At 43.8% G+C, this 132,376-nt stretch overlaps 3 protein-coding genes, 1 long non-coding RNA gene and 1 pseudogene across 8 annotated transcripts; 3 read left to right on the forward strand and 2 right to left on the reverse strand.

Moving 5' to 3' along the window:
- The first annotated feature begins 4,048 nt into the window (after window positions 1–4,048).
- On the forward strand, window positions 4,049–48,581 carry LCA5L (lebercilin LCA5 like). Of its 3 annotated transcripts, XM_064578752.1 has the most exons (11): window positions 4,353–4,704; window positions 4,804–4,926; window positions 8,784–8,978; window positions 12,981–13,136; window positions 24,737–25,077; window positions 29,343–29,857; window positions 32,091–32,228; window positions 40,072–40,156; window positions 43,483–43,586; window positions 43,755–43,872; window positions 47,450–48,581. In XM_064578752.1, the coding sequence occupies exons 5-11, from the start codon at window positions 24,747–24,749 to the stop codon at window positions 48,172–48,174; spliced, it is 2,016 nt and encodes a 671-aa protein (XP_064434822.1). In that variant the 5' UTR covers window positions 4,353–4,704; window positions 4,804–4,926; window positions 8,784–8,978; window positions 12,981–13,136; window positions 24,737–24,746; the 3' UTR covers window positions 48,175–48,581. The 3 variants fall into 3 exon arrangements, 2 of the variants coding, with proteins under 2 accessions (XP_064434822.1, XP_045758387.3); XM_045902431.3 differs by lacking the exons at window positions 4,353–4,704; window positions 4,804–4,926; window positions 8,784–8,978; window positions 12,981–13,136 and having other exon boundaries at window positions 24,157–25,077; XR_010407474.1 differs by lacking the exons at window positions 4,353–4,704; window positions 24,737–25,077; window positions 29,343–29,857; ... (3 more) ...; window positions 43,755–43,872; window positions 47,450–48,581 and adding exons at window positions 4,049–4,344; window positions 16,038–16,156.
- Window positions 32,222–38,600, reverse strand: LOC135362598 (uncharacterized). The gene is made up of 4 exons (XR_010407498.1): window positions 38,433–38,600; window positions 37,510–37,672; window positions 37,090–37,197; window positions 32,222–33,778 (listed from the first exon to the last, which is right to left on the reverse strand). It is a non-coding gene; the product is annotated as an uncharacterized LOC135362598 (long non-coding RNA).
- On the reverse strand, window positions 47,436–76,643 carry GET1 (guided entry of tail-anchored proteins factor 1). Of its 3 annotated transcripts, XM_054504084.2 has the most exons (6): window positions 76,463–76,602; window positions 69,158–69,234; window positions 68,813–68,978; window positions 67,682–67,749; window positions 65,530–65,644; window positions 61,922–63,825 (listed from the first exon to the last, which is right to left on the reverse strand). In XM_054504084.2, the coding sequence occupies exons 3-6, from the start codon at window positions 68,976–68,978 to the stop codon at window positions 63,752–63,754; spliced, it is 423 nt and encodes a 140-aa protein (XP_054360059.1). In that variant the 5' UTR covers window positions 69,158–69,234; window positions 76,463–76,602; the 3' UTR covers window positions 61,922–63,751. The 3 variants fall into 3 exon arrangements, with proteins under 3 accessions (XP_045758391.1, XP_054360059.1, XP_045758390.1); XM_045902435.3 differs by lacking the exons at window positions 61,922–63,825; window positions 69,158–69,234 and adding an exon at window positions 47,436–48,142 and having other exon boundaries at window positions 76,463–76,643; XM_045902434.3 differs by lacking the exon at window positions 69,158–69,234 and having other exon boundaries at window positions 76,463–76,639.
- On the forward strand, window positions 76,460–87,919 carry LOC135362593 (chromobox protein homolog 1-like; annotated as a pseudogene).
- Window positions 87,920–109,127: 21,208 nt separating this feature from the next.
- HMGN1 (high mobility group nucleosome binding domain 1) lies at window positions 109,128–115,910 on the forward strand. The gene is made up of 6 exons (XM_045902438.3): window positions 109,128–109,335; window positions 109,653–109,685; window positions 109,771–109,800; window positions 109,883–109,933; window positions 113,065–113,193; window positions 115,035–115,910. The coding sequence occupies exons 1-6, from the start codon at window positions 109,321–109,323 to the stop codon at window positions 115,080–115,082; spliced, it is 306 nt and encodes a 101-aa protein (XP_045758394.1). The 5' UTR covers window positions 109,128–109,320; the 3' UTR covers window positions 115,083–115,910.
- The last annotated feature ends 16,466 nt before the right edge of the window (window positions 115,911–132,376 follow it).

Consider the following 132,376-nt stretch of genomic DNA (forward strand, 5'->3'; position numbering starts at 1 on the left):
AGAACCTCACTATGCAAACTTTGCTCCCCAAATTAGGCCCTTGGTGAAGATGATTGATGGCTCCCCAAATTTAAGTCATTAGCATTGTAAAATTTTTTTTTTAGCACTGTAAATTTTTTCAAGCCCACCAAAGATTATACGTCATTTGTGCTCTTCTTTCCTGTATTTTCAAAATCATAAAGTAAGTATATGCTATTTTTGTCAAAGTATTTTTTTCAACACCTTAGTCTCAAATTCTACCACGTGAGCAAGCCGTTTTTCTCCAAATACGATTGAAGAGAGTAATAAACTATGCATATTTCTCAATGATTTTGTAAATTAGTAACATAAACTGTAGTTGACCCTCATGTGCCCTAGAGAATATACAACTGCTGATCGTATGGGGCAACACTGCCTTGGACAATGACATACCACCTCCGTCCACATGCCCTAGGGAGAAAGAATAGCCTACTTGAAGCAAGAACTAACAATTTTTAAGTGTGTGCCACGTGCCAGATCTGCTCTAAGTGCTTTGCATAAACCACTCCCTTAATCTGCACAACACTAACACTGGGTTCTACTCCTAACCCTCCTCAAGGATGAGGACAGGAAATGATGCATCCAAGCAAGACACGAACCCAATCCTTCTATTTCCACACCACACCAGAAGAACTCCTGACGCACTACCCTCAAATTCCTAGTGCGCCCTCTTTACACTATGGATTATTTTTAGAAGCTTATCCTTTTAATAATGACCATGAAAATGTACAAATTAGAACTTTGAAAACTCTAGCTGAAAGATCTTTTCATCTATGACACGGACTCCAATAAACTTCAAGATAATTAATACAAATACGAAACATTCCAAGTGAGTCTTAAAATAAAGCTCAGCTGATCTCTGCCTTAGAAAATTCACTACAGGGACGCCTCGGTGGCTCAGTCGGTTAAGCGTCTGCCTTCAGCTCAGGACACGATCCCAGGGTCCTGAGATAGAGTCCAGCATCCAGCTCCTTGCTCAGCAGGGAGCCTGCTTCTCCATCTGCCTCTGCTGCTCCCCCTGCTTGTGCGCTCTCTCTCTCTGGCAAATAAATAAATAAAATCTTAAAAAAAAAAAAAAAAAAGAAAATTCACTTCAAAAATAAGCTGTGTGCTCTACTGAAGAGGCAGAAGGCTTATCATTTCACACCCCTAGTCCTTGATACTAAGTGAAAGAACAATACTTATTTTGTTAAAGAATTTTTTTCAGCTTTATTGAGGTATAATTGACAGGTAAAATCCTAAGATAGCTAAAGTGCACATCGTGGTGACTTGAGGAACAAACACACTATGAAAGAAAGATTTCGTCTAATTTTAATGATAAAAGTGTGAGGTATTAACTCCAAACTTGGCAGAGATCCTCAGATGATCTTATAATAAATGATATCAGATGCTATGTTTTGGTGTACATAACGTGATATGTGTATGAGAAATGAGAAATTTGGGAAATAAAGGCGTATTTGTACTACATGGAATGACAGTGGTGACCACCAGAGTAACAGTAGTGACTTGAATAGTGTCCCCCCCTCAAAATTCATGTCCAGCCTAAACTTCAGAATGTGAACCTTATTTGGAAACAGGATCTTTACAGGTGAAATTGGTTGAGGATTCTAAAAAGAAATCATCCTGGACTTCGGGTGGGCCCTCAGCCCAATAACAGATGTCCTTACAAGAAGAGGAGGCACACAAAGACAGAAAAAACACCGTGTGAAGACAGGGCTGCAGAGACAGGACTGATGCTGCCACGAGCCAAGGAGCACAGGGAGCCAGAGTGGCAAGGAAGGATTTTTCCCAGGAGCTTTCAGAGGAAGCTTGGCCCTGCCAACTCCTCCATTTCAGACTTCTTGCCTCCTGAACTGTGAGAGAGTAAATTTCTGTTTTAAGCCACTGGGTCTGTGGTGATTTGTTACAGTGGACTTAACTAAACTAATACAGAGAAATAAAGGCGTATGTTACTATGTAGCAGAATTCCTAAAGGCATTTCTACAGCTTTGTACTCACCAGGTCTCTCCACTTCCATAAGACACATGGATACTGATGGAAAAGAAACACCCCCTTTCAAAGGCAGAAACAAAGGCTATAGACTGAGAACAGCTAGCAAAGAAAAGGAGACCATTTGGATGGGAAAAGCAGCTCTGAGGGACTTCCATCTTTCAGGATCCTCCAGTCCTGAGTACAGGGTTGGGATGTTCACTTAATAATAAACTGCCACTTTTGTTACTGTGCTGGGGACACCATCAGCCATTAAGCCATTTCCATGAATGTCAAGTCTAGGGTGTCACCTGTCTGCTGTATGTCCTCCGAGAGATGCTGCCCAGCTCACCAGCAACAAAAAGCGCCACCACCCACCTGGTATGGATAACTCACCACCTAAGGTTGTTGAAACACAGCCCACCAAAATTAAGAGTGGGCGCTCTAACAGCACAATGAGAAAGGGGTGGTGACGTGAAAGGGAGGCCTTGTCCCCTCCTCACCCCTTAAAAAACTAGATCTAAACAGTCAGTTTGGAAACACCCACTACCCCTACCACGTAAAATCCAAATCAAAAACCATAGATGGAAAATGGGATCAATTTGACTCTACACAAATATCAAAAGACACTGCAAACAAAATTTAAAAGTATTTGACAAACTGGGGGAAATATTTACAACATATACCGCAGACCAAGTTTTCATATAGCAGACCTGAGTTTCACAGAACAGAGAAAGTTCTACAAAGCTGGGCACCGAGTGAAAAATGGGCAAAAGGCAGGAAAAAAGCAAATCGGAAAGTACAAATGGTTACTAAAAATATGAAAAAAATGTCTATCCTTCTGAGCAAAGACATGAATAAAATCAAAGTATCAACTTTTAACAATAAAATGGGCAAATATTTTTTAAAGAAATTAAAAAGATTATCCCCAATGTGGGTTAAGGATTGGGAGACATTTGCCTGGAAGGCAAACTTTCATATACCTTCAGAAAGCCTCAAAGTGGGCATTTCCTTTGATCCTTCAATTTCACATGTAGGATTTATTCTAAGGAGTCAGGGGTGACCTCTGTTAACCTTAAACATAAAATTGTCAGTTATTTTGCCAGTAAATGGGTTTAGTCGGGAGTAACAAAGAATTGGAACTTGGGGCATGTCAACTATGGCAAAACCTTAGGCAAGTCCAACAAACAAAGGAGAGGAACATGATTTTATGGAGAAGGAAGAAGTTGGGAGGAATTCAAAAGTCCATCTGGGAAATCAAGAGTTCAGGGTGATGACTTTCTCATTGACTGAGTTACAGGGGGTGGCCGCTATCTTGAAGGAGATGCAAAGCACATCTCTCCCTGTTGGGCCCATAATTGATCATTCTTTCCTGTTGACGCTCTTCTGTTGGGGAGTCTGTAACTGACACTTCTGTTGGAGCCCGTAATTGAGTTGAATGGTAAGGGCTCCCCCTTCTAGCCTCAGACCTACTTTAGCGATGTTTCCCTTTATTAATTTTCACATCTCAAAACTCACTTATAGGGATATTCAACATGGCATTAATACAATGGGGAGGAGGGGCAGGCGGGGAGGAAGAGAAGTAATATAAATGTTCATTAATTCTGCCTATGCAGTCATTTAAAATTCCTATGTAATCATTAAAAATCACCTGCAATTCCATCCTCTGCCTGGATTTTTTTATTTGTCTTTGGAAAATAAAAATTTTTTTATTTTTCTTTGGAAATGGAGGTAATTTTTAATTTTTCTTTGTACTTTGCTGTACATTCCAAATTCTCTACTACCAACACGCATTGCTTTGGGATCAGATTTTCTTTCACCAAAGAAATTCATCTTTATAAAGAGGAGGTCAACGGGAGTGCTCTGCCCTCTGTCCACTTCTTCACCTGCCCGGCTGGGCCCAGCCCCTTCCCGGGGAACCTGGCATCTACACCTGCCGGCCTGGATCCACGCCTTTCCCTACCTGCCTAGCAGCCAACCTGGAGCGCCCTGCTCTGGGTCCGTGCACCTCCCGGCAGGGAACCGGACATGCGCACTGGACTCGGGATTCAAAACACCAGTACACGGGCCAGTGCGGCCGAGAGCGTGAAGGGACAGCTGCACTGCCGCGGGATCCGTTCGTTCGCTCGAGACGCGGCCAGGACGATGGTGGGAGCCCCGAGGGTGCAGGAGAGCCGGCGCGAGGTTACCGGGCCGAAGCGCCTCCACTCGGCTCCCCAGTGCGCAAGCGCGCGGGCCCAGCGGCCCGGCTCCCCGGCTCAGCCAGTCCCAGGAGGCGCCGCGCGCGCGTCTCCAGGGCGACGCGCGGGCGCCGGGAGGCCGCGGGCTTGGCGCTGCGGCGGGAGCCGCGCAGAGCAGGTAACGGCCCGGCCCGGCCCCAGCCAGAGCCTCCCGCTCAAGCCCCCGGGCCCTCCGGTGCCGCCGGTCACTCAGCCCTGGCCCCTGCCCAGCTCGGGGGGCCGCGCCGCTCGCTCTCAGGGGAGTGGGTAACGTAGCCGGGCCGCCGGCCGCCGCCTCCCGCAGAGCGTGGCCTCCCAGCCCGGACAGGGGCCTGCGCCCTCGCCCGCCCTCGCCGCGCCGCCGGGGCGCCTCTTCACGCGGCCGGGCCGCCGGGCGTTCGGGCAGGGGCGGCCCCGACGGACCCCGGGACCCGCGGCCGCCCGGCGCCTCCGCCAGCCCCGCCCCCCACTCGCGGGCTTTGGCCGATACTTCGTTCAGGTGTGAATCTGATGCCTTCAGGTTCGCGTCTGCCTACCGGCTTTAGCTTTGTTTTGCTTTGTCCTTCTGACCTTAGCGCTGACGTTTCCTTATCCGCAGCCCGTGGAAGTGTGAGTTCCTTGAAATCTCTGCGCTGTGTTCCTCGCTCGCTCAGCCTTGGAGCTCTTTGTCCGCAGTTTCCCCCTCGCGCTGTATCGTTTCCTTGCCAGCCTGTGCGAACAGGTGACTTTCTTTTTTTTTTTTTTAAGATTTTATTTATTTATTTGAGAGAGAGAGAATGAGAGAGAGCACATGAGAGGGGGGAGGGTCAGAGGGAGAAGCAGGCTCCCCGCTGAGCAGGGAGCCCGATGCGGGCGGGACTCGATCCCGGGACCCTGGGATCATGACCTGAGCCGAAGGCAGTCGCTTAACCAACTGAGCCACCCCGGCGCCCAACAGGTGACTTTCTTAAGATCGGTGTTCCTCTGCTGAACAAGACCGTGAGCCTTTTTTTTTTTCCTGTCTACACTCGCTCCCTAGATGAATTCATCCAGTCTCATAGGCTCAAAACCCTTCTAAACGCCAACGAGCCCCAAAAGTGTGTCTCCAGCCCTGACCCCCTCCCCCGCCCCGCTCCGAGCTTCAGACCTGCATACTCACCACGGGTCTGCCCACATCTACGCTTGGATGTCTAAGGCACGGCCTGTCATTCCCTCCAACCTGTTCTTGCCACACTTTCACCCACCCCATTACTGGAAGCCATTCTCGCGGTTGTCCAGGCCTTGAGGTCCTCCCTCCTTGACTCCTGTTTTTCTCCCTCCCCACATTCAGTCTGTCAACACATCCTTCATATCATATCCTGAATAGATGCACAATCCCACCGTTTCTGCCAACCCCCACTATTCCCACCCCGGTCCATGCCACCATCATCTGCCTGCTAATTGGAATGTGGACAGTCTTACTCTGTGTTGCCTTTCTCTGTCATTTCAAGTGAATCAGGTTTTCTTTTAAGGATATGAGTTTCATAGTTTACATAGGCAAAAATAATTTTTAGTATGTATTTTGAAGATTGCAGCTTTTAAACAGGTAGCCAAAGCTACATAAACACTGTAGTGTTAACAAGCTAAAAATGGAAAGATGCCCCTTGGCTTTCTTGGGTATATGACTGTGTCCCTGGATAGAACTTGGGCAAGACCTTTAAAACCGTACAGAAGAGTAAAAGAATCCAGAGCCTCCTTCCAAGTGAGAAAAAGAAGACATGTAGGAATTTAGGTTCTGTTTATTCCCTACTCTTTGGTTTTGGTTTTTTAGAGAAGCACCAAAAGAGGCAAATTGAAATGGAGACAAGTGATCATCCCAGTGTTGGTCAATTTGACAGTGAGTGCCTGGGCACTGGTACTCCAGTCAATCAGTCCCAGAGTGATGCAGGGTTTGATAGGACAGGTCCTTGCCCTCAGGGAGCTGATGGCCCCGGCACACCTGTACCTTGCCAATCACAGACCCCCCAGTTCCCATTTTTTGTCTTTTTCCTCAAGTGAAACCCCAGTTAACCAAAGTAGCATGGTAGGATCACTGCAACTTGCAGAGGGGCCATAGGATACTGCAGATCATAAACCTCCACTTTTACTCAGATTTGATCTCACACCTTCCCCTCATGCAGTCACTTCCTAGAGGAACAAAAGCTGTCTGCTGGGAATCTCTCCAAGCCCCAGCTACCACAACTGCAAGCCTTACCTACAGCCGTACCCATGTTATCCCTCCTATCCAAGGCCTCCCCTTCCTGTGCTTTGGATATCATCCCCACCCGCTTGTCAAAAACCTCATGATTTCCCTATCAGCTGTCACCTGTTCCATCTCAACTGGCTCTTTCCCTTGGCTTTTAAACATGCTCCATTGTCCCATCACAAAAGAAGGAGAGAAAATCTCTTTTGACCCCATGTTCCCCTTCATTTTCCAGCTATTGCTCAATCTCTCGTTCCCTTCGACAGGCAAACTTTTTTAAGAATTGCCGTCTTCCATGTATCCATTTCTTGTGTCTCATCCCTTAGCCCACTCTAGACTGCCTTCCACCCTCATCTCTATACTAAAACAAAAACCACTGATCAGACATTTCCAGGCCTCATCTTGCTCAGTCTCTTGGCAGCATTTAAATTCGACACTGCTGCTCCCATCTCTTGAAACGCTGTCTTCCCTTGGCTTCTGTGCCCCCATCACCCCGCCTCTTTCTGCTTTTCCTGCTACCATGCTGTCTCACTCTCCTCTTCTGGGCCCCTTAATATTGCAGTTTCTCAAAGCTCAGTTTGTTCTCATCACGTCTCTCCCCATGCCGCCCGTATTCGGACGTGAGGCACAAACCCGTGCCCGCCATCTTTATGCTCTGGACTCCCAACTTTCTCTCTCCAGCTTGACCCTCTTTTCTGAGCTGACCCATATGACCAGCTAGCGGGATGGCCTTGCCTCTTAATACCTCTCAGACACCAATACCGTGTGCAGAAGACCAGTCTCCCACCACCCCTCCCAGGTGGGACCTCCTCCCTGACCTTTTCCCTCACCCCGGCATCCAGTGGGTCACCGAGCACTGCCGCCTGCGCACCTTAGTCCAAGCTGCCACCTTCTTTCTGCAGCCTTCTGAAATCCTCTCCTCTGGCTTTTCTCTGTTCTGTTCTCCACACTGCAGTCCAAGTAACCTTCAGGAAGCAGAGCAAATTATGTTATCTCTTCCCCAGCCTCCCCCCTTTGCTCACTGCTAGCTCCCCGTTGCTCTTGGATTAATGACCCAAATCATAAACCTGCCCTCCAGGTGCTCACCCCCACCTACCTCTGGAGGCTCACTGGGAACCCCTGGGACCCAGCCACATGGGCCTCATCTACCCACCAGGCCGGGAACTGACCTCTCTCCATCTACAATGTACTTCCTTCGTACCCTCCATTCCTTTTTGGGTGGTTAGTTCCCACCGACCTGTCATATCTCCACTCATTTGGGCCTTCCATAGAACTTCCAAGGTCACCGTCTAGGTCAGGTTTCTTTGTCATGTATCTTCACAGAATTGTATCTCTTTCCTCTAAAACATTTTGATTATTTTATTACGAGCATATAAGCTCCATGAAAAGAGAAGCGTTCGTTTGTGTTCGTGACATCCCCCTGTACCTCATACTGTTCTGGCACATAGAAAGCTCTCAAATATGTGTTGAAAGAATGAATGAAATGAACATTTTAATGTGTAAGAAAAATCAAATGTAGGGTATTTTAGTACAATTTATTAGAATAGAATAAAATTCTAGTAAAAAAATATCAGGTCAACACTGAAAATTAAAAAGAAATGTGTCAGTGACCATAAGAGGGAGCTGAAAATGCACACTTTGAGAAATTTAGCCCTTAACTCATTCAATTTTTGTTAGCTTCCCGTGGTATGTTGCACTTGCCACCACTTGGTGGGAGTAGAGAGGCACAGTTCCTCCTTTCTCATCCTGAAGGCACTTCTTTGGAATATTCAGTCTGGTAAGGAATTCAAGGTTTTTGTTAAAAATAAACAAAATATATCAAGTTGTTAAATGACCAAACCTACATCACTTGTCTATAACCATCCAAACACTGAACATGGCACATTTTCATATTATCAAATAAAGCTTGAACTTTGGTATGTGTATATATAGGTATATTTAATTCATGGATTTTCGTGCGGGACTGGCCCTTAGAAGTTACTGAGCACAATTAACTAACTTCAGACGTTGAAGAGTTGAGGTCAAACAGCTAGCCATGCCGGCAGAGCTGGCACGAGAACTCACATATCTGGCCACGCGTGCCTTCTTCTTTTATAGCAGACTCCCTTTCTCCTTAAGCAGTGTTAATTCTTGAACTTCCCTTCTTGAATATGAGAATGACCAAATTTCTGAAGCAAAATATTGGGACACATAATCTTAAAAGTGGGCGCGATGTTTGAAATAGTGTTTTTGAAAGCCCTTAAGATAGGTGATCATCTTACCGATAGGATACTATTTTTATAAGCTAAACGAAGAGCTTTGCTGTTCATTTAATATTCTGCTTAATTTTGTGTCATAGTGTCTGTGTTAAAGAGCTCGGGCCTTCCTTTGTTCTGCAGGAAGACCCTCACCCTGGATCCGGCTGCTGATTTCTCATGACCTGACTGTGGCCATGTTCCTGGGAGGAAGACCTCTGAAATGACCCTGTGTCCTTCTCAGGCACGGGGAGGCACGTGTGGTCTACCTGTCCCATCATGGGGGATGTGAACCCTGATGACCTGGTCAGGATGGTATCTGCCAATTTTCTCTACAAGGTCACCATCTTTCCCTTTTTGATTAGTAGGATGCCAAATTCTTTTCCTTATCAGTCTGACATTTACTGGCCTTTAGCATCCGTTGACAGCTCCTGCCTGTCTCAGCTACCTCTGTGATAGTTGTCGAATCGTCATCCTATCTTCCCACCATTCCTTGTTCGCTTATTAGTTGTCATCCTACCATAAGGAAGAGCTTTCTCTTCTTTCCTCATCCATTTAGTTATTCATTATATCAGGATGGACTCACGGATTCCTACTTTATTTTAGTAGGTTGTCATCTTGTATCATCATTTATTTTGATGCTCAAATTGTCCTAGATTTGACCAGCGAGAACTTCATTAAGCTGGCTTCTGTGCCCTTTGACACATACCAGCCTTATATTGGACTTGCCTTATCCCAGGCCTGGAGTTACCCATTCCTCCAAGGAACCTGATTCTTCTTAAAGGAAAATGGTATTTTAGTGGAGGTTGGTGCTCAGTGTGCTCATTGTCCCTGGGGGGCCATTGCTTCTAGGCCCTCTCAGGGAGCGGAGTTAGGAAAAATACATACACACATACACATAGATCTATAACTTTCTGTATCCGTCTGTGTGTATTTTTAACCCAATATTCCCATTCAACACCTGAGGGTTTTTTCCACATAAGTAAAACTCTTGAAAGTGGAAAGAAACTTGGCCTCCGTGATTCTAAATATATTTCCTCAATTAACTTCTTTGCTCTGTGTAGTTAATTTCCCGACCTTGCCAGCTGCCTGCCAGCCCCTTCCCATTCTCTGCCATCTCCCCACCCCCCACCCCTGCCCTGCCACCCAGCTTTCTCAGCCTCCGTGCACACCTGCACCAAACAAACCCTCTGCACAGGGTCAGCCTTCTTGCTTTTTCAGAATGTCCATCCTGAATGCTGGTGAGAATCCGCTGTCTTCTCCAGTTAGTTTTTCCAAAGCCAACAATCCCACCTACTCCACAAAGTTGGTCATGTTTTTCCAAGATGTAGCCCAGGCGAGCTTAGGCAAGATGGTTTCTGGGAGCATTAAGTTACTTCTCCAAAGCATTTGAACTCCCCCTCTTCTTTGACTTTTTGAAATTTGTAATAGTGCATTTGATTTATATTCTAATAGTCTGCTCTTAGTCTCATTGTGATGCGTGATGTTTTTCCAGGTAAGTATTAGTGTCCTGTGTCTGCTGTAACAAGCACAAACTTGGTGGCTTAAAACAACACAAATCTATTCTCTTAACAGTTCTGGGGATCCAAAGTCTGAAAAGAGTCTTATGGAGCTAAAAGTAAGTGTCAGCAGGTCTGGTTCCTTCTGGAGGCTCCAGGGGTGAATCCTTTCCCTGGCCTTTTCCAGCTTCTAGAGAAGCCTGTATGTGGCCTATGACCCCTTCCTCTGTCTTCAAAGCCAGCAACAAAGCATCTTTTTCTGACTCTGCTTCCTGCACCATATTGTGTCTTCTGACCAGCTCTTTCAAGGTCCCCACCCCCACAGGCCCTTTGTTTACATCAGGCCCACATGGGTAATCTCCCCACCTCAGGGCCCTTCACCTGATCACTGCAAAGTCCCTTTTACTATACAAAGAAGTTCTGGCCACAGAGTCTAGGGATTCACAGGTTCTGGGGATTAGGACATCCTTGGAGTGACCTGGGGGCCTTATTCAGCCTACATGGTACCAAATGCAAGTCTTGTATCTTAAAAATGGGATTTTAATTCCTTTCATTATGGCAGGTGATGGGCAATCTACAGATATTGATTAGAAAATGAACATCTCAGGGAGCCTGGGTGGTGCAGTCAGTTAAGCGTCCAACTCTTGGTTTTGGCTCAGGTCATGCTCTCAGGATCCTGGGATCAAGCCCCGTGCTGGGCTCTGCTCTCAGCATAGAGTCTGCTTAAGATCCTCTCTTCTCCCTCTGCCTCTCCCCACCCCACGCTCTGTCTCTCTCTTTCTCTAAAATAAATAAATCTCTAAAAAGAAAAGAAAATTAACATCTCTTAGAGTTTTTTATATATCCGTACATGCAGAGATGTATTTCATTCTTTTATGTTTTACACTATGCATTAGCAGTATTATCATTAATCATAGTTATAATGATACATTATCCAATCCTTTAATTTTTGATGGATTAAACTGGATTCTAATAGTTTTCATTTGTATTTCATTAATTAATTGAACATCTTTTTTTAAGATTTTATTTATTATTTGGGAGAGAGAGAGCATGAGCAGGGGGGAGGGCCAGAGGTCCCAGGACCCTGAGATCATGACCTGAGCCAAAGGCAGACGCTTAACCAACTGAGCCACCCAGGCGCCCCTAATTGAACATCTTTTTATATATTCCTTGGTTGTCTGTGTTTCCGTATTGTGTTTGTTCTGTAATGTGTTCATATACTTTGCCCGTTTTACTAATGCATTATTATTACACTTCTTTATAAATTAAAGAAATTAGCTTTGTCGTATGTCTTGAAAATAGTTTTCCCATTTTCTAGTGTGCCTTTCAACTTTGTGATTTTTTGTTGTTGTTGTACAGAAGTTTTAAGTTTTTGTGCAGCTGCTTTTATTATGTCCTTCGGTGGTTTATTTGTTTCCAACATTTACATTTTTACTCCATCTGATATTTACTTTAGTATAAGGAATACAATAAGGATTTGCTTTTGGCTTGGTTTCCAGATGTCTAGCCTATCCCCTCTCCCATGATTTATTGAATGTCCACTTTTCTCCACCTTTATCTTACACTAGGTATCACTACGTATGTGCTTCTGTCTCTGAACTCTATTCTAGTACGTCGTTCTGTTTCTTCAATAACTAGAATCAGGCTGTTTTAGTGCCTGGGCTTCTGTCTCCACATCTAACAGAGGTCATCCATCCCATCCCTGTCATTCTTATTCAAAATCCTTTGGGCTCTCCCATATTTATTTTTCCATAAGAATTTAGTGTCGTTTTGTCAGATTTCAAAAAAAAAAATTACTCTTGGTGTTTTATTAGGAATATTTTGATTATGTAGATTAAAGTAGGGAGAATTTACAACTTTATCATCTGGGTCCTTATATAAGAACGCAATACATCTTTCCACTTACATAAATCTTCTTTTATTTCTTTCAACAATTTTAAAGTTTTTTCTATATTATTTGTATTAAACCTGTATTGGATGGTTTCAGATTTTTAGCTGATACAGTAAGTGGGATATTTTTATCTATTTTCTGAGTCATTTGCATTTGCATATAGGAAAGACTGAGTTTTATATCCATTTAGTAACTGTAGGTTTACTGAATGCACTTTATGTTACAGTGTTTTACAGGGTTTTGTGAGTAAATGGTCATGCCATCTGCACATGATAATAATTTGCCTTTTCTTTCCGAATGTTTATGCCTCTTATTTCTTTCTCACAGATCTAATTTCACTGGCTACCACCTCCAAAACAGTATTCATTAACAGAAGTGATAGTCCTTATCCTGATCCTTGCAGCAATGTCAATTAATGTTTCACTATTAAGCATAAGGCTAGCTTTTAAGTTTGAGACACGTATTTGTTTATCATATTGGGAAAGCATTCATTTAGGGTACTTAGGGCATCTTAAGTTGGGTCAGGAGATGTGAAAACTTTGTCAGGAGTAATGGATATGGAGACAGGAATTAAGGACGCATGGAAGCACCCTGACCATTAATTTATTTAATCAATATTTATTGAACACTTATTATTTCCTGGGAACTTCTGGGCACGGAGGATGTGGCCATAGACAAAACAGTCAAAATACTGCAATCATGAAGCACATGATTCAGTGGGGCACTCAGGCAGCAGATAAGCTAAATAAGTATAATATGTATTATATCAGGTAATGAGATGTGCTATAGGGAAAAATAAAGTGGAAAAGGAAACAGCAAGTGTTGAAGTATACAGCAGTCCATAAACAAATGAGTATATATAAATTAATACTGATTCAAAATTTTTAACTTAGTCTTCTATGTAAATGTTTATTTGTGAGGTCTTGATATTTTCCTTTTGTAATATTCTAGGTTTTTTGAAATATATTCTTTCCTTAAAAAGAGACCAAAACATGTCAAAAAATACTGCCCTGGAAACCTCATAAAGACTACAGTGTGAAGAACCCTCCACTCAGAACATATAGTTGATCTTCATACATCTTAGGAACGTTTGATAAAGGACAGCAGGTATGTACTAATTCATTTTAAAACATTTTAGCGTATTTTTTTGCACAAAAGCAGACTTGAGGACAACTACACAAAAGTGTAGTTTCAGGATGATTCAAATGTATATCTTGACCTTGAACATTCTTCTTTCTAATTCTATAATTAAATGAACATGATACACAAATGTATTGTTCATCTGGGCAGCCATCCCTTCTCGCGGTGCGTTCCAGAAAAGCATATCATCAACTGGATTACATTTTTTCCATTTAAACAGTGTTTTTAACTGTGGGTTGTATTCCTGAGTCATAACAGCAAAGAAACCACTGTAAACCCTGTTACAATAGAAACAGTGCAATTATGCTTTGAGGGCAATCAAACAGGCACTTTTATACTGTAAACACTAGTCCATGTTCAAAATATAAATGATGCCAAAATCTGAACTATACACCACCATAAACTGGTATATCAAAAACTAGTCTGCTTGCTCTATACTAAGCATTCATAACATAATTACTAACTACTTAGTTTTAAATCCTTGAAGGCAGAGGTTTGCCTTCTTCATAACCCCAGTGCCTGGTAGATACTAAATAAATGTTCTTTGACTGAACATTTTAATCAATTAGTTAATTAGCTAAAAAGAATATTAGATGGTTGGTCTAAGACCTAGATTTTTCAGTAATGCACCACATAATCAGAAATCCATATCTGTGGAGCCTGCATATATTTTTAATTGATAACAATGAGGTATTGCCTAGTTATACTAATACAAAGACACTCAAAAGCAGTTTCATCAACTTAAAAGTGTATTTATAGACCTGATACTAGTCATCAACCCAATTTTAACAGATCAGTGAGAAAACTGGTGTTTAACAGACTGACTATCCCAGAGAGCTGCTCGATACAAGCATTTACAGTACATCTCATTGCTGACTAGTAATAACCAAAAATTACACTTCATTTTACATTGTCCATGATGACTCTCAGACATCAGTGTCATGAAAAAGAATGGAATTATCACAGGTGAACCGAAACAGACCCGTATTCGGGTCCTATAGGTAGAAATTTTAGAATAGTTCTGGGGTCCTGGGACTTCCAAACTTCTAAGAATGTTCTGTCTCTTTAGTGGGTATCATTTATGTTAACATCAAGTAATTCTTTTGGTAACTGAACCATCCTGAGAAAATATATCTATGCCTGTGTAACAAATGACCCAAAAACTTAACAGCTTAAAACAATAGTGTGGTTGGCCGCCACTCCAAAAACTATTTTGATAAGATCATGTTTTGATTAAAATTAATGGGTTAGAGATAGAGAAAATATGGCATTATATAAATTTTTTTTCAAAATAAACATTCTAGAAAGCATCTGTTAACCTAAATGAACTAAGTTGTTTAGCATAAAATCCTGTTCTTCCATGTTCTATAAGATCACTGTTGATTTTGTAACCTATAGGAGGTTACAATGGTAGATTTACACAGAAGTTTTCTGTTCTGTAAGTCTCCAGTTTTCAAATGAACACTCACTGGCTGGAAAAACAACAACAAGCGTTTATTATCCTGTGGGTCAGGAATCGGGGCACATCTGGGTTCTTTGGCCCAGGGTGTCTTACAAGGCTGCAGTCAACCTGTCAGTTTGGGCTGCCGTAATTCCCACACTCATCTGGGGGGCGGGGGGTTCCAAGCTTCCAAACTCACTCAAATGGTTGGTGGTAGGATTCTGTTTTCACAGCCTAGTCTACAGAGGGCCTCGATTCCTCACTGGCTCTTGGCTTGAGGCCTCAGTTTCTTGCCATGTGTGCTTCTCCATGGGTCTGCTTACAACATGGCAGTTGGCTTCCATCAATTTGAGCAAGTGAGAGAAAAAGAGAGGGTGATTAAGACAGAAGTCAGAGCCTTTTAGTTACCTCATCATGAAAGTGACCTCTAGGGGCGCCTGGGTAGCTCAGTCATTAAGCCTCTGCCTTCTGCTCAGGTCATGATCCCAGGGTCCTGGGATTGAGGCCCACCTCTGGCTCCCCACTCCGTGGGAAGCCTGCTTCTCCCTCTCCCACTCCCCCTGCTTGTGTTCCCTCTCTCGCTGTGTCTCTCTCTGTCAAATAAATAAATAAAATCTTTAAAAAAGAAAGGAAGGAAGGAAGAGACATCTGAGTCACACTCAAGGGAAGGGGATTAACACAAGGACATGAATACCAAGAAGTGGGAATCAGTGGGAGCCATCTCAGAAGCTACGGTCCACACTGAGTGCATTCCAAAGACAGCCTCGGAAAGGTATATGATGACCCCTTCTTCATCACTGGAGGCACTGGAATGCTCTAGTACGCTCTAGGGTAGGAACAGTGACAATGTGGAGGAATCACCTGATGGATTCCCCAGCTGAATGAATGTCCGCAGTTGGGTGATCATTATCATAACAACAGTGAGGGTGCTGCCTCTGCCCCTTGATAACCAGTGAAGAGGCCTTGTAGTCTTCCAGATAGTGCTGACCACCCTTTCCTAAAACCAATACAGTACCGACTGAATCTAAGGGAGCTTGAAGTGGTTCTTAGAGAAGGATTCAGGAATAGAACTGGTTTGGGAAATTCAAGCATAACTTCTTCGTTCTAGCATATAGTTCCTGCTTGTACTGTACAAGGCAGATGTCCACTGCCTGAGCCTGGGTGGAAAAAGGGTTTTCCAGGTGGATATTCCCTAGGCTTTCAGCAGGAGCCCCAAATGGACGTCTCTCATTTCCTAACTCTCTCTGCTTCTCCCCTTTATCTATTCCCTCTCTCTCAATAACCTCTCCCTTCCCACTTTTCTCTCAAGCTTTGCCTTACTTCCCTAGATAAATAATGAATAGAAGGGATCTTCCTCAGCCTGATAAAGGAAAAACCTACAGTAACATCACACTTAATGGTGAAAGACTGGATGCTTTCCTTCTCAGATCCAAAACAAGACAAGGACATCAACTCTTACCAACGCTTGTATTCAACATTGTACTGGAGATTCTGGCCAACCAATCAGGCAAGAAAAAGAAATGAAAGGGTCCATGTTAGGAAAGGAGAATTCAACTCTCTTTATTTACAGATGACATCATTATCTGTGATAGAATCTACAAAAAAGCTACTAGAACCAATAAACAAGGTTACACGATGCAACATCAATATGCAAATATCAATTGTATTTCTATATACTAACAGAAAACAATTGGAAATTGAAATTAAAAGATAATACCACTTAACAATACCAATATAGGGGCACCTGGGTGGCTCAGTCGTTAAGCGTCTGCCTTCGGCTCAGATCATGATCCCAGGGTCCTGGGATCGAGCCCCGCATCGGGCTCCCTGCTCAGCAGGAAGCCTGCTTCTCCCTCTCCCACTCCCCCTGCTTGTGTTCCCTCTCTCACTGTGTCTCTCTGTCAAATAAATAAAATCTTAAAAAAAAAATACCAGTATAACAGCAGCTATCATCAAAAATATGAAATATTTAGGGATAAATCTGAAAAGAAAAAAAAAAAAAGATGTAAGAGATCTATGCACCAAAAATGACAAAACATTGCTGAGAGGAATTAAAGATGGCCTAACAAGCCAGACGTGTGCCTTGTCCATGGATGGAAGGCTCAGTTTTGTCAAGGTGTTGGTTCTCTGTGAATTTATCTATCAACTCAACATGATCCCAGTGACAATCCCATTAGACTTTTTGAAAGAATTGACAAGCTTATTCTAACATTCCTGTGGAAACTCAGTGGACCTGAATAAAATATCCAAAAAACTTGGAAAAGATAGAACAGAGTTGGAGGACTAACACTATTGCATTTCAAGATTAATTATAAAGCTGCAGTAACCAGAACAGGGTGGTATTGGTGTAAAGGTAAAGAGCTAGATGAGCAGAACAGAAGAGAGAGCACAGAAATAGACCCGCATATGGACATCTCAGTTATAAAGATGCAGATGCAGTTCGGTGGAAAAGGGTTGGTCTTTTCAAGAAATGGTGCTGGAACAATTGATATCCTTATACAAAAAAAAAAAAGAACTTTGATCAATTTCTGATCCATCATAATTAACTCAAGATGGATCAAAATAAAACAAAATTTATAAAATTTCTGGGAGAAAATCTTTGTGGCCTCCAGTTTTGTAAAAATTTCTTAGCTGCAACACCAGAAGCATCATTCTTAAAAGAACAAATTGGTAGTTGGGCTTCATCAAAATTAAAAACACCTGCAGAAACTTTTAAGGGAATGAAAACACAAGCCACAGATTGGGAGAAAATATTTGCAAACGTACATCTAATAAAGGACTTAATGTCCAGAGTATAAAAGAACTCTGAAAAGCCAACCATAAGAAAACAAACAACCCAATTTAAAAACAGACAAAAGCTTTGAACAGGTGTTCCATCCACCCCTGAGAAAAGAAGATATAAGGATATAAGAAGATAAGCACATGAAAAGATGTGCAGTATTATTAGTCATTTGGGAAATGCAAATGAAAGACACCAGGGGTATCACTAAACAGACCTATTAGGTTTTTAAGAAGAGATCAAGTGTCAGCAGGGGTACTGAGCAGCACGAACTCTTACACACTGCTGATGGGAATGCAAAATGTTACAGCCACTTTGAAAACCAGTTTGGCAGTTTCTTAAGAAGTTAAACATATACTTACCATATGCTCCAGCCATTCCACTCCAGGGTACTCACCCCAAAGGAAAGAAATCATCTGTCCATACATAAGACTTGTGTATCAATGTTTACGCCAGTTTTACTTGTAATAGGCAAACAATGAAGAGAGCAGAAAGGTCCACCAGCAGGTGAATGAGCAAACAAATTGTGGTGTAAGTCACACAATTGTATAGTACTCAGCAATTAAAGCAAAGAATGAACTCTTGATACACCTAGTAACTTGGATGAATCTCAGGATAATGATGCTGAGTTAAAGAAGCAAACCAAATAAAAGTGCAAGCTGTATGATTCCATTTATATAAAACTGTAGAAAATACAAACGTAGGGTGACAAAATACAGTCAGTGGTTGTCTGAGGTGAGGGTGGGGAGCAGGGAGCATCAAGGGAGAGGAATGACACGGGGGCCCAGGGAAACTTCTGGAGGCACTGGATGTGTCGACCCTCTGGATGATGGTGTTCGTCTCCTAAGAATATACGCATGTCTATAATGATCAAATTGGACACTTTAAATGTGTGCAGTTTATCGTATGTCATTTGCATACTGTATTTCTATATACTCAATAAAAGGTTTTAAAAAAGAATTGTATCCCAATGGCTTACACATTAATTTTCTTATAAAATATATGCTCTTAGTAAGGCAAATACGTTGACCTATTGGATGCATTAAAAATGATCATTTAAATGTTGGTGAATCACCTAATAAGCTCATTTAAGTGTTGGTACCATTGTTACTGAATTGCTTAGTATGAAACCGTCTGGTCCCCATTTTTCTTATGACCTGTTTTTGTCCAAGACTGCTATTAACACTAAGAACAATTATCTTTCTATTTATTATAGCAGAAAGAAGCACGTCAAGTGTACCTAAAAGCCGATATTAATAACACTGATATTAATGAGTTCTAGTAAATCCCTGGGCCGGCCAGGTCACATCGTGGGCCTCACCAGGTTGTAAACATACTGTCTCAAAAGAATATAGCACTATGTAAAGCATTTATGACAACTTTTAAGTTTAGTAAATTCCAAAACAATTAACATCCTTTTTTTTTTTTAAGAATTTATTTATTTGAGAGAGAGAGAGAGAGAGCCCAAGAGGGGGTAGGGTTAGAGGGAGAAGCAGACTCCCTGCTGAGCAGGGAGCCCGATGTGGGACTCGATCCCGGGACTCCGGGATCATGACCTGAGCCGAAGGCAGTCGCTTAACCAACTGAGCCACCCAGGCGCCCTAAAACAATTAACATCTTAAAGATAAGGATTGAAATTATAGTTTGTGTTTACATCAGACCCACATGTAATCTCCTCACCTCAGGGCCCTTCACCTGATCACTGCAAAGTCCCTTTTACTACATAAAGTATTTGTGCCTTTTTAATTATGAGACAGTGATAGATCAATGAACCCAATAATTAATCCAAAGTTACTTATGTTTTTTTCAGTGAAATAGATTAGGTTGTGATAGTAGAGTGACTCTGCCTTATACCACGTACTATAGAAATGTATTAAAGGGGCGCCTGGGTGGCTCAGTGGGTTAAGCGTCTGCCTTTGGCTCGGGTCATGGTCCTGGGGTCCTGGGATCAAGCCCCGTGTCAGGCTCCCTTCTCCTCGGGGAGTCTGCTTCTCCCTCTCACTCTCCCTCTGTGTACTCTCTCTCTCTCTGTCAAATAAATAAATAAGTAAATCTTAAAAAAAAACAACAAGCTGACAGTATATCCACTAGATAATTGGTGACAATAAAGAATTTTCTGTCCACCCATCACACACACACACACACACACACACATTTCTTTATGCTAAGACCACATTTTGGCCCATCCTATGGAAACTATACCTATTGCATTAGGTGAATTAGTGAGCAGGAAAGATTATGGACAGCTTTGCTAATACAGCATCTCCTCACTGAGACATTTTTAATTGCATGTGATTCTTTTTCCAAGCATGTTAAAGGAGCTACAATTACTGCCTCCTAGCTAGAGAGACCTTGCAAAATAGAGACAGTATACAGTGGGACGATTCAGCCATCAAGAGAGACTTAGGGTTCTTGCAAATCTAAATAAGGAGGGCAATAATGCCTTCAGATGTACCTTCTTTTTTTTAAAGATTTTATTTATTTATTTGACAGAGAGAGAGACACAGCGAGAGAGGGAACACAAGCAGGGGGAATGGGAGAGGGAGAAGGAGGCTTCCCGCTGAGCAGGGAGCCCGATGTGGGGCTCGATCCCGGGACCCTGGGATCATGACCTGAGCCAAAGGCAGACGCTTAACTGACTGAGCCACCCAGGCGCTCCTGGATGCACCTTCTTTTTTATAGCTAAACCTATAAAGCCTTCCATTAGGGTACATTTTAATCTGGTAGAACTGTTTTATGAGGGAGATTGTCTATAGACATTAAGGCTTATTTGGCTCCAGTGGGTTCCCATTAGAATTTTTTCCTTTTGGGGCCCCTGGGTGGCTCAGTCGGTTGGGCAGCTGCCTTCGGCTCAGGTCATGATCCCAGGGTCCTGGGATTGAGCCCTGCATCAGGCTTCTTGCTCAGCGGGGAGCCTGCTTCTCCCCTGCCTGCCACTCCCCCTGCTTGGGCTTGCTCTCTCCTTCTCTCTGTGTGTGTCAAATAAATAAATAAAATATTTTTAAAAAAAAATTTTTTTTTAAAGAATTTTTTCCCTTTTTATTTTTTCCCTGTAATATCAATGTTGATTAAACAAAGAGACCTCTAGGATGGCTAGCTCTCTGCTATATCAGACACGGGACAATCAAAGCTCATTTTAGCCCTTTGTGAGCATGTGATTCAGAGGAAATATTTTTTTTTTAATGTAGATGGAGTGGAGTATAAACACATCATCAAATCTCAATATTCTAAGAATACTCCTCTACCCTAACCTCCTTATATTCATCATCTCCCTGTTCCTGTCATGTCAGATTCTAAGTGAGTTGTACTGATTAATCTGAAAGATTAAGGGATGAGTGATAATTTTCAATATAGTCTCAGATTTGGGGCTCAAGACTACGGGTAAAACATGAAAAGCTGAATAGCAAATTTTTCCCATAGACTTATCACAGGGTTTGACATAATTTAACATTTTAAGGTTTCTGTGATAAATAAGTTGGTTCAAATTATGTCCATTTGGGGTCCAGTAGTATGGTTTATGTGAAAAAAAATTTTCAAGGCCGACAGACCTGGATTCAAAACTCAGTTCTCCTACTCTAGATTTGTGACCTTGGACGGTTATTTCTGGGCTTGAGGGTGCTCATCTATTAAATAGGGTTACTAATACCCATTACACAGGACTGTCCTCATGATGAAGTAAGCTACTCTATGTAAGTTCCCAGCTCTGTGCTTGGCATACAGTCTACGGTAGTGACGGTGGTGATCATTATTCAAGCGTTTCCAAATACTGATTGTGTGGCAGCACTCTGCTAGGCCTGAAGTTACAACAGGAACAAGACAGTCTATCTTCGGGGAGTTTTCAAAGGACGTTAGTCAAGCAATTGTTCCCAGTAAAATAGTTGATGGGGAAATAGACTGACTCATGGCTGCATCTCTCGCATAAAGACACAGAGAATGCCCTGGAGAGTCCTGGCATGTGTCCTAGAATTACTCTTCCAAGAGGGAACTAGTTTTCGTTGATTGTGTACTTTGATACCGTATTAGGTATTTACAAACACTGTCTCATTTCTCCCTATAATAACCCCATGGAATCAGTGTTGTTATTCACGTTGTATAGATGGCCAAGATCACTTAACTAGTTGACAGACTCAGGTTCAAACCCACGTCAGTCTGCCTTCAAAGTGTCACCTTTGACGGGCACACTCCCACTCTTGTAGCTGTTGGAAAATTTGTGACTGTAAATGAAACACACTCTTGAATTAAGCCTGTATCCTACCATGCTGGGATGGCTTTCTCAAAGGAGTGTTCTGAGGAAGAAGGAGGGAATTTTTATAGAGGCTTTAGAAGAAGAGGTCAGCCAAGAACAACTGGTCAAAACTAATTCTTCTCAGAGATTAGCAGCCATTAGCTTCTCGCAGGATTGTGGATTTATCAAGATGGATGGGGAGCAAGTTAGGAGCTGAAGTCATGAGCAAGAAAGGGTGAGGGGGGAATCCCTCCCAGGAACAAGGACAGGCAAGGCTATGAGGGCCACAGCGGGACATTTTTGGTCCTTCGGGATCTCGTACACCAACATCTCGGTCTCTTCTTCTTTTTTTTTTTTTTTTTTTTTTAAGATTTTATTTATTTGACAGAGCACAAGCAGAGGGAGAGAGAGGGAGAAGCAGGTTCCCTGCTGAGCAAGGAGCCCGATGTGGGACTCGATCCCAGGACCCTGGGATCATGACCTGGGCCAAAGGCAGCCACTTAACCGACTGAGCCACCCAGGCGTCCTCGGTCTCTTCTTAATCCATTTGCAAACTTTCAAAAGTAAGGATCTTTGCCTGTGCGTCTGTCCACTGTTAAACAGCAGAACGGGTCTGGAAAGATCGATTCTTTGCCTTAGGATGTGTGATGTTACCACCAGTGTGATGTTTACTGTTGTCATGCTTAATGAAAAAATTCCTGACCTTGAAGGGGAAAAACATGAACAACTGCTTCACCCGTCTGAGCCCGTCCCCTTCACGTGGCCGGGAGTAGACAATGTGAACGCAGCTTGTGGGAAGTAAAACCACTCACAAAAGATTAAGTACAATAATGATGTTAATAGTAGGATTACTGGGGCTAGGATTTCTGTAGCAGGGAGATGGTGAACCACCTCCTGTATTCCATGAGACAAAGAGAAAGCTTGAGAGTCGAGCCAAGGCAGAAAGAGGTAGAAACTGATTTACCAAAAAAACCCAAGAAACTCTTAGTAGAGAGGACATTAGATCCCTGTGGGGAAGTGTCTGGTGGCAGCTAATTTCTCTTTTGCTTTCTTGATAAAACAGAATTGGGGGTATTAAATGAAAACAAAACAAAACAAAACAAAAAAACCCTCGTAAAGCCCCTGGGAGATGAGTTTGTCTCGAGTGCGCTGACCTAACAGATTCTCGCGGCATTATTGTGCCTTAGGGCAGCGGTATTACAGAGGATTGCAGAAGCGTCTGGTGTGTAACTAAAGTTAGTGTTCTAGAGAGCCCACCTGTGGGGTCCTTCTTGTGTTTGATTTCATATTCTCTCCATTTTAAATTCTCACTTCAGACAACTAAGAGCTTATCAACAGTATCCAAAGTTCGTGTGCAGGGGAGCCCAGCTGGCTCAGTCAGTGGAGAGTGCGACTCTTGATCTCGGGGTTGTGAGTTCGAGCCCCACGTCTCACATAGAGATTACTTGAGGAAAAAAAGCTTGTGTTCATTGGAATCACTCTTTCTAAATTCCCGTGGATAAGGGCCACGTGAGGAGCTATGTAGTGGCTGCCCTGAGCTATCTTGGAGCTGGACCTCAGAGAGCTAACTTTCTATGAAACTTTTGTGTTCTTGGGGAGTGTGCATTTAACTGTGGGCTGTCGTCTCTCCTGGGGCCCTTCGATCAGACAAGAAGGGTGGAGTATTGCAGACCTCGTGGGGCGTGTGTAGGAGAGTTTGTGTGAGAGACACTGTCACCCGGCCTTGTTTGTCACACAAATTACTCCGCTCAGTCAAGTTCAACACTACTGCCTGGGCTCTATACCAAGAACTTAAAAATAAAGTGGAAGTAAAATACAGTAACTTATTTTTCACTGACTGTTAATTAAGCAGGGTGCTAGGAGCAAATGCTGAAGAGTTATTTTAGCTGCATGGACCCCTGAAGTAGTATGTGAAAGTTGCTTTGGGGAGTGATTCACTGAACTAAAACATTCCTGATCTAAACATTCCTGAAGAACTACTATGTTTAAGTCACACTGTACTTGTACTTAATTTGAATCAAATCTACCCAAAATAAAAGTGACTCTGTCTAGGTCTTAATTAAATTAAGTTTTTCAGCCATGGACTTCGGTTACAAGGACTTTGGACTATGTGGGATCTTTTGTCCCTGATGAGAAATTAGGATCACATCACAAAATTTCATTTTCATGTTTAGCTTTTAAACACATTTCTTTGAAGTCGGCTTTACTTTATTGTTGTTTAATTCCCAAGTAAGATTTTGCTTTTTCACATTGAATAGTTAAATTTATAATAATTAGACAAACTTAGTTTTGATTTTAACAAATCCATTATTTATAAAAGTTCGGTCTTTGTGTAGCTGCAAATACAGTCAGTTCTTTATTGAACAAATGTGAACTTTCCATTGGATGGGTTGTCTTCCAAAAGTTTCCAACACTTGGATGATTTTTCCATGCAAATCAGCATGTTTTTCTGATTTGCTTCTGTCATCATGTAGCATATAATCAGGGAAGTCATATTCATGTTATAATAGTCTAAATGAAGCACAGAAAGGAATGCAATTTTTTAATTAAAATATTAAAAAGCCTTATAATCATGGATCAAGTGTACATCCCTGGAACCCACTATTACTCTTAATTTTAGAATGAATATGAACTCTAGAGAACTAGTAGATTAATTAGTTGTATTCTATATTACATGTTTAATCTCAAAAGTGTGATTTCATTGCTAAGAAATAAAAGTGTGTGCATCTCCACAAATATGTCTGACTTTCCTAAGTGTTGCACTTCATACAGGCCACCCACACTTACCAAGTACTGTCATTTTCTTCAAGGCAAAAAATGTCAGCATCCTTAGAGAATGAGGATGTAATTCACTAATTCATAAATTGTTGTCATTGTTGTTCTCTGATGTGAACCTTATCTTACGTTACCTATAAGCATAATCTCACCAAAGTTTGGTCTCAGGGGTCTTATATCTTATGTGGAGAAAACATAAAAGCCAAACTGAGATTTTTCCAGAAAATAACTTCAAAGGAATGTGTTGTTTCCCTTTCCTAGTCCTCCATTTATAGTTAAATATAATAAAGCATAGGTTCATTTTAATGTCAATAGCTATAAATCTAAAAATACTTTTCTTCTGTCAGGTTGTTTACTATGTCTCTGGCTGGTCCAGCAGAAACAGACATAGACGGGCGCCTCCCCGGTGCGGCATTAGGACTCAGTAGGATGGCCGCTGAGTGCGGGGGCCGCCTGGGCACAAGTGACTGTCCCAGTGGCAGTCCCGGGCACACCTCCGATAGGAGTGTTGACTATAGTAGATCCCAGTGTTCCTGCAGAAGTTTAAGTTCTCGCTGTGATTACTCAGAAGACTTTCTCTCTGAACGTTCAGAAACCGCTCTTAATAGAAATTATTTAGAGAAGCCTGTGATAAAAGAAAAAAAGGACGAGAAGAAAAAGTACATTTCTAAAATCTCCCAATCTAAAGGTAAGCAACATTTCCCAAGCAAGACCAAATTTCTGTTTCTAATGACATTATTATTTAATGCGCTAGTATTTGAAGTAGTCCACATTCCGTTTTATTGTCCTCCCATGTTCTAAATGTGTCTGTATAAGGGAACTTTTATAGAAGGAATTAGGAAATAGAGAAATTAAGAATCCTGACGAAATGGCAGGAAGTTAGGCTGAAAATGTAAAGCCTAGCCCTCTTGCCCGACTTACCCTCCTGGAGCCCAGCAGTGAGGCTGGTTCCATTTTTAGTTAACAGGTGGCCTCGCTACAGATACTTGGATCTCACTGGCTTCTTGCCTTTCATCTCAGCAGAAGAACCAAGGTTTGAGTTGCCAATGAAATGTAAAAACCCGTTTCAACACCCCAAGAAGACGAGCTTCAAGTCCGGTGAGGCAAAGATCATTCTTTGAAACGGGGATGGTTCCAAAGGCTGTTAATAATGTCATTCCCTCGCGGACTGTAGCAGCACCCACACCGTCCATTCCTAACTGTCCAAACTGAAAGCAGCCTTGTGATATCCTCGATCTCGCTCCTTGCCTGGACCGTGATGACTCCCTCCCATTTTAGGCAATCCTAGGCTTATAAATACCCCTAATAGAGAAAGAGCTGAAAGTCTCTTCCACTTGGCCATCAGAACTGCCATCGGTCAACAGCTGGAAAATACTTAAGCTCCTAATACTATACGTGGAACACGCCTACCGTTACGTTACCCGTGTCTCCCACCCCCAGCCTCCTGTGACCAGGTGTGCCTAGGACTCCCTGTGCTACTTCTGGGTCATCTAGAATCTTCAGGTCCTTCTCCCTAGAAAAGTTTACAAATCCAAATAGACACAAAATATGCAAAGATTTTCATGGGGCCCACAGACATGGGTCTTAGATTAAGAATCCCTACCCTACAGCTTGGAAGAAGGGGACCTGAAGATTCTAGATGACCCAGAAGTAGCACAGGGAGTCCTAGGCACACCTGGTCACAAGAGGCTGGGGGTGGGAGATACGGGTAACATAACGGTAGGCGTGTTCCACGTATAGTATTAGGAGCTTAAGTATTTTCCAGCTGTTGACCGATGGCAGTTCTGATGGTCAAGTGGAAGAGACTTTCAGCTATTTCTACCAGATTCTCAAAAGGCTAAAAGCCCCTTTCCCAGAGAGGTGGGAGCCTTACACTCACGGGCAAGGCCCAGGGTAGGAGATGAAAGGTCCAGTTCCTTCTCTCACATGGGACTCTGTCAAAAGAAGTCTGTTTGTGGCATTTGGAAGAGATTATCACAATAGAACCCACATCGTTCGTAGGCTCCCTGGTTACAATCCCTTAGCCACATTTGTAATTTACAAAACTCTGAAAATCAAGTATTTTCTATATCTTTGGCACCTAAACTGATTTGGCAACAAAAACTAAGATGAGACTGATCTTTAGTTCACTTAGTGTGAAGAGTCCTATATTTCACAAAAATATTCTTTGATTAAAGTCTGCTGTCCCCAACCCTTCTGGGAGTACTATGGAAAATACTGTATACGCACCAGAATAATAATAATAATTCAGAAACAGTCTAGCCCCAAGGTTTTATGGGACAGGGATCATGGCTCTCTACACTACATTTTATATTGATTCTACACTTTTATGGGGCTACATGAAAGGCAGAATTTATAAAACTATTTCTACAGGAACTGCACTTCGGGTTCTAAGTGCCTGATAATTTAACTTTTAAAAATTGTTTCCTCTATTATTCCACAAATATTTATTGAGTGTTTTATGCAAGATACCTGGTCATAAATTGGGGCAAATTAATTTTGGTGCAATCAAATTTAATTTAGTCACTTCACTAAGAGTAGTTTAATCATTAGGCCAAATCTGCCTCATTGTATAAAATGAGATAGAAATTGTAAGAGACACTTAACTCTAAGAAACAAACAGGGTTGCTGGAGGGGAGGTAGGTGGGGGGATGGGCTAACTGGGTGATGGGCATTAAGGAGGGCACTGGATGTAATGAGCACTGGGTGTTATGTGCAACTGATGAATCACTAAATTCTACCCCTGAAATTAATAATACAGTATATGTTAACTAAAAAAACAAAAAAGAAAGAAAGAAATTGTAAATTTTGTCATTCTTACATGTGTAGGTTAGTGTAATGAGATACAAAATCATTGACTAAACCCTGCTTCAACTTTCCATAACCTTAATTAGTATACAAGTATGCATAATATGTATAGTATGAATTTATTCTGTATCACTCAAACACAAGTGGTATATTTACCTTCTGAAGCAAACAAGTCTGGTTCATCCTCCCCCAAACACCCACCAGGGTAGGCAAAAAATGCAATCTCGGGCGTGTTTGGGGGATGGAGAGAGTGTGGGTGGCCTTACACAGATGAGAACACTGGGGAAGGGCTTCTGGTCCTTCATTCTCATCACTTATGTGCTCCTTGTCCAAGCACACTGATCACTAAGAGGCTGATTCCTCCTGTTTTCAAAGTACCCATTCCCCTGTATGCACACTTCTTCCTGGCGCCTTGGCCGGTGCTCCCACGGCCACAGGGACTCGTCCCAGGCACCCACTCATTCTGACTCTGCCCTCCCATCACGTGAGCACAGCATAAGAGAGAGACAGAAGCCTTCACTGCCCACAGAACCCGCCACCCTTCATCCTTCTGGTCCCATGGAAATCCTTCTCTCCTCCAAGTCACACCACCCAAGAGTGTAAAACATTCTAAGTTGGGAGTCAGGCTTCAGTCATGCTGGACATGGTGTAGGACATGACAGCCCCACCCACCCCTGTCGTAATCCAGCCGGATCCACACTGCCTGGGTCCGGCGTTCCCCTAGCCAGCTCCTAAGGTATCAAAGTGCCTGGCCTTCCAGTAGGTGGCCTAGAGACTGACTTCGGCTTTCCAGTTTTCAGTGTGCTCAAAAACCTATTCCAAAATACTCAAATATCCAACCAGAGCCCTTACTAAGTTGTTCCCAGTGGGAAAATAAGGACCTTTGGAGGCATAGTTGTAAAGACAGTCCATCAACTATTGATGTGATGCAGGTACTATGATCATGTCATCCCTGCGTAGTCTGTCATAGTCAAGATTTAAGCACTTTATCCCCTAAAGCATCCTCGATTTCTGCTGGCTCACTTCCACTGCAGGCTGAACCTCCTTTCCCACCACCTGTGCCAAATGCGTTAAGCCGAGTCTCAGATGATGGGTCCACAGTTGGGCCAATAGCTTAAGGCTAGGACTCCAGTGACGCTGGTCACTAAGTGCTTTCTTGCTCCAGGATGAAGACCATGCTTCTCTTAGATCCTAGAATCTAGGTTCAGTCTCTCTCAGCATATAAATATAATAACATGTACACACACATATGCAGTGTGCACATATATGTACAGAAATGTCATACGGATGCACATACATATGGGACCAGGGTTCCGTCTCCCACTTACTAGCTGTGTGCCCATCCATAAGTGACTTCATGAAGCATCAGTTTGTTCATCTTTAAAAGGGGATAATAATGCAGTGATGTTACATATACATTTGACATACTCAATGCAGTTATATAAGCTTGGTGCTTAGAAGCTGGGTGTAATATTGTTTAGATACATTTTGTTTAAAATAGACTTCTGAATACAAGTCAACTAACTACTTCCTTTAAAGCCCAGTCAAAGTAACAGGAAAAATTGTCTATGTTGGATTTACTGAGAGATAGAATATCCGCATATTTTCTCTAAGCAGCTCAATGGCTTTCTAAGGGTCTTTTTGAATATATGAGGTCTTCATATATAACATTGGACTCTAAGGTGTTACGTTCGAATTGCCTCATAACATATTACTGGAAGGATTATATCAGATAATCTACATAAAGCATTTAGTTCAATGCTTAACACATGGTAAGCCCTTAGTAAATGTTATCTATTATTATGGTTTTTAGTATAGCTTTAATAATAGAAGTAAGTATAGGTTTTCCAGTCAAAGAAGACCTGCTTTTCAATCCATTCCATGTGACTTTGTGGTTATATAACCTTGGACAAATGACTTACAGTCTTCAGCTGTTAAATAGACTACTGCTGACCTTGAATGGAGTATTCTGCATATGAAATCCCTGCCCTGGAGCATGGCTATTCATTACATGCTCTTTCCCCTTCTAGTTTGCCTGTGTATGTGCGCATGTGTGCGGGGTGGGGGTGGGGGGAACACAAACGTGCATATCTGCATATGTGTATGCATATTACTAGTAACAAACTGGATTATCTGCTTACACAGGCCAGAAGGAAATCTCAGTTGAAAAAAAGCACAACTGGAATGCACCACTTTTAAATGCCCAAAACAATATGATTACCCAAAGAAGAGACGCCATGACTCATCGCATACTCTCAGCAAGGCTTCATAAGATTAAAGAGCTAAAAAATGAACTAGGGGATATCCATCGTAAATTGGAAGCCATGGTCATAGAAAACCAATTTTTGAAACAGCTGCAGCTTAGGCACTTGAAAGCTATAGGGAAATATGAGAATTCACAAAATAATCTACCTCAAATTATGGCAAAACATCAGAACGAAGTCAAAAATTTGAGGCAGCTACTTAGGAAATCCCAGGAAAAGGAAAGAAGTGCATCTAGGAAACTTCGAGAAGCTGACAGTGAGCTGCTGAAGACTAAAGATGCCTTGCAGGCACTGCAGAAACTTTCTGAAGACAAAAACCTTGCAGAGAGGGAGGAACTTACTCAAAGATTGTCTGTTCTTACAACAAAAACGGAGGCAAATGACAAAAAAATACAGGTCCGTATTTCAGAGGCCTAGAAACTGTAATGTTCCAAAATGGACACGGAGAGGGTGTACCTGCAGCACGCTTGCCCCTGTGTAGGAGAGCATCACCAGCTGCTTTGCCTGCAGGCCACACCAGTGATGCTGTCTAAGGGGGGTTCAGGGGTGGGGAAGGGCAGATGTTCCTTCTGTGGTCTAGTGAGCTCATCCTGTGGCAGGGCTTGTTTGTCTGGAAATGACCATTCTCTAAGCCTGTTCGTGTGCTGGAAAGGTTGTTGGGTTGTATTGGGTTGGGTTGGGTTGGGTTGGGTTGGGTTGGGTTGGGTTGTATTGGGTTGGGTTGGGTTGGGTTGGGTTGTATTGGGTTGGGTTGGGTTGGGCTGGGTTGTGTTGGGTTGGGTTGGGTTGGGTTGGGTTGGGTTGGGCTGGGTTGTATTGGGTTGGGTTGGGTTGGGCTGGGTTGTATTGGGTTGGGTTGGGTTGGGCTGGGTTGTATTGGGTTGGGTTGGGTTGGGCTGGGTTGTATTGGGTTGGGTTGGGTTGGGCTGGGTTGTATTGGGTTGGGTTGGGTTGGGCTGGGTTGTATTGGGTTGGGTTGGGTTGGGTTGGGTTGGGTTGGGTGGGTGAAACCTCTTAGAAGCTAACCTTCTACTTCATACTATTTATTAAAAGCCTACTTTCCTAAAAGCCTGCCCCCTGCATCTCTCCTGCCCCTTTCCTCATATTCCCTGGTCAGCTGTCTTCTCACCACCGCACAGACATTGTTGGTATGTTCGCAACAGAAGCGTTTCCCAGATAATGCTCCTGGGAACAGAGAGGGGAAAGGAACTACAATCATTGACATGAACACGTTGATCTTCCTGAATGGCACATGGTCATCAAAGGCTCAGGGACTGCACTATAAGGGATGATTTGGGAGAACACCCTGATTCTACTGAGAATTCTGCCAATTTTATGTTAGTCCTTGGTCTCTATGGACAAACATACTTTTAAAAAATTTACTGCTTAATGCCTTATTATATGATGGTAAGAGGCCGATTTTTTTATGAACTTGAAAAAAGAAAATATCAAGTTCATTTCATGTACTTTTTTATCGGTTACTTCCTCTTTGGTAAAAATCCTCCTCTTTTTTCAAAGAGAATTTTCTCCCATAAAACGGGCGTGTGAGCTCCAGAAAATGATGAGCAGCCTCCTTTTCAGTCATGTAATTCATAATCCGAAGTTCTATTATTTGAAAGTAAATTTCTTTTTATCTCATCTACATATTTTTACATATACATGTTAAGTAGTTCCTGTTTTATATCTATAACCAAAACCAAAAAGAATTCAAGAACTATTTTCTTATCAGGCGCACTTAGTCATATGGGAAATTTTGTTTGGCTGTAGGGCATTTGGTGGTCGGAGAAAATGTTTATGAGCCAAAACATGTAGTATTTTTTTTAATGTTAATAGTTTGGAGACTGGGGTTTTTAGTGATTATTTCATTCTTCTAGCTTACCATATTGCCCGCTTTTCTTTAATGAGAAAGTATTACTATAATGTGGGAAAAAAGGAAAGAAAAGGCCTTTTCGGCCAAGCCTCTGTCCAAGTCCAGACCAAAGAGTTCTGCAGTAAAATTCTCATGCTCTGCAGAGGATGGAGAGGAGGTGCCCGCATACCCGTGAGCCCTGGGTGCAGACGGCCGCGGTGCTGGCAGAGACCTTCTGGTCTTAGAATTCCTCCCTCTTTGGGGGGTGGGGGTGGAGGATGAGTCCCTGAAGGAGCTCCCAGCGTCCGTCAGCGGAGAGTTGAGCCCGCCTTCGAGCCCGCACAGCTGCCCTGCTGCTGGACAGCCCTCCAGCGACCGAGGCTTGACAGAGCTCCTGAATGCACCTGCCACGTTAGCAGGTCTCCGTGTTAGCACAGCCACTTGGGTTGAGTTTTAAAGCATGGCATATTTATTCATTTTCAAGAAATGCTCAAAGGTTGTTTGTATTTTTTAAATCAAATTCCAGAGTGTAAAAAACATTAGGTTCAAAATATATTGATTCTCTAGAGTTGTGATCTGGGGTTTTTTGCTTTTGTGTCTGTGTGTGTGGTTATATTTAGTTCTAATCTATGTCCCCCGTAGGAGCCATGCACTAAAATTGTATTAAAACTTCACACTTCTCATAAATGCAATTAGTTCCATTACAATTGAAGTTTTTTTTTTTTTTTTTTAACAATACTACACTGGTTACCGAAGAGTTGAAATATATACTGTTTTCAGAGCTTGGAGAAACAACTGAGGTTGAACAATAGAGCCTTTAATCGGCAGCTGGCCATTGAGACCCGGAAGACCTTAGCAGCTCAAGCAGCTACAAAGACTCTGCAAATGGAAATAAAACGCCTTCAGCAAAAACTTAAGGTACTTCTTTTAAAGCCAAATGTAACAAAATTTGTGAAGTTCTGCTTCCCAAAATATCAAAGCTATTCTTTAAATTATTTAACTTCAAGAATCTATTTCTCAAATTAACTTTTTGTCCCTACAACCATATGAACAGATAGAGGATCTGAAATTACTGGGATGAGTTCACAGCCTGGTGAATATGTGCTGTAACGAGAAAAATTAAATCTCTAAGCTATTCATAACAAAACTTCCTGTTAACATTCTCATTCCGTCACATGAATTAATATTATTGTTTTCTTATCATGTTAATGTAACCCAAACTAAGTTTTTTTTTAACTACCTTACATCATTAAAATATTGTGAGTAATTTTAGTGGCCAACAGATTTATTTTAAAGTTTCTCTTGGAAATGTTTACAAAACCGTCTTTTAAAGTGTGTTTTAGGGGCACCTGATTGGCTCAGTCAGTTGAGCGTCCAACTCTTAATTTCGGCTCAGGTCATGATCTCAGGGTAATGAGATAGAGCTTCGTATGTGGCTCCATGCTCAGCGTGGAGTCTGCTCCAGATTCTCTCTCTCCCTCTCCCTCAGCCCCTTCTCCCTACTCACACTCTAAATAAATTAATTAATTAAATATTTTAAAAAGAAAAAAAATAAACTGTGCTTTAAAGATGAGAATTAGGGCGCCTGGCTGGCTCAGTTGGTTAAACGCCTGCCTTAGGCTCAGGTCATGATCTCAGGGTCCTGTGATCCAGTCCCACATCAGGCTCTCTGCTCAGTGGAGAGTCTGCTTCTCCCTCTCACTCTCCCTCTCTCTCTTAAATAAATAAATAAAATCTTTTACATATTAATCTCAATGTTTTGGATCTTGTTTGGAATCTGATTCAAGCAAACTTTTGAAAAATATTATAAGACAGTTGGAAAAATGTGAAACAAACTGAATATTTGATATTATGGGATTATTATTGATTTTTTTTGGTAGGTGAAATGTTGATATTGTGGTTAGGTTTTAAAAAGGATGTCCTTGTCTGCTATAGATACACAGTGAAAGACTTACATATTAAATTATATGGTGTCTAGAATTTGCCTCAAAATAATTCCCAGACAGGGAATAGAATCAGAGATCAGAGAGGGTGGTGTGTAGTGAGAAACAGACAGGGCATGAGTTGTTCATCGGTGAATCTGGTTATATTGGTTCATGGAGATTCACTGTACTATTTTCCCTACTTTTGTATATTTTTGATATTTTTATAATAAAATCCTTTCAAAGGGAAAAATAAGAAAAATCACATTTATGCATAAAAAAAGAGTTGAAATAGATCAAGAAGATGGGCTAAATACACATTTTTCATCCCTTCCTGCCCCAGCCCCATGGAAATGACAGAAAACATACTTTTAAAACAATAACCTGGGGTGCCTGGGTGGCTCAGTCATTAAGCATCTGCCTTCGGCTCAGGTCATGATCCCAGGGTCCTGGGATCGAGCCCCGCATCGGGCTCCCTGCTCAGCGGGAAGCTGCTTCTTCCTCTCCCGCTCTGCCTGCTTGTGTTCCCTCTCTCACTGTCTCTCTCTGTCAAATAAATAGATTAAATCTTTAAAAAATAAAAAATAAAACAATAACCCTTCGGGCGCCTGGGTGGCTCAGTCATTAAGTGTCTGCCTTCGGCTCAGGTCGTGATCCCGGGGTCGTGGGATCGAGCCCCGCATCAGGCTCCCTGCTCAGCGGGAAGCCTGCTTCTCCCTCTCCCACTCCCCCTGCTTGTGTTCCCTCTCTTGCCGTCTCTCTCTCTGTCAAATAAATAAATAAATAAAATCTTGGAGCGGGGAGACAATAACCCATAACCCCAGAAAGGATACCACAATTGTACCAGAACTGCCAAAGAATTTCTGAAAGATAAAAGGATCAAAAACAATTTTTTGGATTGATGGAGAAACCAGACACAGATAGTCACAACCTAAATCACACTGCAGAAAAATGGCTGGTGAGGTAACAGGAATGGAGAGGGAAACCCCAAACTCAGAATCAACACAAGTGACCAGCAGGAGCAGAGCCTTGGGGCAGCCATCTTCACGTTTGGCTGAAGTGAGGTCCTCAAACTTGGCCACATAGTCATCATCTGGGGAGCTTTGAAAACTCCATTGCCCTGGCCACATCCATACCTGCAAAATCAGAATCTCTGGGGTGGGACCAGGCATCAGGAGACCAACTGCTGTCATGAGAGATAGGGACCTTACACCACATTCACCAGCAGATAAATGGGGATTCTGGTTTGGGCTGAGAAAGACATTGTTCACTCTGGCTTCAACTGTTGGGGATGATAGCGCATATCTAAGTGCCCTCCCTTCAGAACCCCCGTGGAAGGAATCAGTAAAGGACTGAAAGAAAGCAGACACACAAAAGCAAAGAGCTGGGGGCAAGTCATCGGCAAACAGTAGAGATTTGGGTACATTTATTGCGGACAGAAAGTGGGTGGAAAAATTTATGTGGATGACACAGAGCAGAAGAAGCCACAGCAAGAGGTGCTGGAAAAGCATTTGTCCAGCAGAGGACAGGAGGGAAAAGCACTTGAGCACATGGGATTGAGTCACCAAGCTCACCTGCCCATCCTGTCAACAGCACTCACAGTACCTGAGTCCAGCATCTTCCGTCAGGCAGGAAGTTTGTGAATGAATTGCTTGAGAAGAAACCAGCCACCCAGGGTAAAATGCTGACATCCCAGGTAAAGCCCTTCAAAGGGTACATTCTGGAATGTGGGAGGCACTTAGTCAAATGACTTGCCTCAAAGTGAAACCTGACAGTCACCATGTCCCATTGATTTACCCAGAGCCAACCTACCTTCCCGTTCAGGAAGGAAGCCTACTAAAGAAATAAATTTCCATATAAAATAAAGTAAGGTAAATAAAATAATCCAGCCCCTTATTTTTAAATATGCTCAAGCAACTACATCTGTGAAGAAAACCAGCAGCATGAAGAAAGCACGGGAATAGCAAGCAGAACAGCTCACCCTGTAGGTTTAGTTTAATATCCAGGAAAGAAGATACTATGCCCATAAAGTAAGAATGTTATGAACATGGAAAAAATCAGAGAATAGCAAGTGAAAATTAAAAGATGATTCCAGCATATGAAACTCAGTAGAAGAGCTAGGAGATAAGGAAAATCCATCAGAATCTCTGGGGTGGGACCAGGAGGTGGGGCCATGGAGGAAATGGAGGAAATCTCCCAAAAACAAAGAGCCAGAAGACAGATGAAAAACACATGAAGGAAAATGAAACACAAAGGATTGTATTGTACAAAATGATTTAAAACAATCCACTGGTTCATTTCCCATAACTCAGTCATTACACCCATGGCCTATCACCATAGTTTCTTCCTACATTCAGGATATACTCCTACCTTCTTTCCAGTCCTGTTTCATCTGGAAAAATGAGATTGCCTCTTAGGCTTCATGGTCATCCATGGTACTGACCCAAGGAGAAATGGAATAGAAACTTCAAGGACGTTTTAGTGTCCTGACTGCTTCAGTCACTATGACTGCATAACATATTACTCCACAACTTTTAGTGGCTTAAGAAATGAGAATATTAATTTTGTTCACAAATCCACAATTCGGGCAGGGCTTGCAGGAAAGAGCTCATCTCTGCCACTCTTGACATCAGCTAAGGTGGTTCAAAGATGGGGCTGGAATTCTCTGAAGTCTCACACATATGTCTGCAGTTGGCGCCAACTGACAGCTGAGCTCATACCTGGGGTGTTGGCCAGAACCACCCACATGTGGTGTGGGCTTCCTCACAACATGGCGGCTAGGTTCCAAGGAGAAGAGTGGAGAGATACAGACAGGAAGAGAACCAGTCACATAGCGTCTCTTCCACCTCATTCCCTTTGTCAAGGCGGTACAAGAGGAGGAGCAATGGATTCTTGATGGGGAGTCACAAGGTTCTGGAAGAGCATGGGACCAGAAATGGGACCAGAAATATTGCTGAACCAATTTTAGAAAAATGCAGTCTGCCATATTAACATAAATCATTAATACCTGAGTTTGGGAGGGCATGGTCCCAAAGATCAGAATTTCTGTTTCTGTACTTTGAAACTCATTTTCTTTTCTTTTCTCTTCTTTTTAAGATTTTGTTTATCTTGGGGAGGGAGGGAGGGGGAGAGAGAGAGAGAGAGAGAGATGGGGAGCACGAGCGGAGCAGAGAGGCAGAGGGAGTAGCCGACTCCCTGCCAAGCAGGGAGCCTGATTTGGGACTTGATCCCAGGACCCTGGGATCATGACCTGAGCTGAAGGCAGACGCTTAACCAACTGAGCCACCCAGGCGCCCTGAAACTCATTTTTGAAGTCATCCAACACCAATTCTAGACTCTGCTCCATTTCGAGAGTATGGGCCAAAGTAAGGGGATAGAATGTCAGTCTTCCACAGCTCCCAAATGAGGTACTGCAGCCCCACCCTACATCCGGGCTATAAGCTCACCCCTGCCAAAGTGGCATTGTCTATTAAGATATTGTTTCCTGTCTTTTGGAAGCCATCTATCCTGATCTTAATACGGTTTCCACCATGACCCAACTTCCCATTGAACTCTGACCTGATAGTCCCTGAGCTTGTGAGTACTTTTTTCTATAAATATTCCCCAAGCATTCCATGAGCATTCCTAGATGTGGATTTTCCTTCTTATTGCTTCTCTTGATTAACTGATTGACCTCAACTACACAAGTATCCTGGGTTGCGTTCTGAACCTGTTGTCTTTGATTTTGAGCCCAGCTCTGTGGAGGGCACCCAGACTTGGACATTTGTTCCAAGCCTGAGGGAGGACTGTTCTTCACGTGACTTCCTTTTGCCCCCAGCCAGCCCTGCACCAGCCACCTGCCAGTCAGCCATTCTTACCTGCCTTCTTCCTGCTCTCTGCTGCTGAAGCACATACTCCACCCTCCAAGGAGCCGGACCAAATCAAAAGAAATAACTGAATTTTCCAGACGATCAACACTTGTCCCTCTAAACATCAAAATTATTCTTGTCTTAACCAGTAGAGGTAAAAAAATATATATATATCTAAGATCTTCTACATTATATTCTTCTTAAACATAATATCTAGAATAACTTGATCAATTTTTCATGGCATCAAAGTGTCCCCATTACTGTTCTTTCTTGCTAAATGCAGTGTTATCACAATGAGAAATAAAAAGAGAAACATACTGTAACATTTTTGTTCCCAGAAACTTAATTTCTAGAAAAGATTAATATTCTCATATGTTATCCATTTACCTCTGATAGCAGATTAATTTTATGATTAAAATAAATACAAACCAGCAGTGTCTGGGTGGCGCAGTCGGTTAAGTGTCTGCCTTTGGCTCAGGTCATGATCCCAGGGTCCTGGGATCGAGCCCCACGTTGAGCTCCCTGCTCAGGCAGGGAGCCTGCTTCTCCCTCTGCTGCTCCCCTTGCTTGTTCTCTTTCTCTCTCTCTCTCTCTGTCAAATAAATAAATAAATAAATAAATAAATAAATAAAATCAATCTTTAAAAAAATAAAAAATAAATACAAACCCTGCCCTCTCCAGTTCAGATGTGCAAAAATATGTATGTTTTTTATTTTCTATAACTGAACTATACTCCCTTATGAGCCCCATTCCCACAAGTGGGAGGTGGGGACATGGACAGATATGGAGACTATACAGAAGCTTGTCTCAGTCTGTCCAGTTGAAACTGGTCCTAGTTTAGGTTGTCTCTGGGGCTTGCAGCAGTTTTCCCCAACCCCATCTCCCATTTCTCAGTGGAGATAGCATCTAGCCAGGGCGGGGGGCGGGGAGGATGTACACGTTCTGTTGGTAAAAGGGGAAAGGGGCCCCTGACCCTCTGAACCTCTAGACCTAGTTCTACTGAGGAATGACTGGTCTTAACTAGCCAAGTCCCCAGGACCTGGCTGGTGTCTACTGAATTTGGCTGGTGAAACTCATGGCCTCTTCTCAGTAGGTCCAATCTTAGTGATCTTGGCCTGTTGTCTGTTGATGCCAATGCCTTGAGATCCATCTGCCATCTGATCCTTGGCTAGACCGTCGATCCCGAAGCCTATGCTGTGGGATTACCTGGGTCAGTAACCTTGAGGACTGGGGAGCAGGTTCCCTAGCTCTCCGCGCAGCTCCCCTCCGTGGGGTCCCACTCCTTGTGTAAGTGAGGGAAGCATTCTCTTTGGCCCTTTGCCTGGACATTGCATTTAGCCTTTTCCACTTACCACTTGGCAGCGCCATGTTACTCTTGCTCCACGCTGACCTGGGGGCTTGATGAAGCGGCTTGAATTTCCTGGGCCACGCCAAGGCCTCCTGTGCTGAGAGTTTCCCAACCTCAGAGTTGTTTCTTCACCCTCTTAGTATCTCTGAGGGCACAGGGAGACCAGACCCCATCTGATCTCTCTCTCTCCCCCTACCCCGCATCTCTGCCCCCACCCTTCCTTGGGCCCCCTCCTCCAGGCTTTCCTGCCTAATCACACAGAAGACACCCTTCAGGGCGCCTGGGTGGCTCAGTTGGTTGGGCGACTGCTTTCGGCTCGGGTCATGATCCTGGAGTCCCGGGATCGAGTCCCGCATCGGGCTTCCTGCTCGGCGGGGAGCCTGCTTCTCCCTCTGACCCTCCCCCTTCTCATGTGCTCTCTCTCTCATTCTCTCTCTCGCAAATAAATAAATAAAATCTTTAAAAAAAAAAAAAAAAGAGAAGACACCCTTCACTCATACACTCCTTTTGACTGTGGTTTTGGCTAAAACTTGGTGGTCTTGAGTCTAACAGGCTTGCCTCTTGATGCATGTGTAAGAGGAGTGTTTGGTGCTTAGTGAAACCTTTTTTTTTTTCCTCGACAAGCCAGGATTTCACACATTTTGTTTTGCCAAGACTTTAAAAAGTCAATACTTTTGGGGCGCCTGGGTGGCTCAGTCAGCTGAGTGTCCAACTCTTGGTTTTGGCTCAGGTCATGATCTCAGGGTCATGAACAAAGAGTCTGCTTGGGATTCTCTCTCCCTCTGCCCCTCCTGCTTGTGCTCACGCTCTCTCTCTCTCTCTCTCTCTCTCAAATAAAAAATAAATCTTTAAAAAATAAAAATAATAAAATAAAAAGTCAATACCGAGATTTAGGGCGCTTGGGTGGCTCAGTTGGTTAAGCGACTGCCTTCGGCTCAGGTCATGATCCTGGAGTCCCCGGATCGAGTCCCGCATTGGGCTCCCTGCTCAGTGGGGGGTCTGCTTCTCCCTCTGCCCTCTTCCCTCTCGTGCTCTCTGTCTCTCATTCTCTCTCTCAAATAAATAAATAAAATCTTTAAAAAAAAAAAATGCCGAGATTTAGAGCTGAACAATGATGCCTTTGTTCTAGGCTTTACCCACCCTGCATGTACTGTCTAAATGCAGCCATGTCTAGTAGAACTTCCTGTGATGGTGGGAATGTTCTACCTGCACCACCCGAGAGTGTGGTCACCAGCCACGGGCAGCTACTGAGCGCTGGAAACCTGGGTAATGTGAGGGAGGACTGAATTGTTCATTTCATTTTAATTAGTTTAGATCACAACGTGGCTAGTGCTGTGCTGGACCATGAGAAAAAAACAGCAAACTTCATGGCACAGACCCAGGGGACAGAAAAACTCCAGTGAGAGAAGCTGGCTCGCAAAGCCCTCGGCTATATTGTCCCCGTCACAAAAGTCTGTTGCTCTGTTAAAAAGTACTTTTTGGTGTCGGGGACGATATGTAAGGTTATGGCCTATTTCTGTTTGTGCTAGCATCTATAGATTTTATTCAAAAAATACTGAGCCCACTTAAATTGTTTTATAGACAAGATGGAGGCTGGTAAGAGCAAACATTTATAGAAAAATTGGTATTGTGGTTCTCTTTAGGAGAAGGATCGAGAGCTTGAAATTAGAAACATCTATACTAGTCGGATATTTAAAAATTTACATGACAAAGAAGATTATCTAAAAGGTACATTTTAATTATTTTTGCTCAAAATCTATTTTTAAGGATGTAGTCATATTTTTCTACTTTATATCATGCAAATAATGGATATTTTAAAAATCAGTTTCACTAGGCATTGAAACATTCTGGGATTCTAGAAGAATAATGAGCCATGGGATATGGTTGAAACAGTAGGAGGACCTAGACATGCTCTCCTGTCCTCCCAGCCTCCGCTCAGTCCCGCATGTCCTTACTGCAGGCGGATTGGGAGCCCCACTTTCCAGCTGGGAGCAAATTGTCTGCCAGACAGTGAACTTTCTAAGTACATCTGTTGCCCAGTGTGGGGGTTTTTTAAATCATCATTATTTAGGTACAATTTGCCTCAGTAAGATGGACCCATTTTAAGCGTGCATTTTGGCGGGTTTTGGCAAAAGCTGACATGAATGTGACCAGCACCCCAGTCAGTACAAACCTCCCCCTCAGGAGGACCCCTCCCAGCCCCCTGCCATCAGGAGTCCCTGGCCCTGGCCTGAGGCAACCACTGATTTCCCTTGTCAGAGCAGCTTTCTTTGCCCGTTCTAGAATTTCCTGTGAGTGGAATCATATAGCAGGTGCTCTTCCGTGTCTGGCTTCTTTTGTTCAGCCTAATGCTTTTGAGATTCACCCATGTTGCTGTTGCTATCATTCGTTTGTACCTTTTCATTGCTGAGTAGTATTTTTCCTTCAAGACAGGCCGTACTTATCCACCATCCCCAAGATCTGCCAGCATGAGGCTTGGCTCAGAAGAAATACAATAGGAACAGTCACCCCTAGTTTGGTAGAAAAAGCCACTACGTGCTTACTTTTTTGTTGTTTTTTGGTGATGGTGGGTTTTTTTAATTTAAATTCAATTACTTAATATATAGTGTATTATTAGTTTCAGAGGTAGAGTTCAGTGATTCATCAGTCTTATATAATACCCAGTGCTCATTACATCCCATGCCCTCCTTAATGCCCATCACCCAGTTACCCTATCCCCCACCCCCCCTCCAGCAACCCTCAGTTTGTTTCCTATGATTAAGAGTCTTTTATGATTTTTCGCCCTCTCTGATTTCATCTTGTTTTATTTTTCCCTCCCTTCCCCTATGATCCTCTGTCTTATTTTTTAAACTCCACATATGAGTAAGATATGATAATTGTCTTTCTCTGACTTATTTTGCTTAGCATAATACCCACTAGTTCCATCCAAGTCATTGCAAATGAGATTTCATTTTTTTTGATGGCTGCATAATATTCCATTGTATATATGAACCACATCTCCTTTATCCATTCATCTGTCGATGGACATCTGAGCTCTTTCCATAGTTTGGTTATTGTGGACTTTGCTGCTATGAACATTGGGGTGCAGGTGCTCCTTCAGATCACTACATTCGTATCTTTGGGGTAAATACCCAGTAGTGCAGTTGCTGGGTTGTAGGGTAGCTCTATTTTCAATTTTTGAGGAACCTCCATACTGTTTTCCAGAGTGGCTTCACCAGCTTGCATTCCCACCCACAGTGTAGGAGGGTTCCCCTTTCTCCACATCCTCGCCAACATCTGTCGTTTCCGGACTTGTTAATTTTAGCCATTCTGACAGATGTGAGGTGGTATCTAATTGTGGTTTTGACTTGTATTTCCCTGATGCCAAATGATGTGGAGTATTTTTTCATGTGTCTGGTGGCTATTTGAATGTCTTCTTTGGAGAAATGTCTGTTCATGTCTTCTGCTCACTTGTTTGGATTATTCTTTGGGTGTTGAGTTTGATAAGTTCTTTATAGATTTTGGATACTAGCCCTTTATCTGATAAGACATTTGCAAATATCTTCTCCCATTCTGTCAGTTGTCTTTCGGTTTTGTTGACTGTTTCCTTTGCTGTGCAAAAGCTTACTATCTTGATGAAGTCCCAATAGTTCATTTTTGCCTTTGTTTCCCTTGCCTTTGGAGACGTGTCTAGCAAGAAGTCGCTGCGGCCGAGGTCACAGAGGTTGCTGCCTTTGTTGTCCTCTAGGATTTTGATGGACTCCTGTCTCACATTTAGGTCTTTCATCCATTTTGAGTCTATTTTTGGGCATAGTGTAAGGAAATGGTCCAGTTTCATTCTTCTGCATGTGGCTGTCCAATTTTCCCAACACCATTTGTTGAAGAGACTGTCTTTGTTCCATTGGACATTCTTTCCTGCTTTGTCAAAGATTAGTTGACCATAGAGTCAGTTGGACTGGACTCTCTATTCTGTTCCATTGGTCTATATGTCTGTTTTTGTGCCAGTACCAAGCTGTCTTGGTGATCACAGCTTTGTAATATAGCTTGAAATAGGGCAATGTGATGCCCCCAGCTTTGTTTTTCTTTTTCAACATTTCCTTTGCTATTTGGGGTCTTTTCTGATTCCATACAAATTTTAGGATTATTTGTTCCAGCTTTGTGAAAAAAGAATTGATGGTATTTTGATAGGGATTGCATTGAATGTGTAGATTGCTCTGGGTTGCATAGACATTTTAACAATATTTGTCCTTCCAATCCATGAGCATGGAATGTTTTTCCATTTCTTTGTGTCTTCCCCCATTTCTTTCATGAATGTCTATAGTTTTCTGAGTACAGATCCTTTGCATCTTTGGTTAGGTTTATTTCTAAGTATCTTAGGGGTTTTGGTGCAGTTGTAAATGGGATTGACTCCTTCATTTCTCTTTCTTCTGTCTCATTTGCAACTGATTTCTGTGCATTGATTTTCTATCCTGCCACTTTGCTGAATTCCTATATGAGTTCTAGCAATTTGGGGGTGGAGTCTTTTGGGTTTTCCACATAGGGTATTTGTCATCGGTCTATGCGCTTTTAAAGGCAACAACCTCAAATTTCCTTGCCTTCCTTTGTTTGCTTCTGCTTTGTAATCCAGAATAATAGCTAGCAGAGATGATCATACCAACCACGGGGTCATTTAAATGGGATCACACTTTGAGGAAAGTGTAGGTTTAGTGGCAGGCTCCTGCGTGAGCCATCATTCTAACCACTGGTAACCAAGAGCACTGCCGCAGGAGGTCGCTGTGGCTCACTGCCTCACGACTGCGTGTCCGAGCAGGGAGGACGTGTCCTCCAACAGGAAGGCCCTCCTAGCCTAAAGCCTCCTTGACACCCCTAACCTGTGTGGCCCAAAATAAGACAAAACCGGTGAAATGGTAGGGTAAAGGGGAACCGGCAAATGTTATCCATATATTGGGGAAAAGAAGTTTTAAATGTCTGTACACTTTGTCTTACACTACAAACTTCAGCATTATTTTATATCTAAAATCAATGTTGCTTCCACATGTAAAATGTTTCTTACATATAATGTACCTGTTCTGTAGTTTCTTCAACAAAATCTGTACAAGCAGACAGAAGTTTTTCACTGACAAGTATGAAACACCAGGAAACCCAAAAATCGGAAGATGCTCCATCTTTGACAGCTAAGGTACAACAGATTTGAATTCTTGCAGTGTCTGAACATATCTTTATAAAAATAGGGTATAAATAGTCTCTTATTCTCCACAAAAAGTATTTATATTCATTGAACAAAACACAATTTAAAATTGCCTGTACCCCCAAAAAAATGTGGTTTTGCTGCTTTTCTAAATTATAGGGTAAAAGGACAACTGGAAACATTGGTCATAAAGAAAAATCAACTGAAATAACCTGTGCAATTCCTCACTATATCAGCAAACTTCCAAACCAAGAGGATTCCAAGAGAAAATACGAAGGTAATTGTAACCACTTTTAAAAGTTTCCTTTACTCTTACTCGATTTAAGTTGTGAATTAGTGTGTGTGTGTGTGTGTGTGTGTGTGTGAAAAGTATACATAAGAGGCACTTGGGTGGCTCAGCTGGTTAAGCCCGCCTTCGGCTCAGGTCATGGTCTCAGGGTCCAGGGATCAAGCCCCACAGGGAGCCTGCTTCTCCCTCTCTCTCTGCTGCCGCCCTGCTTGTGCTCTCTCTCTCTGCATCAAATAAATTCTTTATAAAAAGTAAATAAAAGTATACATAAAACACATTTATACAATGTAAAGAATTCTTAGGAAATGAGCATCTGTGTAGCCACACCCCTGCTTAAGAACTAGCACCTTCGTGTTCCCCGCACACCTGTGGGCCCTGCCGAACCACAGGCCTGCGTCCCCCGCCCGCCAGAAATAACCACCACCTTCCATTTTATGCCCGTCGTTGCCTTGCTGTTCCTCACAGTGCGTATCCTTAACAGTATGTTCAGTTTTGACACACTGAGCAGCAAACCCAAACCTCGCTGAGTGAAGGGCAACATCCCTGCTAAGGAGACTTTAAATGAAGACTCCCAGGAAAAGACGCACAGACTCTGGCTTCAGCTTCCCGGACATACAAGGGGTCGGAGCCGGGGGTGAGGTCAAGCGTCCCCCGGGGAGGCAGAGACCCACCAGGGCCCTGGCACCTACAGCGGGACAGACGGGGTGGGAGGGAATGGGCTGCCAGAATTTACTGTGCTAAGGTCACCAGACTCCGCTCCAGCGCTCGGGGGTGGGTCCGAGCAGACCGCTGCTGTCCCCAGCCACGCCAGGCGGCAGCGCATGAGGGCGAGGACCACACCTTCATCAGGCCCCGGGCCGGACAGGCCAAGGACGTTGCGTGCCCGGGAGGTCTGCGGAGCAGGGGTCTTGGAGGCGCCACTCTCGGCGCTTCAGCCTCTTGGCCTCGGGACCGGTCCCCGCACCTCTGGCGCGCAGCTGTGGTGCTGGGACCCGCGTTTCCCCGCGGGCTCCTGCCACCGCGCTCTGCCCAGTCTTCCGGCCCCTAAGCCGTGGCCTCCTCCTGGGTAAGAGCCGTCGTGCCCTAAGAGCACATCCTCCCCCAGCTGCTGCAGGATGTGTGTGCCTGTCGCCTGGAGAGGGCATCACGCGGCCCTCACGCTTGACGAATACTTGGCTGGAAAGGAAGTCCGGTTGGAGATCATCCGCCTTCAGCATTCTTGGTGAAGACGGTCTCTACTGGGCGCGAGAGAGCGGGCACACGCGAGTGGGGCTGGGGCAGAGGGGGCGAGAATCTCAAGCGGACTCCCCGGGGAGCACCGGGCCTGTGCGGGGCTCGATCCACGACCCTGGCATCAGGACCCGAGCGGAAATCGAGCCCGAGGCTTCTCCCCCCACGGAGCCGCCCGGCGCGCTCCGCTCGGAATTTTAAAGCCACTGCCCCCTGGCGTCCGTGCGAAACCACTGCGGCGGGAAAGGCGCCGCGCGCGCCACGGCCGGGCAACCGCAGCGGCGGCGGGCAGTCCCCGCGGCCCGGGTCCCGCTCGGGAGGCCCCCCTCGGTGTGGGGCCTCCGAATCCCCCGGACGACACAGGGCTCGCCGGCGCTCGCAGGACGCCGCCGCGAGTGCGGCCGACCGCGGCTGACAAGTGGGCTGGGCGGTTTCCCCGGCGCTGTTGGTCCGTGTCGCTAATTCTCGCCGTCCCGGAAAGCGTGCCCATGCACGGGACAGAGAGTCTCGGAGCCACGGTGTCCGGGCCGGTCCCGGGAGGAGTCGCGCGCTCGTGCGCCGCTGACCCAGCGAGGAAGGACCGCTGCGCGCGCAGCAGGGAAGGCGTGCGGCTCGGCTGGGGGCCGTGGAGCTGCCGAGAGCGCCCGCACCGAGAGGGACGCGCCGGGCGGCGGCGGGGGCGGCGGGGCGGCGGGGGCGCACACCCGACGAGGGCCTTCCGGGCGAAGCCCGCGCCGCCCGCAGGAGGGACTGCGCAGCGGGGGGCTGAGGGGGGCTCGGGCCGAGTCCCGCGGCGGGCCAGCTCGGGGGGCACGGTGGGGACTTGGGCCTGCTCTCGGAGGCGGGGGGGCACGGGGAGCCACGAAGGGCTCGGAGTAGAGGCCGCCGTGCAGCAAGAGCAGGGCAGGGAGGCCGGGAGCAGCCCACCGCCCTAGCCCCGGAAGGGGGCTCACACAGGCGGAGGTGGCAAAGGAGCAGTTTCACCCAGGGTGTCCCGTGTTCACCTTCGCATCAGGTATCGGGGCACGACAGGAACGGTTCTTTAGAATTAACCATATAGTCTGCGGGCTTCTTTGCTCACCACTAATTCTTAAAACAATTGCTCTTGCTAGAATTCCTTTTTTTTTTTTTCCTGGATTAAAAGGAATACTTTTATTTCGGAATGTATTCACGTGAGAAAATTTCCCAACCCCGTGCTCATGTGACATTGCCCCATTCCCCGCCACAAATGAGCGACCGTCCAGGTGTGTAAGTGATCCGGACGCAGGTCGTGGGTGCGGGTTTCCTGAGAAGGTGTGCATCTCCGTCCCTGCAACAGCCCTTCCTCGGAAGAGGGGAGGCTGAGGGCAGGGCTTCCTGAGTGCCTGAGTAAGGAACGGGAACGGAAAGCTCACCTCCAAATGACTTTTTCATTTAGCAGCCTACCCTGAACCTCTCTCCCCCGTCAGTCCCCACGGCCCCACCCCGGCCTTTATAATAGCTGCCCAGAATCCCCCGGACTGCACATGCCATTTCTTTACCTGTGGCCCCTGCACACACATTTAGGATGTTTCCTGGTTACTACACCATGCTGCAGTACACATCCTTATACGTATCTTTGCGCATTTTTGTACAGTTTGGTCCTAGAAGTGAGGTTGTTGGATCTAAGAGTACGTTCACGTAAATTCTGATAGATACAGGGGAGCCAGGGTGGTGCAGATGGCTGAGCATCTGACTCTGGTTTCAGCTCAGGTCATGATCTCAGGGTCTTGAGATCGAGCCCTGGGTCAGGCTCCGTGGTCAGCAGGGAGTCTGCTTGAGATTCTCTCCCCGTCCCTTTCCCCTCTCGCCAAACCCCCATGCACAAGTGCACACTCTCGCTCTAAAAAAAAAAAAGGTTAAAAAAAACTTTTGTATAGTTACAGTCAAATTGCCATCCAAAAAAAGCTGTACCAATTGACACACCCACCAATGGGGAACAGAGTTCCAATTTCCCCATATTCTCACCAAATCTGGAAACTATTTGTCAGTTTGGATGGGTGAAAAGTATTCTCATTGTTTTAAATGGCACTCCATCGCCTAGGAATGATGAGCATCCACTGATAACTTCTTAAATGTCTGTTCTTCTTTCATGAATATCATGTTTCTTTTGGTTTCATAATTCTTATTTATTTGGTATGTTCTAGGAAAGTTGAACGTTTCAAGCTTGTTACCAGCACCCTTCCCTGTATTCTAGTGTTGGATGCATGTCACATTCATGTGCCTGTGAGATGTCAACAGTGTGCTCAGTATGCCTTCTTGAAATAGAAATCCCTACATTTTAAAGATCACTAAACAGACTATTTTTCGAATACAGATTTATCGAAGGAAGAGGAACATTTGGAAGTACAATCACCTCTGGCGAATATTGGAAGACAGAGAGAAACAAAAGAAGATCAAGAAAAGAAAACCACTTTGGTGAAAGAAGAAGAACTACCACCAAAAAGAATTCAAGTAACTCATCCTGAAAGGGAAGGCAAGCAGGAAGACAATGCAGGGAAAGAAAAGTTCAAAACAAGTCTCCAAATAAATGACGTGGACGAGATGCCTGATAAAAATGCTGCTGCGAATATCAAGATACCCTTCAGACAGAGAAAGCATTACTCGTTCACAGAAGCGACGGAGAACCTGCACCACGGGCTTCCTGCCTCGGGCGGCCCGGTCGGGGCAGGTGTGATGAGAGGCGGCGTGGGCACCAGCAAGCCTCGCGGTAACGCGGACGGACTGAAGCCAGAACATTCTGTGAGTGGGTATGAACCCTCTTTCGGCAAGTCTTCCCGAACAAAAGCAAAAGATACTTTCAGAGATAAGAAAAGAAGTCTAATGGAAGAACTCTTTGGGTCGGGCTATGTCTTTAAACACGACCAGACCAGCACGGCTGCTCCTAAACACGCTGACGAGACTCTGGAAAGTAAGAAGATGCACCATCTACCTCCTAGTCAGGCCTCCGCCAGCAACGCTTTTGGAGATTCTAAAGTAACTGTGGTAAATTCTATTCAGTCATCTTCACCTACAGAAGGCAAAAGAAAAATAATTATTTAAATATAATCAATATCCTAATACATTCTGATATGATATTCTCGTTCTTATGTGCCTTTAATCTTATAATGTTAGTGTTGTGTGTCTGTGTGTTTCAGTACTTAAACTGACTTTGGATAATTAAGGTTTTTATAACCTAATTTTGAAAATCCATTTTGTATTAGCCAATCACATTTCAAATATAAAATTATATCTTTTCTTCCTACAACTGAAAACATGTCCATTATCTTTTAGAAGACTGATTTACTCCATGGCTTTAATACTCTGTGGGACTCACGGCTCTTAAGTCCAAGTCAGCCAGCCAAGACCCACACACCTCATGTATGTGGGAACGTCCGCAGCAATCAAATTGTGTTTTAACTAAAAAACATGGAAGCAGCTTTGAAAGAGAAGACTCTATAAAAAAAAAAAAAGGCATAGTGATGACCAAGCGTGGTTTTATGAAAATTACTTTTGCGTGTTCTCCTATTCAGCTCAACTGCCTTTGTGATGACACTCTCCTCGTGTACACCTGAGATTCACTATTTTTACTTCTATTTGTTACATACCTATTCCTTGTCCTTCTTCCTGTTAATCTTGTTGTAAAAGAGCACCTGGGCAGAAGAGTGTCCACTCTAGCGAGCGGCTCCATTGCACTGAGAGTATCTCGTATGGGGACTAGACAGCGGCTGCGCTCCCAGCACTGATCAGTTTACTTACCACCTTCCTTTAGTTTAAGGCCAATTTATTTACAGTGTGGACCATGCTATTTCCAAAGAGGTTTACGGATTGGTGTGTAATACTAACACTTTAAAAAATTGAGAACTTTAAAAATAAAACTTTTAAAAGAGAGTGAAAGCCATGGTGGGAAACAATTGTATTCAAAACCAAAGACGAGATAAATACTGTAACTGCCATAAGCTTTGATCTTTATGAAAACCACAGAGGGGAACAGAGAAGGAAAGGGAGGTGGGGGAGGGAGGAAAGTTCGATGTTCCACAGGCTTCTAAGGAGAGACACGCAAATGCACGTCAAATGATATAAATGCCTAGCCCTAAATTCTGGAGAAATTCACTAAAAGGATTCTTGGAAATGGTATATGGAATAATAGTCCAGTATTTTAACATCTACTTGCTTTACAGCAGGTGTAGGATTTTTCAAGGAGATCTTTTCTTATGCCTGCCTACCCATAACAAAAGCATAAATCATAACATGAGTTAAGGGTCCGTCCGACTCTTGATCTCAGCGCAGGTCTTGATCTCAGGTTGTGAAATCAAGATGCACTGGGCATGGAGCCTACTTTTTTTTTTTTTTTTTAAAGATTTTATTTATTTATTTGACAGAGAGAGACATAGTGAGAGCAGGAACACAAGCAGGGGGAGTGGGAGAGGGAGAAGCAGGCTTCCTGCGGAGCAGGGAGCCCGATGCGGGGCTCGATCTCAGGACCCTGGGATTATGACCTGAGCCGAAGGCAGACGCTTAACGATTGAGCCACCCAGGCGCCCTGGAGCCTACTTTAAAAAGGAGAGAGAGAGAGAGATCCAGGCTGGTAGTACCCTCAGAGCAGGAGAAATGCAAATTGTCTCTGGAAAAACCTGTCCTTGACCCAGGCCTCAAGAAATTCCCATAGATAATTAAAAACAAAAACAAAAACAAAAACCCACCCACACACATGCAGTACAAAAAATGATAAAAGACAAGAAAACAAGGTGTTAAGACAACCAACAGGAACAGTTATCAGGGTCAGATCTGCAAAGACTCTACATGTTGCAATTATTATACGTAGAAAATAAGCATGTTTAAAGAAATAAGTTTCTGAAAATATGAATAAAAAGAACAAGAACTCAGCATATGTGACAAAGAACTTAAAAGACGTACATATAATCATTGAATTTAAATTAACTCTATAAATGGGCTTAACAGCAGAAGAAACCAGAACACAGCAAAAAGATGGATCTAAGAAACCAGAACACAGCAAAAAGATGGATCTAAAGAAGCGATCACCATCGAAGCACAGAGAGAGAGAGGAAGTATGAGGGGAGGTTAACAGGCATTCACAGATTAAAAAGGCTGAACTAATATGTAATCTGATCTTCTGAAGAAGAAAGAAGAGAGAATGGAGCAGAGTTAAATACCTAAAGAGATAAAGGGTGAAAAATTTCCAGAACTGACAGAAGGTACCAATCCACTGATTCAGAAATCAAGCAAAATAAGCAGAAATAGAAATGAAACAAAACACACCTGGCTAGGGCATGGTGAAACTGCAGAACACCAAAGACAAAGAGAGATCTTAAGATCAACCAGACAGTAAAGGCAACGTATTGTGAAAGGAAGCACGGCACGCATCCATCACGACAGTGAAGGCAGAAAACAGTGGGGAGCCCACGGGACAGCCGTGACCTAGAACCGCACACCCTCCAACACTGTCCAGAAGAAGGAAGATGCAGGACACATTTTCAGAGCCTCGCTAATGCGGAGATCAGCAAACCTTTTCTATAAAGGGCCAGATAGTAAATAACTTAGGCTCCACAGGCCACCTACTCTCAGTCACACCTTCGCGACACCACTGGAACGTGAAAACAGTGGGAGATCAGTCTTCTAAATCAGTCTTCTAAAAGATAATGGACATGTTTTCAGTTGTAGGAAGAAAAGATATTCTTTTACGCAAACCGGCCTGGCTGGCCTCCTTCCAATACAACAAACCAAGTGCAGCCCGCTCGCCAAGTAGAGCCTGCCATCTAACTCCCATTCTGACTGACAGACTTCAGGCAGAGGGACTGGTCTGAGATAAAAGGTCTCCTGTGCGAGCAAGAGAGTGGTGAATGTGTAGTCCTAACATCGTGGTTTTACACCACCATCTCTTGTAGGGTCACACGGCTGAGGCATCATGCGTATGATGACGAGTACCTCGTGCATCGGGAGGGAAGGACTGACATTCTGGTGTTGGCGCTCACACTACAGCAGAGGAGAGCAAAGCATTAACGTTAAGCATGGACGAATTTCCTAATGTTAAAACAAAAATCAAGTAACTTCAAAATTTAAGGGGGGAGAAGGATGTGGGAAAAAAAAAAGAAGAAGGCAATCATGAGATAACAGAAAATATGTACTGGGGGGACACCTGGGTGGCTTAGTCGGTTAAGCGGCTGCCTTCAGCTCAGGTCATGAGCCCAGGGTCCTGGGATCGGGTCCCGCATTGGGCTCCTTGCTCAAGAGGGGAGCTTGCTTCTCCCTCTCCCTCTGCCTGCCGCTCCCCCTGCTTGTGCTCTCTCTCTCTATCTCTCTCTCTGTGTCAAATAAATAAATAAAATCTCTAAAAAAAAAAAAAGAAAGAGGGCACCTGGGTGGCTCAGTCGGTTAAGCGACTGCCTTCAGCTCAGGTCATGATCCCAGGGTCCTGGGATCGAGTCCCACATCAGGCTCCCTGCTCTGCGGGAAGCTTCTCCCTTTCCCACTCCCCCGGCTTGTGTTCCCTCTCTCGCTATGTCTCTCTCTGTCAAATAAATGAATAAAATTAAAAAAAAAAAAAGAAAGAAAGAAAGAAAGAATGTACTGGCCTCTGCCCAGGCTCCCAGCACAGAGCTCCTGAAACCCCTGTAATTCCCTGCATGGGAAGAGCACTCGGAGCACCTTTTGTTCTGGTATTTGGTCTCTAACCCCTTCCTGACACAGGGCTCCGGAAACCCTGGTAATTTCTGGGTGATGGGCGTGTCTTTTGTTCTAACGAGGCGACTCCAGGTGGGCTCCTGGGTGGGGGCTGGTCACCGGAAAGACCACGCTGGGATTAGAAGTTTGGAACTTTCAGCCCCACCCTTATACTCTTGAGAAGGGAGAGGGGCTGAAAATGGAGTTGATGATCCACCATGCCTACCCAAGGAAACCTCCATAAAATCCCAGCAGCATGGGGTTGGGAGAGCTTCTGGGTTGAACACATGAAGGTGCAGGGAGAATGGCGTGCCTGGAGACGGCGTGGAAGCTCCACACCCCTTCCCACACACCTTGCCCTAAGCATCCCCTCCATGTGCTGGTCATCGGTATCCTTTATCATATCCTTTTATAATAAACTGGCAAACAGGAGGAAATGGCTTTCCTGAGTTCTGAGCTGCTCTAGCAAATTAATCAAACCTGAGGAGGAGATCATGTGAATCCCTGACTGATAGTGGTTGGTCAGAAGCAAAGCCCAGACCTCCCAGTAATGGGTAGCCCAGCAAATAAAAAAGCACCAGTAAAGAAAAAGATTTGAATAAGACAGTTGGTAACTCTAACCTAATGGACACATACAGAAGACAAATTCAAACTTGTATTTTTCATCACAAATGGAGGATTTACAAAAATTTTATCCTAATATATTTTAAAGTTGAGAAGAAATGGTTAAATCCTAAGCTAATTTTCCTAATATAATTCAAGAAAAAATATAAAACTGAAAAACCTCATAATCACTAAAGAAATTGAAATCAGTAGTTAATCTTTCAATAAAAATAAGAGAAAACCCAGAAGATTTTACCAACAAATTCATCATATATTCAAAGAATAACTCAGACCTTAAAGCTGGTCCAGAATATAGAAAAAGGAACATTTTCCAACTCAGTCGTATGAGACTGGCATAACCATGATAACAAAACCAGATGAGGAAAAAGACAATACTGCCCACATTCAACACTTCTATTCCACACTGTACTAGAGGTTCTGGCCAGAGCAAGTAGGCAAAAATGAAATAAAAGGCATTGATTGGAAAAGAAGTAAAACTATCTCTATTCACAGATGACATGATCTTGTATATAGAAAATCCTAAGGTATCCACTAAACTACTGGAACTGATAAATGAGTCTGCAGAATACAAGATCAATGTATAAAAACCAATTTCTATATAACAATCTGAAATGAAATTTAAAAAATTTCACTTATAATAGCATCAAAAAGAAAATACTTATGAATAAATTTAACAAAAGAAATAGAAAATATCATCTGAAAACCACAGAGCGTTGTTGAAAGAAATTGAAGATCAAAATACCTTGAAAGACAGCCCATGTTCATGGACTGGAAGACCTAATACTGTTAAGAGGGCAATACTCCCCAAGCTGACAAATTCAACACAATCCCTATCAGAATCCCAGCTAACTTCTTCATAGAAATTGAGAAGCTAATTCTAAAATTCAAATGAAATTGCAGGGGACACAGAACAGCCAAAACAATCTTTAAGAAGAAACACAAAATTGGAGGATGTACACTTCCCAATTTCAAGACTTACTACAAAGCTCAAAACATTTTGGTATTGGTTTAAGTACAGACAGACAACAAGGTGGATGGAATAGAACTAAGAGTCCAGAAATAAACCCATGTATCTACAGTTCACTGATTTTGACAAGGTTGCCAAGACCACTCAACGGGGAATAAACAGTCTCAACAAATGGTGCTTAAAAACCAGATATCCACGTACAAAAGAATAAAGGTGAACCCTTACCTCACTCTCTATACAAAAATTAATTCAAAGTGAATAAAAGACTTAAATGTAAAAGTTAAAACTATAAAACTCTTAGAAGAAAACATAGACATAAATCTCTGTGACCCTGGATTTGGCAACGGATTCTTAGATATGACACCGAAAGCACAAGCAACAACAAAAATATTGGCAAAAGCTACACAATATTCATTCAACTTAAGAATGAACTCTCAGAAAAAAAAAAAAAAGAATGAACTCTCAGGCAGGAGTCAATACTGAGTTTTGAAAGAGGGATGCAGAAGAGGAAAGGATGGTGGAGGAGTAGGGGACCCTACTCCAACTGGTCCCTGGAATTGAGCTGGATATCTACCAGACCACTCTGAGCACCCACAAAACCAGCCTGAGATGTAAGAAGATCTGGATCTCTACAAACAGAATATCGCAGGCGGCTGGTTCCAAGGTACGAAGTGGGGAGCCGTGATTCCGCGGGCAGATATCAGAGGATAAACGGCAGTGGGAGGGTGCCTGGCCGTGGGGATCCTACACCGCCGGTGAGTGACAGCCTCGCGCGCTGCGGACGGGCACAGACTCGCAGACCGGTAGCGTCGGGAAAGGACTTTAGGGCAGCCCCCGGGGCAGAAACCCAGAGGGCGGGGTCGTGCGTGCGAACTGGGAGCGGCTGGCAGTTTTGGAAGCACAAAGGGCAGAGACATGCCCCGACCTGGAGGCAGGACTGGGGGCGCTGTGGAGGGGCGCACAACCCAGGACGCTGCAGTTTATAGCAGCACGGACAGAAACGGAGACGGTGTGGCTAGAGAGCTCACTGAAGAACAGACTGCGGTCTCTCTGCTCTGAGGCAGAGGGTTGGAAACGGTCTCTTCTGCTCTGACTCATGGAAGAGACATGGAAAGCCGCCAGGGAAAGCCGCCAGAGAACAAAAGCCCCAAAAAACTGGTTCCCACTGAGCCAAACCCCCACCACAGGGGTCAGGGCAACTCTGCCCAAACAGGGTTGCCTGAGTAACAGCGTGGCAGGCCCCTCCCGCAGAAGATAGGCTGGGAGAACAAGAGACCAGCAACCCTAAGGTCCCAAGAAAACAAGTGCATCTTGCTTGGGTTCTGGTCAATAATTTGGACTCTATACATTCCCTCAACCACCCCTCAACAGTATGACTAGGAAGAGGAACCCCCAAAATAGGAAAGACTCAGAGACTATGACTCATGCCACAAATTTACAAATGGATTCAGATATAACCAAGATGTCGGAGATGGAATTCAGGCTAGCAATTGTGAAGACAATGGCTAGAATGGAGAAATCAGTTAATGGCAACATAGAGTCTCTAAGGGCAGAAATGAAAGCTGAATTGGCAGAACTTAAAAATGCTATCAATGAGATCCAAACTAATCTAGATAATCTAACAGCTAGGGTAAGTGAGGCAGAAGAATGATTAGTGACCTGAAGACAATTTAATAGATAAAAAAGGAAAAGAGGAGGCCAGGGAAAAACAACTCAGAATCCATGAAAATAGAATCAGAGAAATAAGTGACACCATGAAACATTCCAATGTCAGAATTATTGGGATCCCTGAGGGGGTTGAGAGAGAGAGAGGACTAGAAGATATATTTGAGCAAATCATAGCTGAGAACTTCCCTAATCTGGGAAATGAAACAAACATTCAAGTCCTAGAGGCAGAGAGGACCCGTCCCAAGATCAAGGAAAACAGGCCAACACGCCGGCATGTAATAGTAAAACTTGCAAATCTTAGAACCAAGGAAACCATCTTAAGGGCAGTTAGGGGGAAGAGATTCCTTATGTACAGAGGGAGGAACATCAGAATAACATCAGACCTATCCACAGAAACCTGGCAAGCCAGAAGGGCCTGGCAAGACATATTCAGGGTACTAAACGAGAAGAACATGCAGCCAAGAATACTTTATCCGGCAAGGCTGTCATTTAGAATGGATGGAGAGATGCAGAGCTTCCACGACCGGCAGAAGCTGAAAGAATATGTGATCACTAAGCCAGCCCTGCAAGAAATATTAAGGGGGGTTCTATAAAAGGAGAAATACCCCAAGAATGATATACAACAGAAATTTACAGGGGCAATCTATAAAAACAAGGTCTTCACAGGCAACATGATGACAATCCATATCCTTCAATAATCACTCTCAACGTGAATGGCCTAAACGCTCCCATAAAACGGCACAGGGTTGCAGATTGGATAAAAAGACAGGACCAATCCATATGCTGTCTACAAGACAGGTTCATTTTGAACCTAAAGATACATCCAGACTGAAAGTGAAGGGATGGAGATCCATCTTCCGTGCCAATGGACCTCAAAAGAAAGCTGGGGGAAAAAAAACAAAAAATAAAAAACAAACAAAAAACAAACAAAAAAAATAAAACAAAATAAAAAGAAAGCTGGGGTAGCAATTCTTATATCAGACAAATTAGATTTTAAACTAAAATCTGTAGTTAGAGACACAGAAGGACACTATATCATTCTTAAAGGGTCTATCCAACAAGATCTAACAATTGTAAATATCTATGCCCCCAACATGGGAGCAGCCATCTACATAAGCCAACTGTTAACCAAAATAAAGAGTCATACTGATAACAATACGTTAATTGTAGGAGACCTCAGTACTCCACTCTCAGCAATAGACAGATCATCTAAGCAGAAAATCAACAAGGAAACAAGAGCTTTGAATGATACACTGGACCAGATGGACCTCATAGATACTTACAGAACATTCCACCCTAAAACAACAGAATACTCATTCTTCTCGAGCGCACATGGAACTTTCTACAGAATAGACCACATACTGGGTCACAGATCAGGTCTCAACCGATACCAAAAGACTGAGATTATTCCCTGCATATTCTCAGACTATAATGCTTTAAAACTGGAACTCAATCACAAGAAAAAATTTGGCAGAAATTCAAACACTTGGAAGCTAAAGACCACTCTGCTCAAGAATGTTTGGGTCAACCAGGAAATCAAAGAAGAACTTAAACAATTCAAAGAAACCAATGAGAACGAAAACACATCAGTCCAAAACCTATGGGATACTGCAAAGGTGGTCCTAAGGGGGAAATACATAGCCATCCAAGCTTTACTCAAAAAAATAGAAAAAGGGGCGCCTGGGTGGCTCCGTCATTAAGCATCTGCCTTTGGCTCAGGTCATGATCCCAGGGTCCTGGGATCGAGCCCCGCATCGGGCTCCCTGCTCAGTGGGAAGCCTGCTTCTCCCTCTCCCACTCCCCCTGCTTGTGTTCCTGCTCTCTCTCTCTCTGTCAAATAAATAAATGGAATATTAAAAAAAAAAAAAAAGGTTGTAAAAAGAAAAAAATAAAAATAAATAGAAAAATCCCAAATTCACCAACTAACTCTACACCTTAAAGAACTAGAGAAAAAGCAACAAACAATGCCTAAGCCACATATTAGACGAGAAATAATTAAGATTAGAGCAGAGATCAATGAATTAGAAACCAGAAACACAGTAGATCAGATCAACGAAACTAGAAGCTGGTTCTTTGACAGAATTAATAAGATTGCTAAACCACTGGCGAGACTTATCCAAAAGAGAAGAGAAAGGACCCAAATTAATAAAATTATGAATGAAAGGGGAGAGATCACGACTAACACCAAGGAAATAGAAACAATTATTAGAAATTATTATCAACAACTATATGCCAATAAACTGAGCAATCTGGATGAAATGGAGGCCTTCCTGGAAACCTGGAAACTGCCAAGACTGAAAGAGGAAGAAATTGACAACCTGAATAGGACAATAACCAGTAATGAGATTGAAGTAGTGATCAAAACCCTCCCAAGAGTCCAGGGCCTGATGGATTCCCTGGGGAATTCTACCAAACATTCAAAGAAGACATAATACCTATTCTCCTGAAGCTGTTTCAAAAAAATAGAAACAGAAGGAAAACTTCCAGACTCATTCTATGAGGCCAGCATTACCTTAATCCCCAAACCAGACAAAGACCCCATCAAAAAGGAGAATTTCAGACCAATATCCCTGATGAATATGGATTCCAAAATCCTCAACAAAATCCTAGTAATAGGACCCAACAATACATTAAAAGGATCATCCACCACGACCAAGTGGGATTTATCCCCGGGATGCAAGGGTGGTTCAACATTCACAAACCAATCAATGTGATAGAACACATTAATAAGAGGAGGGAGAAGAACCATATGGTCCTCTCCATTGATGCAGAAAAAGCATTTGACAAAATACAACATCCTTTCCTGATTAAAACTCTTCAGAGTATAGGGATAGAGGGAACATTCATCAAGTTCATAAAATCCATCTATGAAAAACCCACAGCGAATATCATCCTCAATGGGGAAAAGCTGAGAGCCTTTCCCTTAAGATCAGGAACACATCAAGGGTGCCCACTCTCACCACTGTTGTTCAACATAGTACTAGAAGTCCTAGCAACAGCAATCAGACAACAAAAAGAAATAAGAGGTATTCAAATTGGCAAAGAAGTCAAACTCTCTCTTTTCGCAGATGACATGACACTTTATGAGGAAAACCCAAAAGACTCCACCCCCAAATTACTAGATCTCATCCAGCAATTCAGTAATGTGGCAGGATACAAAATCAATGCACAGAAATCAGTTGCTTTCTTATACACTAACAACGCAACTGTAGAAAGAGAAATTAGAGAATCAATTCCATTTACAATAGCACCAAAAACCATAAGATACCTCGGAATAAACCTAACCAAAGAGGTAAAGGATCTATACTCTAGGAACTACAGAACACTCATGAAAGAAATTGAAGAAGACACAAAAAGATGGAAAAACATTCCATGCTCATGGATCAGAACAATAAACATTGTTAAAATGTTTATACTACCCAGAGCAATCTATACCTTCAATGCCATCCCGATCAAAATTCCAATGACATTTTTCAAAGTGCTGGAACAAACATTCCTAAAATTTGTATGGAATCAGAAAAGACCCCGAATCGCCAAGGAAATGTTGAAAAAGAAAAACAAAGCTGGGGGCATCACAGTGCCAGACTTCAAGCTCTATTACAAAGCAGTGATCACCAAGACAGCATGGTAGTGGCACAAAAACAGACATATAGACCAACAGAACAGAAATAGAGAGCCAAGATATGGACCTCAACCCTATGGTCAAATAATCTTCGACAAAGCAGGAAAAAATAAGCAATGGAAAAAAAAGACAGTCTCTTCAATAAATGGTGCTGGGAAAATTGGACAGCCACATGCAGAAGAATGAAACCTGACCACTCTCTAACACCATACCCAAAGATAAACTCAAAATGGATGAAAGACCTCAATGTGAGACAGGAATCCATCAAAATCCTAGAGGAGAACATAGGCAATAACCTCTTTAACATCAGCCACAGCAACTTCCTTCAAGATACATCTCCAAAAGCTAGTGAAACAAAAGCAAAAATGAACTTTTGGGACTTCATCAAGATAAAAAGCTTCTGCACAGCAAAGGATACAGTCAACAAAACAAAGAGGCAAACCCACAGAATGGGAGAAGATATTTGCAAATGACACTACAGATAAAGGGCTGGTATCCATGATCTATAAAGAACTTCTCAAATTCAACACCCAAAAAACAAATAATCAAGTCAAAAAATGGACAGAAGACAGGAAAAGACACTTCTCTGAAGAAAACATACAAATGGCTAACAGACACATGAAAAAATGTTCATCATCATTAGCCATCAGGGAAATTCAAATGAAAACTACACTGAGATACCACCTTACACCAGTTAGAATGGCAAAAATTGACAAGGCAAGAAACAACAAATGTTGGAAAGGTTGTGGAGAAAGGGGAACCCTCTTACACTGTTGGTGGGAATGAAAGTTGGTACAGCCACTTTGGAAAACAGAGTGGAGGTGCCTCAAAAAATTAAAAATAGAGCTACTATATGACCCAGCAATTGCACTCCTGGGTATTTACCCCAAAGACACAGATGTAGTGAAAAGAAGGGCCATATGCACCCCAATGTTCATAGCAGCAATGTCCGCAATAGCCAAACTGTGGAAAGAGCCGAGATGCCCTTCAACAGATGAATGGATAAAGAAGATGTGGTCCATATATACAATGGAATATTACTCAGCCATCAGAAATGATGAACACCCAACTTTTACATCAACATTGATGGGAGTGGAGGAGATTATACTAAATTAAATAAGTCAAGCAGAGAAAGTCAATTATCACACGGTTTCACTTATTTGTGGAACATAAGGAATAGCATGGAGGACATTAGGAGAAAGAAGGGAAAAATGAAGGGGGGGAAATCGGAGGGAGAGATGAACCATGAGAGACGATGGACTCTGAGAAACAAACTGAGGGTTCTAGAGGGGAAGGGGGTGGGGGGATAGGTTAGCCTGGTGATGGGTATTAAGGAGGGCACGTACTGCATGGAGCACTGGGTGTTATACACAAACAATGGATCGTGGATCACCACATCAAAAACTAATGATGTAATGTATGGTGATTAACATAACATAATAAAATAAAATTAAAAAAAAAAAAAGAGGGATGCATACTCTTTACAAGCCAAATATGCAAGTAGAAAAGCTAACCCACACCAACAAGAAGAGAGCCCCGAGAGAGGATGGCTTCCACATTAGTGTGCAAACCAGCAACACACACAGCTTTGAATCTGCCACACCACCAAAGGGCTCTGTCATGAAGGACTTACAAGAGAAGAGCATCCTAGAAAATTCTAATAACTGTTCATTGGTAACGCCTCAACTATGAAGAAAATATACTCCCTGGGAAAGACTTACATGGCCCTAGTGGAAAGCCATTATGTGATTTTCTTTTTTAAGTTAAATATTCCTGGATACTGACTTAAGACACACTAGGAAGGGAATAAAAAAGCCTAAGGGACAGTCTCTGGCCCAAAAGGCACTTGTAGCAGCACTGAAAACCCTTTATCATACATGCACACAAAAGCATCTAAAACATTAGGAACAAAACCACACAACAGCAGACACCCCACATCAATACAAAACTGGTTGACGAATCAGTCACATAGATACTATGTAAGGTGTTCAACGAGGAGGGGAAGAAAAAAGAAATCACTATCATCTAAGATAGATTAAGAGAGGGCTTCACACATTGCAAGGGGGGCTCAGCACACACACAGATTGCAGGGGAGGCTCAGCACACACACACAGATATGCAGGGGAGGCTCAGCACACACACACAGATTGCAGGGGAGGCTCAGCACACACACACACAGATTGCAGGGGAGGCTGAGCACACACACACAGATTGCAGGGGAGGCTGAGCACACACACAAATTGCAGGGGAGGCTCAGCACACACACACACAGATTGCAGGGGAGGCTCAGCACACACACACACAGATTGCAGGGGAGGCTCAGCACACACACACAGATTGCAGGGGAGGCTCAGCACACACACACAGATTGTAGGGGAGGCTGAGCACACACACAGATTGCAGGGGAGGCTCAGCATACACACACACAGATTGCAGGGGAGGCTCAGCACACACACACAGATTGCAGGGGAGGCTCAGCACACACACACAGATTGCAGGGGAGGCTCAGCACACACATACACAGATTGCAGGGGAGGCTCAGCACACACACACACACACATACACACACACACACATACACACTGCCCCCACTGAGAGCTGCACGTGTAAGAGAAACCATGGGACACCAGAGTGCCTGGCCAGCTCAAGGGAGAGTGAACTAGCTGACTAGTGTTATGCCTCCTTGTGGCGGCAACAGAAGCGTATTAACCCCATACAACAGTGTCTGTGGGGGTTTGTGGATAAAGATCTCCCTGCTTGAATTACCATACACGTAAAGCAAACAAAATTGGCATAAGGAGAACTTTAGATATATTAAATCAAACAGGTGTCTATCTTCACGTAAAGCCATCAACTATATCCGGTATTTTTTCACAGAAACCCAAAACCTATCGCTATCCATATGTAAATAGGAAAGTTAAAGCACGAACGTTAACACCAACAATCCCAGTCCTGTGGGTACGGGAGACTTTGCTTCCTTGCTTCGAAGTAGGAATTAAAAAAAAAAAAGGGCGCCTGGGTGGCTCAGTTGGTTAGGCAACTGCCTTCGGCTCGGGTCATGATCCTGGAGTCCCAGGATCGAGTCCCGCATGGGGCTCCCTGCTCGGCAGGGAGTCTGCTTCTCCCTCTGACCCTCCTCCCTCTCATGCTCTCTGTATCTCATTCTGTCTCAAATAAATAAATAAATAATCTTAAAAAAAAAAAAAAAAAAAACCACAGCAAACAGTTACCATTTTTTTATGTGTTACTTTTATAATTAAAAAAATTTTTATTTTAGAGATGCACACAATTTTTCATTTACATATGGGATATCACTGGAAGAATCATAAGAAAACGGTAACAGAAGATGGGGTGACACAATGGTCAAGGGTCAGATCTACCTCCCACCGTATCCCTTTCTGCAGCTTTTGAATCCAGTACCATGTTTATTATCTATTTAAGAACAATACCATTTCTGAAAACCCACAGTGATGTAAAACCTGAAGGACACTTACGTGCCCCTCACGTCGGCCCTGCCAGCTGCTGCCGCGTGTGGCAAGATCCCCAGCTAACCGTGCGTCTTCTCCCCTGGCCGCTGTGAGCTCTGTTGAAGCCTTGAGTGTGAACTGAAAGAACGGGTCTTTAGGAGATCGAGAAGGCTCTTGTCAGGGAGACTGGACGCGGATTAGTGAGCCAAGGATGTCCCCGGGCAGGCCGTGTGTGGCCACCGAGCGTTCCCGCACACCGGGCCCTTGATCCGGGCGCCAGGCGCCTGGGCCCCACAGCTTCCCCGTGCCACTGCCTCTGCCTCCTCAGGCGGCCCTCCCAGCCTTGGTGGCCCGGGTCCGCCCTCTGATGCTTTTGCTCTAAGTGCTCCCGTGACTCCTGCTGCGCATCCTCTCTTAAAGCTAAGTCAACCTGGGCGGAGGCATCTGAACTAAATAAAGCACCACAGTACTCTCTTTATCCAGTACAAGTCATGGAATTAACAATGAGCTGCTTATTAAGCCACTAGGGAACTCAAGAATACAAATATGACCTTTTAAAAACCAGTGACAGAATTTAGCTTTACGGGGCTGTGGCCAAGCAAAGTTGACAGTTAAAGTCCTCCGTCACTTGTCACAGTTACAAACTGGTCATAGCAAGTAGGCAGGCTGTAAGAAGAACAGTCACACAAGCCCTTGCAAAAATTTTAATTATGAAAGTGTTTTACATGGGGAAACCAGACTTACTGTGGTGATCATTTACAGTGTATACAAATATCAAATCACTACGTTGTAGTCTTCAAACTAATATAATGTTATCTGTCATTTAGAACTCAAAAAAAAAAAGCAACACAAAAGTAAAAAAAAAGTGTTTTAAAAAATGTATCCACTCATTTTAATCAGAATTCCTAGTTTGTTTTTTAACCTTGTTCCATTCTACAGAGCATAAATATTAAATGCTTATAAAACACACTTCATTTGAAATGCTTTAAGTATAAAACACAGAATTCAAGCATAAAACAATGCATTATGATCCCATGAATACATTTACAAAACACAGTAACGAAAAGTTAACAACTTCAAACAAGTAGATAATACTATACGCAGGCTCGCGTATGACCTTTTAAACAGAGGAGGAAAACCACACAAGCAATGTCACTTAGTGTTATTCTTTTAGCAGGACTACGGGAGACTTCAAACTCTGGTAGTGGTATTAAAATTAAATCGCTTTCTAATCTGGATCAGAAATAGTGCTAAGTCTTTTTACTGTACTTAAGTTAGAAAATTTTGACTTTTCAGTTGGCAATGTGACCTTTAAAGTACGCCAATGGTGCACACCCCCAGTAACGTGCCACCAAGGCCCCTTCTTGTGACAAACCCAGGACTTGCTGGCCGGGTCACACGTGGGAGAGCCTGGCCTTCCAGCTCGGTGACAAGTGTACAAAATCAGGACTCTCGTATCTCACATAAAATCCAAGAACAAACACATTCAACAAAAAAACTAACCTGTGTGCTTTTGTTTCCTTTAAAAAAAAAAAAAAAGCATCAATCAGATTTGTAACCTCCTCAGCGGAAATCCACTCCCTAAGATGTCACAGTTGCATCTGTCTTCCTTCAGCTGAAAGGGTGGAGCACAATCGCCACAACCTTGTTACAGACTAAAATCCAACAGGTAATCCCAACGCCACCTGGAAATACAGACGCTCACCGTCAGAAGGCATGCCAACAGTCCCGCCTGCATTTCCTGCCTCTGCTACCCTTAACTCACAGGAAATCAACCCTTCTGCAGCAGCGCTCGGCTAAGAAAGCCTAGGTGTGTGCTTCCTGGATTCAGATTCAACAGGCCTCCTCCTGATTCACAGGGCTGCCCTCCTTACTGAACAGGAATCACACAGAACAGCTACCGGAGATGTGCATTGTCATGTATGATATTAACAAACGGTAAAACCGCCCAGGAAGACTGTTTTTCCTTCTCAAAAAAGCATTATGAACACAGACAGCAGTGCCTACCCATGCCTTTCTTGCCCAGCTGGTGATGGAGAAAAAGGAAGTCAGGCAGCAGGAGTGGCCGATGGCCCTCTGGATGCCCGGAAGGGCGTCCTCACGCTCTCCTGCTCAGCAGCACTGACAGCCCATGGGCACAGTGCCCACAAGGTTGGGTGGGGGGAGGAGGGGGCAGGGTGGAGGGCGTGATGAAACTGGGATCTCTGCAACAGTCACTCCTCTTCACTCAGTAATTCACCTCCAGCAACAGATCACAACCGAAGGCTGAATGACAGGGATGTGTGCGGCATGCAGCATTATTCCTGATAGTAAGGAATTAGGACCTAAATATGTATCTTTTATCAGGGGAATTAGTAAATCATGATATATCCCAATGAAGAGCAAATTATTCAAAATTTCTTAAAAAGTTTAATGATATGGGAAAGGGTTTACACTATAAAGTAAAAAGGGGTCTAAAACTGTATGTGCCAGATGATCTTAGTTGTATAAAATAAATAGAAAAAAAGGGTGGAAAAACATACCACAAAGAGAGGTATCTACAGCTTATGTTTTTAAATTGTTCCTGTATTTCTAATCATTCTACAATGATATGTACCACTTTTTTTTTTTAAGATTTTATTTATTTATTTGAGAGAGAGAGAAAGAGCATGAGCAGGGAGGAGAGGGAGAAGCAGGCTACCCCCTGAGCAGGGAGCCCAATGGGGGACTTGATCCCAGGACCCTGAGAACATGACCTGAGCCGAAGGCAGCCGCTTAACCGACTGAGCCACCCAGGCACCCAATATGTACTACTTTTAACACCCAAAGGATATATATTTTTTTAATTTTATTTATTTATTTATTCATGAAAGTCAGAGAGAGAGAGGCAGAGGCAGAGGGAGAGAAGCAGGCTCCCCGCCTAGCAGGGAGTCCGATGCGGGACTCGATCCCAGGACCCTGGGATCATGACCTAAGCCAAAGGCAGACGCTTAACCGTCTGAGCCACCCAGGCGCCCCACACCCAAAGGATATTATTACCTTTCAGAAATAAAAGAATGACCAATAGCAGTACATGCTGGAGAGAGGCCAAGCGAAAGAAACGAAGAGAGGTCACAGAACCTAGGAACTAGAGATCGGGGTTTCACTGAACAGGGTATCAGACAAGGTATGGGCTGACATTCTGCAAGCAGACTCAGGGTGAACTCCAGCTCTGCTACTTAACATTTCAGTGGCACTGGACAAGGTAAGTAACTTCTCTAGCCCTGTTTCTTCACCGTGAGCCTTGTGCAAGGCCAAGACAAAGTACTCTCACTAGTCAATGGATGAGCTTGGGTTCCTTCACCTTGTACCCCACACGTCTACAGAAGCCTATCCGTATTCTTCTGCTCTGGTTTCCAGAAACCTCTTACCTGCTACTCTAGTCGGAAATGCTACCAGGCGGTCTAGCGGAGTGATCCACTTGCTCGGTACCACAGCCACGGGGACGGAGTAGTACTTCCAGATGAGCGACACCATCAGGGCAGCCTGCGAAGACAGTGCTGGTGAGTGCAGCAACCCACCGGCCACACGCCCAGTGACCAAGGAGGACGACAGACGGGCAAACACTAAGGAAACTCTCCAAACTGGTGACTTCAAGCCCCACCAATCCAGTCCTTGCAGGACACAGACACATCCACACAGCCACTAATTTGCTGGCACCCCGAAACAAAGTGTCTGTCGAATTAAAGACTAGTTCACGGGGCGCCTGGTGGCTCAGTCGTTAAGCATCTGCCTTCGGCTCGGGTCATGATCCCAGGGTCCTGGGATCGAGCCCCGCGTCGGGCTCCCTGCTCAGCGGGAAGCCTGCTTCTCCCTCTCCCCCTGCTTGTGTTCCCTCTCTTGCTGTGTGTCAAATAAATAAATAAAATCTTTAAAAATAAGTAAATAAAGAGAGACTAGTAGTTCCCAGGACACCTAGAACACACTGCTGCCAAGTCGGGTAGCCTTCTTAGTGGATTGCTGTTTTACTGTTTTAATCTGAATAATAAATATACACTATTAAATTAGCTGATAAATTAACCAAGGCCTCCTATAACAAAGGTATTCTTTTCTCACTGAGCATCTCCTTCAAGTAGCTGGCCTACGATAAGTACACCCTATTAGTGACAAAAGCAATCCCCACCCGGACAGTGAGAAGCACTCGCCACGTCTGCACGCCGCACAACAAGCAATGACCCAAACTGACCACCTTAGAAAATGCAACGTCTAAATAAGCTTCTCTCGGGGCGCCTGGGTGGCTCAGTCGGTTGGGCGACTGCCTTCGGCTCGGGTCGTGATCCTGGAGTCCCGGGATCGAGTCCCGCGTCAGGGAGCCCGCTTCTCCCTCTGACCCTCCCCCCTCTCATGTGCTCTCTCTCTCAAATGAATAAATAAAATCTTTAAAAATAATAATAAAATAAATAAATAAATAAATAAATAAATAAATAAATAAGCTTCTCTCACTTCCCCGCAGGCTCCCCAAACTGCACTGGAATAAAGGCGATAAAGGCAAGAGCCCCAGAGAAGCTACTCCAGCATTCATGTGCTAAAAAACCCCCATGTTTCACAACTCAAGAGACTTTCTTGGAACCCTCGTGCACTGCTGGTGGGAATGCAAGCTGGTGCAGCCCCTGTGGAAACAGTACAGACGTTCCTCAGAAAGTTAAAAATAGAAATACCATAGGACCCAGTCATTCTCCTACTGAGTATTTGCCCAAAGAAAACAAAAACACTCATTTGAAAAGATACATGCACCCCTATGTTTACTGCAGCATTATTTACAGTAGCCAGGACATGGAAGCAGCCCAAGTGTCCATCGATAGATGGACGGACAAAGAGGAGGTGGTGTATTTATATATATTTACACACATACATACACAGACAGTGGAATACTACTCAGCCACTAAAAGGGATGAGATCTTGCTGTTTGTAACATGGATGGATCTAGAAGGTATAACGCTATGTGAAATAAGTCAGAGAGAGGAAGACAAATACCATATCATTTCACTCATATGTGGAATCTAAAAAATAAAACGAATAAACAAAAAGCAGACCTATAAATACAGAGAACAAACTGATGGTTGCCAGAGGGAAGAGGAGTAGAGGGATAGTAGATAAAGGAGATTAAGAGGTACAAACTTCCCGTTCCAAAATAAATAAGTCATGGAGATGAAAAGTACAGCAGAGGAAATGTAGTCAGTGATATCGTAACCACGTTGCACGATGAGGGATGGTGATTACACTTATCGTGGTGAGCACTGAGCAACGCAGAGAATTGCTGATTCATTACGTTGTACACCTGAAACTAATAGGACACTGTACGTTAACTGTACTTCAATTTGAAACCAGAGAGAGGGAAAGGCTTTCTTTTAGCCTAACTTATAAACGCACAGCGTTCGGTTCCATACCCACCGGAGAGCACAGCACAGCCACGGAAAGTGGAAAAGCCTGAACTCTCAGACCTGGATTCTGGGGGCCACAGAGCCCTGGAGGACAGTCCGTTATCAACTTTAAAGACCCCAGGTAACACAACAGTGAACTTACTTGCAATACATAGAAGGCAACACTTATAACCCATTTTATCTTGGCCAACTGAGCTGTCCGAGCTTTCACTGAAAGGAAAAACAGGATGAAATCATTGTATCAGTCCTGAAGAAAAAGGAAAATATTCAAATACACAGAAATGTTATTCTCCTCTTATAAAATATCTTCTAATCATGTTGTGTAGCATTTGCTCAGTATATTTAGAAAATATAAAACAGAATTTCTTAAAAGCCACACATCCATTCATTAAAATAGAGTCACGCACAGATTGTAAGATTTGAAGCTTTAATTTTGAACACCCTTAAAACTATCCGTCTACACCAGAGATTCTTTTTATAGTGTACTTACCAACAGGACTACGTTTGCTTCCCAGGTCTCCCTGTCTACACAGTACACTAACCCACACGTGGGAGCCTAGCTTGTCCTGGGCCTGGGGGGCCCTCCGTATGTCTTACTAGCCTGGAGAAAGCTGTCTCACTGTGCGAGTTCCCAGCACGTGGGTGGAAATGTCTTCATCAGAGGAGACTGTTAGGGACGGTGGCGACCACAGCGATGAACAAGACCTGATCCTGACCCTGTCAGTCTATTCTCGGATAAGGACACTCTGGGCACATTTGAGAGCGTTCACAAAAGCCCTTGGGCATCCACTGTGACACTTTCTCTAGGCTTATCTTGAAAAGTGTTGAGGGACGCCTGGGTGGCTCAGATGGTTAAGCCTCTGCCTTCGGCTCAGGTCATGATCTCAGGGTCCTGGGATCGAGTCCCACATCGGGATCTCTGCTCAGCAGGGAGCCTGCTTCTCCCTCTGCCGCTCCCCCTGCTTGTGCTCGCTCGCTCTCTCTCTCTGACAAATAAATAAAATCTTAAAAAAAAAAAATAAAGAAAGAGAAGCGTTTAATTTGAAAATGTCTACCTACAGAAACAGAAAAAAGCTAAGAGGATGTTGTTTCTGTGTTTAGGAAGCAAAGGTTCACCGGCAAATAAAGAGAAAGTAATCATGACTACTGAGTTTCTTCTGGACAAACATTGAGAACATCTAAGAATCAAAGCATATATCCTACCAATCTTATAAAAAGACTTCTCTATTCGTCAGCCCCCATGGAGCTTTCCACACTAGAGCGAAACCAGTACCGTGAGTTTTAAGCTTATCCGTCATCTTGTTGATCTTTCTCTCTAGCCTGGCATATCTGGCGAATTCATCCATCATGTTGACAGTGGAGAGCTCCTGCTTCATGTCCTGGATCTCTGCTCTCATCTGTGCCTCCTGCTCAGCATCCTTCTGCAGCAGCCTGGACATCTGGTGGAGTGGACAGCTGCGGTCAGTGCCTTCCCACGGGGGGACAACTCCGCCCCATCCTACTGCTGCCACTTCCAGCCGGGCAGGCTGCCCTTTACCCGAACAGCCAGGCTCTGCGGCCTAGTCCTGCTGCCTCTATGACCACCATAAAGACAAAAACTCCCTCTGATGTGACTCACCGTTCTAAGTAGACGTTTCCTTTTGCAGACATGCCTACAGATCGCTCCAGCACAAATGTCTGTATCTTTCACTGTAACTGTAAAATTGTGATTATAAAGTGAAAACCAATTCCAGGCGTCAGTCAGGTTAACAGGACCACACATCCTCTTCCCTTGAAGAATTTAGTCCTAAATTAGGTAGGCAGAGGAAGGGGGGCGGTGCTAGTGAGGAGGGGGTGGCCCAGCAGCAGGACTTAATCCCTAGCACCATCAGGAGGGCATTCCCACAGAGGGGCCCCTGGCAAGGGAGGACAGAGCCAAGCATGGTGATGTGAGCATCTCCAGAAAGGGCAGCCTGGCATAGGACGCAGAGTGAGAGGCCTACAGGAAAAGAGGAAAGCACCCAGCCACCCCCAGCGACAGAGCCCAAGGGGGGCCGGCAGGCATGGGGGTAGGGCAGGAGCAGGCAGCAGTGGGGATGCGAGATCAATTACAAAGCACTGATCAAATCCAGTAAACATACTGAAAATAATGGGAGCCAGTTTTCTCACTCTCAGAACAAGGGGTTAGGAATATGGAAGAACCAGAATGAATCCTGCAGTGTTGAATTAGAATTGGAGGCATGGGTGTGAACTCGCGGTTTTTGGCAGGTAGAGAAATACAGACATAAATTTTGTGAAGGGGCGCCTCTGACAGCCAGACCCCACATGGGCCGTCCCCAGATGCCACTCACCCTCACATACAACTGCGGGGACGCTGGCAGGCGGGAGCCCAGGGACCAGATGGCAGTGGCCACTAGGTGGCGCCCGGCAGCCGGCCAGGATGCCTCAGGATCGCCCAACAGCAAGGGTGCGGTGAGGAGGGAGGGTGGTGGGGCTGCACCCCTCCCTTCGGACCCGCCCCAAGTGAAGGGTGAACGTGCCACGGCGCCAGATGAGATGCAATGAGAACATAACATCCCTTCTGCGACACGGGACAAAGATGTTCTAAGCATTCTGCAAACTCACTGCCCTTGCCATATTCAGAAAGGTCAGCCATACAAGTCAAGGAAATACCGGGAATCCTTCCAGACTGAAGAGACGTGGCAAGTATGTGCAATGCACAGTACTGGCCGGGATCCTTTTGCTACAAAGGACCTTGAGTGGGACAAGCGAAAACAGGAGCAGGTCAGTAGGAAGGTTCCTGATGGCTGTGCTGTGGACAAGGCACCTGTTTATACAGCAATGTGTCGGGGAATGCAGGGGCTCAGGTTGACAACTTATTTTCAAATGGTTCAGGAAACAAAATCAGTTCTTTGTATTGTATCTTAAGTATCACAAGTCCTCTGCACGCCCCACCTTTTCTGCACGTTTGTTTCAAAATTTTAAAAACAGATTAATGAAAAAAGATGAAAGGGGATAATGTATGTAAGTGTATGGGCACATAGCAAGTGCACAATAATTGAGTTTGTCCCTCCAGCTTGGGGTCCCCTCTGCACAACAGGGCAACTCTTCAAATAGAGCCGGGGAGCCGTGCCCCATCACGGGTCTCCCGGAGCGTCTGCGCAAGTGCGGGGTCCTGGGACCCTCTGAGGTGGCATTCTCTAGCGCCTGCACAATGAAGCCCTTTTCGTGGGGACAAAGGTCTCTCAAGGGCACCTGCACAAAGCGCAGTGTGTTTGCCCCTGCGCATCTTCCTGCAGGCTTCACGCCAAGAGTAGGGGTCTTCAAACCCAGCTCTGTCTTCGTCCCCTCTGCCCTAGCCTGACCACTACCCAACACTTGAACTAAAGGACATATATATGCCAACCTGATCCCCCCTAGAAACGAAAATAGGAATGGGCCAAATTTTCTTTAGAAAATCACAGAATCGGGCGCCTGGGTGGCTCAGTCGTTAAGCGTCCGCCTTCGGCTCAGGGCATGATCCCAGAGTCCTGGGATCGAGCCCCGCATCAGGCTCCCTGCTCGGTGGGAAGCCTGCTTCTCCCTCTCCCACTCCCCCTGCTTGTGTTCCTGCTCTCGCTCTCTCTCTCTCTGTCAAATAAATAAATAAAATCTTTAAAAAAAAAAAAAAATCACAGAATCATCTTTCAGAGCAAGTCTATAGATGTTGCTTAGCTTTATAAATCAAGAAACAGGCACAGGGTGGGGAAATAGATTTTTTGAGGTGATAGATATATTCCTTATCTTGATTGTGATGGTGGTTACCCTATGAATAAGTAGCCCAAAACTCATCAAACTGCCCACCTACCTAGAAACAGTGAATTTCACTGAATGCAAATTACACATCAATAAACCTGATGTTTAACACTAGATCTTCAAAAGAAGAAATAGAAGCACAAGCACATTACTTAACAGTATAGAGAACACACAAAAAAAATTAAAAACTGAAAAGACCAAAGATGTTTACTCAGGACTAGAAGGTGAGTGAGGGTGGGAAAATGAGCTTGTGGAGAAGTTTAGAATCTTATGGTTAAATTAGACAATTGTAGTTGGGAGGGAAAATGAATAAATTATGTCTGCAAGTACACAAAAATATTTGGAAGTGTTTAAATTTGCAAATAGGTACCTATATTAATCCAAGACTTCCTTATTAGTGACAGTTAAAATGTACTGGAACTATGAATTAAATTTTAAAATCTAATGAGATTTGAATTTAAGTGTTCTGAATATTAATTTTTCAAACAAAAATAAACCTCTGACCTCCTTATGTATTCAAAAGCACCTTCCAGGACATTAAACCTCCCACTTGACAGAAACAGATAAGCTACGTGGGGTACAGCTTTTCAAAGACCTGGAGATGGGTACACAAAGAATTCTCAAGCAGAAAACAAGTTTTTCAAAATTCTTATTAAGAGGACAGGCAGTGGAAGAATCTGGGGCGAAAACAAGGATAGAACCAATCATCCTTGTCACCCTTGTCCCCCAGACGCTGGCTGCCAGCCTGCATGAGCTCATAGTGTCCTACCAGACTCACCCTCAGATCCTGTCCAAGTTCCACATCCCTTTCCCAACAGACAAAATGTTACGTTTTGAACTTGGAGTCACACCAGGGAAGAGTCAAACTCCACTCCACCACTCAGTGGCTGGCATCTGGACTAGACCCATCTGAATTAATGTATAATGGCCTTTAAGCCCAAAGGTTCGTCCCTCCTGAAACACAGGGGGCACCAGGGGAATGACATGCTGGGGTTGCCCACTTAGATGTGTCCCTAATACTGGCGACGCACGGCTCATCCCGAGAAGGGACCAAGACTCCTGCGAAGCTGCAGACCCACAAGAGGGCCCCAGTTGGGAGCCCTCCTCACAGCACTGGTCCTGCGCACCTGGACGACCCCATCCACGAGGCCCCAACTGCGCATGTGCACCCAACCCCCCCTGCCCCCTCAATTACCCCCACAACTAATACTCGCGGGCCATCCTCACGCCTGGTGGTCCACAGAGGAACTCACGAGGCAGTGTGCTCCCCGGAAAGGGGGAGGGTCTCAGGAAGGCCCCTACAGCAGCAGGCAGGTCCTGCAGTGTCTGTCCCTGGCCTCAGAGGCCTGGGCCCCCACAAGGAAAGGGAGGCGGCCACTTTTCAGAGCAGAAAATGAAGGGAATTTCAAAGTCATCAAATATGAAAATGGCAGTCACCCCACAAGCCAGATCCCAGAGGGCAGCCTGCGCTGGGCCCATGCCCAGGGTCTGCGAAGTGGGGTGCCCCGGAAGGGAGGGGCTGTTACACCAGCGCAGCACCCACTCTCAGCCACGTCAATCCTGGGGCGCCTGCGTAGTGCGCCTCCCTACACCCCGCCTCCCACCGGAGTCCCCGGGGCGCATGCGCAGTGCACACAGCTCGCCAGGACGCTCGCTCTGCCCTCGGCCACTGCTAGGCCTGGGGCGCCTGCGCGGGGCGCCTGCGCAGTGCGCCTCCCTACACCCGCGCGCAGGGGTGCTCGCAGGGGTATCTCTGTCTCCCTCTTCCTCTGCCTTTGGCTGAAGAAAGTCCTGGGTCACCTATTAAATGAACTAGGCCCTCTCATCCATATACCCTGTGACCAGCTTGAAGAGAATTAAGAACTCTCAGGAAAATTCCAACCAAGTCAACACCAGGGACTGGGTGTCCTCATCCAGGCCCCCATCTCTACCCAAGTATTCAGCTGAGGTCCCCTCCCAGGACCCTGCAAGGCTTTGCTAGGCAGAGGACTTGTGATACTTAAGAGACTTATTCAAGGGCCTCAACCAGCCTACCTAACGGGATGGTGCGCCCCCCCCCCCTTCCTTCTAGCTGCGTGGAAAATGGTTCTGAAACACTGGCAGGAAAGCCATCTTTGACGTAGGAGGACATGGCCCATTCCCAGTCAAGCTTTGTTTCTCCTCGGGAGTCCTTCCCACTTAGGTCCTCCAAAAGGGCCTGCAACAGGCAGCCTCTAATGGTCATGAAAGAACAGCATCTTACCCTAACCAGGACCAGAGCGTTCCTTACGGCTTTACATTGACCCTCACCACAAACCCAGTGACCGGGCGGTACAGATCTCTTCATTACTCTTCCCTGTTCTGCACACCAACAGTAGGGGCTGTAGTCTGCTAGGGTAAGTATATATGACGACCCTGACAAATAGCGTTACAACCAAGGGGAAACAGGTTCAAGAAACCTAATTGGTTTGAGGTTACAGTGGTTATACAACCTGTGGGAAGCAGCACAGATTGTGAACCCAGTGCTTTTTCACCTAAATGAGGAACATCGAGGGACACAAGCCTCACGTACTTCTAGGCTGCAGCAATAACCCTTGGTGAGTGGGTCCTAGCTGCTGAGCACCAGTTTGGTGGAAGCTTGGTTAAGGAGCCTGATGGTGATAGGTCTTACTTATATCCACTAGCATACCCCAAACACACACTCCTCTTTCCCCCTCCGCTAACAGGAAATTATGAGCAGCTCATAGAGGAATACAAAACTAACACAGCCTCTTTGAGCAATTTCATTTCATATAGCTCCAACAAGAGGTGAAATGGGATGGGGTACATAAGAAGAATCAAGGTAATATTCAAGAAAGATGGGCAGGCAAACCACAGAACGGGAGAAAATGTTTACAAATCATATATCTGGTAAGTAAACAATTCCTCACCCAACAACAACAACAAAACAAACACCCACTCACTCCCCGCTCTGAGTCCACAGAGGATGCCCTTCCCTTACGGACAAGCTCCTGATGCGCCATTAAAAAGGGGGCAAAGGACTTGAACAGGCATTTGTCCAAAGAAGATATACAGATGGCCAATAAGCACATAAAATGATATTCAACATCACTATTCATTAGGAAAATGCAAATCAAAACCACAATAAGATGCCACTCACATCCACTGAGGATGACTATTATAAAAACAAAAACAAAACAAAACAAAACAAAATAGCAAGTGCTGGAAATTGTGGAAAAATTAGAACCTTGTATGTTGCAGGTGAGGATGCAAAATGGTGCAGCTGCTACGGAAACCGGTTGGGCAATGTCTCAAAAAGTTGAAAATAGAATACCATACTATCCAGTAATCCCACTTCCGGATGTTTACCCAAAAGTACTGAAAGCAGAGACTCGAACAGGTATTTGCACACCAGTGTTCCAGAAGCATTATTCACATAGGCCAAAAGGTGAAAACAACCCAAATGTCCATCAAAAGATGAAAGGATAAACAAAATGTGGTATACACAGACAATGAAATATTATTCAGCCTTAAAAAGGAAGGAAATCCTAACACATGCTACAACAGGGATAGACCCTGAAGGCATTATGCTGAATGAAAAGAAGCCAGGCATAAAAGGAAAAATATCGCATGATTTCACGTACATGAGACAATCAGAGTAGTAAAATTCATAGAGACAGAAAGTAGAACTGTGGTTGCCAGGACTGAGGTGAAAGAGGGATAGGGACTTACTGTTTAATGGACAGTTTCAGTTTAGCAAGATGGAGAAGTTCTGGAGATGGATGGTGGTGATGGTTGCACAACAATGTGAATTATTTAATGCAAGTGAACCATACACCCAAAAATGGTTAAAATGGTAAATTTTATGTTATGTATTATTTTACCACATTTTTTTTTTAAGACAAAAAAAAAAAAAGATAGGCAAAGGCCAGCTCTTCGAGGGTCTTTTATGCAATGCTAAGTATTTGGGACATCATCTTAAAGACTAAGCAGTATCAAGGGGAGAATGAGGGGTTAAGAGAGAATCTCCTATGCCTTAGTTGGGCAATGCAGGTAGTACAGTCCTAGAATAGAATCGCACATGAAACAGGCACTCAATGAATGCTGGTAGAATAAAGAAAGTAGAAATCCCGCCTAGTCTTAAATAACACCCCCTCCCCCATACACACCACCAATTTACATCAGGAGATAAGAGCAGGGAGAACTGCGTTTCCCCCAATAATGCTACAATGGCGTGCACCCAGTCTTGGAGGTCTTTCAGTCTGTCAGACTCCGGCTGTGGGCATAAAGGGGGCGCCCTTCCCCAGGGTACAGCTCCCTGTTTCCCACACACACCTCCAATCTGCCACCAAACCTGTATCCATGCTCCAACAGGCAGAGGGACAAAACTAGGAGAATCACAAACCAAGGATCAGTCTCCACCCTAGTAGTCACTAACTGGGTGACACAATGCAACTACCTGACCCTCTGAGTCAGACTCCTCCTCTGGGAGGTAAAGGGGCATGAGATGACATTCGCATCTTACAGCAGCCGTGACAACTGGACACGAGATAATGTACTCATGCTTACGCAAAACGCACGGCAGAGAGCTGCTCCCCGGTGCCCTTTGCTCTCTTGAATACAGGAAGCATGACACGGTGCCGAGATTCTGTCTGCACTGCCTCCGACCGCAAAAATGGGGGCGGCTGCACCCTGAGACCCTTCCATCTGGGACCTGGCACGGCTGGTACTCCGGCACTACGCGCAGGGAAGGCCAGGGCCTCCGGGAAACCCTGTACTCCGCGCTGCGCCGGGCTCTGGACCCCAGCAGCGAGGGCTGCTTGATTCCTCCACCGACCAGGAGCTAACGGAAATAAGTGTGGCCGGCCGGCAGAGGGGCACTGAGAACTTCCAGTCTCGGAGCTGCTGCCACGTGAAAACGTGGCCAAGTGTTGCCGGGTCATTCTTTTTTCTCCCTGAGACCCCAGAAATCCGGATTTGGGGGTAAAGCTTTGCAACTCTTAGACGCTAGCAACTAAAAAAACAAAACAAAACAAAACTTAAAGCAGAACGGCCCAACCAAGACGCCTCTGCTGGCGGAACCCAGCCTTCACGCGGCCAGTCTGAGACCCCCGTATCTACGCCAGGCTCGCCCCTGTATCGGCCCCTGGGAGGCAAAGCAGCTACTTACGAAGGAGGAGAAGGACGGGAGGAGGATCCTGAGGACATTGCACCCAAACACGAAGCTGAGCACCAGCAGCCACGCCCAGCGGTCAGCCTCCGCGCCGCTCATGCCGATGCTCCCGGAGGTGCCGGCTCCGCTAAGGTAACTCCATGGGGACCACGCCGGCGCCCACGCCGCGCGGGCGCCTGCGCAGTGAGGCCCAGCGGCCGCGGAGGCGCGCCGCCGCGCCTGCGCACTGTGCCACACTGGGCCGGGAGGCGGGGCCGTCTTTTCCTCTTGGTCATGGACGCTTTCCAGGTTACTCCTTGGCCTTTTCGGCTTCCGTAGCCTTTCCGCACCCTCCCCACCCCCCCGCCCCGGCCGCGGTTTTCCAAGCTCCGGTGGTTGGGCTGCCACCGGCTAGAGGTTTGTTGTAGCCGCGAGCCACTTGTTACAATTATATAGTGAGTGCTTTCTTTAAATTGACTTTTATTCCTAGATAAATTTATTTTAAAATAAGCCTCCCCATAAATGGAAAACTACCGTAATTATAGTAGCAAGTCACTGTAAAAAGAAACGTTTTGTAATCATATGTGAAATGTCTTGTTTATATTTTCAAAACACTGAAGTAAATCTAAACAATTTACAAAGCTGCATACCTGAAAAATAAGTATTAATCAGAAGGCACTGTTTACAATCAGCCTGTAATAACCTAAGTTTAGGTGAAATGAAGTTTTATGGCAAAATAATCCCAATTCATGTTTGCATATAGTAGATAAAGCAAAAGATATTTAGCTGGGGGCGCCTGGGCAGCTCAGTGGTTAAGCCTCTGACTCTTGATTTTGGGCTCAGGTCAAGATCTCAGAGTTGTGACATCTGGGCTCCCCACTTAGTGTGGAGCCTGCTTAGGACTCTCTCTCTCCTTCTGCCCCGCCCCACCCCCATCCCCGCCCCTTCCCACCCCCACCCCACCCTTCCATGTGTGTGCGTGGGTCCACTCTTTCTCTAAAAATAAATAATAAATAAAAATAAAATAAGAGATATTTAGTTGCCCCTTCTGCCAAGGTTGGATTTTTTTTTTTTAAGATTTTATTTATTTGATAGAGAGGTAGCGAGAGAGGGAACACAAGCAGGGGGAGTGGGAGAGGGAGAAGCAGGCTTCCCACGGAGCAGGGAGCCCGTAGGAGGGGCTCTATCCCAGGAACCTGGAATCAGGACCTGAGCCGAAGGCAAACGCTTAACGACTGAGCCACCCAGGCGCCCTAGGTTGGATTTTGAGAACAAATTCCAATCAAGGGAATCAAGGAGCTGTGGTTCTACTCTCTTCGCAAAATGAGCACACCTTTTAGAATTTCTAAAAGTAAGAAAGAGTTTTCTGGAGCCCAAGTTAGGACAGTTGCCTGGGAAACATGCTCCTCACAAGGAAGAAAGCGTTCTAGAAAAGTTTTTACAGGGTTATATACTTTTTTTTTTTTTTTGACAGAGAGAGAAACAGCAAGAGCAGGAACACAAGCAGGGGGAGTGGGAGAGGGAGAAGCAGGCTCCCCGCCGAGCAGGGAGCCCGATGCGGGGCTCGATCCCAGGACCCTGGGATCATGACCTGAGCCGAAGGCAGACGCTTAACGACTGAGCCACTCAGGCGCCCCTATACTTTTTTTACATCTTGTACAGGCTCAAAAGCTTACAGATTAGCATATAGGCAGGAATCATGAGTTTTATCACAGAGGAATGCCGGGGACAGCAGGATTGATCAGTATCTTAAGGACAAGATGGTTCTCCTTCAGGCTACGTATTCACAAAGCAGATGTACAATGCATGGGTGGCAGACCATAAATCAAGTTTTTGGTTTGAACAAAGTTTCTTAAGAGTCGTGTTGACTGAGAAAGAAATCTGAAATGGCGTTCCTTGCGTATCAGGGCTTTAGAGAGTTTTTCTCTCATCATTTCCCCCTTTTGATCAGTAATCTTTCGACAGAAAGCATTGGTGATCATTATTTTGCCCCTTGATGCCTGAGTGATTGCTTACCTGCCGTGGGCCCATCATGTCCCTCAACGCTAGGTTGGATTTAAGTCACCTAGGAGTCTATGTGTGTGTGTGGGGGGGGGGGGGGTTGTCAACAGAATGGCCTTTAACAGGGAATATTACAGTATATATATATTTTTTCAATCAGATCGAATCGTCATGCCAACATTGTGTGCTTTGTAATGAATTTTTGCCTTTGCATTTTTGTAACATTTATAACATAAATACAAAAATAGCAATAAAAATCCAATTAATAACATTTGAAGCAAATAATGGGGACTAGGTACAGAATGAGAAAAAGAATCCCTCCAAAAAATCCATTACAGGGGCGCCTGGATGGCTCAGTCGTTAGGCGTCTGTCTGCCTTCAGCTCAGGTTACGATCCCAGAGTCCTGGGATCCAGCCCCGCATCGGGCTCCCTGCTCTGCGGGAAGCCTGCTTCTCCCTCTCCCACTCCCCCTGTTTGTGTTCCCTCTCTCTGTGTCTCTCTCTGTCAAATAAATAAATAAAATCTTTAAAAAAAAAAATCATTACAGATATTTTGTAATATTGAATTAACTTGAGTATCTATTTCCTTTATCTGTAGTTATTTGTGCCTTGTGATATGTTTGAACTGATTGGTTTAAAATGGTAATTAAATTTTGTTTTTGTTTTTTTTTAGATTATTTATTTATTTATTTGGGAGAGAGAGAGAGAGCATGAGAGGTGGGAGGGTCAGAGGGAGAAGCAGACTCCCCGCCGAGCAGGGAGCCCGATGTGGGACTCGATCCCGGGACTCCAGGATCATGACCTGAGCTGAAGGCAGTCGCTTAACCAACTGAGCCACCCAGGCGCCCAGATTTTCTGTTATTATATGTAACAATTTCTCTGGCCAGTTAGTTTCCATAGATATTACATCTTGTGGTGGTTGTGATTCTATCTCCCAAAACATTTGGTCATGAATATCAATATTAGTATGATTTTTGTTAGAATCAGGCAGTTCTATTTGAGATAGAAGGCCAGTATTACACCATATAGGAGTAGAGTTAAGATGAAAAATACTCTTGTTACAAAATAAATCAAGGAGTATTACAGAGGTGGGGTTTTTTTTTAAGAATTTATTTATTTATTTGAGTGAGAGAGAGAGAAAGAGTAAGAGAGTGAGCACAAGCAGGGGGAGGGCAAGGGGCAGAGGGAGAGGGAGAATCAGACTCCCCACTGAGCAGGGAGCCCAACACGGGTCTCAATCCCAGGACCTTGAGATCATGACCTGAGCCGAAGGCAGACACTTAACCAACTGAGCCACCCAGGCACCCCTGCAGAGGTGTTTTGAAAACCTTCCCAACAACATCTTCTTTTCCCATATACCATACGTTAGTTTGTACAGGCCAAGTTGGAGTGAATTCAGGGCTCCATTGTTGTTTAGGGCCTAACCATATATTTTTCCTGAATTCACAGATATCAGAAGATACAAGAATCCAGTAAGAATCACTGCCTATTAAGGCCCATCTTCCTCCAATGGCAAGAACTTTGGTGGTATTTATAATAGTTTCTATTCCCACTATGACACTGAAATAAGTCTAGTTAGCCATAAGTTTGGATACCAAGGCAGTAATTGAACATTTATATAAGTTACAAGGGTCTTTAATGATTTTTCCACAGATTAGGAGAGCTGTACATTTTGGGTTTCTGCAGCCATTGACCCATAATTACCTCAGAATCTTCTGGGATGGGGCGCCTGGGTGGCTCAGTTGGTTAAGCGACTGCCTTCAGCTCAGGTCATGATCCTGGAGTCCCGGGATCGAGTCCCGCATCGGGCTCCCTGCTCGGCAGGGAGTCTGCTTCTCCCTCTGACCCTCCCGACCCTCCCCCCTCTCATGCTCTCTCTCTCTCAGTCTCTCTCTCAAATAAATAAATAAAATCTTTAAAAAAATAAAGAAAGAAAGAAAGAAAGAAAAAGAATCTTCTGGGATGAATGGCAAAGTTAGATTTAGGAGATGGCTGAATCCACCAAGTCACTTCTAAAGTAGCATCTTTGATAGATGCCCACTGTTTTTTCTTGTTTTGTCTTAGGTCGCTCCATCTACGAAAACATGGTTTGTGAGTACACTGGATAATTCGGCATGTTGGACAAGCGGTTGCTAAGTTTCTCCCGTTGTACCTGGGGACCTTTCTTCATACATTATCATCTAAGTTTATAGAGACACAATGGTCAATCTGTTGAGTATTATATATATTGTAGGTTAAATCTGAGTTACGTAGCACTTCTTGAAAGGCTTTTCCTAATAGAGGTAATTTGTAAGCACCAGTGTAGCTACGGGAACATTAGAGTAAGTCCAAAAGTTCATCAATATTTCATCTAAGTTCTCATTATAATAAAGTACTCCGGTAATATTCAAAGTTATATTAGTTAAATCTGCAAGTAACCATGATATTTTATCAGGACATAATCAAGGGGGAGGTGAAAGCAAACAAGTAGATTTACTATCTTCTAATACCACAATTTAAAAAAAAAAAAGAGGGGCGCCTGGGTGGCTCAGTCAGTTAAGCGACTGCCTTCGGCTCAGGTCATGATCCTGGAGTCCTGGGATCGAGTCCCGCATCGGGCTCCCTGCTCGGCGGGGAGTCTGCTTCTCCCTCGGACCCTGCCCCCCTCTCATGCTCTCTGTCTCTCATTCTCTCTCTCTCAAATAAATAAAATCTTTAAAAAAAAAATTAAAAAAAAAAAAAAGAGTAGAAATACAAGCCTGGTCCCAAATCTTGGGAGAGCAGTCTTTACTGGTGTCACCTACCCCTCATCCTAGTTTGTAGCTCAAATGTCTCTGATGATCCTTCAGTGCCCCACTAAACAATTAGACACAAAGATTTTGTCTATTCGTGAGCTATTGCGGTGACTTCTTTACATCATTTATTTTTTCCGGTTTGCAGAGCTTCGGGGAAAAGGACAGTTTTAATTCTCAAATGATTCTAAGTCAGAAAGGTGGGAGAAAAATCAAAGTGTTAGTTTGAAGAGTTGTAGCCAGGCATTGGAGGACACTAAAAGAAATCAGAATCAAGGGGCGCCTGGGTGGCTCAGTCATTAAGTGTCTGCCTTTGGTTCAGCTCATGATCCCAGGGTCCTGGGATTGAGCCCACGTCGGGCTCCCTGCTCAGTGGGGAGCCTGCTTCTCCCTCTCCCTCTCCTCCTGCTTGTGTTCCCTCTCTAGCTGTGTCTCTCTCTGTCAAATAAATAAATAAAATCTTAAAAAAAAAAAAAGAAATCAGAATCAAGTCCAGTTTATAATGAATAGTATTAAAATCTAATAGCTACAAAGATGTGCTATTGAAACATGTTCTTTCTATAATCACCCTCATTTTTACCAAAAATCGCCAAATTATTACTAATTTCTTTGCAAAATAAATCCAGTTTTTTTTTTAAAGATTTTATTTATTTATTCATGACAGACAGACAGAGAGAGAGAGAGAGAGAGAGAGGCAGAGGGAGAAGCAGGCTCCCAAGGAGCAGGGAGCCTGATGCGGGACTCGATCCCGGGACCCTGGGATCATGACCTGAGCCGAAGGCAGACGCTTAACCATCTGAGCCACCCAGGCGCCCCAAAATAAATCCAGTTTTAATAAACTTGGCCTTATTACTTACATAAGCAGAGCAAGAATAGTGATTGACCAAATAAGGTTTTTAAAATCTGCTTTGCTGGAACTTTTTTTTTTTAAGATTTTTTATTTGAGAGAGTGAGTGAGAGAAAGAGAGAACACGAGCTGGGGGGAAGAGCAGAGGGAGAGGGAGAAGCAGACTACCTGCTGAGCAGGGAGCCCGATGTGGGGCTCGATCTCCAGACCCTGGGATCATGACCTGAGCCGAAGGCAGACGCTTAACCGACTGAGCCACCCAGGTGCTCTTGGAACTTTTGTATCAGGAATTTTAGATTGAACTTTTAATAGCCTCTCAAGGCCAGAAGCCAAACCAAATTCTTGCTGTCAGATTTGCCTACAATACCTATAGATTTAGGTGAATTCCTCTTCTTGAGGTCCCCAAAATATCCTGAGGCTCCTGTAGCCTGCCAGGAAGTGACATTCTTTACTCACCTGGTGAGGCTGCTGGGAACTCTGCAAGCAAGATAGCAGGTCAACATTTCCAAGGGACTTTATTGGCTCAAGAAAGTCAACCTTAGTTCCTTAAAGTTGTGTGGTCGTTTCTGAGTCTATGCATATCTCTCTCAAATATGACATTCCAGTCAAACTCTTGGTAAAATAACCAATATTTCCAATGGTGTCCTGTTACAAGGAGAACAGATTCTTATTGAACTTATGCAGATGATTATAACTGCCATGAAAGAAAGAATACTCACTGAGAGTTTCTGAATTTTGGAGGGTTTTAGGTAGAGAGAAAAGATAAATGTTTCAATTTGTTCACAAAGGTGTATTTTATCATATTTCTGTGATTCATAGGTATCTTAAGAGAAAAGGTTTCCTTAAATCTGGAAGAGTAGACTTTAAAGGACCAGTAATGTTTCTCTTGATCTCAGGGTCATGACTTCAAGCCCCACGTTGGTCTCCATGCTGGGCATGGAGCCTACTTAGTAAATAAATAAATAAATAAATAAATAAATAAATAAATAAATAAATAAATAAATTAAAAAAAGACCAGTAATGTTCTAAACAAGAGTCATAAAAATCATAATAATCTTCCTCAATTCATTCAGTCCCATCTTATTAATTCTTGTTCTGTTTGAATGCAGTTTTCCCACTACTGGAAATTCTCACTCAGCTTAGTTTTATGATCTAAAAGACATCAGAATCCTCGGTTGGTCAAAAAGTCCATTTCATGAATCTCATTAAAGATGAAACACATTTTCAAAAGCATCGGAACAATAACTACAGATGGCAAAAAGACTCAAAATGGACATGGTTAAAGATGTGATGAGAGTTCATTATAATGCAGTTGACAAAGAAATCCAGTTGTTTTGGTGACATACAACACATCAATAATTAGAATGTCGTGATGACCTTACACCAGGACATATTAAAATTTGAACCTTCGGCTCAGGTCATGATCCTGGAGTCCTGGGATCGGGTCCCGCATCGGGCTCTCTGCTCGGCAGGGAGTCTGCTTCTCCCTCTGACCCTCCTCCCTCTCATGCTCTCTGTCTCAAATAAATAAATAAAATCTTTAAAAAAAAAATTTAGGAATTTCATGTAATTTCTGAAATAGTTATAGCATTTCAGGGTGCCCTGGTGGTTCAGTTGGTTGAGCATCCGACTCTTGATTTTGGCTCAGGTCATGATCTCAGGGTTGTGGGACTGAGCCCTGTGTGGGGCTCTATGCTCAGTGGGGAGTCTGCTTGGGATTCTCTCTCTCCCTCTGCCCCTCCCCCCACTCACACACGCACGTGCGCTCTCTCTCTCTCAAAATAAATAAATCTTTAAAAATAGTTATAGCATTTGCCCATACAATATAACCTAAGAAGGTTTATCATCATTTGTTTAACAATGTTTCCCATATGACTTAACACAACAAATAAGCAAGCCTAATTAGTGAAAAGGATTTCATTTAGAATTCAAATCTTTGGGAAGTTCTGTTAAAAACCTCAGATGGGGGCTCCTGGGTGGCTCAGATGGTTAAGTGTCTGCCTTCAGCTCAGGTCATGATCCCAGACTCCTGGGATCGAGTCCCGCATCGGGCTCCCTGCTCAGCGGGGAGCCTGCTTCTCCCTCTGCCTCTCTCTCTGTCTCTTATGAATTAAAAAAAAAAAAAAATCTTAAAAAAAAAAAAAAACCTCAGATGGTTTTAAAGCACATGACTAAATAGGATTACAGATGGTTATAAAACTTAATATTTAATTATCTATTTAACCAACGTGGCAATGCCTAAATTCTAAAGACAAATACAAGAGGTTACCCAGTCATTAGCAAAACTTAACTCCTTTCAATACTGAAAAGTCTTAGCTTTCTTAAGTAATCAAAGACCTGATAGAGACAAAGCATAGCAAGCATGGGTTTGTTTGGTTTGGGTTTTTTTTTTTTTGGCGGGGGGGGGGGGGGGGGTAGATAAGAAAAACTTTGTTTATAATTTCTTCTCAAGAGCAGACCAACAATCCAAGAAAACTTTGACTTTTTAACAGAGAAAAAGGCCAAATGTCAATCTTATATTAATGTACATTTAAAACTCATTCATTCCTATCTTAATTAGCCCTGACCATGCATAAAATTCGTTTCCAAAGATTTCCCATCACAAACCTACAACTCCTTTCTTCATTCAGATTTTTGTCCTTAGTCTTCTCTCTCTAAATAACCAGTCTCATTTTAGGACAAAATTACTTTCCTTCCCCTCAAGAAAAATATGTTCCCATTCCTCATACCTTTCTTATCAAAAACACATCTTACTTTCCTTACATACAGAGTTGGTTTATCATTTTCTAGCAGTCTCAAATATTTATCAGAATTCTTAATGCTTAGAAACCTTAATTTCTGGGGCGCCTGGGTGGCTCAGTTGGTTAAGCGTCTGCCTTTGGCTCAGGTCATGATCCTGGAGTCCCTGGATCGAGTCCCTGGATCGAGTCCCTGGATCAAGTCCCGCATCGGGCTCCCTGCTCAGCAGAAAACCTGCTTCTCCCTCTCCCACCCCCCCTGCTTGTGTTCCCTCTCTCGCTGTGTCTCTGTCAAATAAATAAATAAAATCTTTAAAAAAAAAAAGTGTTTGGCTGAGGGGAGGGCCGTTGGCCGGGCCGCGGTCCGCCGCTCCAGTGAGCGGGTCGCCTGCGGCTGCGGGTGCCTTGTTGCTTTCCTGGGCGCCACTCCCCGGCGGGGGGCGCGCCATTGGCGCGGCACCGATTCCTCTCGGGCTGTCGCGCGCTGCTCTGAGCAGCGTCACCCTTTAGACGAGAAAGCTGGCGGGCACTATGGGGAAGAAACAAAAGAAGAAGAAAGAGGAGGAGGTGCTAGAAGAGGAGGAAGAGGAACATGTGGTGGAAACAGTTCTTGACCACCAGTGGTAAAGGGCAAAGTGGGGGACCTCCTCCGGTGGAAGGGGTCCCCGGACGAGGGTAACACGTGGGGGCCAGAAGAGAACCTGGGCTGCCCTGATCTCATTGCCGAGTTTCTGCAGTCACAGAAAACAGCACACGAGACAGAAATCAGAGGGAGGCAAGCGCAAAGCTGACCCTGATTCTGAAGATAAGGGAGAAGAGAGCAGACCAAAGAAGAAGAAAGAAGAGCCAGAAAGGCCACGAGGCTTTGCCCGGGGTTCGGAGCCAGAGCGGCGCACTGGAGCTACAGACCCCAGCGGAGAGCTCATGTTCCTGATGAAAGGGGAAAATGCTGATGAGGCCGACCTGGTCCCTGCCGGGGAGGCCAACGTCAAGTGCCCGCAGGCGGTCATATCCTTCTATGAGGAAAGGCTGACGTGGCATTCTTGCCCCTCGGAGGACGATGACAAAACAGATGACAAGAATTCAGTCTCCCGAGTACCTGCCCCGCCACATCCGACTGTGGGATTCAAGCGGGGAGGGAAGGAGTTCTACTGGTCTTGACACCATAGAGGTGGCTTGAGAAGATGTCCTTTGAAGAGTCGGTATCGTTTCTGTGCCCCGCAGCAGCCCAAGCGTTTTAAAGCCTTTCCAGGCTGTGTAGTTGGCACACCCACCCCAGCGGAGGGGAAGGAGGAGACGTGTTGTAAGGCAGCCCATTCTGTGCTTTGCTGAGAAAGGCAAAGGGCCTTCCATGAAGGACAGAACTTGCAGAATGGGTGTGTGGGAGAGCAACAGATACTGCAGATCTTCAGAGCGCATCTCCACAACGCACAGCCTTCTTCCCAATAGTGTTCACTCTGCATTTTTACAGCCTAGCATGTGTGTAGTTTTTGGCTATTACTGGCTATTACTGGTGTATCATTTGGGGGTGGGAGGGTTGGGGGTGGGAAGGAACAGAGATGGGTAGGATCATTTTGTTAAAATTCGGGGCCTGATTGGGGAAATGGTGAAACAATGGAAAGAACAAACTTGTGGTGATTCGGTTCTGTGTCCCGAATATTTTATCTTTTCAAAAAAATGTAATTGGCGACCTAAATGAGGACTGTGAGAGACTGTTTAAAAGCTGTTTAAAAGCTGGGAATGCGGGCGCCTGGGTGGCTCAGTTGGTTAAGCGACTGCCTTCGGCTCAGGTCATGATCCTGGAGTCCCGGGATCGAGTCCCGCATCGGGCTCCCTGCTCGGCAGGGAGTCTGCTTCTCCCTCTGACCCTCCCCCCTCTCATGTGCTCTCTCTCTCATTCTCTCTCTGTCAAATAAATAAATAAAATAAAATCTTAAAAAAAAAAAAAAAAAAGCTGGGAATGCCCAAAACTTTAAGCCAAGGTGTTCCCCACCTGAGCTTAACGCTGTTCCCAACAAAGGACTAAGCCAGTTAATAAGTTACCAAAACTGCCATTTTGGGGATGGAAACTGATTGAAGAGGAAAAGTCTTATTGGAGTGTATACATAAGCAGATTGTTCTGTCTTAGAGGTGCTAATTCTTGAAATTGATAAGAAGGCCCTTTCTTTTCCAATTATGAAGTTTTAAACATCAGCTTGTCCATCCACGCCACTGCCTGAGGTATTTGGAGAGGGGAAGAGGGTAGTATAGAAAGTGGGAGAGCAGAGAAAGACAAAGGCCCCTGCTCTTAGGGTGGAAAACTCTTGGAGCCTGTTATTGGAACTTTGAACTCTGAAATCAATCACTGGTGGCAGGGTTCAGTCACTGACAGCACAAGTTCATTGAATCACTTCAAGAGTGGAAGGATTTCAAAAGCCCTGGTCTCAGGAGAAGATTAAACTTTCATACTGGGGCAGTGGTTCACTTTAAAACACAAAACAAAATAAAACATTTTTTTAAGCCTAAGAATTAACTAATACCCAATATGCTGTTTTGAGTCATGAGATCCATCAGTTCTTGACATTGTCTAGACCTGCATTCTAGAACTCCATTGTAAAATCTTTTTAGGCATGTGTTAGGTTTCTGTGGAAACTTTGTTTAAATGTAAACTTCATACCACATTGTCAGTTTTTGTCTTAATAAAACTATAGATTTATAAAAAAAAATAAAAATTAAAAAAAGAAACCTTAATTTCTAGTAATTTCTAGTAAAAATTAAGTAGTAACCACTTGTGAACTGTTACACCAGAATACTTTACACAAGAAATTTCTGAATACATTTCATGATTTCTAGCTAATGTGGTTTTTTTATAGTATAACTTTCAGTAAAACACAAAGCATGTTTACCAAACAGAACCACATATTCCCAGTTTCTCTGCAATAAGAAGGCAAAAGCAGACAAACCTACATTCAGTAATCAATACTCTAGTATTCTATCTTATTTGGCAAAGACCTAGATATCCAATGAATTCAACCCAATTTATCATTTAACGTAGCAACACTTCAAAGTTTCAGGTTACCAAAGATTTTGAAAGTTATAAACCTTTTTATTTACTTACCCTATTTGCTCATAACAATTACCCAGGAAAAGATCATGAGACAGACAAAGTCAACCATTATTTTAAGTTATTTTTTGCTGAAAATGGCACCAGAGATGACACGAGCTTATCTGACCTTTAGTAAACCTTATTAGAATAAGAGTTTTATGTTTAATGCAGATATCTCTAAAGACATGTCTATTTTATTTAAACCGACAACTTAAACTAGTTTTAATGTTGAACATTTTTCCAGATCATGTAAACATGAAAAACATTTGGGTTAGTCTCTATCTTTCTGAGTTTTAGAAGGTTCAATTCTTTTTTTGTTTTGTTTTGTTCTGTTTTTATTTTTAATTTAAATACAATTAAATAACATATAATGTATTATTGGTTTCAGAGGTAGAGGTAAGTGATTCATCAGTCCTATATAATACTCAGTGCTCACTACATCATGTGCCCTCCTTATTAAAGTCCACCACTCAGTTACCCCATCCTCCTGCCCCTCCAGAAAGCCTCAGTTTGTTCCTATGATTAAGAGTCTCTTACGGGGCGCCTGGGTGGCTCAGTTGGTTAAGCGACTGCCTTCGGCTCAGGTCATGATCCTGGAGTCCCAGGATTGAGTCCCGCATCGGGCTCCCTGCTCGGCGGGGAGTCTGCTTCTCCCTCTGACCCTCCCCCCTCTCATGTGCTCTCTCTCATTCTCTCTCTCTAATAAATAAATAAAATCTTTAAAAAAAAAAAACAAAAAAAAAAGTTAAAAAAAAAAAAGAGTCTCTTACGGTTTATCTCCCTCTGTGATTTCATCTTCTTTTATTTTTTCCTACCTTCCATTATGAGCCTCTGTCTTGTTTTTTAAATTCCACAAATGAGTGAGATCATATAATAATGGTCTTTCTCTGATTGCCTTATTTTGCTTAGCATAATACCCTCTACCTCCATCCATGTTATTGCAAATGGCAAGACTTCATTCTTTTGATGGCTGAGTAGTATTCCATTGTGTATATATACCACATCTTTATCTGTTCATCTGTCCATGGACATCTGGGCTCTTTCCATAGTTTGGCTATTGTGGACATTGCTGCTATAAACATTGGGGTGCAGGTGCCCCTTCAGATCACTACATCTGTATCTTTGGGGTAAATACCCAGTAATGCAATTGCTGGGTCTTAGGGTAGCTCTATTTTCAACTTTTTGAAGAACCTCCATACTGTTATCCAGAGTGGCTGCACCAGCTTGCATTCCCACCAACAGTGTAGGAGGGTTCCCCTTTCTCCGCATCCCTGCCAACATCTGTCGCTTCCTGACTTGTTAATTTTAGCCATTCTGACTGGTGTGGTGTGTTATCTCATTGTGGTTTTGATTGTGTATTTCCCTGATGCTGAGTGATGTTGAACATTTTTTTCACATGTCTTTTGGTCATTTGTATGTCTTTGCAGAAATGTCTGTTCATGTCTTCTGCCCATTTCTTGATTGGATTATTTGTTCTTTGGGTGTTGAGTTTGGTAAGCTCTTTATAGATTTTGGATACTAGCCCTTTCTCTGATAAGACATTTGCAAATATCTTCTCCCATTCTGTTGGTTGTCTTTTGGTTTTCTCAACTGTTTCCTTTGCTGTGCAAGAGCTTTTTATCTCAATGAAGTCCCCATAGTTCATTTTTGCCTTTGTTTCCCTTGCCTTTGGAGATGTATCTAGCAAGAAGTTGCTGTAGCTGAGGTCACAGAGGTTGCTGCCTTTGTTCTCCTCTAGGATGTTGATGGACTCCTGTCTCACATTTAGGTCTTTCATCCACTTTGAGTCTATTTTTGGGTATAGTGTAAGGAAATGGTCCAGTTTCATTCTTCTGCATGTGGCTATCCAATTTTCCCAACACCATTTGTTGAAGAGACTGCCTTTTTTCCATTGGATATTCTTTTCTGCTTTTATGATGATTAGTTGACCATAGAGTTGAGGATCCATTTTGGGTTCTCTATTCTGTTCCATTGACCTATGTGTCTGTTTTTGTGCCAGTACCATACTGTCTTGATGATTATAGCTTTGTAGCAGAGCTTGAAGTCCAGAACTGTGATGCCCCCAGCTTTGGTTTTCTTTTTCAACATTCCTTTGGCTATTCGGGGTCTTTTCTGGTTCCATACAAATTTTAGGATTATTTGTTCCAGCTCTGTGAAAAAAGTTGATGGTATTTTGATAGTGATTGCATTGAATGTATAGATTGCTCGAGGTAACATAGACATTTTAACAATATGTGTTCTTCCAATCCATGAGCATGGAACGTTTTTCCATTTCATTGCATCTTCCCCCATTTCTTTCATGAGTGTTCTATAGTTTTCTGAGTATAGATTCTATGGTAAGGATTGAAATCCTTTGGTTAGGTTTATTCCTAGGTATCTTATGGTTTTGGGTGCAATTGTACATAGGATCAACTCCTCAATTTCTTTTTTTCTGTCTCACTGTTAGTGTATAGAAATGCAACAGATTTCTGTGCATTGATTTTCTATCCTGCCCCTTTGCTGAATTCCTGTAGGAGTTCTAGCATTTTTGGGGTGGAGTCTTTTGGGTTTTCCACATAGAGTATCATGTCATCTGCAAAGAGTGAGAGTTTGACTTCTTCTTTGCCAATTTGGATGCCTTTTAGTTCTTTTTGTTTTCTGACTGCTGAGGCTAGGACTTCTAGTACTATGTTGAATAGCAGTGGTGAGAGTGGACATCCCTGCCATGTACCTGAGCTTAGGGGAAAAGCTTTCAGTTTTTCCCCATTGAGAATGATATTCACTATGGGATTTTTTATGTGGCTTTTATGATATTGAGGTATGTTCCCTCTATCTCTGCACTGCAGAGTTTTAATCAAGAAACGATGCTGTACTTTGTCAAATGCTTTTTCTGCATGTGTTGAGAGGATCATATGGTTCTTGTCCCTTTCTTTTATTTATGTAGTGTATCATATAGATTGATTTGCAGATGTTGAACCACCCTTGCAGCCCATGAGTAAATCCCACTTGGCCATGGTGAATAATCCTTTTAATGTACTCTTGGAACTTACTGGTTAGTATTTTGGTAACAATTTTTACATCCATATTCATCAGGGATATTGGTCTGTAATTCTCCTTTTTGATGGGGTCTTTCTCTGGTTTGGGGATCAGGTAATGCTGGCCTCATAGAAAGAGTTTGGAAGTTTTCCTTACATTTCTATTTTTTGAAACAGCTGTAGTAGAATAGGTATTATTTCTTCTTTAAATGTTTGGTAGAATTCCCCTGGAAAGCCATCTGGCCCTGGACTCTTGTTTGTTGGGAGATTTTTGTTGACAGCTTCAATTTCCTTGCTGGTTATGGGTCTGTTCAGGTTTTCTATTTCTTCCTGGTTCAGTTTTGGTAGTTTATATGTCTCTCGGAATGCATCCATTTCTTCCAGGTTGCCTAATTTGTTGGCATATAGCTGTTCATAATATGTCCTTATAATTGTTTGTATTACTTCAGTGTTGATTGTGATCTCTCCTCTTTCATTCATGATTTTATTTTATGTATTGTGTCCTTTTTCTTTCCTTTTTAATAAATCTGGCCAGGGGTCTATCAATCTTATTAATTCTTTCAAAGAACCAGCTCCTAGTTTCGTTGATCTGTTCTACTGTTCTTTTGGTTTCTATTTCATTTATTTCTGCTCTGATCTTTAGTATTTCTCTTCTCCTGCTGGGTTTAGGCTTTATTTGCTGTTCTTTCTCCAGCTCCTTCAGGTGTAGGGTTAGGTTGTGTATTTGAGACCTTTCTTGTTTCTTGAGAAAGGCTTGTGTTGCTATATACTTCCCTCTTAGGACTGCCTTTGCTGCATCCCAAAGATTTTGAACAGTTGTGTTTTCATTTTCATTTGTTTCCATGAATTTTTTAAATTCTTCTTTAATTTCCTGGTTAATCCATTCATTCTTTAATAGTATGCTCTTTAGCCTCCATCTTTTTGAGTTCTTTCCAAATTTCCTCTTATGATTGAGTTCCAGTTTTAAAGTATTGTGGTCTGATAATAGGCAGGGAATGATCCCAATCTTTTGGTACTGGTTGAGACCTGATTTGTGACCCCAGATGTGATCTATTCTAGAGGACGTTCCATGTGCATGTAAGAAAAATGTACATTCTGTTGCTTTAAGATGGAATGTTCTGAATGTATCTGTGAAGTCCATCTGGTCCAGTGTGTCATTCAAAGCCCTTATATTCTTGTTTATCTTCTGCTTAGATGATCTGTCCATTGCAGTGAGTGGGATGTTAAAGTCCCCTACTATTATTGTATTATTATCAATGTGTTTCTTTAATTTTGTTATTAATTGGCTTATATAATTGGCTGCTCCCATGTTAGGGGCATAAATATTTACAATTGTTAGATCGTCTTGTTGGATAGACCCTTTAATTATGATATGGTGTCCTTCTTCATCTCTTATTACAGTCTTTGGTTTAAAAATCTAATTTGTCTGATACATGGATTGTCTCCCCAGCTTTCTTTTGATGTCCATCAGCATGATAAATGGTTTCCACCCCCTCATTTTCAATCTGGAGGTGTCTTTGGGTCTAAAATGAGTCTCTTGCAGACAGCATATCAATGGGTCTTGCTTTTTTATCCAGTCTGATACCATGTGTCTTTTGATTGGGGCATTTAGCCCATTTACATTCAGAGTAACTATTGAAAGATGAATTTAGTGCCATTGTATTACCTATAAAGTCACTCTTTCTGTATATTGATTCTGTTCCTTTCTGGTCTATGTTATTTTGGACTCTCTCTTTGCTTGAAGGATCCCTTTTAATATTTCTTGTAGGGCAATATTTCTGTTTGTCCAGGAAGCTTTTTATCTCTCTTTCTATTTTGAATGACAGCCTTAGTTTCTGTTTGTCCTGGAAGCTTTTTATCTCTCCTTCTATTTTGAATGACGTTCTAGCTGGATAAAGTATTCTTGGCTGCCTATTTTTCTCATTTAGTACCCTGTCCTCTCTGGCCTATCAGGACTCTGCATAGGTCTGCTGCCAATCTGATGTTTCTACCTTGTAGGTTACAGACCTCTTGTTCTGAGCTGCTTTCAGGATTTTCTCTTTGTCTCTGAGATTTGCAAGTTTCACTACTGTATGTCGGGGTGTTGACCTATTTTTATTGATTTTGAGGGGGTTCCTCTGTGCCTCTTGGACTTGGATGCCTGTTTCCTTCCCCAGATCAGGGAAGTTCTCCACTATAATTTGCTCCAACATATCTTCTGGCCCTCTCTCTCTCTTTTCTCTTCTTCTGGGATCCCAATTAATCTAATATTGTTTTGCTTTATAGTATCACTTATCTCTGGAATTCTCCCCTTGTAATCCAGTAGTTATCTCTCTTTCTCTCAGCTTCTTTATTCTCCATCATTTTGTCTTCTATATCACTAATTCTCTCTTCTGCCCCATTTATCCTAGCAGTTAGAGCCTCCATTTTTTTTTTTTTAAGATTTTTATTTATTTGACAGAGAGAGACACAGCGAGAGAGGGAACACAAGCAGGGGGAGTGGGAGAGGGAGAAGCAGGCTTCCTGCCATGCAGGGAGCCCGATGCGGGGCTCGATCCCAGGACCCTGGGATCATGACCTGAGCCGAAGGCAGACGCTTAACCGACTGAGCCACCCAGGCGCCCCTAGAGCCTCCATTTTTATTGCATCTCAGTAATAGCCTTTTTGATTTTGACTTGATTAGATCTTAGTTCTTTTATTTTTCCAGGAAGGGATTCTCTAGTGTCTTCTATGCTTTTTTCAAGCCCAGCTACTATCTTTATAATTGTTATTCTGAATTCTAGCTCCAACATCTTACTTATATCCATACTGATTAGGTCCCTGGCAGTCAGTACTGCCTCTTGTTCTCTTTTTTGAGGTGAGTTTTTCTGTCTTGATTCTGTCCAGAGAAGTATAGATGAATTAGAGAACAAAATACTAAAATGGCAACAACGACCCCAGAGAATTACACACTAAACAAATCAGGAGAGACCCAAAACCAAAACTAAATTTTTTTTGATTAACGTATAATGTATTATTTGTTTCAGGCATACAGGTCTATAATCCATCAGTCTTATATAATGTCCATCACCCAGTTACCCCAATGTCCATCACTCAGTTACCCCATCCTGCCACTCTTCTCCCCTCCAGCAACCCTCAGTTTGTTTCCTAAGATTAAGAGTCTCTTATGGTTTGTCTCCCTCTCTGGTTTCATCTTGTTTCTTGAAAAAAAAAAAAAAAATTTTTTTTTTTTTTTTAAGAAAATGTAATCAGACAGGTGAACCGAATAGAGCAATACACTGGATTCTGTGTGTATTTTGGTCTGTTTGTTAGAAAACTAGATCCCAAAATTTAAAGAAAGAAAAATATATGTACAAAAACAAAATTAAATACAACAAAAGGCTAGAATGTAAAAATGAAAAAAGACAAAAAAAAAAAGAAAAAATAAGGAATATAAACAGACAGGTGAACAGAACAGAGCAATATACTATATACTGTGTGTATTTTCATCAGTTTGTTAGAAGACTACATCTCAAAATTTTAAGGAAAGAAAAACATATATATATATATACAAAAATAAAATTAAATACATTGGATGGATAGAATGTAACTGTAAAGATGAAAATTAAAAAAGACTTTAACCAAAAAAAAAAAAAAAAAAAGGAAAAAGGAAAAAGAAGAGGAAAGAAAAAAAAATACAAGAGAATATGATCAGACAGATGAAGAGAACAGAGCCATATACTAGATTCTGGGTGTATTTTGGTCTGTTAGAAGAAACTGCATCCCAAAAGTGTAAAGAAAGAAAAACATATATATATATATATATATACACAAAAATAAAATTAAATACAATGAAAGGATAGAATGTAACTGTAAAAATAAAAATTAAAAAAGATTTTTAAAAAGAGTTGATAAAATAAGGAATTGGTTGAAAAAGGAAAGAGGGAAAAAAATTAAAATTGAAAAACTAAAGAATCGTGGGGAAAAAAAACATGAACTGTATATGCTATATTCCCCTAGCACTGGAATTTTGCAGTTCACTATGATTGGTAAACTTGGTCTTGGCTGGATATTCTTGCTGATCTTCTGGGGGAGGGGTTTGTTGCATTGATTCTCAAGTATCTTTGCCCTGGATGGAGCTGCACCACCCTTGCCAGGGGCCAGGCTAACTAATTTGCCCTGATTGCTCTATGTGGCTTTTGTTCCCTGAAGGTTTTCTGTGCTGCTTTAGAGGTTAAGAGTGAAAATGGCAGCCTTCCAATCTTTGGCCCTGGAGCCAAAACCTCAGGGCCCCACTACTCAGTGCACCCTCAGAGAAAAGCAGTCAATCACTCCTATCTCCCTGGGCTCCATCAGCACTCCATGCTCACCCACCCTGTGACCGCGAGTGTTTCTATCTCAGGCACGCGACCCCATGTTGAGTCTCCAAACCCTGCAGACTCTATGGTGCGCTCCCACACCGCTCCTCTCTGGGGAGGAAGGGGGGGCCTTGCTGTTTCTGCCATTTGTTGGGCCCCTGCTCAGAGAGCAGTCACCCGACCATGCCATGGTTTGTGGTTTATGGCAACCCCGAGCTGAGAGCTCTCTCCAGGGCTCACTGAACGTAGCCAGCTGCCCCGCTCCAATGCCTGGGAACTCTGCTATGCTCAGGCACCCCTGGTCTTCCTGTGCCCCCAGGGATCCTGGGACCACACTGTCTCATCTAGAATGCTACCCCTGCTTCATCACCTGAGCACGTTTCAGGCAGGGATGTCCCTCCCTGGAGCAGACTTGTAAAAGTTCTGCTTTTGTGCTCTGCTGTTCTATCACTTTCTGGTAGCTGGCTTGTGGAGTTTCCCTCCCCCTGCAGTTTATCTTCCCATATATTGCCTCAGATTCACTTCTGTGCACCACTTACCTTGCAGTAAGTGGTCACTTTTCTATTTGCAGAGTTGCAGCTATTTTCTTCAATCTCCAGTTGAGTTCGCAGGTGTTCAGAATGATTTGGTAGCTCTCTAGCTGAATTCCTGGGACCAGATGAAACTAAGGTCTGCTATTCTTCTGCCATCTCGGACTCTCCCCTACTGAGAATGTCCAATTCTTATAGACACTTGCTTTAAGCCAATTAAGTAGAGCTCTTTTACAAATTAATTTTAGCAATACCATCCAGAGGTAGAAAAAAATCTCACATTTATAACACACATGGACACATATACACAAACAAGATGCAAACAAAATCTAGCCTTTGTTTCATTAATATTTGTGGAGAGGACATTAAAGACCCAATTTCCAAATATCTCCATTTTATTAAAACAAATCAAATTGCAAGATAGCATTATAATTATGGATCCGTGAACTAGTCATTTCCTGTTTTCCAATATAACAATATAACAGAGCTTGTCCAAAGATGCCAAAAGCTACAGCAACAAATAAACCAAATGAGGCCCAGAATATCTCTGAGAGTGTTGGTTCCTCTCGAAAGCCAAGGGCTTCCCTGACTCAACCAAATAGCTTCCTACTTTCTGGTTGCTTAATCTTACAGCCCACTTTCTCTAATTGTGTGCACAAGAAAACTAATTTTGGAGGGGGGGTACCTGGCTGGCTCAGTTGGTAGATTATGCAACTCTTGACCTAGGTGTTGTAAGTTCAAGCCCCACATTGGGTGTAGAGATTACTTAAAATAAAATAAAATCTTAAAAAAAAAAAAAAAGAAAACTAATTTAGACATGTCAAAAGGACCCCATTTGGGCCATCCGAGACAGGTTATCCTTAGTTAAATTTACCATGGGGCACCTGGGTGGCTCGTCAGCTGGGCGTCCAACTCTTGGTCTTAGCCCAGCTCTTGGTCTCAGGGTCTTGATCTCAGGGTTGTGAGGTCAGCCCCATGTAGTTAAAAAAAAAAGTTTCGTGCTTGAATAAGCACTTGCAAGTAGAGGCTCCATATATGTAGTACATATGGCTTGCCGGAGTTCCTGTGGGTGGTTGTTGGTTTTCTGGGAGCTGTCTGGCTTTTAAAGCACAATTCCCTACTCATTTGGTTTCCATTTAGGAATAAGGCTTGAGCAAAATCTAAGGATGTTGATTGTGGTGGATCAAGAGGGTAGTGCTTGTGAGTATCACTTCCAAATAGCCATAATACACTCTCTTATGTGTCTCAGTTTCTCCCAGGGAGCTCTAAGACCATTGAGGGAGCTGGGGCGCCTGGGTGGCTCAGTCAGTTAAGCATCTGACTCTTGATCTCAGTGTTGTGAGTTCAAGCCCCATATTAGGCTCCATGCTGGGTGTGGAGCCTACTTAAAAAAGAGAGATAAAAGACCATTGAGTGGGGTTGAGTGGGGCTAGAAGCACTGGGTGATCAATCTGATGTGTGTGTCCCCAGATGAGCCAATCACTAATTACCTTATGAGATAGGAAATCCCTAGGGGACCCCTACACATCTCAAGGAATACCCTCAGACACTTCCGCTGGGCTTTCAGTCTCTTGAAAGTGCCTTTCGGCCAGAAGGAGCAAGCATCCCCTTTCTTCGGAGCTGAGTGATTCAGTCTCTCATATTTCTAGCCAGAAAATTTACTCAAGCCTTATATTAATAACATCAATTAGTATAATGTCAAATTAAAACAACCTACTCATAACACCAACCTCTCTAGATTATTCCCACTTGGAGAAGATTACCGGTGAGCCTTAACAGCTTGAATAAAAGTGAGGACTGTTAAGTTGAGGGTGTCTGGATATCAGTAGAACTCACCAGATACAACTGTGAGGTGCTAAGAAGCTGGAAGAGTACAAAGGGCCCCTGCTGATACCAAGCATCAAGCCTGGAGGACCCCCAGATGTTTCTCAGGCTAGCTGCTCTGATATCCTGCCCACTACGCCAAGAAATGTCCATGCAAAATGAACAAAACTTTTTAAAAATTTTAAAGAGAAAAGAAGAGTTTCATTTGAGCCCAAGTTAGGGCAGCTGCCCTGGAAACATGGTCTTCACAGGGAAGGAAGTGCTCTGGAGAATGGATAGTTTTTACAGGGTTATATACTTTTTTTACATCTTGTGAAAGCTCAAAAGATTATAGATTAGCATATAGGGAGGAATCACAAGTCTTATCGCAAAGGAATGCAGGGAGTAGAAGTATTGATCGATATCTCAAGACAACATGGTTTTCCTTTAGGCTACTCATTCACAAAGCAGGTGTAAAATCCATGGGTGGTTGGGTCATAAAGCAGGCCTTTGGTTGGAACAAAGTTTATGTACAGTCATGCTGACTTGGAAAGAAATCTAAACTGGCATCCCTTGTATATCAGGCCCTTAGAGAGTTTTTCTCTCATCACTGCCAATTTCTGCTTCAAGAAAACGTGCAGTATTCAATAGTGGTAGAGTGAATTATTCCCATGGAATGGCATCTTAGCTGGTAGGTGAGGCTGAACTGACCAAACTAAAGACAGGCTTGGAGCTTGTCTCTCCCCTTTTCCCTGCAGCTGGACCATCCGAAGCTCTAGTCAGACTACTGGCTCCTCTACTCACTAGAGACTTAGATGAATCAGGAGGGAGAAACAACCTCATGAAGTTATAGCATCTCCTCCTGCCTCCCTGCCTCCCTCCCCAGTGTCTACCTTTCAGGCAGAAGAAGAGGGCATCACTGTTCTCCACCCCTACTATCCCCCTGCACTACCATATCCCCCAAGGAGGAGGATCACCAGTTCCTGGTAAGGCAAGAATTTGACAAAAAACCCTGAAGAATGTCCTTGACTGTGCAGCAGAGGTGGGAGAGAACCAGCAGTACCTGGCCTTCAAACACAACACAATTTGAACAACTCAGATCTCTCCTATTGCTTCATTTGGATAGCTCTCAAAAAGAGCACTAACAACTAAAGGCTGAATTATTCTACTAACATGTGGAAAGAAAGTATGAAAGCCATGACATGTCTGTATCAATCCGTCCATATCTAGTTCAGATTAAGCCAGCAATCATGCCACTCCGACCTCTGCTTCCATTGTCACATCTCTGACCCTCCTTTGTCCCTCCTTATTGAGTGAAGTGGATCCAGATGGATAAGCCAGGATAATTTTCCTCCCCATTTAAAAATCTTTAACTTCATTACATCTGCAAAGTCCTTTGGGCCACATAAGGTAACATATTCACAGGTTCTGGGCATTAAACGGTGGACATTTGGGGGAGGGGGCGTTATTCTGGCTACTATAAAGACCATATCATTGTGAAAATGAACCAAGATGACAGCAAGAGCAACTCCACAGAGAAGAAGCCTCTTACCAGCTTATTCATGAACTTGGTGTTGAGATGTCAGAGGGAGGCCATTAAGGTTCCAAGCACCATTGGAGAAATAATCAGAGGCACTACAATAGCTATTAGATGAGTCAAGAGACACACCTGACTGGAGAAATAGGAAAAGTGGGGCATGCAGCAGAGACTGAGGGATCCCTAAAGAAAGTTCAATTGGCAATTTTATTGTTAAAAACTTTGAGATCTGTGAGCGGAACAAATCCAATGAAGAATGTTGGTTTCTCCTGGAAATCAGCATAAATCATGCAAATAACTGGATTAGAAATCCTGGTCAAGATATGGACTTTCAACTCTCAGATACCAACAGAGATGATGGTACCAAAGATAAGCGTCAAAGATCAAAGAGCCCTGTGGCTAGGCAAACAAGATATCAAACGATGGCAAGTTTCAACAGTAATATTTACAACATTCCAAGGGCTAGATTTAAAGATGGTCCAAAACAGCAAAATTCAGCAGAAGAATCCTTCCCAATCTTAGGAAGATTAGAAATGGAATTGAGGGTGGAACAATAAGCAAGTCCTAAGTTGAGTGCAACTTAGTTGAGTGCAACTTAGCATGTAGAGCAACAGGTTTAGGACTTGCTTATTGTCAGGCAAACCAAGCAGGAAGTAGTGAATTCAGGCAAAAGGAGGAAGAACCATTTAGAGAAGTACATGGTTGGAAAAAACAGTGCTAGAATATTACAGTGAGAAATACAATCCAAAGACTAGAGCCAATAAGGTTATGGTCTACTTTAAATAATCAAAGCTGTTCACCAACTCAAGAACAGAGTGACTCTTAATTCTGAGGAATATAACTCACATAGGGGAACTAAATCTTTACACAACTTTAGGTCTTGCAGGTCTATAATGAGGCAGATAGAGAACACAGAAGTACCCCATTCCTTAATTCAAAACTTGAGTCAAGTACAGCAATGGAAAAAGAAGAACCCAGTGAGTCACAGCTTCTACCAACTCCATCCAAGTATCACACTAGACTGTCAAGTTAAAAACAAAAAAAAAAAGGCATTCAGCCTGTAGAAAGTAAAGATTGGGATAGCATTACAAATGGGTCGCCATCCAGAGGAAGGTGCACAGAAAATACAAACACCATTGAAAGCAGCAGTGGGGGCTTTCATCAAATCATTCCTTGTTCAGAACTGACAGGTCCTGGAGCCTCTGACAATTCCTACACATAGGACTTCAGAGAATGGATTTAGCAAGACCTATATCCATGGGTATTATGTCAATTTGCAGCCAATCATGACTGGGATTGGAGAAACGAGTTCTCTAACGGAAACCAAATCTTGGTCAGAGATTCAAAGGAATGTCAGCAGTGACTAGAAATGTGCCCAAAACTTGAATGACTTGGGGTCAGTTATTCAGAGGGGCCAATGCAAGGTGATTCCTCTTGAGACAGGCACACCCGGAAGGCAGCACTGAAATGCAAGGTGAAAGAAAGACTGCCTCAACTCTTTCCAACATAGTGAGAACAGAGGGGATAGAAAGAAGTCACAATGTAGCGGAAACTGAACTTACCTATTCCTAGCTTTGCCTACTCGGTTTTACTAAATGATGATGGTGGTGGTGGTGGTGATGATGATGATCATGGTGATGATGATGGTGATGGTGATGATGATGGTGATGGTGATGATGGTGATGGTGGTGGTGGTGATGATGATCATGGTGATGACGGTGGTGGTGCTGATGGTGATGATGATGGTGATGGTGATGATGATGGTGGTGGTGGTGGTGGTGATGGTGGTGGTGGTGGTCACATGCAGGGTTGAATCAAAGAGTAGACTGACAATCTTTCCATTGAGAACTAGGGGTACACCAACTCTCAGGTGAATCAAGTAAAATCTGCATTGTTTGTTTCAGTGACTGGCACAAGCCAAGCACAGGCAGTGACCTCAAATGCACAAATTTCATGGCCTCATGATGCTCATTAGCTGTCAGGGACCTGCATGTGTCCTGTATGTTTGCAGCCTGCTTTAGGATCCAAGATAGCTAATGAGGAATGAAGAATCAGGATCTCCTGGAGAACTGCATTTCAGTATAGCTGAATTAGAAGGAATCTTGAATGTGTGCACACGTATGCATGTGTACACGTGTGCTGGGAGATTATCAGAAAAACGTGACAGCTTGTAATCTGAGCTAATTTTAACAAGTTAAAAAACACTCATAAAAATTTTAAATGTAAATGTTAAATTATCTTTAAAAATAGCACGTTTAATACTATTAGGTAGTAGTTGAACAACATTGTAAATGTACTAATGTACACTTCAAAATAGTTCCTGGGGCGCTTGGGTGGCTCACTCAGTTAAGCGTCTGCCTTCAGCTCAGGTCATGATCCTGGGGTCCTGGGACCGAGTCCCCAGTCAGGCTCCCTACTTAGCGGGGAGTGTGCTTCTCTCTCCCTCTGCCCCTCCCCCTGCTTGTGCTCTCTCTCAAATAAATAAAATCTTAAAAAAAAAACAAAACTGCAGGGGCGCCTGGGTGGCTCAGTCATTAGGTGTCTGCCTTCGGCTCAGGTCATGATCCCAGGGTCCTGGGATTGAGCCCCGCATCCGGCTCCCTGCTCAGTGGGAGGCCTGCTTCTCCCTCTCCCACTCCCCCTGCTTGTGTTCCTGCTCTCGCTGTCTCTCTCTGTGAAATAAATAAATAAAATCTTTTAAAAAATAAAAAAAATAAAAAAAATAACTGCATGTTATGTGAATTTTACTTCAATTTAAGAAAAATACTGATAGAGGGGCGCCTGGGTGGCTCAGTCATTAAGCGTCTGCCTTCGGCTCAGACATGATCCCAGGGTCCTGCGATCTAGCCCCGCATCGGGCTCCCTGCTCGGCGGGAAGCCTGATTCTCCCTCTCCCACTCTCCCTGCTTGTGTTCCCTCTCTCGCTATGTCTCTCTCTGTCAAATAAATAAATAAAATCTTTAAAAAAAAAAAGAAAAAGAAAAATACTGGTAGAACCAAATAACATTTTAAATGTTTTTAAGTCTCTGTTATGCTATGCCCTTCTAAATATGCAAAACTGAGTAGTTTAAAATATAATATTATTATTATTTGTGCAGTTAAATTCATTTACTTCTCAAAATTTCACAGGCTTTGGAAAATGTCCAGAAGAAATGTATCTCTAAATAAATATTTCTTTTTTTTTTTTTAAAGATTTTATTTATTTATTTGACAGAGAGAGACAGTGAGAGAGGAAACACAAGCAGGGGGTGTGGGAGAGGGAGAAGCAGGCTTCCCGCCGAGCAGGGAGCCCGACACGGGGCTCGATCCCAGGATCCTGGGATCATGACCTGAGCCGAAGGCAGACGCTTAATGACTGAGCCACCCAGGAGCCCCCTCTAAATAAATTTTTCATTAGCTTTCAAATTTTTTTATTTTAAAATAATTTCAAACTTACAGAAATGTTGTGAAAAATTAAAAATGGAGTCAAGAGCCAGGCTCATCTATTTCTGCTAATAATGCTTTCTCTGGTTTCTCCAAATGGAAAGGAAAATGAGAAGACATTCAGATGGGAATAACATTTGTCAAATAACATTTGACTATAATGAAATGTCACAGTAGGCTCCCTCTCCTCCTTTTTCCTTAATGAAAATTACATCAAAGTGAAGTCTTGGGGTGGGCGCCTGGGTGACTCAGTGGTTAAGCGTCTGCCTTCGGCTCAGGTCATGATCCCAGGGTCCTGGGACTGAGCCCCGCATTGGGCTCCCTGCTCAGCGGGAAGCCTGCTTCTCCCTCTCCCACTCCCCCTGCTTGTGTTCCCTCTCTTGCTGTGTCTCTCTCTGTCAAATAAATAAATAAAATCTTAAAACAGAAAAAAGTGAAGTCTTCATCAATTATAATGCTTCTGAGAAAGGACTCAGAAGAAAACATTTTTTTAATTAAAATAAACCCTTGAACAACACAGGGGTTAGGGGAGCTAACTCCAATGCAGTTGGAAATCTATGATAACTGTTGACACCCCCAAAACTTAACTACTAATAGCCTATTGTTGCAGAAGCCTTACCAGTAACATAAACAGCCAATTAACACATACTTTGTATGTTATATGTATTATATACTGTACTCTTATAATCAAGTAAGCTAGAGAAAAGAAAATGTTATTAAGAAAATCATATGGAAGAGAAAATACATTTACCGTACTCTATGTATCGAAAAATATCTGCATATAGGTGGACCCATGTAGTTCAAACCCATGTTGCTCCCGAGTCAAATGTATTTGAATAATGTAAAAGTAGCATTAAGAGAACTCTTTTTTTTGGCTTTTGATTGTTATTCTGGCCAACACTCCAAACCACATATGTGGGGCAACGTCTAACCAAAGGAAACGGCTTCCTCCTGTAGGTTACGAATGGGGCATCCCTCAAACCATGTCAGCTGGACACATTTATACCACTGCCTCTGCCTTCAGAGTTCACAAAAGCCAGGGGAACTCTCTCATGTGATCTCAAGAGTCGGGTATAACAAGTGCCCCTTAACAATGGAGTAGAATATTTCTGCTCAAGTCTCAAATAGTATGAAGTGGCTGCCCATTTGACGGGGTGATTCTCTTTGGAAGCCACAGAAACTGAGTGATCTGGAAGAGATGCAGGGGGTGTTCCTGAACTGAAAGTGTGTTCCCAAAACTCAAATGTTGAGGGGCCCCTGGGTGGCTCAGTCAGTTAAGCGTCTGCCTTCAGTCAGGACATGATCGCAGGGTTCTGGGGTCAAGTCCCGCATCGGGCTCCTTACTCAGCAGGGAGCCTGCTTCTCCTTCTGCCTGCCGCTCCCCCTGCTTGTGCTCTCTTTCTTTCTCTCAGACAAATAAATAAATATTTTTTAAAAATTCAAATGTGGAAACCTAACCCCCACTAGTATGATATCTGGAGGGGGGGGCCTTTGGGAGGTGACTAGGTCATGCGGGTGGAGCCCTTGTGAATGGGATCAGTGTTCTTATAAAGAGACCCCAGAGAGCTGCTTTCCCCTTTCTTCCAAGTTGAGGACACAGCGAGAACACAGCCATCTATGAACCGGGAAGCAGGTTCTCACCAAATATGGAAACTACCAGAGCCTTGATCTTGGACTTCCCAGCCTCTAGAACTGTGAGAAATAAATGTCTGTTGTTTATAAGCCACCCAGTCTATGGTATTTTGCTACAACAGCTGGGACAGATTAAGAAGCTTCCTTTCCATGTTTGGAAAGGCAAGATTCACCTGTGGGCAGAAAAGAATAACATGACCAATTTGTAGCTGGCTTAGTGTTTTTTCTAAAATAGCAATGTGGACTATGGACTGACAAACAGGAAGCTCATAATAATAATAATTCCAATTATCTTAGCTAATAATAATTATTTATATAGTCATGAAGCCATAAAGTTTGCAACCAGGCTAGAAACATACACTGCATGGTGACTTCTACGACTATGGGTCATCTTAGGGCTCTCTGTGTTCTGGCATTTCTAGCCAACTCATTCAGCATAGTGGTCATCCAAAGCTCTGCGTGGGGCCCAGCAGTTTTGCTCTCCTCTGCTTCTCTTGCATCTCACCCTTCCGCAACAGCTTGGATATCCAACAGAACGGTGGACAGTAGGCATTCGCAGTTCCGATCATCATCTCCCTTATACCTGCTCTTGCTCACAGGCTCATCTCACACCTACCGCAGTTTATCTTCCGTCTTCACTCTCTGGACACACTGGCCCAGAGACGGCTTCTGGAGACACAGTATAATGCAGCACAGCACAGTGGGGGCTGGAACACGTTCTCAGTTCCTCCCCTGCCCTCCACTTTCTAACTTCAACCTGGTTTCTGTCCTACCACTCACTGAAACTGCTTCATCAGGACAATCGGTGACATCATACGTTGTCAATGTAGGGGGCACTTTACAATCTCCATGTGCCCCCTCCATGGTCCCACACACCTCTTCTTTCCTCCCTCGCTGGGTGAATTGCTCCCCAGCCACACAGCCTAGTGGACACACATGATTCTCAGCCCATTGCCCACCTTGTCCTTCCTAACAGAGCCCTTATTTTGCTCAGGTATCCATTCCCTCCACTCTTGGCCCTACCCCCAACTCCACGGGTGGGTCTGATTTGATCTAAGGGTCACATCCCCTTGCATGTGACCCAATTCTGGCCAAGAAGTAAAGGCAATCGAGAGAGGGCTTCTGGGAAAAGAGACATTCTTTCTCTGGCTGTTACAAATCTGGATGTGACAAGTGGGATCCCACTTCCGAGGATGAAGCCAACTCAGAAAGTGGTACAATAAAAGAGGAAAGAACCTAGGCTGTGAGAACACATGAAGCTGCTGAATCTTCCAGTCCAGAACATTCTGCTGTAGGAGATAGTCCATTTCCTTACTGTTATGCTAATTGGGTTTCTATTGCTCATGGCCAAAAGTCTCTCTCATCTCCCTTGCCCCAGTCCACTGAAGAGTCCTGTCAGTCCCCTCCCCCCACCAAAAGATAGCCCAAATCCCTCCTTCCAGGGATCTCCTTCCCCACAGCCAACATTTGTTGGCTAGACTGCTTTACAAGGTCTCATCTGGTCTCATGTCTTCTGGCAACAACTGACTTGACGTGTTAACCTCTCAGCCTGACCTCATCTCCACTTGGGAATCCAGACCAATGACCTCAGTTCTCACTGCAGCCCTTCACTGCTTCCTCACCGCCTCACACATCCTCACCACTGCTTGCTTCTCTACCCACATTTCCCTTCTTCAAACACAGCAAGGCTGATCCTACCTCAGGACCTTTATACCAGCTGTTTCTCTCTCCTGAAGCCTTCTCCTTCAGAGCCACCAAAGGCCCAGGACGTCTTACCCTTCACTTCTCTCCTCAGAGTCCCTCCCTGACTACCCCATCAACAGCAGCCCCATTCGGCATACCTCCAGCATGCTCCATATTGTGACACTTTTCCTTCCTTCAAGGCGTCATCGCTATGCGAAAGTATCTTGTTTACTTTATCGTACTCCCACTAGAATGAGAACCCCATGAGGACAGGTGGCTCAACTCTCGTGTTCACAGTTACATCCCCAGCACCTAGGACACCTGACACGGGGCGGGGGGGGGCAAACTGCTCACCATTATTGATTTCACCCTCTCAGTTCCCCTCGGAACCCTGCCTATCACCAGCAGTTCTGCCTTAGATTAGGCTTGGGATTCTCCTCTCTAGAAATCCTCAATCACCCTGCACCATCAACCAGCCTGCAAGAATGCATGATGTTCCAAAATGGGGCATGTGAACCCCAGGGTGAAGTGGTGGTGAGGATACTTGTGCGAGTGTATACAAAGATCCTGAGGGATCTTGAGGAATTTTAAAAATCCTGTTTCCATGTGGTTATCCAACAGTCTGGATCATCTAGCATAGATTCTGACTTTTGATCAAACACTGCCTAGTTTTAGTGCCTGTGTTGGGTGACTTACCTGTTTGCCTGCCTTTGTACATTATATGAATGGAATCACACTATGTATTCTTTTGGATTTGGCATCTTGCTTTCAACATTGTGTTTGTGAGATTCACCCACACTGCTGTGTGTAATTGTAGATAGTCTTTGTCATGGATGATAGTCTTCCACTCACTCATCCACTCTACTGTTGATGGGCATTTAGGTTGCTGTTGGCTGGGCCTATGAAAATAGGTCAGCTATGAATATTCTACTTCATGTCTTCTGGTTAACAGATGTAGGCAATTTTGTTGGGTGTATTTCTAGGAGTGAATTACTGAGCCATAGAGTACTTGCTTACCTTTAAAAGATACTGCCAAGTGGTCTTCCTATTGAGTTCCAGTTGTTTCACATGCTTATGTTGGCCAATTAAAAAAATGTCTGGTCCAAAGCAAACATCGTAGGCTATCAGTTTGTCACCTCTGGACTACTGCATCTTTAATTCTCATGGGAGAAAGTTCTTTATAAGGTAAGTTCAGATCTCAGCCCATCATTCCCTTATTAGGACCTTGCAATGTCTTCTTGGATAATGGCCAAACCCCTTAGCCTGGCATCAAATGCCTTCTGCACGTTGCCTTTCTCTTTCTGCCTCTTTTCTCTAATTGTCACTGTCCATTCTCCATGTATCCATCACTGCCACTTAGCAGGCCCTGGAGGACTATCACATTCTAGTACGTCTGCATGCCCTGGTCTGTGCTGTCCCCCGGCCTGTGGCTTGCCCCTTTCCCTTGCTAGGACAACTTGGGTGCCTTGTCTTTCCTCTAAACTTCCACCCAGAGTCCTTGCCATACATGTCCTGTCTGCTGTCTCTCTACCCCAGGGCCTAACATAATGCCTGGCACAGGGCAGGTGCTCAGTGTATGTTTGTGCCACAAACTCAGTCATTCTCTGATTTTTTTTTTTTTTTTGTAATGCAGATAGGAGTGGGGAAATAAAAAGGATAAATTTTAATCTTACCCTGCTCCCAGTTCTTCTCCACAGAAGCACCACTGGCACCACTTTCTTGTGAATTCTTCCTGAGTTACACAATGAATGTATAACTTTATACTCAATATCTATATATTCCGTAGGCACCATGTAGAAAATAAGGCAGAAAACAGAGATGGGGAGGTGCAATTTTAAACTGAAAGGTCAGGACAGGCCTCACTGAGAGGGTGAAATTTGCGCAAAAACCCGAATGAGGAAGAGAAGCCACACTGGTCTAAGGCAGAGGGAACAGCAGGTGCCAAGGCCCTGAGAAGCAGGGGTGCCAGGCCAGGTTGAGAACGGGAGGGTGAAACAGAAGGAGCAGCGATGAAAATCATTGAACTGGGCCAAATTGCAGGGGGCTTTATAAGCCACTCTAGGACTTCAGACTTCCATGAATGAGAAGGGAAGACGCTAGTTATTGAGATCAGAGGTGCAACATCTGACTAGCGGTTTTCGAATTTCACTTCCTCAGTAAAGAGCTGCCTCATCTTTCTTTGTTGTAGCTCACTATTACATTATGCGAAGGTTCCATAGTTCATGCGGGCCTCTCAGATGACGGACATTTGATCTGTTTCCTATCTTTTGGATGCAAAGTACTCCAACGTTTCCTTCTTTCCAAGAATCCCAGCTGACAATTTTTATTAAAAACGTGTAAGCCCACACAATTCATCCTTTTAGACGGAATTCTCTTCTTCATTAAAGAAACTGGGTAACATGCGATCTCACTGGTTCCGGGGTTCCCAGCTCACCGCCCCCCAGCCTGATGCCCTTTTCCCGCTTTAAAAAGGTGCTTAGGTGAGCAAAAAAGGGCTGGAGCGGGTGGGCGTGCTTCCCGCCGCACTTCAGCGTAGGAGGGATCGGCCGGCCCAGAGGTCTGCGAGATGACACGTCCTGGGGACGGTGAGGACCCCGACCCCTGAAGGAACAGAAGATTTAAAGGAGCGACCCAGAGCAACCAAGCAGCGGAACCCGGCCGCGGGACTGCCGCGAGCCCAGCGACGTCGCAAAGATCCGCGCCTGCGCAGTAGCACCCGCCGCTGAGCCCGCGCGCTAGCTTTCCTTCCCACGACCTCCCCTCTGGCGCCTGCGCACTAGGACCTGCTTCCCGAAGGCCTGCGAAGCTGCGGCCCATAGATAGCCTTTCTTGCCGCCCGAGGAGGGAGACATTGGCTCGTACTTGAATCCATTGTCTCTCCCTTTACAGTTTATTAGACTAACTATAAATGTCCCATACCAACTCACTCTAGAAGGGTGGAACTCAGTCCCCGAGGCTCTCTGGGCGCTGGGGGTGCCCAGGTAACCAGGGAGGTTGTGGGTGGGGTCACCGGCGATCACGTGGCGGGACCCCGCCAATCGGCGCGCAGACCGCACTTTGCGGCTCGGCTTCAAACAAACTACCGTGAGGTGAGAGCGGCCTCTGGGGCCCCGCCCCCCTCGCCTGGGTCTGGGGCCCCGCGAGCCGGCGGGCGGGGGAGGGGGCGCCGGGAGCGGGGGCGGGGCGCAGCGGTCGAGTGACGGCCCGCCTCACCTATTCCGGGCGCGGGCCGCGGCGCGGTGGGCCCCACAGCCAATGGGCGGGGGCGGGGGGCGGCCCGGCCGGCGGGGAGGGGGAGCCCGCGGCCGGGGGACGCGGGGGGAGGAGGGGGCGGGCTCCCAATCCGGTTCCATCCGGTTCTCCCACCGCCCCCGCGGCGGGTCGCAGCAGCTCGGGCGGCGGGAGGAGCGGTAGCGGCCCGGCAGCCCAGCTTCGCGGAGGCTCTCGGCGCGCCGCGGCCCGGAGGCACCCGGCACGCGCCCGCCCCGCCGCCACGATGCCCAAGAGGAAGGTGAGCGGCGGCCGCGGCCCGCACACGCGCCCTGCGCCGTCCGGGCCGCCACGGCCGCCCCGCGAGGCCCGAGGCCCGCCGCGCGCACGGCGGCGCAGGGCCTGGCGGGCGCCCCGGGACCCGCAGCGGGCCGGCGGGCTGCGCTCGCGCGGCGGCCCGGGCACGGCGTTCTGGAACGTTCGGCGGCCGAGGAGCCGGGTGGGAGATTCGAACGCGGCGGCGGGAAGCCGCTGACGTCACGCGGCCGGGCATTGTTCGCGCGGGCGGGCGCGGGGCGCGCGGGCTGCGGCCACTCGCGCGTGTGCTTCCTTCCGCAGGTCGGCTCCGCCGAGGGGGCGGCCAGGGAGGAGGTAAGAGCCGGCGCCTCGGCCCGGGGGTGGGTCCCGTTGCGCTTCGCCGCTCACTGCTCGCTCTTTTTCCTTTTCTCCCCCGAAGCCCAAGAGGAGGTCGGCGAGGTTGTCCGCTGTAAGTAGAGCGCGCCCCGTAACCGTTTCTGCCCCGTGGGGTCTGCCCAGCGAAGACACTCAGTGCTGCCTTTGCTTTTCAGAAACCCGCTCCTGCAAAAGCGGCAGCGAAGCCAAAAAAGGCGGCAGGAAAGGTAGGCTCCCGCTTGGGGACCGCTGCCGCGCTGCTTGACGCGTGACTGGTGCGAGTAGCAAGCCGTCGCCGGCGACGCCGAGGGCTTGCGGCCTCAGTGACGGAGGTCGTGACTCCGAAAGTCTCGGTCCGATGTCCTGCTTGCCCGAAGCGTGGAACTGTCTCCTGTTCCCCTACTTGCGTTTTATTTCGTAACGATAGCAGGGACCGACTTTTGCTTCCGGCCTGGGTAAAAAAAAAAATAATAATAATAATGGACATGGTTCTCCTGGTTTTTTACGGGAACGTAACGTGTCACGGTCACCGTGCCGCGGAGGTTGAAAGACTTAGGGCGCCGGAAAATACTCCGAAGTGTAGCTGACGAAGGAAATCCCTTCCTGGGTTGCGTTCGTCATGGTTCGTGCTGGCCGCCCGGGCGTGTGCTTGGGCTTGACCGTAATCCCGGAGCCGCGGTCGAGCCCTCGTGTGGGGGTGTTTTGCGGGTGAGGTTCGCGGTCCTGTGCCATCGAGGCTGCGCCCCCGGAGGACGTAATGGCACAAGTACTGTGTTCTGTCACCACGTGTAGAGGAGCGCACTGCTCGTCTTACCCTAAGTCTGCGTTAACCCGAACCACCGTTAGAGTCGTTCCCCGGAATAGACGCACGACTGCGTCGTTGACGTTGGGGTCTCTGAAGGGAAGTGGTCCGTGCGTTTATGCGAAGTGGGAACACTTAGTTGGGAAGGCAAAGCACACGGCAGTGGTCCCAACTCTGATGTTGGATGTAGCGTTGAAACCGTGCTCTGCAAAGCTGTCGCGGTCTTCGGGGGAAGTGCGTGCTGTGATTAATGCTGTGCACTTGAAACCTGAGAGTTTGGTGTCAGACCCCTTTTCTGAAAGTGTAGTTGGAAGCTTAGCACTGCCTAATCAAGGGTTTTGTTTCCAGTTATGTTAAACGTTGTGCAGAAACGAATGTGGGAGTCTCAAAGTGGTTTTTTAAGTGGAAAAGTCTATTTTTTTTTTAAGTAGTCAAAGGTTGGAAGCATAGTGTGTTAACTTAGTATTTCCCCCAACAAAAGGTAAAACAGTAACTGTATAAAAGGTTAAGTAAAACAGGAACCTTTCATGAAGGCCAAAAAAATAGCGGATCTTGTTGCATAATGATGGAATGAACTATGTACTATTATTACCCATCTTGGGGTTATTTTTAATAAACCAATTGGCTGAAGTACTATGCCTGTTTTCCTCTTAAATTTTTTTCCTTATTTACCACTTTGTATATTTTGGTTTGCCCCCAAAACTTATTTTAATGAAAATACTCGGATTTTACACTCAGTTGGGTTTGGGATCAGGTGTAATCAACACATTTCTTTCTCCCACTGAGAGGCCAACAGGTAAGTTTTCTCGTCAGTGTTCTTGAGGAACAAATTTGTCAACTCAGTGTTGCCAAAGGAAAAATGTGGAGTTGGGGGGCTTTGTTTTACTTGAGTTTCTGTAGTACACCCTTCATAATCGATCCAATTTAAAGCGTTAATGGAAGGTAAATTTTTGATGTATTGATTACAGTGTAGGCACACTGTTTTCAAAGCATATATATACCACTGAGGTAATGACTTGTATCATTTTCTTAGAAGTATTTTGGGGATTGAAACATATATTAGGAAAACATTGATTTGCCTTTTTTCATCTGTCGTTCCTGTTATTAAAAATGGTATTTTGTTTTCACTTCTAAGGATTTACATTTTTATGCTATGCCATAGTGGTTAGAAAACTAATGAGAAATCTAAAATCAGATTATAAAAGAATAACTTTTAACTGCAGAGGTGATTGTGACACTTCATGGTACCAGTGTGTGAGGAGTGCTATCCCAAATACGTTTGTTTTCATAATTTATAATTTATTCTGGGGCTCCCGGCTGGCTCAGTCGGTAGAGCATATGACCCTTGATCTCAGCGTTGTGCATTTGAGCCCCACACTGGGCGTAGAGCTCACTAAAAAATAATTATAATTTATGGTTTGTTCTAAAGATGGTGTATTATTAGTAGCTGTCATGTTGTCTTTTACGTGGAAGGCCATCATTGGTTCAGAATACAGTACAGTGGCTCCCCCCCACCCCCCACGCTTAGCATTGAAGTTGTGATATTGACCTACATGTCTTTGTGGCTGTTCAACTCAAATATTGGTCAGTACTGACAGGAGTCTTTGATAAAACTTACTGGTGACCTAACAATTAAGCATTCTTTGGGTTTTTTTGTTTGTTTTTTTTTTTAAAGATTTTTATTTATTTATTTGACAGAGACACAGCGAGAGCAGGAACACAAGCAGGGGGAGTGGGAGAGAGAGAAGCAGGCTCCCCACAGAACAGGGAGCACGATGCGGGGCTCTATCCCAGGACCCTGGGATCATGACCCGAGCTGAAGGCAGACGCTTAACGACTGAGCCACCCAGGCGCCCCACAATTAAGCACTTTACAAGGAATAAATGTTAAATGTTTAAACTTCTTCCCCATTGATGGATGGTATCCAAAAACAGTTTTATGTTGCTTAACAGTGGCTTAAATTTTGAACGTCTTTTATCATCATACTAATATGTGTGCTTTTCAGATTCTTCCAACATGTAAATGAAAATTATACACTCAAAATTGATCCTTTTAGCTACTCATTACATGATATCAAGGGATTAGCTGTAGCAGGCTAGTCAACCTGACCATTGAACATGGTGCTGTTTTCAGGTGAATGGTCTTACTGGGAGGGTGAATGTCCTGTCAGAACGGTGACAATTTGATTATTCAAGCTTAAGAAAACTTTGGGGATGGGTAGGGTTACAGTGGAAAGAGATTTCCTCCAACTCTTCTTCCCCTCATTGGTTCGGTCATGTGGAACTTGAGAGAATAGTGGGTGATTGAGCAGGTGGAGGTTTACTCAAGGTAAGTCTGATGAGGCTTGATAATGCAAGTAATGTTACAGTTCTGGGCATACACTGTCGTCCTGACTAGTGGGGATGGACTTTCAGGTGTCTTCTCTGAAAGTGGTGTCCTGTCCTTCAGGATGCTGTGGGGGCTAGCATGAACATGGCAGCTGTTGGGGACACTATAGGAAATGAGAAAACGTAAGTGCCAAGTTTATACTTAAAATATACTCTTAATGTATCCTAGGATAAATCTTCAGACAGAAAAGTGCAAACAAAGGGGAAAAGGGGAGCAAAGGGAAAACAGGCTGAAGTGGCTAACCAAGAAACGAAAGAAGACTTACCTGCAGAAAACGGAGAAACTAAAAATGAGGAGGTCAGAAGTGTTGTGTGTTGTTGATTTGGACTTTGAACAGTAAATAATAAGTTCTATATTTCCATATAGTGGATAAGACAGTCTTTATTCATCAAAATATTAAAGCTTTGTATGGTAACTCCTAAGTGAATACACAGGTGGTTTTTATGAATTAGATCATATTTGAAAATGTATATGTTGATGGCTTCTTTTTTAAATGAGTGAACAAGAAATTTTAATATGCTTAGAATTTCACCAGATCCACCATGTATGTTGTACACAGGGTTCATTAATAAAATTACTTGGTGGATTTTTTTTTCTTTTTTAAATTTTATTCTTATGTTAATCCCCATACATTACATCATTAGTTTTAGATGAAGTGTTCCATGATTCATTGTTTGTGCACAACACCCAGTGCTCCATGCAGAACGTGCCCTCCTCAATACCCACCACCAGGCTAACCCATCCTCCCACCCCCCTCCCCTCTGGAACCCTCAGTTTGTTTTTCAGAGTCTATCATCTCTCATGGTTCGTCTACCCCTCCGATTTCCCCCGCTTCATTCTTCCCCTCCCGCTATACTTGGTGGATTTTTAAATGGATTTAATTTACTAAGTGATGTGATACTCCTTTTTCTTTCACATAACCTTGGTATTTTGTTTAAGAAATATTCTAGGCTCTTTTTTTAATTGCCATCTATAGAACTGTTGTAATCTTGCTTTTATTTCCTGGATATTCAAAAATGTTTTGAATCCATTCCTTATTTGGCACATTTTTCCCATTTCATTTCTGATAAAGAAGTCCAGTTTTCTTAAAAGTGGCTACTTGTGTTAGGACTAAATAACTTAGATCAAGCAAATAAAAAGACTTGGTGTCCTTAATCTTTATCCTTGAAGAGAAGACACTAAACAAGTAGGCTACAGGTTTTGATAAATAATTTTTCTTAAGCCAAGCCTTTTTTTTAATGTTACATTGGTTAAACCTGGAAAGATAAATAATTCAGGGTGTTTTTAAAACTTTTATATTTATAGATCAAATCTTGAAACAACCAGGTACTTATTTCTAATTTGTGGAGTCTTAATCAGAATTTATTTTTAACTGGTAGTTCTGACCACACGTCAAATATTATGTGGTGTTAAGATGAGATTACTAATCTAGTTGTAAGGGAAGAATTTGACCTTCTAATACACGTGATCACACTCTTGTTATGGTGACTGTGTTCTAGAAGGTGGACTACTGAACAGTTGCACATGGAGGAAGAACAGGGTTAGACTTTGCAGCACGCTGAGCACATCTCCATCAACCCCTCGAGACATAACCTTATTTTACGTGTTTTCGTTGAATACATGTTGTTGATACATGAGCATTGAACTCGAGGCCAACAGAAACAGCCCTGTAACTCATACCTAAATGAAGCTCTCCAACAGGTGTATTTTATCCGTAAGGGTAAAATCCACAACCTTCTTGCACTTAGTAGACAGTATTACAGTTGTCTAGGCAACATCATCCAGAAGCACAAAAAAATGTGAAATGTATGGCACTAGATAAACTGCAGAAAAAGACACTAGTTCAGAACTGAAACAGCTACCTCAGCTGGGAATGTACATGTTGAGGAACTCAAAGAAATGCTTTTAAGTCCATGAAAGTGCCAGGAGTATTGATTTTAGGGTTACAAATAAATTTTCGTGAGCAGGCACATTTACAAATACAAAATCTGCAAATAGTGAGGATCCACCTGTATTTTCAAGACCTAATAATTCTATGTAAGTGAAACTTACATTGTATTAAATATTAAAGCTCTCAAAGATCATAACAATGACACAGAAATCCAGTATTTGATTATTACTTTTCCTTTGATTTGCAGAGTCCAGCCTCCGATGAAGCAGGAGAGAAAGAAGCCAAGTCTGATTAATACCATAAACCATGTCTTATCAGTGGTCCCTGTCGCCCTTCTTGTACAATCCAGAGGAATATTTTTATCAACTATTTTGTAAATGCAAGTTTTTTAGTAGCTCTAGAAACATTTTTAAGAAGGAGGGAATCCCACCTCATCCCATTTTTTAAGTGTAAATGCTTTTTTTTAAGAGGTGAAATCATTTGCTGGTTGTTTATTTTTTGGTACAACCAGGAAATAGTGGGATATTGAATGTGGGAGGCTTTGATTGTCTTGGGTGTCAGCTCAACATTCCATAGATGGGGTAGTTTTTATATCCTATAATACCAAGCATACTAAATGGCCAATTTGGAGTCAGTTGTGCATTTACTATGTCTTGAATATTTTAAATTACTTCTATTCCCATGTTGTTTTTGGTAGAATTGTTTCCTAAAGAAAACCACTCCTAGATCTTGGCTCTTCCGGTCAGAATTCTTGTGCACTCTGTAACATCTTGGTCGTGGTAGTCCAGTTTTCCTAGTAACTCTGTTAATGTGCTGTGCAAGATTGAGAATTTGAGTATGTAGTGTATATGATATTAAATTGTGAATTAATGGGACTTAACAATGTAACAGTGTATCAGCATTTGAAGATCTTGGTACTTGATACACTGTTAAGGAAAATTTGCCTCCAAATTTTAAGCTGGAAGGTCACTGGAATAACTTTTAGAAAAGAATCACAACTACATGGTTTTTTTAGATTTTCGGTACGTACGTTAAGAATTGTGTACAAATTGAAATGTCTGTACTGATCCTCAAAACAACCAATAAAAACTCAATTAAGAAAGAATTTCGTGAAGCACATAAATCAAGTTCAGGCTTAAATTTTACTCAAAGAATTACCACATTTGTTTTTCCAAAGTTTTCTTAAAATTTGAAAGTGGAATATTTAATTTTTTTGTAACACTTGAACATATACAGTGTTCTTTGAAGATGTTTGTGTGCCTAAACTGGTTTAATAGCAAACAGTCCAGCATCCTCTGAAGCAAACTACATAATTATTTGCTGTTCATATTAGCTTATAAGTACTGAATCAGCTAAAACTACAGCTAATGTGGTTTGTGTTTGCATATTTTTGGGATTTTCATACATACTGTACTTCGTTTTGCCATCTAAATAGTCTTCAGAAGTCGTGGTGGACACCTGCACTGATTTGGCCAATGCAAACCCAGGGCCAGAGAAAGCACCAGGCCAGGGTTACCACTGAACAGGAGAAGGCCTTGAAACCCTATAAGCCTCAGTACACTTGACATCATGTTTTGCCCTGGAATGATTCTGGGAGTGGGGGGGCAAGGATGCTCTAGAAACAGGAGTCCTGAGGGATCACAACTCTGCAAAGACGACCACAGGAATGGTCAGTGGCTGTTTTGAGCAGACCTCGTACGGGGTGGGGGGAGGGTAAGATGTGACCCCTTCAGTGAAACCACAGGGTGTCAATGCAAAGAGGATGTTGACTTGGGATAAACTGACACCCAAAGGAGGGCTGTGGTGACCCCTAGGGAATGGGAAGGGCCTAGGAGCCACGTTCCCCAGTTCCTGGCGGTTGGTACTCTGTGGAGAGCGTGGAACCATGATAAACAGATCTGTCTCTTAATTTCTGACTATAGACAATCCGGGGTTTTGGGTATGTAAATTGAAGCATTGAACTGAAAACCTTGCCTGGGGTGTATGGATACTTTATACAGTTTTATTGTACCAGAATTTCTCTAGCACCTCTCTATTGGTAACAGCTAAAGGTGGTATCTAAAAACCAATGGGAAGAAAACTAGAATTTTAACCCTTTAACGTGTTCGACGGTGTTCATCTGTACTACCCAACCCTCAGTACCCCGAGGAACAGTGATCGTTGCTTACAGTCACAGGAAGATTTCCTCGATGGTTCCGAACTCATTGCTAATAATAAAGAGATTTACTAGTTTTCTAAAAAATAGTGTGACGGGGTTGGTTTTGTTTGTTTTTACTTCTTACAGATACCTAAAAGAGATGGTTTTCTTTGTAGAAAATTGGAATGGAGGTACTTGTAGGTCCTACTTGCCTTGAGCATTATCTTTTTAATGAAAAAGTGAACCCTCACCTGGATGTTCTCTTCAGCTATCAAAGGAAAACAGTTTTTAAGGAAATAAACCACTTTGGGGCATATTTTTAAAAATTAATTTTCTAAGTAATCCCTACACCCAACGTGGGGCTCTAACAACCCCGAGATCAAGAGTTGGATACTCGGGCGCCTGGGTGGCTCAGTTGGTTAAGCGACTGCCTTCGGCTCAGGTCATGATCCTGGAGTCCCGGGATGGAGTCCCGCATCGGGCTCCCTGCTCAGCAGGGAGTCTGCTTCTCCCTCTGACCCTCCCCCCTCTCATGTGCTCTCTCTCTCATTCTCTCTCTCTCAAATAAATAAAATCTTAAAAAAAAAAAGAGTTGGAGGGGCGCCTGGGTGGCTCATTGGTTAAGCGACTGCCTTTGGCTCAGGTCATGATCCTGGAGTCCCGGGATGGAGTCCCGCATCGGGCTCCCTGCTCGGCAGGGAGTCTGCTTCTCCCTCTGACCCTCCCCCCTCTCATGTGCTCTCTCTCTCATTCTCTCTCTCTCAAATAAATAAAATCTTTAAAAAAAAAAAAAGTTGGATAACCAACTGAGCCAGCCAGGTACCCCTTGGCATATTTTCTAAGCTCATTGCCTATCAATAATCTCTAGTTGTTTAAATCTCTTTAAACTAGTAATGAGAACTGAATGATAAGAATGCTTGACATCAGACATGCTAAAAGGACAGGGAAGATAACTTTTTAGTAATGATGCAAACCAGTCTTCAGTCTGTAACTAGCAAAACCAATAAATAAGAACCTTTCCCTCCCTTGGCTTGTCAGAGGTTGGGTTTGACCTTCCAAACGGGGATTAATCAGAGGACTAACAGTCATAGAACCTGGTGCCTAGTACCAAGACTGATCATGGAGGCCCCAGAGAAAACATAGTCTGTTGTAGCCCTGTTTGGGAAGTGTGTGTGAAAATATTTGTGGGCAGGGGCTCCTGGCGTGGTTCAGTAGTTAAGCATCTGCCTTCAGCTCGGGTCATGATCCCATGGTCCTGGGATCGAGCCCCACATGGGGCTCCCTGCTCAGTGGGAAGCCTGCTTCTCCTTCTCCCACTCCCCCTGCTTGTGTTCCCTCTCCCTCTGTCTCTCTCTGTCAAATAATAAAGTCTTTAAAAAAATATTTGTTGGCATAGGGACAAGAATTGGGACAGCTGGTACAGGGAGGAGAAATGTGTATGTATGTATGTAATTGAAGTACAGGAGCAATTTATATTCACTGGGGAAAAAACTCAGGAAATGCAGACAAAGCCAAAAAACAACAATAATTCATTTACTAGACTGAGCCACCCAGGTGTGCTTGGAAGTAATTATTTTAGATACGTTGAAATTTTCTTCATGTGTGCTTGGGTTTTCTTTATTTGTAAAATGGTTTAGTACTTGCTTAATAATTCATGTGGCTATGTCATAATTTGGCCATTACAGGTGGGTTTGTTTTTTCCCCCCTTAGGGATGACTTTAACTATACTCAGAAGCCGTACAGTATACTGAACCCCCATGTACCAGTCAACCAATCCCAATAGCCATCAAACCATTGCTAATCTTGGCTATCCATACTATCTTGAAGCAAATAAGGATGGATAGTTTAAAACAATCTATGTATAAATAAAATACACAGGAAGCAAAAATATATTACTAATAAAAATTGTTCCAAAAAATGTTCACTTACTTTTGAAGTTTTGCACATTTTGTCAAGGTTGGGTGTTGGATGCAGATAGACTTGAACCAAGAAGCTGCTAAAAAAAAAAAAAAAAAAAAAAATCCAGTCTGGCTATTTCCGCATTTAGAATCAACATACTACCTTCCAGATGCTGATTCCACATTGATTTTATTTTATTTTTTTGAAAATAGTAAATGTCATATAATTTTGGAAAACTTCTGCAAGATTTTATACTGTTTTTTTTAAAATTTTTTATTAACATATAGTGTATTTGTTACAGGGGTACAAGTCTGTGATTCATCAGTCTTACACAATTCACAGTGCTCACCATAGCTCATACCCTCCCCAATGTCTATCACCCAGCCACCCCATCCCTCCCCCCCCCCCCCCACACTCCAGCAGCCCTCAGTTTGTTTCCTGAGATTAAGAGTCTCTTATGGTTTGAAGTCTCCTGAGGACTTGGAAATGTAAAGTGATGTGATTAGAACAGGGCTGCAGGAGCTACTCCGTGCATGGTGCAAATACAGACCCGAGTTAGGGACGGTCATAGCAGTTGCTGTTCTCGTCTCGCCATGTTCTTCTCACGGATGAAGGTGACCCCGCAACGGAAGGGGCAAGAGATAGGGAATAGAGCTTAACTGAAGTACTGCTAAACCTTTCTCAGAGGGTCCTGAGGAACTATAGTAGCATCTGGCACAGTGCCCAATAAACACCTGATGCTCTTCCTCAGTGATTTTCCCAGCTATGCTAACTAGATTCCTGGTGGACTTTCCCCCTTTACAACAACATAGGTTGCTCAGTAAAGCCTTAGAAAATACATTTGACCTAACTTTAAGTCGAGCATTGAACGTGAGAGTTACTTCTCCAGTCTGGCTGTGTTATCTTACTAGAACATGGCAGTAGGTCCATCCGTGTTTCCTTACACCCTTAACTGTAGGGATTACTGCTGCAGTTCAGGTGGAATTCATAAAGTTATGTCAGTCTTAAATTTTACTTCGGAAAACACTTCATGTTACCCACAGAAAGTTCAAGTTGAAAAGTGTATAAAGACTAATGATAAATTCAAGTTATGTATGAAAAAATGTAAATACACTCATCTGTTATGCATGAGTCAGAGGCAGCGTTGCAAGGCTTGCATGCTTGGAAGGGTCCGTGTAAGGATGTGGCTGCATATTAAAATGTGCAAGATGATCATTTCCACCAGGGCTGATTTGGGTTTTCGCAAAAAATATTTTTAAGGGAGTCTTAACTGTTGTAGCATAATTTCTCACTCTTGGCTTTGCTTCTCCTTATCTCGTTTATCTTTGAAGCCAAAGTGAACTAAATATTAAATTGAGCAAATTTAATTGAGCTCATACGAGAAAGGTGGCCTCTTAGAAATCAGAGTAAATGGATTCTGGGTACTTGGCAAGGGGGCACACTGCTCTTCCGAATTTCTGGGACTCAAAATGGGTCTTGGTCAGCATCAAAAATGTGCATTTTTATCTACGGAAGGAAAATATAAGACTTGGCTGTAGGACATAAAGGAAGATCTGAACAAATGAGAAAACAGGGTTCCTAAGAAGAGTCAACATTTAAGGGTGTCGGTTTTTCTTACCTAAAAAAATGTGATGCAATTCCAGTCAGAATTCTGGCAGAATTTGCATTAGGAATTGGAAAGCTGATTCTAAAGACCATCGGGGGGGGGGCGCCTGGCTGGCTCAGTCAGTAAAGCATGCGACTCTTTTTTTTTTTTAAGATTTTTATTTATTTATTTGCCAAAGAGACAGGGAGAGAGAGAGAGTGCGCATGCACACAAGCAGGGGGAGTGGCAGACGGAGAGGGAGAAGCAGGCCCCCCACTGAGCAGGGAGCCTGATGCAGGGCTTGATCCTGGGGATCGCTGGGATCATGACCTGAGCCGAAGGCAGGCGCTCAACCCACTGAGCCACCCAGGTGTCCCAAAGCATGTGACTCTTGATCTCGGGGTTGTGAATTCGAGCCCCATGTTGGGTGTAAAGATTACGTAAAAATAAAATCTTAAAAAAAACACAAAACTTGAAAAACAATAAAGACCGTCAGAAAGAAAATTATGAGACTAGCTAAGAATTTTTTTGATAAAAGAATATAAGAGAAGGGCGCCTGGGTGGCTCAGTTGGTTAAGCGACTGCCTTCGGCTCAGGTCATGATCCTGGAGTCCCGGGATCGAGTCCCGCATCGGGCTCCCTGCTCCGTGGAGAGCCTGCTTCTCCCTCCCCGCCGCTTCCCCTGCTTGTGCACGCATGCTCCCTCTCTCTCTCTCTGACAAATAAATAAAATCAGATTTAAAAAAAAGCAGTCTCAGTCCAACAGCTATCCATTTAGGAAAATATAAATTAGACCTCTACCTTCTACCACACATGGAGATAAATTCCAGTAGATTTAAAAACCCAAATAGAGAAAAACTCCGAAAGTACCAGAGCAAAGTGTAGAATAGTTGCATAATTATGAAGTAGACAGGCCTGCCTTTCTCTGCAAAGTAATAAATCCAGAACCCACAAAGAAAAAGGCTGAATGAATATTTGATCTCATAACATTTTTAGATTTTATGTGATTTTATTTGAACAAATACCTGAGAAATGTTAGATTGGGAGAAAATATTTGCAATACATATAACAAAGAAAGAACATCCAAATCCTAATCCTAGTCAATATCCAATAGAAGCAGAAGCAAATTGTATGAAAAACAATTCAGAAGAAATTCAAATTTTTATTTTTATTTTTTATTTATTAATTTTTAAATATTTTATTTATTTATTTGACAGAGAGACACAGCGAGAGAGGGAACACAAGCAGGGGGAATGGGAGAGGGAGAAACAGGCTTCCCACTGAGCAGGGAGCCCGATGCGGGGCTTGATCCCAGGACCCTGGAATCATGACCTGAGCCGAAGGCAGACACTTAATGACTGAGCCACCCAGGCGCCCCAAATTCAAATTTTTAAAAGAGTTTTTTGGTGGTAAAATACACATGAAATTTATCATTTCAACCACTTTTAAGTGTACAGGTTAGTGGCATTCAAGTTACCTTCCCATTGTTGTGCAAACATCACCACCATCTGTCTCCAGATCATATTCATCTGCCTAAACTGAAACTGTCCCCATGAAACACGGACTCCCATTCCCCCTCCCGCAGCCCCTGGCACCCACCATTCTGCTCTCCATCTCTGTGGACCTGACTGCTCTAGGGACCTCACAGAAGTGGAATGACCGTTTCTGTCCTTTAGTGGCTGGCTGATTGCACTTAGCATGTCTCCAGATTTCATCCATGTTGCAGCCGTGTCGGAATGTCCTTCCTTTTCAAGGCTGAATCATATTCCACTGCATGTGAGGATGGACACTGGGGTTGCTCCCATCTCTGGTCTATCATGAATAATGCTGCTATGAACACGAGCATAAAAATACCTGCTTATGTCCCTGCTTTCAATTCTTTTGGGCACATACCCAGCAGTGGAATTGCTGGATCATACGGTAGTACTTTTTGAGGCATTGTCATACCATTTCCACAGCAGCTGCACCATTTTGCATTCCCACCAGTGGTGCACTGGGGTTCTAATTTCTCCGCACTTTTGTCAACACTGGTTATTTTCTTTAAAACGTACTTCTAACTGCGTTACAGAGGAGTGCAAATAAAAACAACAGAGATACCATTTCTGCCTATTGGATTGGTAAAAATTTAAAGGAATGATGATACTATTTCGTGTTGGGAAGGATGGGGGTTAAAAGGCATGGCTATCCAGTTGCTGGGTGGACGTGTCAATTGGAAATGAGTTTTTTAGGAGGCAATTTGGTAATACTTATCAAAAATTTAAATGAAGATATCCTTTGTGATGGGTAATTTTATATAGTAATGTGGCTGGTCCATGGTGACCACATATGTTGTCGGGCATTATCCTAGATGTTTCTGTGAGGGTGTCTGGGATAAGATGAACATTTAAATTTGTAGACTTAGAGTAAAGCGGCTTGTCCTCCATAATGTGGGTGGGCCTCATCCAATCAGTTGAAGACCTGGAGAGAGCAAAAAGACTGACCTTTTCAGAGCCCAGAGGGAATTCTGCAGCAGATGGCCTCCGGACTTGAACTGCAGGTTTTGGACCTACCAGCCTCCATAAATCACATGAGCCAATTTCTTAAAATAAATCTCGATATATTACGTATCCTATTCTCTCTCCCTGGAGAACCCTGGTTAATGCATCCTTTGACCTAATAATGTATTTTCTGAGAGTCTACTCATAAGAAAATTACAATTGCATAAGGATATATATGCAAGCACATTCCATGTAATATAGCTGTAGCAGTGTCCACACAGCCAGCAAAGGTTATGTTACATCACCAATCCTTATTACAGAATAGCACTCAGCTAAAAACAGGATAGACTTGTATATGTTGACATGGAAGAAGGTCCAGAACACATGGGTAAGTAATTAATGCTAGTTACAGGACAATATGCACAACATGATTCCATTGTCCTGATGTATTTGGTGAGCTTGAGAGAAGGACACTTGGAAAGTGTTAACCGTGGCTCCCCCAAGGGAGTGCGATTCAAAGAGGAGGGGAACAACGGTTCGAAAGGGAATTTAACTTTTATTTATGTTTGTATGGTCTGAATTTGTTAAAATAAGCATCTAATAATTTTGTAAAAAATTTTTTGAAACCAAGGAGAGGAAAAGAAATCCAGGTCAGGATTTTTCAGTTTAGCGCTGAGCTAAAGATTCTCAAAAAAAAAAAAGGTCAAGAGACCAGGGTTCCCATTTGAGGGCAAATTGGACACATCCCTCATGGGATCTGGAGGTCCTGACCCAAACTGGAGCTTTGGACCTTCCCTGGAGTGTTTTCAACCCCCAGCCTTACCTCCACCCCGCAATGGCCAGGAATCAGAGCAGCGAGGTTGAGGGGAGCAGGATACCCAGCTCAGAACATGGCCTTGTTGCCGGGGATGTGAGGTCAGGTATTCCAGCAGCAGCACCAACTTACTGATGCGTTGAGGAAGTTTCTGAAAACGATCTTGCAGGCAACTCTTGATGAACCACGCCTGGGCAGGTAAGGGGACCAGCGTACTGCAGACTGGTTTGTAACAAAACCACAATGTGCCACCAGCATTTGCATATGAATATCTCAACCGTCAGCTCTGTCCTGGTGCCTTTTGGAAGAAAGGTCTGGAAAGAAGTCTTCAAGTATCCATAAACATGTTGTAGATGATGAGCTGGGGAGTAGTCAAGGAGAGGAGGGCCACCTGACAAGAATCCATCCCAATCTCTTCCAGTCCTGTGCTCACCCTCTCTCCTCCACCCTTGCCTGAATCCTCCCCCCACAAAAAAAGCCCCTTTCACAGAGAACTACAGCCCCCATTTAGATTGATCTAGCGGAGTGAACGGCCTTAATGAGGATGAGGTGAGGCATCTCCAGGGGCACCTTGGTGGCTCAGTTGGCTAAGCGTCTGCCTTCAGCTCAGGTCATGATCCCAGGGTCCTGGGATTGAGCCCCGCATTGGGCTCCCTGCTCATCAGGGAGTCTGCTTTTCCCTCTCCCTCTGCTTCCCCCCCACCCCCGCTCATGCTCACTCACTCTCAAATGAATAAAAAAAAAAAAAAACTTAAAAAAATAAAATAATAAATAAATCTCCAGCTGGGTGCTGTAGGGGAGAGACTTTTTTTTTTTTTTTTAATTGAAGTCCTTTTTTATTTAGTTCATGACTGGCTTGGGGACTTTTTGCTGATTTATTCCCAGCTCTGCCAGGAAGCACAGGAAATCAAATAATCAGCAGCCCCAAATCCTTGACCATCCAGCTCTTTCCTCATGTTGCATGAAAACTGATGTATCAGTGGGAGGGTCATTGGCAAGACAGCAGTGCGGGATCAGGAAAGGAGAGTCTGTTCATTCATTCATTCACATGAAGGTACTAGGACAGCCCATGTGCTAGAGATACTTCAGTGAAGGGGCAAACTCCCTGCTCCCTCGGACCTTACATCCCATTATGGAGGCAAGCAAGAGACACATTAAAATATGCACATGGTATAATTTCAGGAAGTCATGTTATGAAGAAAGCTAAAGAAGGGTAAAAAGCTAGGAACTGGAGCAGTATTATTTTGGACAGGGTGTTTAGGGAATGCTGTTTTGGGCCAGTGTCATTTCAGAACAGACATGAACAGGAGAAGGAGCCAGCCTTGCAAAAGTCTGCGGGAAGAGCATTCTGATCGAAGGAAGTGGCAAGTGCAAAGGCCCTGAGGTAGAAGTGAGTTGGGTTTAGTCAAGGAAGTGAGGCAGAGTAAACAGGGTTAGGGAGAGAAGTAGGGGCCAATGAGAAAGATATAGGTAGGAACCAGATTGTTAAGAGTTTGGATTTTACTCTGGATGTGATGGGAAGGCATTGGAGGGTTTTCAACAGGGAATCAATGTGCTCTGGTTTACATTTTTAAAAGCTAACTCTAGCTGCTGGAAAAAATTGCCACAACTTTGGGGCTTGAAACAACACAAGTTTATTGTTTTCATTTTGGGGGCCATTATTCTGGAGGTCAGAAGTCCAAGATGAATCTCACTGGGCTGAAGTCCACGTTCAGACTTTCCTTTGTGTTCCTTCTGGAGACTCTAGGGGAGACTCCACCTCCAGGCACATCCTTGCCTTTTCCATTGTGGGGGCCATCTGCATTCCTGGCTTTGTGGGCCACCCCCTCCAACAACTGCATCACTCTGTCTTATGTTTCTGTCCCCACACCTCTTTCTCCACCTTGGGCACCACTGCCTCCCTTTCATAAGGACATTGGGCCCATGCAGATGTTCCAGAATAATCTTCCCACCTCAGAGTCCAAACCAATCTGCAAAATCCATTTGGCCGTGTAACTCAGGCTCTGAAGCTGCAGACGTGGGCACTCTGGGTGGCCATTATTCTGCCTCCTGCGCAGGACAAGAGTGGAGGAGAGGGACATGCAGGAGGCCATGGCCATAATCACCCGGGGAAGCTGGATGGTATGTGACTTGGATGGAGGTGGGGTGCTCAGATTCGGGGTGTTTTGAATGGTCCCGCATCTCAGTGCTCCATTACTCCTGAGTTCCTTTACTCTGCACTTTTAGGGCGAGATTGACCTGGGAGTAGTCGTGCCCCAGTAGAGAAAAGACTCACTGGAAGCTTCAGCTCCTGCCAGGCCCGGTTTACCAGGGTGTCTTTTGGCAGAGGATAAAGAGAATGGAATCTTGTTTCAAGAAAGTTGTAAAGCAGTAGACAGTAAAACTCTACTCTTGGAACTGAAAACCGTCTTCACCTTAGTAATTAAAGATCCTGCCTCTAGAAGGGCTCGTGGGGGCACGTTAAATTTTTCAACAAGTCTTGCTTTATCTGGAGACGCAGATATTTTTATTTTATCTTGAAAAAACAAAATACAGGGTCTTCTCTACTCACCAAAATTGCCCAATGTGCTCATTCTTGTTTCTAGGCCTTTCCTTGGGCTTTTTCTCCCACCAAGAATGCCCTCGATTTGCCCTGTCTGAATTCTACTCTTCTTTTAACATCATCCCTCTTCCAGGAAGCCGCCTTAGATTTTTCTAGAACACCTCGAGGGCTATCTTTTTTGAAGTCTTACATTATAATCACCAATAATAATATAAAAGCTCCCATTCATTGCTCACCTGCTGTGTCTCTCACGTTCTTTTAGTATATTACCTAAATTCAATGCTCAGGGGCACCTGGGTGGCGCAGTCGGTTAAGCCTCTGCCTTCAGCTCAGGTCATGATCCCAGGGTCTCAGGACTGAGGCCCATGTTGTGCTCGCTGCTCAGCGGGAAGTCTGCTCCTGCCTCTCCCTTTGCCCCTCCCCCTGCTCGTGCTCTCTCTCTCTCCCTCTCTCGCTCACTCTCTCAGGTAAATAAAATCTTTAACAAAAAAAAATTCAATTCTCACAAAACCCTACAAAAGAAGAATCTTCTCCACATGATACTGAGAAAATTGCAGTAAACACACATTGAGTGACCAGCCGGAAAGCTGCATGGCTAGAATTTGAATTCAGTTTTACCTGGCTAAATTTCAGCCTTCCAGTGAAAGATTAGTCAAGTTTCCCCAGTCTGTGATACAGTTTTTGTCCCCACATTTTATTATGAAAGTTTCAAATATACAAAAAAGTTGAAAAAAATTTTTTAAGATTTTATTTATTTATTTGAGAGAGGGAGAGCACAGGAGCGTGAGCGGGGGGTGAGGGGGTGAGGGGGAAGCAGGCTCCCCGCCGAGCAGGGAGCCCAATGCGGGGCTCCATCCCAGGACCCTGGGATCATGACCTGAGCCGAAGGCAGCCACTTAACTGACTGAGCCACCCAAGCACCCCAAAAGGAGAAAAAAATTATAGAGAACACCCAAATACCCACCACGCAGATTCTACAATTTGTGTTTTCACTAAACTTGCTTTACTCCATATTGTTCTGTCCCTCTTTCCACCCCTCCATCTACCCATCAATTCATCTTACTTTTTTCATGTATTTCAAAGGAAATTGCAGACATCAGGACACTTCCCCCTAATACTTCAGCAGGCACGTTAGTAGTTAGAGCTCAGTATTTGCTTATGGTTCTATTTTTTTTCCTTTGAGGTGAAATTTGCATCTGATGAAATTTACAGATCTCAAGCGTACTGTTTGATGAGGTCCACCTGCGTAACCCAAACCCTGTCATGATTGAGAGACTCTTCATCACCCCAGAGGTGCCTTCATGCCCCTTCCACTCCTTCCTTGCCCCGACCTGTAGCCTCACTGTGGCTTAGTTGTGCCTGTTCTAGAACTTTATATAAATGGAATCACGTGATACATACTCTTGAATCAGGCTTCTTTCACCCAGAATAATGTTTTTGAGATTCGTCCATGTTATTGCATGATCAGTTGTTCATTCGTTGCTATTGCTGAGCTGAGTACAAATCCAATGTATGAATACACCAGGATTTGTTTATCCGTTCTCTTCTTGATGGGCAGCTGCGATATTCCTATTTCTGGGCAATATGAATAAAGCTGCAACGAACATTCTGGTACAAAGGTTTTTGTGTGTGTGCGGACGTGTTTTCATTTCTTTTGGATAAACGTGGAACAATTTTGAGTTTCTGAGTTTCTGTAATTATGGACTAAATTGGAGATGATATGTTTTTGGGAAGGTAAAAATTTGGTCCTATTAATAGGAAAACTATTTGTCTCAATCAGTTAACCAAGAAAGGTTATCTTGTTCAAAGCCAGACCAGCGTGAACACACATGTGTTGAGTCCCTGTCAGCGGATCGGGCACTGCCTAGCGCATTCTAAAAGCTCACAGCAGTGAGAATACCCAACTCCTGACTGAAAGGAACTTGTCTGCTTCTCAACCTCTTTATCCTCTGAGGTTAAAATGGCACCAGCAAATAATAGACACTCAACAAATACCTGGTAAGTGAATTAAATGTAAGATTTGTTGGGGCGTCTGGGTGGCTCAGTCAGTGAAGCGTCTGCCTTTGGCTCAGGCCATGATCCTGGGGTCCCGGGATGGAACCCCATGTTGGGCTCCCTGCTCAGTGGGGAGTCTGCTTCTCTCTCTGCCCCTCCCTCTGCTCTCACTCTCTCGCTCTCGCTCTTGCTCTCTCTCTCAAATAAATAAATAAAATCTTTTTAAAAACTGAAAGATTTGTGCACTGGTTACTCAAGCAGATTTGGGAGAGGCATGACCTGAATCTCATACTTTAGGAACACCTGCCCAAACATGCTTTTAGATCTCCCGGGCCCTGGAGAATGACAATATATTATAGTATGCTGCTGATTTAACCATTCTAGACATTTTAAGAATCGGCTGAGGAATTCAGCAGTACCTATTAAATTAAGATGCAGTATTTCCCGTGTCCCAGCAATGCCATTTTTAGTGCTTACCCTAAAGAAACTCGAGAGAGCACCAAGAGGGAAAGATGAAGATGATCATGGCAGAAATGTTTGCAATGGTGCAAACTGGTAAGAGCCCAGTGTCTCTCAGTAGGGGACTGGCTAAATCAACTTCATCAAATCCCGCTTCATAGGCCTCAGACCTCCTTTACATTGACCTCTAATATTATCATGAAAATAAAAACTTATACTCTTGTAGGGGAAGGAGGGACGAACAGGCAGAGTGCAGAGAATTTTTAGGACAATGAAACTACTCTGTATGGACCATAATGATGGTTAATATATGTCGTTATGTATTTGTCCAAACCCACAGATTGTACAACACCAAGGGAGACCCCTAACGTCAAGTATGGACTTTGGGTGATAATGACGTGTCAACATAGATTCATGGACTGTAACAAATGTGCCACTCTGGTGGGGGGAGGCTGTGCCTATAGGGTGCAGGGGGATATGGGAAATCTCTGCTACTTCTGCCTAACTGCTGCAAATGGAAAAGCGCTCTAGGAAATGGAAATCTATTAAGAGATTTTTTTTAACCCCTAAATTTGTACTCTCCTACTCGAGTAAATTCCACCAAGAACTATGTGTGCCTTTCTCATAAATATATCAAGAATTTATACATATATAATATATCAAGAAATTATATATGTAAAATTTGTGGGAGAAATCTTGGTTTAAAAATCACGCAACTAGCTGTTTAGTTTGACAAATTTTCAATAAGCATTTGCCTTGTGAATGCACTTAATGCCACTGAATTGTACACCAAAAGTAGTTAAGATGGTACACTTTGTGTTATGTATGTTTTACCACAATGAAAACCACGAACAGTTGCTCTGGAGTGAGGTGAGGCGACCTGACTGGGTCACTTCTGCCCTAGGAAAGCTAATAAAAAGCACATGATACTTCCCATCTGTTCCCAAATTCCCAAGAATTTGATGAAATTCTTGATTACAGGCAAAGCCCTCCACCCTTTATCACAGAAATCTTCACAACCGCATTCCTTGTTCCTCGCAGTAAGAGCTAGAAGCAGATGTCCATCCACAAGAGAATGGACTAATAAAGGGATATCCACCCAATGGCATATTAAACAGTACTTGAAAATGAGTGAGCAACCGCCATTACAGGGATGAACCTAAGACATAGTCCCGTACTGAGTGAGAACATACTGACAAAGAGAGTTGGGTTTTCCTTTATTTGCTTCCAACCACCTATCCAGATCACGACCTGTCCTTCTTTGCCCTGCCCTGTGTCCACAAGTGCTCAATCTGTGGATTGCAACATTGGTGCCTTTTTTGCAGCTGGGGTCCCGCTGGCTTCCTCCAATGGGAATGGCAGCAGGACCGCACAGGGCAAGAGGAGAGAACAGTTGGAATATTTCTTCCAGTGATTGTGCCAGTGACTGTGATAACTTCCACAGCTCCAGCTCCTCATGCAGTGGCCCAACTCTCACTGGATCTGGTGACAGGTTTGCTCCCTTGCTCCATCAGACCTAGGGGGTAATGGCTCTCCAATGCTGCTAGTCTCTGGGAACCCCAATGTCCTTTGTTGGTTCCCTCAATTTTTAAAAAATATTTATTATTTATTTGAGAGAGAGCCAGCACGAGTAGGGAGAGGAGCTGAGGGAGAAGGAGAAGCTGACTCCCCGCTGAGCAGGGAGCCCAACTCTGGGCTCCATCCCGGGACTCTGATCTGAGCCAAAGGTAGACGCTTAACCGGCTGAGCCACCCAGGTGCCTTGGTTCCCTCAATTTTGACCACAACTTGTAGCTCCTTCAATACAATCTCTTCATTTGAGCCCCGGAGTGGACTTCTGTTTTCTGGAGAGATCCCAGCTGATATCATCGATACCCCATTTTTACAAAGCTCAAGGCCAGGGAAACTAAACTGTATTTTATTGAAGGAATCCTACATGTCTAGTAAAACTATGTACAAAGAGCAAAGCAAGTGTCTGATAAACATACAGTTCAGGCCAATGGGCACCTCAGGGGGCCAACCCAGGAATAAGATCGGGAGGACAAGTTCTACAAAGTTGATAATGTTCTAATTCTTTAATTGGATGGTATGTTCAAGGGAGTTGATTTTAATATTGGGCTTCATAACTTACATCTACAGTGCACATAGTATTTTATGCTAATCACATTTAAAAGTCAAGAAAGTATAGAGGGGCAGATCTGCTAAAACATAAGAAAAAGAAAAAAAAATCTCACAAGCAGAGAACCAAAATCAATGTCATAACGTGATGTTATGCAGTAAGGTATTTGTTAGAGCTCAGAGGCAGGAGAAAAATACTTTGGCCCATCTCTAGGCTATTTGATTTCCTGAAATTTCCAACTCCTTGCTATTTAAAAAAAATCATGTTTATTATAAGATTTATATACAATAAAATTCACTTTTTTAAGTGATTGGTTTGAGGAGTTTTGACAAACACATGCAGTCATGTGATCACTGAAGACACAGAATATTTCAAAGAGTCCCCTCTTGCCACTTAGTAGACGACCCCTCCTCCTACCCTCAGCACCTGGTAACCACTGAACTGTTCTCTGTCCCCTAGAGTTTGGCCTTTGCAGAAAAGTCATATACTGCATATGGAATAAGTATGTAGCCTGTTGAGTCCAGCTTCTTTTACTTACTGTAATCTCTTGAGGTTCATCCAGGTTGTTGAGTGTCTCACCAGTTTGTTCCTCTTTTTTTTTTTTAAGATTTATTTATTTATTTGAGAGAGAGTACGAGCAGGGGGAGGGGCAGAGGGAGAGAGAATCCAAAGCAGAGTCCCCGCTGAGCGTGGACTCCAACGTGGGGCTCAATCTCAGGACCCTGAGATCAGGACCTGAGCCAAAACCAAAAATCAGATGCTCAACCAACTGAGCCACCCAGGCACCCCTCACCAGTTCATTCCTTTTTATCACTGAGTACATTATATGGCTGTACCACCATTTGTTTATCCATTCATGAGTTGAAGGACATTTTGGTTGGTTGTTTCCAGTTTTTAAAGATTTCATCACTAAGGCCCTTAAAAATACTCATATATGGGTTTTTGAGAGAAGATACATTTTCATGTTTTGAACTAGGCATGAAATAGCTGGGACCTATGGTCCACAAGACATTGGTGGTCCCCAAGATGACCCTCAGGCTTGATGATTCACTGGAAGGACCCAGGATTCAGAAAAGCTGTTATACTCATGGTTATATTTTATTACAGCAAAAAATAGATGAAAATCAGCAACAGAAAAGGCATATAGGGTGGCTTCTGGGGGGAAGCAGGCTCAAACTTCCAGTTGTCCTTTCCCAGACTTTCCAGTGGAGTCTCAAAGATAGCCCTTAATTCTTCCAGCACCACTATATGACAACACGTACAAAGGGTTGCCAACCAGCGAAGCTCACCTAAGCCTGGATGTCCAGGATTTTTATGGGGGGGGGGTCAGTCATGTAGACATGCAGCACCCATGTGACTGACCTCAGCCTCTCAGACTCCAGTCCCCCAGAAGTCAAACTGATACAATTCGGCTAAAGCCTCAGGCATACAAAAGAGAGCGTTCATCATAAATCACATTATTAGCCTACACCCTCTGGTGTGGTCCACAGTCACAGCAAACAAAGACACTCTGGTCAGGCAGGATATTCCAAAGACTCTGAGCTTATCTCCCAGGAGCTGGAC

This window comes from Mirounga angustirostris, unplaced genomic scaffold, assembly GCF_029215605.1.
Source record: "Mirounga angustirostris isolate CCGP_5_RB_7025 unplaced genomic scaffold, mMirAng1.0.hap1 SCAF_1, whole genome shotgun sequence".
NCBI classification, from domain to species: domain Eukaryota; kingdom Metazoa; phylum Chordata; class Mammalia; order Carnivora; family Phocidae; genus Mirounga; species Mirounga angustirostris.

Bases quoted from the DNA above. Each gene is read 5' to 3' on its own strand.
- LCA5L (XM_064578752.1), top strand. From the start codon at position 24,747: ATGTCTCTGGCTGGTCCAGCAGAAACAGACATAGACGGGCGCCTCCCC. The intron at 25,078-29,342 runs GTAAGCAACATT...CTGCTTACACAG, and splicing joins TAAAATCTCCCAATCTAAAG to GCCAGAAGGAAATCTCAGTT. The intron at 43,873-47,449 runs GTAATTGTAACC...TTTCGAATACAG, and splicing joins TTCCAAGAGAAAATACGAAG to ATTTATCGAAGGAAGAGGAA.
- GET1 (XM_045902434.3), bottom strand. From the start codon at position 76,564: ATGAGCGGCGCGGAGGCTGACCGCTGGGCGTGGCTGCTGGTGCTCAGC. The intron at 68,979-76,462 runs GTAAGTAGCTGC...CCACTCCACCAG, and splicing joins TCCCGTCCTTCTCCTCCTTC to ATGTCCAGGCTGCTGCAGAA. The intron at 63,826-65,529 runs GTAAGAGGTTTC...CTGTATTTCCAG, and splicing joins ATTTCCGACTAGAGTAGCAG to GTGGCGTTGGGATTACCTGT.
- HMGN1 (XM_045902438.3), top strand. The intron at 109,934-113,064 runs GTAGGCTCCCGC...AATGTATCCTAG, and splicing joins CAAAAAAGGCGGCAGGAAAG to GATAAATCTTCAGACAGAAA. The intron at 113,194-115,034 runs GTCAGAAGTGTT...TTTGATTTGCAG, and splicing joins GAGAAACTAAAAATGAGGAG to AGTCCAGCCTCCGATGAAGC.